A 130,064-nucleotide genomic window follows, 5' to 3' on the forward strand; every position below is an offset into this window, starting at 1 on the left:
GCAAAAGTTACTGACTGTCAGGGTGCAGAGGGCAAGGCCAGGGCAGGGCCTGGGAGCCAAGGCTCCTGAAGTGCTCCCAGGCTACTGGGCACCAAGGGCCTAGGGGACCAGAAGTGTAGGTGTTGCCGGCTAGTGACCCCAACCAACTGGCAGGGGGCAGGGGGCCAGGGCATGGGGGGCAGAGGAAGACAAGAAACCAGAAAACAAAAGGATCATTTTGTTCACACTGATTATTTTAATTTTACTTTTTTAAAAAAGCATCCAAGCAATTGTTATGAGAAAAATAAGTTTGTTGGCCTTCCTTGCAGTTTAGTTTTTAGGTTGGTTTTGTTTTGTTTTGTTTTGTTTTTGTTTTTTGGTGAGACAGAGTTTCACTCTTGTTACCCAGGCTGGAGTGCAACGGTGTGATCTCGGCTCACTGCAACCTCCACCTCCCAGGTTCAAGCAATTCTCCTGCCTCAGCCTCCTTGAGTAGCTGGTATTACAGGCATCTGCCACCACACCTGGCTAATTTTCTGTATCTCTAGTACAGATGGGGTTTTACCATGTTGGCCAGGCTGGTCTCGAACTCCTGACCTCAGGTGATCCACCCGCCTCAGCCTCCCAGGGTGCCGGGATTACAGGCGTGAGCCACCATGCCTGGCCTGCAATTTAGTATTGATCCTCACTGAGGTTGACTCTGGTCGAAGTGAGGAGGGCAGGGGGTGTCAACTTCTCAGGGCTCAGGGCCTCCAAGGGCCTGAGTCAGACTGGCATATGGGCTGAGCAGGGTGGGCACAGGAGGAGCCTAGGGGCTGTTTCCCTCTGGGACCTGGAGTGTCTCCCTCCACTGACAACCTGAGCATAAGGCCTGGAGTCCCCACATGTAGGCCTTGCAGATCTTTCCACCAGAGAAGGCTCTGCTCTCACTGGACAGTCCAGCCATCCTGGCAGGGGAAGGGTTGTCTCCATGAGAGGAAAGCCAGGCCCCAAACTGACCCATGAGGAGCTGGAAGGGGGTCTGTAGGAGGAAGCGTGGAGCCCCGAGCCCAGCCTGGGAGACAAGCTGGGAGGGTTCACTGAGCCTTGGGGACATGATCATGACTTGGGCCAAGGCGATCACTGAAGGCTGTGAGAAGGCCACGTGCTTAGCTGCTGCCGCAAAGGTGTGCCGGAGGAAGGAGGCCCCTGCAGGTCCTTCAGGTGGGGAGACGGGCAGCTGGTGGCCTCTAGGGGTGAAGCCTTGGAACTTGGGGTGGCCCCAGGCTCCTCTACACTTCAAGTCCACTGTCCCCTCTGTAGCCTCACAGCATCCCCTGCAGGCCAGGCAGTGTGAGGCACACCTACCTCTAGCTTTGTAGAGAAAAACTCAAAAATGCACACTAACCTGCCACATGACCCAGAATTCTTCTCCTGTATATTTAGCCAAGATTAATGGTATACTAGAATGTTCATAACAGCCAAAAACTAGAAAGAGCCACATGTTCAAAAGGAGGTAAATGTGCTACATTCAGAAAACGGAATGCGCTACTCAGCAGTAAAAAAAAAAAACAAAAAACTATGAATACAACAACAAGGAAGGATTTCACATAATAGAAACATACCATATGATTCCATTTCTAAGCAGTTCAAGAATAGGCAAAAATACAGTGAAAGAAAACAGTGGTTGCTTGGGGATTGATTATGTAACCCAAAAAGTATCAGACACAGGCCACAATTGATTTAGAAGTTTATTTTGGCCAGGTCCAGTGGCTCATGCCTGTAATCTCAGCACTTTGGGAGGCCAAGGTGGGCAGATCGCTTGGGCCCAGGAGTTTGAGACCAGCCTGTACAACATGGCGAAACCCCGTCTCTACTAAAAATACAAAAATTCACCGGGCATGGTGGCACACACCTGTAGTCCCAGCTACTCTGGGGGCTGAGGCAGAAGAATCACTTGAACCCGGGAGGTGGAGGTTGCAGTGAGCTGAGATTGCGCCACTTGCACTCCAGCCTGGGCGACAGAGCAAGACTCTGTCTCCAAAAAAAAAAAAAAAAAAAAAGTGCCACAGTTAAGGACAATGCCTCAGAAACAGGTCTGTGCCTTTCTCCAAATCATCCAAATGTGATTTTGAGGGCTTCAACATTTAAAGGGGAAAAGTGGGCTGAAAGGGAAAGAGAAAGGGTGTAGTCAAGTTACTGAAACCACAAGTTGCAAGAGAAAAGGAGCAGGTAGGGGAACGGTGAATGATGTCTTCTTCTGGCGCTCAGTAAATTGGCATTTGACATAAGATGAACATAGAGCAGCTACCTGTGGGGATATTTCACTTTTCATCTGTAGCTCTCCGCTTAGGAACAACAAAAGGAAAGGCGGCTTCTTGCATGACTCAGCTCTCAGCTTAATTTTTTTCTTTTGGCACAGTGAATCGGGGTCCTGAGTATTTTATTTTCCTTTCACATTTCCAAAGAGACATAAGGGAGCTTTTGTGGGTACCAGAAATTTCATCTCTTCATTGGAGGAGCTGGTCACACAGGTGTACACATTTGTCAAAACATTCAATAGTATACTTAAGATCTGTGCATTTTGTTGTACGTAAGTTTTACCTAACAAAGGAAGCTAAATATGACTTATGCTCAGAATCCTGTGGAAAAGTGTGAACTTTCCTAAACGAATTTGGTCACTCCTCTCAACTCCCGGGGTAATACTTGTGAGCAGGCAGGGTTTCTGCGAATCCCAGGATATAATGAGCCTGAAGTGGGGGCTGGGCTGGGGCTGAGCGAGACTTCAGGTGTCATGCTAAGAAGAGGACCCCAGGACAGCGACATGGGCTGTAGGAAGATGCCCCTTCAGAACAGAACTACATCAGGTAAGTACTTGTCTGGAGCAGGGAATGGCCTGGGTGTGGGGCATGTCACTTACACATCTGGTCGAACTGCAGATTCAGCAAAAAGCCTAATTAATTAATACACACAGAATAAAAATGGATGCTGTGTCCTTCAAACAAAAGAGACTCAAAAAGGGCAACCAGCAAACAAGAGTTCTTGGGGTAGGAGTGTGGGAAACTACAACAAAGATTTTGAATTTTTGTTGTTGCTGTTGTTGCTGCTGTTGTTGTTGTTGAGACAGAGTCTCATTCTGTCGCCCAGGCTGGAGGGCAGTGGCGTGATCTCGGCTTGCTGCAACCTCCACCTCCCCAGTTCAAGAGACTGTCCTGCCTCAGCCTCCCAAGTACCTGGGATTACAGGTGCCTGCCACCATGCCTGTCTAATTTTTTTTGTATTTTTAGTAGAAACGGGGTTTCACCATGTTGTCCAGGCTGCTTTCGAACTCCTGACCTCAAGCGATCCACTCGCCTCAACCTCCCAGAATGCTGGGATTACAGCGTGAGCCACTGCATCCAGCCAAGATTTTAAAATTTAACAGAGGGGTTGAATAATAGAATAGGCATAATTTAAGATGCCAATTCATGATTTGAAAAATAAAGGAAATCTAGAAAATCAAACAAAAAGGCAGACTTTCTTTTTTGGAAAAAAGACACAGAGGACAAATCTAGGAGGATTTATCCAACAACCATCTCAAAGGAGTCACAGAAGGTGAGAAAATCTTAAACAGAAAAAAATTTTCAGTTAAAACTAAAATCTTATAGAAAGGACCCACCAAGGCCAGGTGTGGTGGCTCACGCCTGTAATCCCAGCACTTTGGGAAGCCGAGGCAGGTGGATCTCTTGAGCTCAGGAGTTAGAGATCAGCCTGGCCAACATGGCAAAACCCTGTCTCTACAAAAAACAAAAAATTAGCCGGGCATACTGGTGTGTGCCTGTAGTCCCAGCTATTCCAGAGGTTGAAGTGGGAAAATCAATCACTTGAGGCTGAGAGGTCGAGGCTGCAGTGAACCAAGATTGCACCACTGCACCCTAGCCTGGGTGACAAAGCAAGACCCTGTTTCAAAAAAAAAAGAAGAAGAAGAAAGGGAGAGAGAGAAAGAAAAAAGAAAGAGAGAGAGAAGGAAGGAAGGAAGGCAGGGGAGGGGAAGGGAAGGGAAGGGAAAGGGAGGGGAGGGGAGGGAGAGGGCCCACCAAGTGTTGAGCAGGTTTACTGGGAAAGCATCCTCACCTGCCTACACATTTCTTGGTGAAGTATCAGAATTCTAAAGATTAAGAGAAAATCCTAAAAGCTGAGAGACACAGAGAGAGAACACAAAGATGACACTGACAAGAGAAAAACCAAACATCAGAGTCCACTCCAGATATTAGAAAACAATGGAGCTGGGCTGGGCACGGTGGCTCACGCCTGTAATCCCAGCACTTTGGGAGGCCAAGGCAGGTGGATCACGAGGTCAGGAGTTCGAGACCAGCCTGGTCAATATGGTAAAACCCTGTCTCTACTACAAAATACAAAAATTAGCCTAGCGTGGTGGCGCGTGTGTATAATCCCAGCTACTCGGGAGGCTGAGGCAGGAGAATTGCTTGAATCTAGGAGGCAGAGGTTGCAGTGAGCCCAAGATCGTGCCACTGCACTCAGGCCTGGGCGACAAGAGTGAAACTCCATCTCAAAAAAAAAAAAAAAATTTAAAGTGAAAATTTAAGTGGTTTTTAGTACATTCACAATGTTGTGCAACCACCACTTCTATCTAGTTCCAAAACATTTCTATAACTTCATTCATTTTTTATGGCTGAATAATATTCCATTTTATGGCTGTATCACTTTTTCTTTTTAAGAGACAGGGTTTCACTTTGTTGCCAGGGGGTTTCCTGACCTCAAATGATCCACCCACCTCAGCCCCCCCAAGTGCTGGGATTACAGGTGTAAGCCACTGTGCCCAGCCCATAATGTTGATATTTGAAAACTTATTGAAATTGTTTTTTGTCCTAATATATGGCCTGTCCTAGAGAATATTCCATGTGCACTTAAGAAGAATGTGTATTCTGTCATCAGGTGGAGTGTTAGGTGGCCTAGTTTCTGTCTTTTAATAGAAAAATTGATTTAGGCCAGGTGTGGTGGCTCACACCTGTAATCCCAGCACTTTGGGAGGCCGAGGCAGGCAGATCACGAGATCAGGAGATCGAGACCATCCTGGCCAACGTGGTGAAACCCCATCTCTACTAAAAACACAAAAATTAGCCAGGCATGGTGGCACGTGCCTGTAATCCCAGCTACTCAGGAGGCTGAGGCAGGAGAATCACTCGAACCCAGGAGGCGGAGGTTGCAGTGAGCTGAGATCGCGCCACTGCACTTCGGCCTGGCAACAGAGCGAGACTCCATCTCAAACAAACAACAACAACAAAAAAGACAGAAACTATCAGATTGTTGAGGTTTTCTAAATCTGACTTCATAATTTGTATAAGAGATACATCTATAACAAAATGACTCAAAAAAGTTATAAATGCAACTATTTTTAAAAGCCAGCTCTGAGGAAGATGGAGGAGGCATATCACATTCTATCTTTCCTGCTGAAAGCAATGAATGCAACAAAAAGCCTTGGACAGAGTGCATGGAGCAGCTCTCTAGTGCTTCTGAAAAGCAAATAGTAGTAAGTAGTTTGGGGGAAGAGACCAGAATATAAAGTACCACTGAACCAGCAGTAAATTTCCTGGGTTTTTTTTCCCCTTTGGTGTCTCCTGCCCCGGACTCACAGGTAATCCAAATCCAAAACTACACATGGGGTATGGACAGAAAGAGTTCCAAGAGAAACCTTCTATTCCTAGTTTTTATGGACTGAATGTGTCCCCCTCCCAAAAAAATCATATGCTGAAGCCCTCATTTTAGTATGGAGATAAGAGTCTCTAAGGAAGTAGTTACGGTTAAGTGAGGGAATAAGGATGGGGCCCTGATCTGATAAAATTAGTGTCCTCATAAGGAAGGACACCAGGGTGTGTTCTCCCCAGCCCTAACATGGCACAGAAGAAAGACCATGTGAAGAGACAGTGGTACAGGCCATCTACAAGCTGAGAAGAGGATCCTCACAGAAACTGAATTTGCTGGCATCTTGATCATGGATATCCAGCCTCCAGAACTGTGAAACAATTACTTTCTATCATTTAAGTGATACAGTTTGTGGTATTTTGATACAGAAGCCTGAGCTAACGAATACACTAGTCCAAGGAGCATGAAACAGAGCCCTTATGGATCAGGGAGTGGGGAGGGGGTGTGGAAATAGTCTGTTTTTATCATTCTCTCCAGCCCCAGCCCCCAGACAATATCACAATATCAATGGCAATGATGGCAGCAGTTTAACAAGCAGGAACTTGGTGGGGCGCGGTGGCTCACACCTGTATCCCAGCACTTTGTGAGGCTGAGGCAGGCAGATTGCCTGAGGTCAGGAGTTCGAGACCAGTCTGGCCAACATGGTGAAACCCCATCTCTACTAAAAATACAAAAAAATTAGCCAGGTGTGATGACATGCACCTGTAGTCCCAGCTACTCGGGAGGCTGAGGAAAGAGAATTGCTTGAAGTAGGGAGGTGGAGATTGCAGTGAGCCGAGATAGCACCACTACACTCCAGCCTGGGCAACAGAGCAAGACTTCGTCTCAAAAAAAAAAAAGTAGGAACTTGAAAGTCCAAGGCAGGGGAAGCTTTCTCTTTGAGCAGAACTGTGATCCCAAGAGTGTGGGGGGAAATCCCCTTGGCGTTTTTCTCTATCCTCTTACTGCTCTCCGCTGAAAACATAAGCAATGTCAGGAAGTGTGAAACAGAGTGGAGAAATTAAAGCCCACGCTTTCTAAACAGGGGACCCCTAGGAACTTGAAAGTGGCGGGGAGGCCATGGACAGCACAGAGCTTAAAGAAGAGATCCTGCCAAGTTGTCCAGGAACCCCGGGATCACCCTCAAACTGTGTATGCACGGATTTGACCCTAGACAGCATAGCAAAGTCCTATAGAACCAAACCACAGGGTATACTAGGACTCACATCCTAGACCGGCCGCTCAGGCACACAGATGACAAATCCAAATAGTACTGCAGAGAAGGGATAGGCTATCTAGCAGAATAAGAATACAGAGAACCTGAACAACACTAGAAGCCATCTACACCCAACAGGTGTGCATTGAATACTCCACCCAACAGCAGAATACACATTCTTCTTTTTTATCTTACTTATTTGTTTGTTTGTTTATTTATTTATGTATTTACTGAGATGGAGTCTTGCTCTGTCACCCAGGCTGGAGTGCAGTGGCATGATCTTGGCTCACTGCAACCTCCGCCTCCCAAGTTCAAGCGATTCTCCTGCCTCAACCTCCCGAATAGCTGGGACTACAGGCATGTGCCACCACGCCCAGCTAATTTTTTGTGTTTTTAGTAGAGACGGGGTTTCACCGTGTTAGCGAGGATGGTCTCGACCTCCTGACCTCGTGATCCACCCACCTCAGCCTCCCAAAGTGCTGGGATTACAGGCATGAGCCACCGCACACAGTCCCAAATTCTTCTTAAGTGCACATGGAACATTCTCTAGGACAGACCATATGTTAGGACACAAAACCAGTTCAATAAGTTTTAAAATATCAACATTATGGGCTAGGCACAATGGCTCACACCTGTAATCCCAGCACTTTGGGAGGCCAAGGCGGGTGGATCACCTGAGGTCAGGAGCTCGAGACCAGCCTGGCCAACATGGCGAAACCCTGTCTCTACTAAAAATACAAAAATTAGCCAGGCATGGTGGCATGCGCCTGTAATCCCAGCTACTCGGGAGGCTGAGGCATGAGAATCTCTTGAACCCAGTAGGCAGAGGTTGCAGTGAGCCAAGATCCTGCCATTGCACTCCAGCCTGGGCGACAAGAGTGAAACTCCATCTCAAAAAAAAAAAAAAAAAAAATCAACATTATACAAAGTATCTTGTCTAGTTACAACAGAATAAAGCTAGACATCAATAATGGAAGGAAAATAGCTGCAAAAATATACAACAGCAACCTATTAGAAATGCAAGGACAGCCTGGGCACAGTGGCTCATCCCATAATCCCAGCACTCTGGGAGGTCGAGGCAGGTGGACTGCTTGAGCCCAGGACTTTGAAGCCAGTCTGGGCAACCTAGTAAGACCCCATTGTTGCAAAAAATACAAAAAATTAGACTGGGCACAGTGGCTCACACCTGTAATCCCAGCACTTTGGGAGGCTGAGGCGGGTGGATCGCCTGAGGTCAGGATTTTGAGACCAGCCTGACCAACATGGTGAAACCCCGTCTCTACTAAAAATACAATTAGCCAGGCACAGTAGTGGGCACCTGTAATCCCAGCTACTCAGGAGGCCGAGGCAGGAGAATTACTTGAACTTAGGCGGCAGAAGTTGCACTGAGCCGAGATCGTGCCACTGCACTCCAGCCTGGGCAACAAAAGTGAAACTCCATCTCAAAAAAAAAAAAAAAAAAAATTAGCTGGACATGGTGGTGAGTGCCTGTGGTCCAGCAACTCTGGCGGCTGAGGTGGGAGGATCACCTGAGCCTGGGAGGTCAAGGCTGCCGTGAACCATGATTGCACCACTGCACTCCAGCTTGGGCAACAGAGTGCAACCCTGTTTCCACCCCCAAAAAAGAAAGAAATGTAAGGACAGAGTGATAAATCTAAAATTTTAGTTAGCAGTTTTAACATACCTGTTTTAATAAGTTAATACATCAAGTAAAAGCAAAAAGTATGCAGAGGGTTTAAATTACACAATTAGCAAAGTATGTCATAGATATACAGATAAACTTTGTACCCACTAAGAGAGAATATTCAGTCTCCTGTTTTTGTTTTTGTTTTTTAGTGAGACAGGGACTCACACTCTCAGCCCAGGCTGGAGTACAGTGGTGCAATCATAGCTCACTGTAGCCTAGAACTCCTGAACTCAAGCAATCCTCCCACTTCAGCCTCTTGAGTAGCTGGGACCACAGGGGTGCACCACCATGCCCAGCTAATTGTCAAAAATGTTTTGTAGAGGCAGGGTCTCCATATGTTGCCCAGGCTGGTCTTGAACTTCCAGGCCCAAGCAATCCTCCTGTCTCAGCATCTCAAAGTGCAGGGATTACAGGCATGAGCCACTGCACCCAGCCTTATGTGTTTTAATGTATCAATTTTTAAAGAACAACAATTCAAAAGAAAAGCCAAAAAGGATGTGAACAGTCACTTCTCAGAAAATGAGATGCAAATGGCTCTTACACATGTGAAAAATGCTTAATCTACTCATAACCAGAGAAATGCAAATTCTCTAATGCAAACTGCCCAGAGAGACCTTGGCTTCTAAATATCATTCTCCAATGAAAAGAACCAGAACTTTTTTGGAGGAATGGGTGATTCTAGAGCTGGGATGCAGAGAATACAAAATGAACCTGAGCATCTTACGGTGTCACAAAATAAGGAAGTGGGGCGGGGCGAGATGGGAGGCATGTTAAGTACACAGGAGCTCACTTACATACTGAATGAAGTCCCTAACGAAGGGGGCCTAGGGGCCAAATTGAAACAACTTAGCTAACAAAATTAAGTATGATGGGTTTGTTTGTTTGTTTGTTTTTGAGACAGAGTCTCGCTCTGTCACCCATGCTGGAGTACAATGGCAGAATCTTGGCTCACTGCAACCTCCGCCTCCCGGGTTCAAGCGATTCTCCTGTCTCAGCCTCCCAAGTAGCTGAGATTATAGGCGCACGCCATCACACCCAGCTAATTTTTTTGTATTTTTTAGTAGAGACAGGGTTTCACCATGTTGGCCAGGCTGGTCTCAAACTCCTGACTTTGTGATCCACCTGCCTCGGCCTCTCAAAATGCTAGGATTACAGGCATGAGCCACTGTGCCCGGCCAGTACGATGGTTTTTAATTATAACAAATGAATTAAATAAATAAATGAGGAAGAAAAAATTCTTCCTTACCGGAGGCATGTAGAGGAAATAGAGCCACCCTGCCTTCATTCCATAGCAGACATTTCCTGATGTCATCCTATGTGACAGGCTCTGGGCTGGGGCTGAGCTGGGCTACGACAGTCCCCCTCAGGAGATCACAGTCTGCTGGCAGGATGGATGGTGACATCATGAGTGTGCAGTTATCTTATATACAGGCACCCACCCACTTCTCTTTCAGCTTCTCTAGTTCAGTGCCATATTTTGCTTTTTCTCGGTACCCTTTTTGCAAATTGAGATATAAATTACATGAAATAAAATGCACCCATTGTAAGTATACAGTTTGATGTGTTTTGACAAATGTAGGTCCCTGTGTAACCACCACCCCAATCAAAATAAAGAACACTTCTTAGCACTCCAGGAAGCTTTCTCCTGCCCCCACCGCAGGCAACCACCGATCTGATTTCTGTTACTGTAGCTTACTTTTGCTTGTTCTAGAATTTCATAAAAATGAAATCATGGAGTATGTACCTTTTGAGTCTGGCTTCCTTCCCTCAACATGCTGTCTGCAGAATGCATCCACATTGCTTTGTTTATCAATGGTTCGTTCCTTTTTCTTGCTGAGTAGTATTCCATTGTATGGATGGAAGTTTCTTTATCCCTTCACCTGTTGATGGCCATTTGGTTTCAAGTTCAGGCTATAAAAATTATGAGGGGGTCAGGCAGGGTGACTCACACCTATAATCCCAGCACTTTGGGAGGCTGAAGGATCCTTTAAACCCAACAGTTCAAGACCAGCCAGGGCAACATATTGAGACCCCAACTCTAAATTAAAAATTAAGAAAAGAAATAAGAGGCTGGACACAGTGGCTCACGTCTATAATCCCAGCACTTTGGGAGGCTAAGGCAGGTAGATCATTTGAGCCCAGGAGTTCAAGACCAGCCTGGGCAACATGACGAAACCCTGCCTCTACTAAAATTACAAAAAAAAAAAAAAAATTTAGCCAGCTCTGGTGATGCACACCTGTAATCTCAACTACTTGGGAGGCTGAGGCATGAGAATCACTTGAACCCAGGAGGCAGAGGTTGCATTGAGCTGAGATCTTGCCACTGCACTCCAGCCTCAGCAACAGAATGAGACTGTCCAAAAAACAAAACAAAACAAAAAACAGAAAGAAAAAATATAAGGGGACCTCCAAAAGTTCATGGAAATTGAATTAAAATATAAAAATTTTTAAAAATGAATTTTGTTTCTCAACGTAAGCTCCACCAAGGTCAAGACACTTTTTCTTTCTTCTTTTTTTTTCATGGAGACATGATCTCATTGTGGTTTTGTTTGTTTGTTGTTTGTTTGTTTGTTTGTTGAGACAAGGTCTCACTCGCTCACTTTATTGCCCAGGCTAGAGTGCAGTGAGGAGATCACAGATCACTGTAACCTGGAACTCTTGGGCTCAAGTGATCCTCCCATTTCTAACTCCCAAAGTGCTGTGCTATTAGGCGTGAACCACCACACGTGGCCCTCAAGATACTTTTTAAAATGATGATACTAGCCATTTAGTTCATCCCTAAAGAAATGAGGGAATTTAACCATGTCTATCAGTGTGGTCTTTTTTCCAGTATTAACTGGAGAAAACTAAGTATCTTTTACAGATTTTTTTAAGATTAGGAAACGAAAAGAAGCCAGAAAGAGCCGAACCAGGACTCCACAGGCACAAGTGCCCCAGCTCCGCACATCCTCACCAGCAGCTGGTAGTGCCCCCTTTTGAAGCCATTTCAGTAGACATGCAGTAGTATCTCATTGTGGTTTTAATTTGCATTCCTAGATGTCTCATGATGTTGAGCATCTTTTTACATGCTTATTGGACGTTCATATATGTCTTTTAGTGAATTGTCTGTTCAAATTTTTGGCCCATTAAAAAAAATTGGGTTGTTTTCTTCTTATGAATGAGTTGCAGTTCAGAGCCATCCTTTGTGTGTGTGTGTGTGTGTCTGTCTGTGTGTGTGTGGTTTTTTTTTTTTTTTTTTTTGAGATGGAGTCTCCCTCTGTCACCCAGGCTGGAGTGCAGTGGCACGATCTCAGCTCACTGCAACCTCAGCCTCCCAGGTTCAGGCAATTCTCCTGCCTTAGCCTCCTGAGTAGCTAGAACTACAGGGGGCGCACCACCACACCCGGCTAATTTTTTGTGTTTTTAGTAGAGACGGGGTTTCACCATGTTGGCCAGGCTGGTCTCCAACTCTTGACCTCAGGTGATTAGCCCACCTCGGCCCCCCAAAATGCTGGGATTACAGGCATGAGCCGCGCCCAGCCCAGGGCCATGTTTTTAATAACACCAATGGGAACCAGATTTCTCTCTGTTAGAATCCTCACCTGGCCTCCTCCTAGGGAATTGTCCGTAAAATCCAAACACCAGGTTCTGGTCCTCCCAGTCTAGCCCTGCCCCTTCTCTGACCAGCTCCCCCCATCTTCCCCCACCCTTCCCCCCAAACACCTTGGCTCAGTCCTTTCTTTGACACTCCCTTCCTGGCTGTCCTCCCAACCAGCCAGACATCTGTTATCTATTACCAGGAACACCTTATTCAGGATTCTCTGGATATGTTTAGTGTTTATTCCACCACCATCACCAGCAGCAGCAGAAAAAGCTGGGGCCTTGCTGTACCCTAGGCACTGCTGTTGGATGAATAAATGAATGTCAAGAAAGGCTTCTCTGAGGAAGCAATACTGCACTATAGTCACTGAAGAATAAGGAGGAGTTAATTAGAGAAGAAGGTGGAGAAGCATTCTGGGTAGAGGGGTCAGCATGGACAATGGCTCTGTGGCAGGAGGGACCATAGTTTGTTCCAGGAACTGTAAGAGGTCCATGGGAGAAGCAGGGGAGGGAAGCACAGCAAGGAGTTATATTTTCCTTCTATACTAAGACCCTGTGCAGGATGGGAAGCTCCCACGGTTTGTGTGTGTGTGTGTGTGTGTGTGTGTGTGTGTGTGTGTGTGTGTGTGTGTCTGTCTGTCTGTGCGTGTGTGTCTGTGTGTGTGTTTATCTTTGTGGGGAGGAGATGGAAGTGTTACAGGATCTTTGGGGTGTTAATTTTCTGGTTGGAAACCTCTGTGGCCAGTGGCACCTTTGCCGGAGTTCTTGTCTTGCATCCAGGAAGAATGAGGTACACAGACAAGTGGAGGGAGAACAAGTCAACAAGGAGGTTTACTGAGTGTTAGAAAGCTCAGAGGAGACTGACAGTGGGTAGCTCTTCTCTGTAGGGAGGTCATCCCGTTGAGTGTTCAGCTCTCAGCAGAGAGGAGGCCCTGGAGAGTGTGGCTCCTCTCTGTAGCTGGTCCTCCCAACCTCTGCTCAGCTCTGGCTGAGACTGGGGCTTTTATGGGCCTCAGAGTGGAGGAAGTGTGAGCCCAGTTGATCTATGGGCAGCCATGGGTGGGTCAGAAAAGGAGGTACAAGTTCCCACTCTGGTCGTTCGGACTGGCAGCCTGGCCCCCAGCCTTCAGGCCCTCCATGGCCCGAAGGTGGGGCCTCAATGGGACTTGCCCCTTTCCACCCAGGAATCTGTCTGCCTCCTGCTGCCATTCATGAAGCCCAGGCTTGCCCCAACTTTGCTCCCAGATCAGAGCAGGTGTCCACGGCAGGAAGAAGCCAGGCAGCAGGAGAAGGCACTTCCGAGCCTGGGAGGGCAGGTGGGGGCCTTCCTGGGCCCCTAAGAGTACAGGGATGCCTGAGCCTGCAGCTGTGGTTTGGGCAGCTGTAGCTGTGGGAAGGCGGGGGGTCCCAGGGCTCCTGTCTGCCCCATGGAGGAGGCCCCATTCTGCAGCTGTAGTTTGGGTAGCTGCAGCTGCACCTGGGAGAGCAGGACTCCTGCCTGCTCCATGGAGTGTGCAGCCCAGGCCATGCCTCCCTGCTGCAGCTGGGTGATGATAGCAGCAGGTTGTCTGGAGCCACGGCTGCCATCAAAAGTGATCAATGACTGGTGATTGTCATGAGTGGTACAAGGTCAAGAGATAACCAGGTCCAGCCAGGTGCGGTGCCTCATGCCTGTAATCCCAAACCTTTGGGAGGCCGAGGCGGGAAGATTGTTGGAGGCCAGGAGTTCAAGACCAGCCTGGCCAACATGGCAAAACCCTGTCTCTACTAAAAATACAAAAATTAGCTGGGTGTGGTGGCACAGGCCTGTAATCCCAGCTACTTGGGAGACTGAGGCATGAGAATCCCTTGAATCTGGGAGGTGGAGGTTGCAGTGAGCCAAGATCATGCCACTGCACTCCAGCCTGGGTGACAGAGCGAGACTCTGTCTCAAGAAAGAAAAAAGAGATAACTAGGTCCACATGTGTTTGTGTCTTTCCACAATGTCAGATTTTTATTCACCCTATTATACCCAAGGGTAAAAAAAAACAAAAGCCACGAGCTATCCCAAGGAGCCAATTTGCTGCTTCTTCTTCTTCTTTTTTCTTTCATACAGAGTCTCACTCTGCTGCCCAGGCTGGAGTGCAGCTGGAGTGCAGTGGTGCGATCTCGGCTCACTGCAACCTCTGCCTTCTGGGTTCAAGCGATTCTCATGCCTCACCCTCCCAAGTAGCTGGGGTTACAGGCCTGTGCCACCACTCCCAGCTAATTTTTGTATTTTTAGTGGAGATGGGTTTTCGCCATGTTGGCCAAGCTGGTCTCGAACTCCTGACCTCAGGTGATCTGCCTGCCTCAGCCTCCCAAAATGCTGGAATTATAGGCATGGGCCACTGCACCCAGACCCAAGGAGCCAACTTTCCTTAGTACTTCCCGTTCACTCAGTAGTGAGCGCATGGGCTCAAGCCACTCCACAAGTCAGCCAATATTGCAAACCATACATAATAGTATACTTAATCCACATGTAAATGTTATAAACATTCCACAACAAACAAAGTAGCATTTAACATCAAGAGAAAAAGAGATAGGAGAAAGGGTTAAGGAACCAGTTCCAGGGTAAGGAAGAAGACAAAAGGAATCCTGGTCTGGGCTTGAGGGTCTTGCAGAGTCTTTGACGGGCAGAGCCTTGGGAGGCAGATGCAGAGTTCTTATGAATGGCAGTGGGATGGTTGTCAGTTAAGGCTGCTGGGCTGCTGTTTTGTAGTCACAGAGTGCTCTGGTGAGAAATGGTAGAGGAACAGTATGCTTCTTTGTGTCCTTATCTGGTTGGATGCAGTCTTTATTTATTTTATTTTTTTATTTTTTGAGACAGAGTCTTGCTCTGTCGCCCAGGCTGGGGTGCAGTGGTGTGATTTTGGCTCACTGCAACCTATGCCTCCCGGGTTCAAGCGATTCTTGTGCCTCAGCCTCCTGAGTAGCTGAGATTACAGGCACGGTGCCACCACGCCCAGCTAATTTTTGTATTTTTAGTAGACACGGGGTTTCACTATATTGGCCAGGCTGGTCTCGAACTCCTGACCTCGTGATCCACCCACCTCAGCCTCCCAACGTGCTGGGATTACAGGCATGAGCCACAGCGCCTGACCTTCTATTTTTTAATTAAACAAAACATCTTGTCCTTGTTGGCAAAGCACCCTATGAAATATAAAATGAAGTCCTTTTCTAAGATGGAGTTAGTTATGTCAGGGGTGCGCAGTACTGTGCCATAAGCTCTCCCCCGGCTGCCCAGAGAGAAAACCTAAGGGCCTCTTAAAGACACCATCACAGCAGTTCAGCGGGGAGCAGGCAGGAATGGTTTCGGATCTAGTGGTGGTGAGAAGTGGACAGAGATCAGAGAAAGTTATAGGAGGTGAAAGTGGGAGGACCTTGGTTACAGACTGCCGGTGAAGAGGGACAAGGACAACTCGCAGGTCTCCGCTAGTCAGGTGGAAGGAAAGGAGGGGGCAGTGCCCTTCGCAGAGGCACAGGAAGCTGGGTCTTGATCACGCTGAACTCCAGACGCTCTCTAGATGTGCACGCATGTGCGTGTGGAGTGTGTGTGTGTGTGTGTGTGTGAGAGAGAGAGAGATGTGTTCGGGTGGGGGGACTGCAGGTCAGGAAGTCCTGCAGATGTGCGTGCCTGTGTGTGTTTGCGCGCGCGCGTGTGTGTGTGTGTCTGTGTGTGTGCCTGGAGCTGCGCTTGCAGGTCTGAGAGTCCTCTGAGAATGGGTTGGGGGAGGCGGGTGCAGGACCGAGGCCTGGAACAGCCAACAAAGAGGCCCTGGAGGAGGGTGGGGCTGGCCGGGGACAGGAGGGGTGGCCAAGAAAGTCGCAAGAAAACTCCGGCCCCCAAGAAAAAGAGAGGGCATGGGTTGCGGAACCGACATCACGGCCGGGGTCTTTGCTGTTTAGACGCCTGGGTTCCCGGATCCCAGACACGCGCACGGGCAGGAAGTTAGACCGGAGACAGCGAGTATAGACAACCCTTCTGGATAGGGGCAGACGGGTGGGAGCTCCGAAGGGGTGCCGGGGCGGTGATCGGGAGGTCTCCAGCGGCCCGAACCAGGGTGAAGAAGAAGGTGGAGTCTGCGGAGGCCCCAGGCCGGGGAGCGGGCGGGTCGGGCCCAGCATCCCCCGCAGCCGGGGTCCTAGGGGGAGGGGCGGGCTGGAGGAGCGGGTGGGGGCGGGGCGGGGCGGGGCGGGGCGGCAGGGGATGCGCCCCTGCGCGAGCCAGTGTCGCCTGCCCTCCTTCCGCACAGCCCGGGTTTCCGCTTCCCTCCGGGCGCGAGAAGAGGGGAGCCAGGCCGAGCCCCGGCCCTACCGCCGCCGCCGCCATGTGGCCCCCAGACCCCGACCCCGACCCGGACCCCGAGCCTGCCGGCGGCTCCCGTCCCGGCCCCGCGGTCCCCGGGCTCCGCGCCCTGCTGCCGGCGCGGGCTTTCCTCTGCTCTCTCAAAGGCCGCCTCCTGCTGGCCGAGTCGGTGAGTGCGGCGGGACCCTCGGCCGCCCTGCTGGGACTGCGCGGCTACTTTCGGAGGAGGACGTCGGGGCGCGGGTGGGGTCCGGGGGCGGCCGCCGTGCTCCGATACCCCCTCTCCGCGCCGCCTCGGCCGACTTTTCTCGGGCGCCTGGCGAAGTTGGGTCGAGGTCCCCAAACTTTGGACGGCGGGACGGGGCCCGAGCCCAGGCCATCCGCGGTGCTGTCCCCGCGAGTCCAGAGCTGGGGGCCGTGGGAAGTGGGTGGGGCCCGGGGATGTGGGTCCTGCTGTGTGAGCCAGGCGCCCCCGCCCTCTCTGGGCCCCGGGGACTCGGGCAACTCGGACCTCCGGGACTCCCGGGCCGCAGCGGGGTCCGCTTTCCTGCGCGCGGGTAGGGCGGGCCGGGGCCTCGACCTGCGGGGCCGAGCGGGCGGGGGGCCGTGCGGAGCGGGAGGGATCCCCCACCCCCGGGACTGGGTGAGGCGGCCCCGCAGTGACTTCATCGCCCTCCTCCCCTCCGCGGCCGGGCTCCTTCCTACTCCGCCCTCGCCCCCACCCGGGCCGGTGGGGCTTCTTTGTCCTCTGGACACCGGAGGCGCCCGCACTGTCCGCTGTGGGGTAGGGGTGGCGCTGGGCCGCCGGGGATGGGGAGGGAGAGGCCCGGCCGGAGACCGGGGGAGGCGGGAGGAGAGAGCGGCGCACGGCGGCGGCCACTTGTTGCTTAGATCCCAGCGACTTGGCGCTTCCTGCCCTTGTCCCCACTTTACAGATGAGAGGGCTCAGGCGCCTGATTTGACAGGTGGCTCAACTGAGGGGCCCAGTGAGAGCGGCCAGGAGGGTGGGGGCAGGAGGAAGGGGGATTCTGCTCCGGGACCTCTCCCTGGTCGCTCAGGGCAGAGGGCAGAAGGTGGTCCTGCAGCCTCTCCCGCGGTCAGCCTAGAGGCCACCTGCCCAACGCCCAAGTGGGACACCAATGCCACACTCCGAGCCCACACTCCCAGCCCCACCCTGGAGACCACTGGGAGCCACTTGAGGGGAGAAGCCTCGAATCCACCGTCCCCAGAGTGGCCTGAACCCCCCCCATCCCCACCCAGGACCACCTCATAACGGGGAGGCATATGTCCAGCAGGAGCATAGAGGCCACCCTGGGCCCAGCAGATGTCAGGAATCCAGGTCAGGGAGGATAAGGAAGGGTCAACGGTCAGCACTCAGGGTTCACAGGAGCCACTGAGGGCACTCCTGCCTCCCTAGTCCTCTCACTCCCACCCCCAGGCCAAGCAAGTGCAGAGGCTGAGATGGACAGAAACAGAGAGAGGAAGTGGCCCCAGAAATCGCGGGACGAAAAAACAGGAATTGAGAGGGGAATCCCCAGAATTAGGCTTTGGGGCGCAAGCATAGGAGACAGGAAGGGGAGGGCCAGGGCTGGGTCAGTCCCATGGAAGGCCTTCCTGGGAGGCCCCAGCAGCCTCCCAGCCCGTCTCTATGCCTTAGTCTATCTTTCTAAAGGGGGCTCAGCTGCACCCAAGGCCATGTGCAGAGCAAATGGGGGTGCTCTGGGGACCCCCTGGGATCCCTGCAGTTCATTTGTCTGAAGCAGCCACAGTGCTTCCTGTGGGGCATCTGGGTGTCCCCATGGGGACTCCTGCACCCACTAGAAGCTACTCAGCCATAGACATGTTCAAACGCAGCCACAGTGACAGAAACCAGGGACAGATGGCCTCCCCAACACCCACAGGGCCAAGTTGCTTAAGAACTCTACCTGGGCCGGGCGTGGTGGCTCATGCCTGTAATCCCAACACTTTTTAGGAGGCTGAGGTGGGTGGATCACCTGAGGTCAGAAATTCGAGACCAGCCTGGCCAGCATGGTGAAACCCTGTCTCTACTAAAAATAAAAAAATTAGCTGGGTTTGGTGGCGGGCGCCTGTAATCCCAGCTACTCGGGAAGGCTGAGGCAGGAGAATCACTTGAACCCGGGAGGTGGAGGTTGCAGTGAACTGAGATCGTGCCACTGCACTCCAGCCTGGGAGACAGAGCAAGACTCCATCTCTGGGGCGGAGGTAAGATAACTCTATCTGGGGGGTCAGCCAGCCCTGGGTTCAAATTCTAGTAGCCTCTGATTAGCCATGTGACAGAGTCTTCTCATCTGTAAAGTGGGGCTGTGCTCATGGGTGGATGTGAGGGTCAGAGGAGATGCCCATGAGCCTCAGGGTACCAGGCACTGTGGAGCCCCAGGCTGGCCAACAGGTCACCTTGGCCTGCTCTGCAGCGCACCTGGGCTGCAGGACTGCCCAGGGCTCGACATCCTCCTGCATCAGCTCTTCCCACCTACAGAGTTGTGGGCAAGACCACAGTGAACATTTTGATTCTTGTAGTTCAAGTACAGCTGGCCCCACTTTTCACAGCTGGCCCTGTATGAATAAGGCAGCAGGGCCTGAGGTGTCAGTGCCAACGCACCCTCTGTTAGATGTTCCTTTCTTATCATTATGAAAATTTGCAAATACATTAAAACGCCGAAAGATTTTTTTGCTTTATCTATCTGTCCATCAAGCCATTTTATCTTTTAACACAAAATAAATTGCAGACATCAGGACATTTCAACTCTGAACACTTCAGGACGCATATCATTAAGGTTCAAGATTTGTTTTTTCTTTTCAAGGTGAAATCTACATTCAGTGACGAGCACACGTCTTTGGTGTTGGGTGTTACTTTTTGGAAACTGGTTCCTGCCTCGCTTTGATTTCCCTCCGCAGGGCACTGAGTGGAGTGCATGTGCTTAGAAGGCTGGGGCTTTCTGACTAGGTCCTGGTAGGGAGCTGGGGTGGGGTAAGGTGAGGACTCAGGGCCATGCCCAGGACTGGGAGGCAGCATAGGTGTGAGCCTGGGCCATGCTGGGGTTTTTTTTTTTTGTAGGGGCGGGTGCGGACAGGGTCTCTCTCTCTCTCTCACCCAGGATGGAGTGCAGTGGCCTGATCACAGCTCACTGCAGCCTCGACCTCCCCGGGCTCAGGTGATCCTCCCACCTCAGCCTCCCAAGTAGCTGGGATTTCAGGCACACAGCACCATGCCCAGCTAATTTTTGTATATTTTGCCGAGATGAGGTTTTGCCATGTTGCCCAAGCTGGGGTCAAATTTCTGGGCTCAAGCAATCCACCTGCCTGGGCCTCTCAAAGTGCTGGGATTACAGGTGTGAGCCACTGTGCTTGGCCTGGGATTCTAATCTGGCTCTGCCACTTCCCAGCTGTGGGACTGTGAGCAGTTGGCTTCCCCTGCTGGAACCTCCTCTATCCTGACCACAGGGCCTGGCTCAGAGGAGCACTGGACAAGGAGCATGAAAAGGCTCTGACTTCACCTCAAACTCCTTCCCCGCAGGGTCTCTCATTCATCACTTTTATCTGCTACGTGGCGTCCTCAGCATCCGCCTTCCTCACAGCGCCTCTGCTGGAGTTCCTGCTGGCCTTGTACTTCCTCTTTGCTGATGCCATGCAGCTGAATGACAAGTGGCAGGGCTTGTGCTGGCCCATGATGGTGAGGACAGGGGCCCCAGGAGGGAGGGGTGCCCTGCACAAAGTGGCCAGATGAGGAGTCCGGAGTCGTGCACTTGGGCCCTTATCTTTTCTCTAGTGTGCTGGAGTTTGCAGTTGGTTAGAACTGGATGGAGAGACCCAGCTTCAGATCATCCCAGCTCCACTACTCAGCAGCCCTGTGACCTCAAGTGGGCTGTGGTGCCTCTAGAGCAGGTCTGTGAGGCAGGGAACCCGGAGAGGGGTCTCTGGCCACCAGGTGGCGCCGGTGCTCCCCACCGGGCCTACAGGAATGAGCTGCCGCCACAGGAATTCAAGCCATTTCCACGTGGGCAGGACAGGTTAACTGAGGACTTGCAGGGCTTACCCAGACTTCAGCTATCGGCAACCCTGACCTCGTTTTATCACCTGTGAGGGCCCAGACCCCAGTGGACCTCGCTGAATGAAATGTGTCCTAGAGAAAGGGCAGCAAAGGCTCAACTTGAACCCTTGTCTCTTGACTTCATATCCAGCATCTGCTGCCTCAGGAGGGCTGCACCCTCTGTGTCCCCATCTTAGGGACAGATAAGCAGAAACTGTGGTCCATAAATGGATCGGCCACAAGAGTGTGACAAAGCCGAGGCCCAAAGCCAGATCTCCCCAATGGAGAGCGGGAAGGGAGCAGGTGGGGGTGTTTCCAACTTCTGCTTCCACCGTGTCGCAGGGCAGGCTGCAGCCTGATCCACACAGTTTTTTGTTCAGAGCTTAGGACAGCAGCCCCGCTGGACCCGGGATAGGGCAGTGTCAGCTGCTGGCAAGGCAGCAGAGGCACCTGGGGGGTGGGACAAGGGCCTAGGCATGTGGGTGGGGCCAGGACAGGGTAGGAGCCCTCAGGTGCTAGGCCTGGGGCTGGGAACACGACCAGGCTGCCAGGCCTCCTCCCCATGCTGTGCTCAGCTCCAGGGGCTCAGGGCAGCATGCCCCTCTCTCCCCAGGACTTCCTGCGCTGTGTCACCGCGGCCCTCATCTACTTTGCTATCTCCATCACGGCCGTCGCCAAGTACTCGGATGGGGCTTCCAAAGCTGCTGGGGTGAGCAGCCGCCCCACCCCTCTGGAAACTGCAGATGCCCCTCTAGCCCCTCTAGCCCCTCATTTAGGGTGGGACCTGGGGCAGAGCCTTTCCCTGCTGGGCCCCCCCTGGGGTCTCACGTGGGTCCCGATGATGATTCCGAAGTCCTCTCATTAGAGATTGACTCCACCCGGAGTTTTGAAAGGCTGTTTGTCAAACCAAGTTCACAGCTCATTTTCCCACTTCCGTTACTCAGAGGGGTCTGTGCCTGTCACTCGGGCTGTTTGTCCAAACAGATCTGAAATGGGCCGCGAGGCTGGGGCAGCAGCCTCCCGGAGCAGGGAGTCAGCCCTGTGATGCGTCCCATCCACCCTGTCCACAGGTGTTTGGCTTCTTTGCTACCATCGTGTTTGCAATTGATTTCTACCTGATCTTTAACGACGTGGCCAAATTCCTCAAACAAGGGGACTCTGCAGATGAGACCACAGCCCACAAGACAGAAGGTAAGCGGCTGCCCTGATCACCCCAGCAGTGCTGCAACAGGGGCCTGTCCTCCCTCGGGGATGGCCAGCTAGTTTGAGGCTGGGGTGGGATCATTTCCTCTCTCCCCATGGCAGGAAGTGTTTTCACAGCCCATTCTCACCTACCCTCATGCAGCACTGATCCAAAGCCAGTCCCATTAGCCTCGTGCACCCTCACCCCAGCCTTTCTAGGAGGGGCAAGCAGTGGGCATGGCTGAGCCTCGGGCCAGGCCGGCAAGTCTCCCTGGACGACCCCCCCCGGGCAGCCAGTCACTCTCGGGCACCTGTCCACCTGGGATCCAGAGTGGCCACCCCCCAAACCCAGCCCCTCTGCTGTCTTACCCATCCAGGCCTGTCCTGGGGAGCTCAGAGCCCAGAAAGGAGTCAGACCCAGAAACCGTGGCAAGGGACAGATGATGTGTCCCGTACCAGGGGAGGGGCCAGATGGGGCAGCAATGACGACAGTAAAACAGGAGCCGATAGAGGGAGGGATACAGTAGCTGAAAGCAGGCCCACGCTGGGTGTCAGCTGGCCCGAGGCTCTGGAGGGGACACTAGAGCTGGGTCCTGACGGATGGCAGTAGAGGAGTGTGCAGGCAGAAGAGACCAGGCCGGTGTAGGGAAGAAGGCTGAGAGCAGAGACAGCAGGCGGTTCTGCCTGGGGAGATGCTTCTCTGGACCAGGCAGATGTGCCCCTGTGCTGGCAGTGCCTGTGGCTGGACAGGTAGACAAGGGCAGCTCTGGAAGGGCCTGCAGGCCCCACCCTGTGGTTGGGATCTTCCCTAGGCAGGACCAGTAGGTTAGGCTTAAGAGCCACCGGTTTCCTAACAGCCAGGTGCTGGGGCCATGGGGATTTGTGAATCCCAGAAACCGTCCTTCTGCTGAAAATGAATGCCACTCATCCCATCCCGTCCCTTGGCAAATATTGGGTTAGAGCTCCCAGGCAGTTTCCTCAGGCTTTGCAACCTGCTCCCAGTTGCCTGCAGCAAGTGATCCCAGACAACCAGCCCAGGGAACAATTAGTAAACGTCAGTGGAAACTTGGGTGTTTTTTTTTGTTTGTTTTTTTGTTTTACTATTTGGAGAGTTTCACATATGTAACAATTATTTTGCTGTAAAATTATTCTTGACTTATATGTTAGAATTGAATATAGCAGCCAGGCACAGTGGCTCACGCCTGTAATCTCAGCACTTTGGGAGGCCGAGACGGGTGGATCACTTGAGGTCAGGAGTTTGAGACCAGCCTGGCCAACACGGTGAAACCCCATCTCTACTAAAAATACAAAAATCAGCCAGGCATGGTGGCGCCTGCCTGTAACCCCAGCTACTTGGGAGGCTGAGGCAGGAGAATCACCTATGGGAGGCGGAGGTTGCAGTGACCTGAGATCAAGACATCACACTCCAGCCTGGGCGACAGAGCGAGACTCCACCTCAGGGGGAAAAAATTGAATACAGCAAAACCCACAAAATCTGACGAGTGCAGCCCAGGAACAGGAGTGAGGGACAGAGCTGGGGTTTAGGGACTAGGCTGCCCACACTCCAGCCCTGAGCCCAGCCATGAGCCAGCAACAGCTCATGGGGACTGACTGGGGTTCTGAGAGACAGAGGCTGGCCAGGGAGGGGATGAGCATCAGGAAGTAGCAACCAGCACTGGGGTGGGGTGGGGGGTTAGCGACTCTGGTGCTTTTCCTTCTGGGGTGGAGGTTCCAGAAGGCTCTAGAGCTCCGAGACAGAACTGGGATTTCAGGAACCCTCGAGGTACACCTCATAGGCAGGCCCTTACCATTATAAAATTGTTTCTGATTACAATATTAAACAAGGATTGGGGGAGGGGGATTGAAGATATAAAATGGCTAAAAAGAGGCTTGCTGATTTTCCAGTATATTTTAGTTTGGGGGACAAGAAAATAGCTGTCCTCACCTTGTCCTGCTGAACCTGGGGGTGGGGGTAGAGCTGGAATGCAGAGGTACAGCCCTGACTCACCCAGCTGAGAAAAGCCCAGGGAGACTCTGGAGGGGCTGGGCCTGAGGAAGGGGCACCTGGGCTTCAGTCTTGGGGTGGAAACACCCCCACCTGCACCCGCACCCACACCCTGGAGGTGCAAGTGGCTTCTGCGGCTGGGCACGGTGGCTCACGCCTGTTACCCCAGCACTTTGGGAGGCTGAGGTGGGTAGATCACCTGAGGTCAGGAGTTCAAGACCAGCCTGGTGAAAGCCCATCTCTACTAAAAGTACAAAAATTAGCCAGGTGTGGTGGCACACGCTTATAATCCCAGCTACTCGGGAGGGAGGAAGTTGCAGTGAGTCGAGATCCCGCCATTGCACTCCAGCCGGGGTGATGAGCAAGACTCTGTCTCAAAAACAAAAAACAACAACAAAAAAAAAAGAGAGAGAGAGAGAGAAAGTGGCTGCTGCCTGTGGAGGGCCTCAGGCCCGCGGCCTGCCCTGATGCCAGCGATCACTGGGAACGGTAGAGTCAGCTGCAGGAGGCCTGCACCCAGGCTCCTGCCAGCAACCCAGCTGTGCTTCCCCAGAGACCGTTCCCAGGCACCGCTGCCCTGAGCCTCCTGCCAAGCATCCTCTCTGCTTTCCTTTCAGAAGAGAATTCCGACTCGGACTCTGACTGAAGGCCTGGCGGGTGCCTTGGCAACCTGAGCCACACAGGCCTCCACCCCTGCGCCTCACAGGGGTCGCTGGCGTTGGAGCGGAGGCCTGGACTTCTGAGTTGCAGAGGGGGCTGCGGACACAGCAGGCCCCCTACAGCCTCAGGTTCTGCCTGAGCCCAGCCTACCAGGCTTGCCCCTCAGCTCAGCACTGTTGACCACGCTGCGTATGAGGGCATCTTGGGTATCCCACTCCTTCTCCCCATTTCTGTCCCACAGGCCTTCAGCCCTTTAACCTCTCTGCCAAAAACCAGCACAAGGAGACAAAGCAGAGCCTTGTCTGTATCTGGGCAGCAGGTGTTCCATGCTGCTAGGTGGCGGGGGTCGGGGGTCTTCTGTTTCACTAACAGGAACAAAGACAGAAACCATGACAGGGCTGCCCCGCCAGGCCCCGGTGGGTTTGTCTGCACTTGGTGCTCCTGCCCACACCAGCCACTTTGGTGACAATGACCCTTCCAAGAATCTTTGGTTCAAGGAGCACCAGTTCCCTCTTCATTCTTGAAGCAGGGAGAAACTGACCTTTGCCTTGTCGCCCAGGAAGTGGGGCTCGGCACCCATAACTGACACCTCCCACCCTTGGAAACCATGTCTTCTGGGGGTGAGATGACCATTCTGGGTCTAAGACTGTTTCAAAGAAGAGCTCATAGACTGACTGGTCCAGATGACAGAGGGTACAACAGAGGCATCACAGTGACAGTGTCATGGGGAGCTGGGCGGGCCCAGCCAAACCCTCCTTCTTCTTAGAGCCCAGCCAGCAGGCAGGAGTTCCTGGACCCTCAGGACAGTGAACTTCCAGACCTCAGGGCAGGTCTATGGGCCACTGCAGGAAATGAGACCAGCCTTCTGTGTTCACCTAACGATTTATACTGTGTATCTGTCTTTGATGGAATTTTGTAACTTTTTATATTTTTTTACGCAAAAGCAGCTTCTTAACAGATGGCATTTTCTGTGACTCTAGGCCTCACAAAAGAGCCAGAGTTCTGGACCCATGTTTGGAGCATTTGTAGCCTTATTCTCTTGCATGTGAATCTCTTACCCTGAAAAAAAGCCATAATGAATTAAGCCAGACTGACCACTTGCTTGGAGTGTGTGTTTGAAAAAACCAGAGCAATACTGTTGGGTATTGTGTCAGGCTTCAGTACAAACTGGTAACGCCAATGTGGATCCTGACAGCTTTCAGTTTTAGCAAAAATACACGTGAAATCTGACTACCATTTAATCCTTTATTTCCCTAACCTTTTTGGCACCAGGGACCAGTTTCGTGGAAGACAGTTTTTCCATGGACTGGGGGTTGGCACGTGGGTTGGGGTGAGGGTGGGAGGGGATGGTTTCAGGATGAGACTGTTCTATCTCAGATCATCAGGCATTAGATTCTCATAAGGAGCACACAACCTAGATCCGTAGCATGCACAGTTTACAATAGGATTCGCGTTCCTATGAGAACCTAATCCCACTGCCAATCTGACAGGAGGCAGAGCTCAGGCGGTAATGCCGTTGCTTGCCACCCACCTCCTGCTGTGCGGCCTGGCTCCTAACAGGTCCCATGGTACCAGTCCACTGCCCAGGGGTTGGGGACCCCTGCTCTAGTTCTCACACTACCCTGTTTTACAAACAAAGAGACAGAGGTCGGGTAACTGGCCCAGGGCCCTCTCACTTACACATCAGGATAGTGTCTCACGGCAGCCTCAGGCAGCCAGAACCCTGGGGCTCTCCTGGTTTGGAAGCTGGTTGCATAACAGCCCAGAGAACTACAGCCCTGGAGGACCCGGGTCCGCATTCTTATCCAGGCTGATGGGAAAAGACAAGACATTCCACCCAAACTGTCACACACCACATGTGCTGAAAATGGGTAAGAAAGCTGGGTGTGCAGGAGTGGAGAGGCCCCTGGTGGAATTTACATTCCACCTTGTAAGCCCTGGCAAAGTGGCAAAGCTGGTGTCACAGAGGCCTTGTTCCACCCTGAGGATCGTGGCTCTGTTCAACCTCCACACAGCAGCCCTATTTCAGGAACTGGATCCGTAACGTTTAAGGGGCAGAGGAGGCCAGTCAGAGTGAGGAGAGACAACGACATCCTTACACGTCCATTTATTAAACAAGAGTTCCTTCATGACAATTTAATACAATAGTTATTAACGATTAGTGTTGAGAAAATTATTTCCCTCTACATACAAAAATACAGATTTGAACACTATGAAAAAGATCAAGACAAGTACCATGAAAAATTGGTCCTTCAAATGAAAGGGGGAAAATTGAGGGCAATGTGAGGCTTTGCCTGCTGTCAGGGACAAATCAATAGCAGCAAAGCTTTGGGGCCCCAACCCACTCCATACATACAGACTTGAACCCGAAAGCCAGGCCAGCCAGGGGACGCCCACCCAGGGCTTCCACGTCAGCTGAAAAACCAAACACATAAACCTAAGTTTGCCCAACGGGCATCGCCTCAGAAAGCCCACAGTTGTGTCTTTAAACTGCTGAAATGAAAGAGACTTGATGAGTAAAATGTGATAGTTGTTAACATTGCCCCCCAAAAGTGCCACCAGGTGAAGTACCACGGAGAAATCATATTGGAAAGTTACTACTTAGCCATCTGACTTGACTTCCTTGGTTATCAAATAATTACATATTCTGACCCTTCAGAAGGACACCAAAAGCTACAATTTTATGTTTCAATCCATCTGTACCTTCATTTGCAATGGCTCAGCTAGTTTACTCAAGGGTTTTGGGACCAGACATAACTCACGTCCTACAGGAAGGAGAAGCAAAAGGAGCCAGTGAAGAGTATGTGTCTGTGTCTTGGTGTCATCTAGCTCCTCACAGCAAACAGCCTGTTTTGTTCAGGCCTGAAGCCTGGAAAAGGCTGCCGAGCCTAGCCAGAGCATCCACAACGAACCAATCTGAGATCCGAGTGGAAGATGAGAGCCCCGGAGCTGGCTGAGGTCCCCCGGGAAGCTTCCCACTCTGCAGCGGCAGGAAGGCCATGCCTCTGCAGGACGCCCGCACTGATTCTGGAAGGGGCCCGGGCCAGAGAATACGCTTGGGCTCAGTTCACCAGCCCAAACCACAAGGGAAGGAGCCGGACACCGGCCTCTCACCATTTTACACCCAAAGACAGGAGGTCAGGGCTCTGATGTTACTCTTCTGTTTGTAAAATATGGAACCACTTTCTTTGTACTGTTTGAGGTGAGCAGTGGCTCCAAACTGAGCAAGTGGTTAAAAAATGCCAAATGCAATTATACTGACTTATAATTATTTCACAGAAATATACTCTTACTCTCAGACTATTTAAATAAGCAGGAACAAGATGCAGGAGAAGCAGCAGCAGAGAGGAAAGAGGAATAGCCAGGGAATTTTTTTTTTTCTTCTTTAAAATACATACGAAGTGTAAAGAGAAAATGGCCAAAACCTCAAAACTACCATTGTTGAAAACAATATTAAAAGGACACAATCTAAAATCATGCTACAAAAATAGTGTTATCTTGTTTAACTAAATGTACATCTTTTTTTCCAATTCCATGATTGACAAGAGTGCTTATGCGACGCATGGAAGGCACCAGAGGTGAAGTGATTATTTGCCTTAAAATATACAAATTGCCTACTTTGAAAAAAAAATAGTCATACTTGTAAATAAATAGTTTAGTGTTTCTGCCATGGGTTCCTGAACCCCTACAAATTTCAACATATACAAATAGTTTCAATTCCTACCATTCTCTTAGAGGGAACCACGTCAAACAAAATCAAGTTAGGAAAAGCACTGATTTTATCCAAGTAGGTCAATTTGAGGCAAGATTCAAAAACTCATTTTAAAATGGCTTACAGAGTGAAAGAGTTGGGAAGAGGCAGCCCCCTTTGGGCCTGGGCCAGCCTACGAGTCCATCCCAGGTGTCCTACCCTCACATCTGCCAGCCCTCAGGCCGGCCAGGTCTCCCTTCAAACCCTGAGTATTTGCCTTCCTCACTTCTGTGAAGAGGGGAACAGAATCTTGAAGCTTGCAAAATCGATTCTGGAAAAAGCAGGCAAGCAAAGCAGGGCCTGTGGGGGGAAGCAGCGTGAGTCAGGCCTCACCCTGGTGCAGGGGCACCAGCAGGTCTCCCTCCTCTCCCCTCGTCTCCTCACCATCCCTACGTGTGACTGACTTTCCTGATAAAAATGGAATACTTCCTACTGGGTGTCAGCACTGTCATCCTAAGGCAACTCAGACGTGATAGTTTTAGACTATGATCAAATCTCACACAAACCGTTATCAGAATCTTGTTTCACACCATCTCTCTTTTCAGGCAGTTATGAAAAGAAACTCTGACCTGGCCCTAAATCCCATCAGCAAAGCTGACTAAGGTGGTCTGAGATATGTTCTTACTCCTAAACTCAAACTTTAAAAGTTCCAATAGCTCCCTGGGGGTCCAAGCCAAAGGCTCCCTGGCCTTTGTGTATTACGCATCCCAAAGAAAACACGCCACCCCAGGTGTCTAGATAGCAAGTCACCTGAATTAAAGCCTCAGCATAAAAAAACAAACATAGACAACAAACTTACCCTATGAAATAGATACACCATTCAAGGACCCATCATCTGAACTTTTCTAGGCAAGTTGCCAGTGATTCAAACTCAGCGGGTTTGTGGGTGATTTTTTCCTTACTGTTACGTTTGTGGAGTAGGAAAAACCAGAAAGGAAAAAAAAATCCCAAAGGTTGAAAAACTGTATCCAAATGGAAAAAGAATATATTCCAGACAAAAGAAGGGAAAATACAATAGGACCCACTCCGCTTCAAGCTAAAGAGTGTACAAAATGCCACTCACTTGCATGAAGAAGAATTAAACAGAACATTCACTTTCGGAAGAAAATTTTTCTAGACCTAACAGATATTGACGGTATTTTCTCTCACAGTTTCTAAATAAAAGAAACATAAAAGGTCAAATATTTTAAATTACTTTCTCAACCAGACAGTTCTTGTGACTTGAATGATATCTGCTGAGAAGAGAAGAAACACAAGATTCTACAAAGCGCCAGGGAAGTTTACAAAGCTAAAAGCTGAGGGTGTCAGGCCTGCGTCCTGTCTGAGATGGCAGCCAAGCCAGCTTCAGAGTCACCTGCTGGACCCACATGTTCCTGAGCCAGATGCCAGGAGCTCACCCACAGCACGGGAAAGACCTGTCCCCAGCATCCCACTCTTGCCCTCAAGCTGACTGTGGAACGCGAGACAGCTTTCAAAGACAAGAGGACAGGAAGGCAGTTAACAAAGTACACGTTTCCAAGACAGCCTGAGCTGTCTAGTGCTGATAGCAGACAGGTGGGGTGTTCCAGGCCACTGCTTCCTCCCTTATCTCCCAGACCTGGCCGTGTGTGGATCTCACCAGCCGAGCAAGCTGTTGGGCCTGGACGTGGGTGCTGATAAAATAAGACAAACCTGGAAAAAACCCTGGATTCTGCAACTTCACTAGGAAATAACAAGGCACCTAGAGACTTCACAAGCTAATGGCAGTCCCTGGAGCAGGAAGCAACTTGTTATTCTGCTCAAGAGAATCCACCAGCAGCTCTTGGCCTAGAAACTTTTTCCCCTTTCTGATACCTGTTTAACGTCATTATTTCTCTGTAAACGAGATCTGGAGAAGACGACAGTCAGGCAGTGGCACAAAGACTTCATGATTGTTTTGTTTTGAACACAGATGAGACAATAGGAACCCTTAAATCATCACTGCCTTGCAGAATCACTAAATTGTTCAGGTGTCTCCATGCTCTATTCGTCTCCTAGGTGCTAAGACCAACCCACAGAAAATCTGGCACAGAAAGGGATTAGACCTCAGTCCACCTCTCAGAGCACATGGATAGGTGACGGGTTTCTCATGTGAATCTACAAGAAAAGGTACGCCTGGGCCACACGCAGGACATGGCACCCACTAGAGTTGTTCAGGTCTCATTCACTGCAAGCAAGAATTCACGTACATGAGTGCACAAAGGTGTTGGAGCTTGGTCTCCTCAGGCTTAACCCAAGGCTGACTCACTAGGACAGCTTCCAAGAACCACAGATGTAACTGCAAACTTGAAGAGAGTCAGAATGTTTTCAACTGAGTCACGAAGCTGTCCCAGAAGCACCCGACATAGGGTGGAGGTCAGACACATTCCCTGGCTGCCCACAGGCATGAGCCTTCCTGCCAGGGGACAGTAACAGGGCCTGAAGGGCTGGGGGTGCTGCCGGCTTCCCAGGGCCAAGCCCTCAGAGCTGGGCCGGCCTTGCCCATGCTGGCTTCAGCTCACATTGCCAAGGAAGATGTGTATTGGGGCTGTGCAGGCTGCCACATTCTTGCTTTTTCTGTAGACAAAAGTCACCTCCCTCGGATGGCTGTTTACTTCAAATCAAACTTCTCTGACGAGATTTTAATCTGTAACTGCGTCTGTTCTTCCCAGCTTTATGTGGGGCCAACAAGTATCTCCAGCCTTTCATGACTGTAATCCCTCTTTAAGGCAGGGAAAACATATTTCCCTCCCATGCCTTCAGCAGTGTGAAAGAAGGATATCAAAGAGAATCAGAGGGAAAAAATACCAAATCCACCCAATCAGTGCCAAAATAAACTTTCTCTGAGGACGTCAGTGTTTGCATATCCATCTAAAACCACCAGAGGTTCCACCAAATGCTTGAGGGTTTCAGCTGTACAGTGTCCAGGAAAAAACCCAAATGCACACAGCAACTGCAGTTTCTTCAAGTTTTGCTTTAAATGTGAAAACCAATATCGTCCCACCAGAACACTGAGAAAAACTAAGGTCGCTCAGCCTTCAAATGCCCCAAACCAAACTGATATTGGTCCCTATTGAAACTATTAAACGCAAAAACGCTTCCTTCAATTTGCCAAGAGGTCATTTTAAGGCCCCCAGATATCGATTGTCTTCTGTTTGCATACAGAGGCAATATAAGAAAAATATAGGCGTCTTCATATTCACCTTGGACAACCCTATTCCCTCCAGAACTTTCGTCACCACGTGGTCTATACATGATGACATGTGCAACCACACATTACATCAACTAGAAAGCGTCCATGGCACCACTTCCGGTTCTAGTGGGAGTTAATTAAATACAAGGAGAACATTTACAAAACCACCGAGGAGCCTCACGGCACAAAGGATATTAAATAGTTACAGGGACATAAATAATTCTGAAGAGTCTATCACGAAGATGCAAATTAACTCCTAAGTCACTCTCTGGCGTGTCATCCTTTTTGGTCATTCATCTGCATTTAGTTTCAGTGACTTCAGAACTATTTCTTGCAGCTGACAACATATCCTCAGGAGGCCAACCACCTGCCCCCCTCTTTCACCAGATGATCAAGTGGTTTTACTGAAGTGACCTGGGAAAACTTGGGCAACAAGCCCACCTGAATGGTGTTCTTGTTTTCAATCTCACTTCAAAGATGGCCTTTTTTGGGGGCCAAGTAACATGATTCCCAGCAGGAGATTTCTGATAAAGCTCAGGATGGTCCTTCCAAGTGGGCCCCATTTAATGCAAGGCTGAGCCTTTGTGGCCCTATTTTAAAAGGAACTCTCAAAGAGAGATAAGCCCAATTTTGACTTTGCAAACACACTCAACAGACCTGCCAGGCAGCACACCCAGCTGTGAGCTGGCCTGGCTGCCCTCTCTGTGGGAGCAGAGGGGAGACGAGTTGTGAACAGGCTAGCAGGGTCAGCCCCTGAGGCAGACATGGTGCTCAGCCACATAGCCTGGGCCACTGCTCCCAACTCAGATCGTACTGAAGGTGTTGGTGCAGGAAGCTAACCCCAACTCCGACCCCCAGCCCAGCAATGTTGCCTGATCAACACTGTGAGCTCAGATGCTGTCCTTTTCTGGGGAATGAGACGCCACATGTGCATAAGGGGACGCTTTCTTGCACAGACCCCCCACCGCCCCCTCGGAGTTATTTATTACACAGTACGCTGCTAAAGCTGTCAACATTTGTCAGCACTTGATCTTGGGGATTTCTCCATGTTACTGCAAAATCTTCCTGCCACAGTAAGTGCTTTTTGGTGAGGGCTAAACACAAAACGTTAGAGCTAAAGTGAGGTTTGTAAACATTAAAAACAGTTCAAAGAGGGAAAACCTGACAAACTAAAACAACTTTTTTCCATAAAAGATATAATTAATCTCTAATTTTTTAAAAAAACTACTGCATCATGGGGACTCACTGAACTCATTCGCCACACACAATAATCTTCACTTTATCAAGAATCAATCAGAAACCTTAAGTAGCTAGGATTTTTCCCCCCAACAACTCCCAAGAATGATGTCTACAGTTATGACACTGAGGCGCCCAAAGCAACAATTAGTGCCTTCTGAAACATGGGTGGAAGGGTGTGTTCTGGTGCAAATTCAAGTATTTTCAAATCCTAGACGAATCTGCTCAGAATCATTTTAGAACTCTTTGCAGGCATTTAGAAAATTAGCATACATCCCTAAAATAGAGGGGTGTGTGTGTGCGTATGTGCGCGCACGCGTGTGCATGCTGTTTTTTAACACAAACACATACCTCCCACCTGCGGTTCATGAAGCCAGCAAATGGGCAAGTGCTTTGGCTGGTGGAGTAGGCTTGTTTCTTTCATGGCTTTTACCTGAGAAGGTAAAATGACTGAAAATCTGCAATTCAGCCTCAAAGTATTTAGGGTAGGCAGGAAACTGGAAAACAAGATAGTCCCCATAACAAGATGGCCCCCATATTCCTGGAGAAGAATCTGGGGTTCAGGAAGGTGATTCATTTGAGGAAGAATCAAGTGATTTCTCAGCAGAGTAGGAAACAAAAGGTCACCCTTCCTTGAGTCAGAGGTCCCTGGGAGCCATCCTAACAGGACATCAGCTTTCCCCAGCCCTGTGGCCTTTGGGCTGGTGCTGGCTGCCTGGGGGCCCTGGCATGGAAGACGAGGAGTGGGCTGGATCCCAGCACGCAGACTCAACACTGACTTGGAGCAGGTGGTGCCTAAGGCTGCCTGAGAACCACTGCCGACTGACCGTTCCAATGCTGTCCCTTCATTCCTTCATATTTCCCCCCTCTTAGCAGCCCCATTTAATCCAAAGTCTTGTTACAAATACACACGACAAGGTGGCTCAGAGTCAAAGGAAGCCTGTGCTTCAGGGCAGGTAAGACCTCAAGTGAACCTGGGCAGTGACGCCGGCTGCTCCACAGCCCCAAACGCTGAGGAACGTGGGCCTCCCAACTCCACCGCGGACCTGCCCACTGGGCCACTCGGGAAACCCTTTCCCAAAATGAACTTTTACCAAAGAGGACAAAATTCAACTGAATCACATGGAAATCTGACAGGACAAGGGAAAGAAAACTTGACTGAGAGACAGGCACGAGGACGGGAGGGAGGAGGATCCAGGCAGGTCCTCACGTGTCCAGGCGCTGGATCTCAGGGCGACTGTCCACATCCCTGGACTCCGTGCGGGCTCGGATGTAGTCATTGGTGCTCTGCTGGCGGACGCTGACTCTCCATTTCTGCACTGCCAGGAATGTGTTCACTGCATATGCCGCAGTCGCCAAGAAGCCAAATATCTAAAAACACACCAGCACAGTTAGTCCTCGGGCACGTGGCCTGGCCCCTCAAGGCTTCCGTGGTGACCCAAGCCACATGCAGCCCCTTCCTGCTCTGCCAACTGATCATTACAACCCTGTGCCTTCATTCCTTGATCTCTTCCCCCTCTCAGCAGCCCCATTTGATCTAAAGTCTTGTTTCAAATACATATGACGGGGTGGCTCAGAGTCAAAGGGAAGCCTGTGCCCAGCCCTGCTGGATGTGTGGCTGTCACACCACAGCTGAGTCTCTAGTCATGTGACACACAGAAAATCTTGCCTGACCTAAAGACAGCCTAAGGTTTCCTTTGAAGTATTTTGGACGTATAAGAAAATAAATCACAAAAGTACCTCTTTTACTGCACCTTCAGGGCCTCTGGTCCCAGATGAGAAAATACAGTGCAGACAAAATGTAACATAGACAGAAAATCAGGGTTTCGCATGTGGGTCCCAAATCAAGCCACAGGGCCAATGTTCCACATCACAGCCCCCATCCCACACCTGCCTCTCATGGGGCAGCTCCAAGTAAGCAGCTCCAGAGTGAGAAGCACAGAGTTTTAATTATTAAGACTTACAAATCGCCTGAGTGGCACCTGGGAGAGCAGTTCGTTTAATCATTTATAAACCTTTTAATCCCCCCATTACAAAAAGGATAACTGTTCCTTATAAACTGAGAACAATACAGAAATGCAGGGCATGGAGAGGGGAAGTCCTACATTATCTGGTCCCCACCTGCCATGGCATTTCCACCTTGAAATGTCATGTGACTGCTAAATGGTGTCATGACTGCATTCAAGAACCCTCCCTTCCCCAGGCAGGTAAGGCTCTTAGACATCAAGGACTGTGTTGGAAACGAACCAAAGCAGGGGTTCTTGAACTTGAGAGCGCATCTGTATCATCCAGAGGGTTACTTCAAATACATTTCTGACTCAGTAGCTCTGGAGCGGAGCCCAAGGATGTCTAACAGATGCCAAGGCTGCTGTTCTGGGGCCCATACTTTGAGAACCACAGCACTGAAGGGACTGGGACCCCCACTGGCCCAGTAACATCATCTTTAGCAAAGGAAAAGCCACAGGAGGGGGAGCAGGACACATGCCAGGGACAGGCGAGCAGGTCACAGGAGGTCCCCAGATCAGCTTGCTTTAACCATTTGAGTTTGCTTACCACGGCAGCAATTTCTGCTCCGGCTCTATGGTTTAAAGCAGCCAGTACGATTGAAGCAATAAAGAAAAGGAAAGCGCTAAGTCCAGTGTTGACCAAATCCTAAAGAGAGAGACAAAATAAACCAAGTGAAAAGAACCATTCCATCTTTGCTCTAAAAGCAACTGAAGAACTTTCAAAATAAGACCCACGATACCCAACCTCCCTGGTGGCTCCATATTTCAGTCTCAATGTCACAGGGTTACTGGTCACACAAAAGAAGGCAAAGTTAACAGTTTATGACACTACTTGATAAATCACCACCACAAAATCTACATTTTCACCAACCCCACTACCCTTTCTGAAGAAATAGTAACCAAAATTGCTAACACTAATTACCATTTAGAGGTCTGGTACCATCTTTTAAAAACCACACTCAAATCATCTTGCTACAGACAAAGCTCCCCAAGGATCCAAATGTACTAAAACTGGTGAAATCCCTCCAGCATTCCCGGCACTCAGGTGTGACATTCAAAACAAACTTTCACACATAGAGAGCACACTTAGCCAGACTTCACGCTCTTTCTCAAGCAGTCTTTCAAGCCTCTATGTCACTAAAGCCTGGAGAATTTTCTCCTAAGCTTCTTGCACAGCACGCATCCACCGTTTCACAGATTTAACTCGTCTTATTTGTAGAAGGGAACATAGCAGGGTAATAAAAGGTCACAGCCTGAGCAGGGTCCAAACCACCCATATGACTTTGGACAAGCTACTTTGTTTCTGTGCTTTACGTGAGAATGTACCCCCTTCCTCCCAGAGTTGTTGAAGGAATTAAATGGAACCATACAGGTGAAGAGCCCAGCATGGTGCCTGGCCCACAGCTACGGTGGCCTACATATTTACTGTCACTTCTGTTATTACTACTTTGGCATGAGGCACCCAGTAGCCCGGGTCATACCAGAGTACCTCTAAAACCTCTATAGGAAAAAAATTCAGGAAAAAGCCCAAACTGCCTGAGTGCCAAGCTGATTACACTATCCACACCTGATGGATCCTCTGGTCTGGCCTGGCTCCAAGGTCGATTTCCTCTTTTTGAAGATGTAAAGATGGCTGGTGCGGTGGCTCATGCCTGTAATCCCAGCACTTTGGGAGGCTGAGGCGGATGGATCACTTGAGGTCAGGTGTTCGAGAACAGCCTGGTCAACATGGTGAAACCCCATCTCTACTAAAAATACAAAAATTAGCTGGGCATGGTGGCGCATGCCTGTAATCCCAGCTACTTGGGCAGCTGAAGTACGAGAATCACTCGAACCCGGGAGGCAGAGGTTGCAGTGAGCTAAGATCGTGCCACTGCACTCTAGCCTGGGTGACAGAGCGAGACTCTTGTCTCAATAAAATAATAAAATAAGATGTAAAGAGACAATGCTGGCATCATAACAGTGCTGAGTCTTGCAGCAGACACCCAACCTGCTCCTGGCTCACGGAAAGCTCTGCTCAGACGCATCTGCCAGCAGGATGGGTTTCAGCTATGACCTGCGTAAGCCAGGGCAAATTTTTCACAAATTCAAACCAGGAAGCGTTTAGTTACACTCAGCTCTGGGTAAGATGCTGTAGGGGTAAAAAGAGAGTATAAAATATACTTCCCAAAGCAAAGACTATTCAGAAACGAGGGGAAAATACAATACACTGTGAGGTCAAACATCAAATAAAACAGTATCAACATTAACAGTGACTACATAAAAATAGAGATGCAGCAAAGGGCTAGAAAACAAACAGGCCGGGCACGGTGGCTCATGCCTGTAATCCCAGCACTTTGGGAGGCCGAGGCGGGCGGATCACCTGAGGTTGGGAGTTCGAGACCAGCCTGACCAACATGGAAAAACCCCGTCTCTACTAAAAATACAAAATTAGCCAGGTGTGGTGGCACATGCCTGTAATCCCAGCTACTCGGGAGGCTGAGGCAGGAGAATCGCTGGAACCCGGGAGGCGGAGGTTGCAGTGAGCCAAGACTGCGCCGTTGCGCTCCAGCCTAGGCAACAAGAGCGAACTCTGTCTCAAAAAAAAAAAAAAAAAAAAAAAAAAGAAAAAAGAAAACAGTCAAAAATTTTAAAGTTGTAGGAGAATCAGTAGTTTTAAATTTGCCTTAGTAATGATCATTAACAATAGTGAGTGGAGAATGAGATGATGAATGGGATCAGCGAATACAGGGAAAAAATATGTCAAAAAGCCTATTTTTAAAAGATAAAAAATAATCTTTCAACATGATCTGAGGCTAAGGAACCAGATTAAACCAGGGGAAAAAAACGCCAGCAACTGCTAATAAGAGCATAACATATCTGCCTCCTCAAATCCCACTGAATCATATTTAAATACTGAAGCACTTGCTTAAAAGATGAATCTAAATATAATTGAGCTTCTAGGACTGTGCTGTCCAATAGGGCAAACACTAGCCATATGTGACTAAAGTTAAACTAATTCATATAAGATAAAAAATTTCACTCTTCAATCACACTAGCCACAATTTGAGTGCTCAGTGGCCACGTGTGACAAGTGGCTGCCTCAAGGGCAGAGCAGATCAGAAAACATTTCAATTGTCAGAGCAGCTGCTATAGCACCACACTGCCCTGAGATCAATGACTACGTCACAGAGAAAATGGGGAAAGAAGAACATATGAAACACTACCATGAGGGTGCATGCAGCCAACTCAACTGCAAGACCCTCTACAGGATAAATGACCCAGTTTTTCTAACAAGTCAACAGAATAAAAAGAAAAAGGGGGGCCAGGCGCAGTGGCTCACGCCTATAATCCCAGCACTTTGGGAGGCCGAGGTGGGCGGATCACCTGAGGTCAGGAGATGGAGACCAGCCTGGCAAATATGGTGAAACCCCGTCTCTACTAAAAATACAAAAATTAGCTGGACCCCGTCTCTACTAAAAATTAGCTGTGGCCAGGCGCGGTGGCTCACATCTGTAATCCCAGCACTTTGGGAGGCCAAGGTGAGTGGACAGCCTGAGCTCAGGAGTTCAAGACCACCCTAGGCAATATGGCGAAACCCCATCTCTACTAAAACACAAAAAATTAGCCAGGCACGGTGGCATGCACCGTGTAGTCCCAGTTACTCAGCAGGCTGAGGCAAGAGAATCGCTAGAGGCCAGGGGGCAGAGGTTGCAATGAGCCAAGATCTCGCCACTGCACTCCAGCCTGGGCGACAGAGTGAGACTCCCTCTCAAAAAAAAACAAAGTTAGCTGGGCATAGTAGCACATGCCTGTAGTCCCAGCTACTCGGGAGGCTGAGGCAGGAGAACTGCGTGAATCCAGGAGGCGGAGGTTGCTGTGAGCCCAGATTGCACCACTGCACTCCAGCCTGAGCAACAGAGGGAGACTCCGTCTCAACAACAACAAAAGCGTGGGGGTAGGGGAATGGAGCTGTTTGCAGGGACCTTGTTTGCATCATGATTTGAACAAAACAAATGTAAAAAGACATTGTGAGACAAAGGGGAAATCTGAATATGAACTGGATATTAAATAAAATTAAATACTGCTAATTCTGTTGGGTATGACAATGGAATAGTGCCATTTAAAACATAATGCTGTATTTTAAAAAGAAAGGTAGTGAGGAAACAAATCAAAGTGTTAAGCAACTATTGAACAGATACTTTTAAAAATGTGTATTCCTACCTAACACCTTAAAGCAAAATAAATCAAAGAGAATAAAAATTACATTAAAAAAATAAAACCACAAAAGTATGTGTGTGTGTTTAAATAACCCTGGTCAAGAAGAACTTTCTAAGCATTATACCAAATGCAGAAACCTTCAAGTACAATCTTGACAAATATTAAACCTTAAATAACCATTTGACAAGATGGTCAATATCGGCCAGGCACAGTGGCTCACGTCTGTAATCCCAGCACTTTGGGTGGCCGAGGCGGGCGGATCACTTGAGGTCAGGAGTTCGAGACCACCCTGGCCAACATGGTGAACCTCCATCTCTACTAAAAAAATACAAAAAATTAGCTGGACGTGGTGGTGGGTGCCTGCAGTCCCAGCTACTCAGGAGGCTGAGTCAGGAGAATTGCTGGATTCTGGGAGGCAGAGGTTGTAGTAAGCCAAGACTGCACCCCTGCACTCCAGCCTAGGTGACAGAGCAAAACTCTGTCTCAAAAAAAAAAAAAAGAAATGGCCGGGCGCAGTGGCTCACGTCTATAATCCTAGCACTTTGGGAGGTTGAGGCAGGCGGATCACCTGAGGTCAGGAGTTCAAGAAGAACTTGGTCAACATGGTGAAATCCCATCTCTACTAAAATACAAAAATTAGCCAGGCGTGATGGCAGGTGCCTGTAATCCCAGCTACTCGAGAGGCTGAGACAGGAGAATTGCCTGAACCCAGGAGATGGTGGTTGCAGTGAGCCAAGATCCCGCCACTGCACTCCAGCCTGGGTGGCTGAGCGACACTCCGTCTCAAAAAGCAAAAAAAACAAAAAACAAAAAAAGCTCAATATCTTTAATTTATAAATAGCTCTTGCATATTAATGAGAAAAAGTAACAAAGTGAGGAAAGGACATAAATAAGCAATTTGAAAAAGAATACTAATGGGTAATAAGCAGGAACAAATATTCAAATTTACTTACAGCCAAAGAAATGAAAATTAAATTGGCAATCATATACTACTATTCACCTGTGGGACTAGCAGACTATATACTTGGGGCAAGTGTGTGTGTTGGAGAGAGTGAGAAGACCAGCAAGAAGGGCTTCAATAACACAACTTCCTGGAAAACCATTGCCAATAGGTATCAAGGGTTTTTTTTTGTTTTTGAGACGGAGTGTTGCTGTCTCCCGGGCTGGAGTGCAGTGGCACGATCTCGGCTCACTGCAGGCTCCGCCCCCCAGGGTTTACGCCATTCTCCTGCCTCAGCCTCCCGCGTAGCTGGGATTACAGGCGCCCGCCACCTCGCCCAGCTAATTTTTTGTATTTTTAGTAGAGACGGGGTTTCACCGTGTTAGCCAGGATGGTCTCGATCTCCTGACCTCGTGATCCGCCCACCTCGGCCTCCCAAAGTGCTGGGATTACAGGCGTGAGCCACTGCGCCCAGCCATATCAAGGGTTTTATAGAGGTTCATGTCATTTTCCTACGAATCCCACACTTGGAAATCCATCTTAAATATCATAGTGGGGGCTGGGAGTGGTGGCTCATGCCTATAATCCCAGCACTTTGGGAGTCCGAGGCAGGCAAATCACCTGAGAGCAGGAGTTGTAGACCAGACTGGCCAACATGGCGAGACCCTGTCTCTACTAAAAAATTTCAAAAATTAGCTGGGCATAGTGGCACATGCCTGTAACGCAGCTACTCGGGAGGCTGAGGCAGAGGAAACACTTGAACCTGGGAAGCAAAGGTCACAGTGAGCTGAGATCGGGCCACTGCACTCCAGCCTGAGAGACAGAATGAGACTCCGTCTCAAAGAAAAAAAAAAAGAAAAAAAAGAAAAAAAAAGAAAATCATATTGGGGGCCAGGCATGGTGGCTCCTGCCTGTAATCCCAACACTTGGGAGGCTGAGGTGGGTGGATTGTTTGAGCTCAGGAGTTCGAGACCAGCCTGGGCAACACAGCAAAACCCTGTCTCTACAAAAAAATTCAAAAAAATTAGCCAGGCATGGTAGTTCGTTCCTGTAGTCCCAGCTACTTGGAAGGCTGAGGTAGGAAGATTGTTTGAGCCCAGGAGGTCGAGGCTGCAGTGAGCGGAGACTGCGCCTCTGCACTGCAGCCTGGGGGACAGAGTGAGACTCTGTCTCAAAAAAATAAATAAATAAATGATCTAAGGCAAAAAGTTCTAAGTATAAGGAAGCAAACAAAGTGCTCAATAGGGGAGTTGTTCAATAAAATGGTATTTCCATAATGGAACACTATGCAGTCATTAAAAATAATCACGCAGTCGTATATTTAACATGTAAGGTACAATAATTTAAATGAAAAAGCATGATTTTAATGGTTCCATTTTTCTGCACTCACATATCACAACACACATGCATACGCAAAAGACTGTCTACAGAGAACAGTTTAGAAGGATTTATACTCAAGTATTTTAAGTGGTTACCCTTCATTGGGTCATATCACGTATTTTTAAACAGCTTTATTGAGATATAATTCACATACCATAACATATACCCAATTAAAGTATATAATTCAATCACAATGTAATTTTAGAACATTTTTAGCACTCCAAAAAAAGCCTCATACGCATTAGCAGTTATTTCTCATTCCTCCCCCAACCCTAAGCAACCACCAATCTGCTTTCTGTCTCTATGGATTTGCCTATTCTGGACATTTTTTTTTTCCTGTGTGTGAAATCTGCCACAAATATTCTGGACATTTCATACAAATAGAACGACATAACATGTGCTTTGTGCCTGGCCTCTTCTGAAGGCGTGGCCTGCCCCTCCACACCTGTGGGATATCTCGTCAGGTGGGACGAGAGACTGAGAAAAGAAGTAAGACACAGAGACAAAGTATAGAGAAACAACAGTGGGCCCAGGAGACCGGCACTCAGCATACCAAGGACCTGCACTGGCACCGGTCTCTGAGTTCTCTCAGTTTTTATTGATTATTATTTTCATTATCTCAGCAAGAGGAATGTGGTAGGAGAGCAGGATGATAATAGGGAGAAGGTCAGCAAAAAAAACATGTGAGCAAAGGAATCTATGTCATAATTAAGTTCAAGGGGAGGTACTATGTCTGGATGTGCACGTAGGCCAGATTTATGTTTCTCTCTGCCCAAACATCTCAGTGGAGTAAAGAATAACAAGGCAACATTGCTGCCAACATGTCTCGCCTCCCGCCATAGGGCGGTTTTTCTCCTATCTCAGAATTGAACAAATGTACAATCGGGTTTTATACCGAGACATTCCGTTCCCAGGGGCAGGCAGGAGACAGTGGCCTTTCTCTATCTCAACTGCAAGAGGCCTTCCTCTTTTACTAATCCTCCTCAGCACAGACCCTTTACGGGTGTCGGGCTGGGGGACGGTCAGGTCTTTTTCATCCCACGAGGCCGTATTTCAGACTCTCACATGGGGAGAAACCTTGGACAATACCCGGCTTTCCAAGGCAGAGGTCCCTGTGGCTTTTCGCAGTGCGTTGTGCCCCTGGTTTATTCAGACTAGAGAATGGCGATGACTTTTACCAAGCATACTGCTTGTAAACATTTTGTTAACAAGGCACGTCCTGCACAGCCCTAGATCCCTTAAACCTTGATTCCATACAACACATGTTTTTGTGAGCTCAAGGTTGGGGCAAAGTGGCTGGGACAAAGTGGCTGGGTCAAAGTTACAAATTAACAGCATCTCAGCAAAGTAATTGTTCAAGGTACAGGTCAAAATGGAATTTCTTATGTCTTCCCTTTCTACATAGACACAGTAACAGTCTGATCTCTCTTTTTTTCCCCTGCATCTTCCACTTAGTATAATGGTTCTAAGGTTTATTCATGTTGTAGCATGTATCAGTACTCATTCCTTTTTATTACTGAATAATATTCCATTGTATAGATACACCACGTTATTTATCCTTCATCAGTTGATGGACATTTATTTCTACTTTTTGGTTATTATAGATAATGTAGCTATGAACCTACAAGCTTTTGTGTGAACAAGTTTTCATTTCTCTTGGGTCATCACACGATTTTTTTTTAATTATATATTATCTTCTAGTTTTTGGGGGTTTTTTGTTGTTTTGTTTTGTTTTGTTTTACAATAAGCACTTATTACTCACACAACTTGAAAGGCTTAATACTGGAATACTGCAAATCTTAAGTCAGCATCAAGCACTTGAGTTCCTGGGCCATGAAACAAATCAAGGCTGAACTGATCACAAATGAAATATTTGTACACAGAATCAGCCGGGGGCTGTCACTGCAATCCTGGTTGGCCCCCAAACCAATGTGCTAGGTGGTTGGCTCTAGCCTCTGTCCTATACATCCAGGAGACAAGAACGTTTGCAAGCACTCGGCCCATCCTTTGCACTCACTTGTGCTTGAATGGCCCCAGGATCAAAGGGACAATTATAATGTTGATGACAGTAGCAGCTACCATCTATGGAGTCACTGTGCCAATCATATCGCCCCAGTGAATTCTAACCTAATTATGATCCAAAATGCCCACAAGACAGGACTTGTTATTTTGCTCTACTTTCATGGATGAGGAAACTGGGTCCCAGAAAGAATGAGTGTGCTATAATGAAAAATATTTAATCAAATCCTTGAATCTCTTGAGTGATATGAGCATCTTTTGTTATTCATAATGAGTCCCTTTCAATCATACCCGAGTTTATGCTAACGAAGTGACTTTTGTGGGAAGAGGGTGGTAGACAGTTTCAGGATAGGGGCAGGTCACCAGAAAAACCAGCCGGGTGATTAGAGAGTTGGAATTTTCAGCCCCATCCCCTGGACCTCCAGGGAAGTTAGAGGAGCTGGACATTGAGTTCAATCACCAAATGGCCAATCAGTCATGCCTACCTAGTGAAATCTCCAGAAAAAATACCTGAACGATGGGGTCTGGGGAGCTTCTGAGTGGCGCTCACTCTGACTCCATAAGGACAGAGGCTCCTGCATCTGAGGCCCTCCAGACGTCACCCTATGCATCTTTCCCATGTGGCTGTTCCTGAGTTGTATCGTTTAAAACATATCAGTAATTGTTTAAGTAATGCCCCTTCCTGAGTCCTGTGAGTCACTGCAGAAAATGACTGAACCTGAGGGGTGGTGGAAACCATCGAATCTGTACTCAGCCAGACAGAAGTGCCTGGGCACCCCTTTTGCAGCTGGTGTCTAAAGTGGGGCCATCTTGTGGGACTGGGCCCTCGTCTGTGGGATCTGTGCTAACTCCGAGAGTTAGTGTCCAAATTGAACGGAATTGTTAAACACCCAGTCAGTGTCAAAGGATTACAGAACAGCTTGGTGTGGAAAATGTATTTGGTGTCAGAAAAAAAAAAACACAAGACGAGTCACACGCCCTAGGGCTCAGGGCTCAGCCAGTGGCCCCTGTGGGTAACTGCCAACTGTTCTCAACCCACCACAGCACCCAGCCTGGGTTCTGAGATAGAGGCCTGAGAGGCCTCCAGGGCCACAGAGCCCACTAAGAAACGGTGACCAAAGTGGAAGAAGAAAAACAGGACAGTGTGGGGGCCCAGGATGCGAGGTGAGAGAGTATGGCAAGAAGGACAGAGTGCCCCATAGCAGACACCACCAGGATGTTGAGTGGGGTGAGAACCCAAGAGCAACCAGAGGATCTAGGAACACGGAGGCCCCGTCCCAGGCTCCTGACCAGGGGACTTTCAATGCTGCCAGACTGGAGTGGGCTGAAGATGAATTGCGGAAGACCACCACATAGTCAGGATGGTGGACTGGGGGAAGGGGCAGGGGGTGTGTTTAGCTGGAAAATACATATGGGAAGCTTTTGGGGTGTTGACAATCTCCTATTTATTGACCCAGGTGGTGGCTGTGTATTAAACTCCATATTTACTTTCATAATTTTTTCAGAATTTGACAATAAGAGATTAGAAAAGTGAGATTAGGAGAGGGGGAAGTAGAGAAGGCAAGTGCAGACCTCCTCTTCTGGGAAGTGGGGCTGAGCTGGCCCTGGGCTCTGGGGCCAGTTGAGTGGGAGCCACTGGCAGGCTTTTGGGATGGGGGAGGATCAGACACGCCTTTTAGATAGCGCCACATCCCAGAAGGGAAGGGGAGGAAAGGAGAAGCCCCGTGGCACTAATCAAAGTAAACAGGGGTGGAACATGTGAGTGTATGAGCTCCTAGGACACAGAGAAAAACAAATATCGCCAGGCGCAGTGGGTCACGCCTGTAATCCCAGCACTTTGGGAGGCTGAGGCGGGCAGGTCACCTGAGGTTGGGAGTCCAAGACCAGTCTGACCAACATGGAGAAACCCCCTCTCTACTAAAAATACAAAAAAATTAGCCGGGTGTGGTGGCACATGCCTGTAATCCCAGCTACTCGGGAGGCTGAGGCAGGAGAATCGTTTGAACCTGGGAGGTGGAGGTTGCGGTGAGCCAAGATTGCGCCACTGCATTCCAGCCTGGGCAACAAGAGCGAAACTCCGTTTAAAAAAAAAAAAATATATATATATATATATATAAATATATATATATAAATATATATCAAAGTCCCACAATCCATCCAAAAATAAACCCAAACCAAAAACTTGACATTAACAGAATCATTCAAATTCCATCAAATTATGCTTGTAGAAAATTATGCATTGTCCTCCTTATTTATCATTTCTCATCCATATTTATGTCAACCTGGGCTCCTGGAATGACCTGTGTTTTTAAATCTATACCAATCACACCCTATTTTAACCATCAGGCTGGCTCTGCTGGAGACAAAAATACTCCCAATACTCCCACCACCTTGTTACAGAAACACAACACAGCCAAGGCCAACCCTTCTGTTGCGAGTTGATGAGCTGAGATCGGCCCTGAGGAGCTCACTTTTTCACCCCTCTCAGAGAACACTGGATATGAGCTGCCTTTAATAAATACCATCTTGGCAGGGTGCAGTGGCTCACGCCTGTAACCTCAGCACTTTGGGAGGCTGAGGTGGGCAGATCACCTAAGGTCAGGAGTTGGAGAACAGTCTGGCCAATGTGACGAAACCTCGTCTCTATTAAAAATACAAAAATTAGCTGGGCACGGTAGCACACGCCTATAATCCCAGCTACTCAGGAGGCCGAGACAGGAAAATCACTTGAACCCGGGAGGCAAAGGTTGCAGTGAGCCGAGATCGCACCACTGCACTCCAGCCTGGGCGACAGAGCAAGACCCCATCTCAAAAAAAAAGGTACCATCTCCTCAAGTTCATGTAAGGTATATGCCCTTTTGTTGGGCAAACACACAGCCTTTATCTGCTCCAAAAGAGTGGAAAGTCTGGAACAGATCCCAAAGAACAGGATCGTGTTCTCAAGTGACCACATCACCAACACCCAACCACAGGCCCAGGCCACCACCACCCAGAGGAAAAGAACGAGTATCAACTTCCCTGGGAAGAGATGCACCTCAACATGACCGGTGACATGGTAGTGTGGTAGTCAACAAGTGGAAAATCTTTCATGATTAAAATAGAAAAAGCAGAATTCCAGAAAGCTCACTAGATAGGTATTTCTGGGCTGGGTGTGGTGGCTCACACCTGTAATCCCAGCACTTTGGGAGGCTGAGGTGGGTGGATCACCTGAGGTCAGGTGTTTGAAACCAGCCTGGCCAACATGGTGAAACCCCATCTCTACTAAAAATACAAAAATTAGCTGGCCATGGTGGTACATGCCCATAATCTCAGCTACTAGGGAGAGTGAGGCAGGAGAATCGCTTGAACCCGGGAGGCGGAGGTTGCTCAGTGAGCCGAGATCACGCCACTGCACTCCAGCCTGGGCAACAGAGCAAGACTCTGTCTCAAAAAAACAAAAAAAAAAAACAAAAACAACAAAAAGTAGGTATAAATTAGTAAGAAATCTGAAGCATGAAGTCTTTTAACAGGTTAATGGCTGTCAGATAAACAGACAAAACAGAATTAAGGGGGTCAAGTCAACCCTGGTGGAAGTAAACAGGAGAACAGTGTGAGTAACATAACAGCAGCGTGCCAGGACACCTCTTACTCAGGTGAGATTAACATTGCTGCACTAGCCACAGCGCCCACTGGTTTGAGGCCTTACCAGATGCCTTTACACCCATTACCTCATTTTATACTTAAAAAAAAACCCTGCAAAAAAAAAAAGTTATTATCTCCACTTTACCAGTGCTGACACTTCACCAATGTAGGGCTCTCAGTGACTAGCCCAGGGTCATGCACAGCCTGTTTCAGCAGGCTGTTTCAGCTGGGTTGGACTTGAACCCAGCTCGGTCTGTCTGACTCAATGCCTATAGTCTTAACCTTTCCAGCAGCTGCTTCTTTGTCAAATAGGTCCTCCCGCAGGGTTTCACAGCCCAGCCCCTTACTCAACAAGTATTTATTGACAGGCCTCAGGAACACAAGGCAAGTAGGATAGCAATGAACAAGATGCTGACCTTGACCTTGACCCTGCATCCATAGTATGAGCATTTTAACTGGGGGAGGTTTGCAAAGTTCTCTTAAACAGTCTACTACATGCTCTGTAAGCATTTTCTTATGGATAACATAAACCTCATTTTAAAAATAGTTGAGACATTACAACCTGTCACAAAAACTCAGACAAAATGCTTCTAGTTATCTTGAGGTTTTAGAGCTTAAATTTAAAATACCACCACATTTTTCTCAGCTTCCAGTGCTAAGACAAAAAACAGCTAAGTTTTCAACTGATATCTACTTTTCTAGATCAGCAACTCTCCTTTTTTCCTCCTTTAGGAGTCTGTGCTGGTTAGGACAACCCAGAGAGCACCTGTAAGGAGGACCTTCCACACCCGGGCACACCAGGAGAGAGCAGCCCTGCCAGGGAGGTGGCAGCTCCAGACTCCTCCTTGGGGCCCACACTTTCTCATGGGCCCAGCAGCAGCCAAACACAGACAGAGCCACGTGTGGCTTCTGTGTGGCTCCCAATCTCAGGCAAGGGTAGCTGGTCTGAGGCGCTCTCCTCCTGCTTCCCCCTCAGCAGCTGAGGTGCCCACGGCGTTCTCATCCCACAGGCACAGCAGTGTGAGGCAGCCGACTGTGCTTACGTGGATCTCCCTGACTGACTCCCTTTGAGCTCTTGCACATGCTAATTTGTAAATAAATATCAAGAAAACCAAATGATATTAAAATCCTCTTCTCATTCAGCACAGTAAGGACACAGTCTAGGAAAGGGGGTCTAGGACTGACCAGCCCTGTGCTTCCCATCTGATTAACAAGGGTGGCCGAACAGAGCTAAGAACCCAAACCATGGGGAGAAGGGGCAGGTTTCCACTCAAGACTTTCTGATCAAACCACCAAACCCCCCCAGGTCCTCCTAGTTGCTTTGAATTTAATAATATTCCTAGGCTCTGTAAGTTACTGGCATTTTCATTCATATTTTCAATTCTTCCAGAATCAATATTTTTATAAATGGCTTTTAGGTCCAGTCTGAAAAGTATGTAAATGTCTACACTGTATTTTATTTCCCATATTCTCCAAATATCAACATGACCAGTCTTCTCAGATGATTGCAAAATTGAAATGACATCTTTAAGGGGGCCAAAATAATTGTTATGATGTTTCTCCCATTAGTTAAGATTCAGTTTATTTTGTAGTTTTACTTAACCCAGTAAAGAAATTTAAAATTTCACAGTTGAATTATAATGGAATATTTAAGGATCAAAATGAACTAGAACCAAACATGACCTGGAGAGATTCCAACTTTTCCTTGGAGCCAACCGGCATGTGATCCTTTCATGGCCAGAGTGGCCACTTGTACTCACTGTCAGATTCCAGTTGATCTGGGGGATCCTCATGTGCAGGTTGAGACTGAACATAATCAGCAAGACGCCAGTCACCACAAATGCACTGCAGCTCACAAACTCAAAAAAGTAGAGGCCTTCACACGGGGAGCACGCCATGATGGTCTCTATGCAGATGAATGCAATCAGGGCCAAGATCTAGGAAGAAAATTGGAAACATATATGTATGTATATATTTAGTATACATCCGCGGACATACGTACCTGCCATGCTTACATAACACTGAACAACAACAACATACTGCCACTGAGTTTTCCTCTGGGACAGCAGTGTAACTGTCGGAAATCAGACCTGCTTCAATTCTTACATAAAGAATAGGTGCAGGGGTCTTAATGGAAGGATCAAATTACTAATGTAAACAGTGAAGGCCCCACCACATACACTGAAATCAATCTGGTGTGATGTGGCCCCCGGGTGTAAACTGCTGGCCCTTGGGAGGAAGCAGAAACATCTCTACAATGTTTCTAGGTCTTCCCCTGCCACCAATAAGTAAGTGGGTGTTGCCTATGTGTGTTTCTAATTCATGGTCTCTACCACAATTATCCCAAACACTGGGAGAGCAGAATTCTGATGGTGTCTGACTTGTGCCATCTGCACTTACCTTGGTGGCTCCTGCTAAAGTCACACAGGTTAACTGGGACTCCTGACGGCTTTAAAACAATGATTGGTATAATCTCCTTTTCTCCCAATTAGGTGGGAACAAGAGGCGCACCTAATTAATTCATATGGTTTTAAAAAATATATTTTTTGAACTTGATCATAACAAGATGGCAGCTTATTAAAAAACATTAAGAAATCTACCAATAATAGAATAAATTTCTAGGCTGGGCACGGGGGCTCATGCCTGTAATCCCAGTACTTTGGGAGGCCAAGGTTGGCAGATCACCTGAGGTCTGGAGTTCAAGACCAGCCTGACCAACATGGAGAAACCCCCTCTCTACTAAAAATACAAAATCAGCCGGGCGTGGTGGCACATGCTTGTAATCCCAGCTACTCAGGAGGCTGAGGCAGGAGAATCGCATGAACCTGGGAGGTAGAGGTTGCAGTAAGCTGAGATCGCGCCATTGCACTCTAGCCTGGGCAACAAGAACGAAATTCCATCTCAAAAAAAAGAATAAATTTTTTTCTGAAGGACCAAAGTACCATTCTGGCAATATGTCCCAAGAGTTCATAGATCATAAAATCAAACAGATATTGATAGAAATTACCAAGTGAACTTTTAAAGGGGGATTTCAGGAGAAGGAGGAGGCCCAAAGGCGGAGTTAATGGCCCTGTGATCAAAGAAAGGTTTCAAGCACCTAAAGCCAGATCAGTCTCAGGCTCCCGCTCCGCCCAGTTCAGTGGCATCTGAAGCCTATGCCGCTGCTTCCAGGCTGGCCTCCACCTCAAAAGTCAAGGAAGCAGGGGCAGGCAGCTCTGTGGTCCTCTAGAGACTTGTCCTTTAGAGCTTGTGGGAAATGCAGAATCTCTGCTTCCTCCCCTTGAACTACAGAATCAGAATCTGCTTTCTGATGAGATCTTCAGATGATTAAAGTGCCAGCAGCATCCAAGGCACGGGCTGTTCTGGGGCCTTTCTCCACCTGCTGAAGTCCTACTCATGCTTTCCAATGCTCCACTTGATGATGCCGCCACCTCCTCCCCATGTCTTCCCTGACTGCTTCTCCCTGCCAGACATCAGCTTATCCCACCCTCTCCCAGGAAAGCTGGTTCATCTGTGATTGCATTCTATCCTTACCATCTTGCAGCCTCTGCCTCCGGAGCTTTTAGGGGGCAGGGTAGTCCATCCCCATCTACCCCCAAGGCACCAAGCACAGTCACTTTCACATAGCTGGCAGATGGGGGCTGAATGAGCCATTAGAAAACCCACATCTACAATTCCTGGTTGCCTGGTCAGTGTCTTCAGGCGAATGGAAGAGTGGTTCTGCCTTTCCCATTGTCAATACTTCTACACAGAACCTCTTTCCTAACAATATGTGGTCTTTTCTAATTCAACACATTAAAGACACGGGTCTTCTTGGTCAAAGGGTACAAAATTTCAGTTAGACAGGAAGAATAAGTTCAAGAGATCTATTGTACAACATGGTGACTTAGTCAACAACAATGTATTGCATTGTATTGTTGAGAGGAGATTTTAGGCCGGGTGTGGTGGCTCATGCCTGTAATCCCAGCACTTTGGGAGGCTGAGGCAGGTGGATCACCTGAGGTCAGGAGTTCGAGACCAGCCTGATTAACATGGTGAAACCCCGTCTCTACTAAAAATACAAAAATTAGATGGACATGGTGGTGGGCGCCTGTAATCCTAGCTACTTGGGAGGCTGAGGCAGGAGAATCACTTGAAACCCAGGAGGCGGAGGTTGCAGTGAGCCGAGATCGTGCCACTGCACTCTAGCCTGGGCAACAGAGTGAGACTCCATCTCAAAAAAAACAAAAACAAAAACAAACAAACAAAAAGAGTAGATTTTAAATGTTCTCACCACAAAAAAAAAACAAAGGTAAGTATGTGAGATAATGCACGTTACCTCGCTGGATTGAGCCATTCCACATTGTGTACACATTTAGAAACATCATGCTGTACACAGTAAATATAGAAATTTTTACTTGTCAATAACACAAAAGATATGGGTCTTTAAATATACACACTGTGCTTCTCCTAATGGCTCTTCTTATAATTCTCTATTGCACCATAGACTTTAATTCTCCATCTGAATTACATGCCTAACTTGCAATCAATTCACAAAAGAAATAGTTCACATAAGGGAAACTCCTAAACTTTCCCCTTTTTTTCACCCGAGTAATCAGATCTAGTAATCTTGGGCAAGAAATAACACACTGTACTGATGAGTTACAAATGTTTCTGGTATGCTAACTTCAACCATATTTGTGTGGGAAGGTAACACCTACATTCTTAAATATTAACATAAAAATGGCTTCACGGATATGCAAATCTAATAGACCATTTGTTGTGGCAGTGAACAAAACAGACAAAAACTCCTGCTCTTAGCTCACAGTCTAATAAAGGAGTTTTTTTTTTTTTTAATTACATTTAAAAACAGAGTGAGTTAGTGATAAGAACGAAGGAGAAAAATGGAAGCAGGGAAGCTGAACAAAGCATAGCTGGGGCAAAGGTGTTCGAAAGTTTAGACCAGAGACCAGGAAGAGTGGCTCACGCCTGTAATCCCTTTGGGAGTACAGCACTTCAGGAGGTTGAGGCGGGTGGATTGCTTGAGGCCAGGAGTTCCATACCAGCCTGGCCAACATGGCGAAATCCTGTCTCTACTAAAAATACAAAAAGTAGCTGGGCATGGTAGCACATGCCTGTAATCCCAGCACATCAAAAGGCTGAGGCGGGTGGATTGCTTGAGGCCAGGAATTCCAGACCAGCATGGCCAACATGACAAAACTTTGTCTCTACTAAAAATACAAAAATTAGCCAGACGTGGTGCTGCACACCTGTAATCCCAGCTACTAGGGAGGCTAATGCATGAGAATCCCTTGAACCTGGGAGGCGGAAGTTGCGGTGAGTGGAGACTGTGCCACTGCACTCCTGCTTGGGTGACAGAGTGAGACTCTGTCTAAAAAAATTTTAACATAAAATAAAGTTTAGGGCAGGCGCAGTGGCTCACAGCTGTAATCCCAGCACTATGGGAGGCCGAGGTAGGTGGACCACATGAGGTCAGGAGTTCGAGATCAGCCTGGCCAACATGGTGAAACCACTAACTGGGCATGGTGGCGCACGCCTGTAATCCCAGCTACTCCGGAGGCTGAAACAAGAGAACTGCTTGAGCCTGGGGGCGGAGGTTGCAGTGAGCTGAGATCGCGCCACTACACTGCACTCCAGCCTGGGTGATAGAGTGAGACTCTGTCTCAAAAAAAATAATAAAAATAAATAAAGTTTAGACAGAGTGTCCCTGGAGGGTGCAATTTGAGACAGAGTTGCCGAACATATAAGGGACAGCTGTCTGGAGAAAGAGCACTGGAGGCAGAGGGGGGAGCAAGGTGAGATCCCTGGGAAGGGGGTCAGGTGGCCCCTAGGGAGAATCACAGGAGGGAGGTCAGACCCAAAGAGCACTTGGGTGCAGTGAGGTATGCGGCTCTCACTCTGAGTGTGATGGAAGCACCAGAGAGTGGCAGGATCTCCTTTGGGTCTTAAAAGGGCCACCAGCTACTTTGTGGAGAACAGACTACAGTGAGGACAAGGGCAGAAGCCAGGAGGAGAGTGAGAAGACCCTTGCAACAATGAATAGGGCTGACCTATTACCTTGCAGAAATGACTTCACAGGTGTGTGACTGCACAGGCTCAGTCAGAAAAGTTAGCATGGTTCCTGCCTTGCTCTCTCTTAGACCACTCATGATGGGGAAAAACCAGCTGCCATGTCTTGAGGGTACTCAAGCAGCCCTATGGAGAGGTATAGGTGCCAAGAACTAAAGCCTCCTGCCAACAGCCATGTTGAACAAGCCATCTTAGACATAGGTCCTCCAGCCCCAGGCAAGCCTTCAGATGACATAGCCCTAGCCAAAAGCTTGACTGCAACCTCCTGAGAGAACCAGAGCAAAGCCACCCCCCAAATTCCTGACACACAGAAATGAAAAGAAAAGAAAAGATCTGATTCTTGTTTGTTTGCTTTTTTAAGACAGGGTCTTCCTCTGTCACCCAGGGGGTGCAGTGATGCAATCATAGCTCACTGCAACCTTGAACTCCTAAACTCAAGTGACCCTCCTACCTCAAACTTTCGAGTAGCTGGAACTACAGGGGCACACCACCATGCCCAGATAATTCTTTATTTTGTAGAGACAGGGTCTCACACAGGCTGGTCTCAAACTCCTGGCCTCAAGAGATCCTTCCGCCTCAGCCTCCCAAAGCACTGGGATTACTGGTCTGAGCCACTGTGGCCTGCCTGAGATGTCTTGTTTTAAGTCACAAAGTTTTAAGGTAATTAGTTATGCAGCAATAAATAATATATCAGGGAGGGAAAACTCTTGTTGTTATAAAACATTAATATTCTACTCATTACTCATTGATTACAGGTACATACAAATCAAACACCTTATAGGCACTTCTCGTTTTTTATCATTTAGTTCCCCAGTACAACCTTATGAGGTAGATATTAGCCCCATTTTACAGATAAGGAAATTAAGGTTCTGTGACATATAGATAGCAAGAAGCGGTGCCAGGATGTAATAGCCAAGATTTGATTCTCAGTCTCTCCAGTTCTTACTGCCCCACTATGTTATTTCCCTATTAGCTTCTCACCCATAAAATTATACCTGCCTCCTTTCCAAATCTCAAATGGTCACTGTGTTCAAAATCCAAACAAAAATATATGTAAAAGGGCTCTACAAATGACAAAATGCTATATACAAAATAAGAAAATAACATGTTATAACCTACACCTATTTAAACCATAAAATACCTATTATACATCTTATTTTCTAGCCCACTTTCTCTGCTAAATAGTGTTTCCACAGGTATGTCCACGTATAGATGTTACTTTTAATAATTACATGTATTCGTATGTAATTACATAGACAGATACATAAATACACACATATACACCACTATACACAACCACAATTTAATTGATCCCCTATTGATAGGCATTTAGATGGTTTCTAATACTCTGCTGTTACAAGCAAAACATTTTTTTGTCTGACATTGGACACAGCAAAATGTCAACATTTTCTCTAGCACAGTGAAATCTAATCACTGCTGAAATAAAAACTACCTATTGACCAAGAAGGGCTCAGATAAAGTGATACTAGAAGCCAACAACTTCAAGGGAACCACAGAGTCAAAAATAGTTCAACTTATAACAACCTTGAAGTGAGCAAATGTCACGTGAACAAATTATACAGAGATGTCCAAAAAGATGTATATAAGAAAAAAATTTTTTGTTTACTAATCATGCGATTATGGATGCCCTTGGAGAGAGTCCTTTCCAGGTGGCAACTACAAACTGACCAGAGTAAATATTTTCATATTTGTTAAGTAAACTGGGCCAGGTACAGTGGCTCACACCTGTAATCCCAGCACTTTGGGAGGCCAAGGCAGTTGGATCACCTGAGGCCAGGAATTCCAGACCAGCCTGACCAACACAGTGAAACCCTGTCTCTACTAAAAATACAAAAAATTAGCTGGGTGTGGTGGCACATGCCTGTAATCCCAGCTAGGCAGGAGGCTGAGGCATGAACATCGCTTGAACCCTGGAGGTAGAGTTTGCAGTGAGCCGAGATCGCGCCACTGCACTCCAGCCTGGGTGACAAAGGGAGACTTCATCACCAACACAAACAAACGAACAAACAAAACCAGAATTGATATTAACAGGTTGTCAGATTTCCACAACTGTGGCAAATTATGATTGGCAGCATCAAAAAGCAGGAAGAGAAGGAAAGAGAGAGGACTGGCTGATGAAGTTACCATAATAGTCATCCTTCCACTCTAACTTTCTGTCACAGCTTCTTGTGCCAGGCAATAATGAAATAGCAATTTTTGGTTTTGTTTCGTTTGTTGCCAGAGTCTCTGTCGCCCAGGCTGGAATGCAGTGGTGAGATCTTGGCAAGTGCAACCTCTGCTTCCCGGGTTCAAGTGATTGTCCTGCTTCAGCCTCCTGAGTAGCTGGGATTACAGGCACCTGCCACCAAGGCCGGCTAATTTTTGTACTTTTAGTAGAGACAGGATTTCGTCATGTTGGTCAGGCTGGTCTCGAACTCCTGACCTCAAGTGATCCACCCACCTCAGCCCTGCAAAGTACTGGGATTACAGGCATGAGCCACTGCACCCAGCCACAGTGGGCATTTTTGGCATTCAGCTAACTGGAAGTTGAGTGAGGGATACATTAAATTTGGGTTTAGCTGCCAGTTCCACGTGTGGTTAAGCTACCGTAGCACTCCCAGTGGAGGAATGGCTTTCACATATGCTCTGACACCACTGCACAGGCTCATCTGACATTATGACAATGGAACAGACCCCAAACTTCATGAGATAAACTGTCCTATGATGACCAACTAGAAATATGTGGGTAGTGGAGGAGAAATAGGGTTTGAAACATACAGAGCCAGAAGCTTGTCTGTGGGAAATTCTTCAGATCATCAAATGCATAAAATTGTAAGTACAGAATTCTATTGTCATCAGTGCCTAAATGAGAGTTGTGTCTTATCAGGAAAATACTCAGTAATGTAGTGTATGCAACTATAAATGCACTAAATGTTTTCTCCCTTTTTTGATGGGAGCCACATGAAATAGAATTTATCAGAATTCCAGGGTGTGTAGGGCACAAATCTGTGGCAGTACTATAAACAGCAAGTACTTCTTATTTTTATTATTATTATTATTTTGAGATGGAGTTTCACTCTTGTAGCCCAGGCTGGAGTGCAATGGCATGATCTCGGCTCACCGCAACCTCTGCCTTCCGGGTCCAAGTGATTCTCCTGTCTCAGCCTCCCAAGTAGCTGGGATTACAGGTGCCCGCCACCACGCCTGGCTAGTTTTTGTATTTTTAGTAGAGACGGGGTTTCATCATGTTGGCCAGGCTGGTCTCGAACTCCTGACCCCAGGTGATCCACCCGCCTCGGCCTCCCAAAGTGCTAGGATTACAGGTGTGAGCCACCGCCCCCAGCCAACAGCCAAGTACTTCTGTGCAGGAGTTTGGAGTTTTATGTATCCCAATGTACCAGATCACATCTTGATACAGCTAACGAATTTTAAATTGACAAAGTCTGACAATCCCAAATAAAATGGCACACAAAATTGCTTCCAACTCACTGAAACAGCATGAAGAAACAAGTGTTCAGTGACAAACTCCTACACATGTTCATCAATAAACCAGTGAATGGGGCCTCAGAACATATTGACCGTATAATGACATGACGTTGCTTGAAACAATGTAGTGGCAACCTAAAATCTGAACTGCACTTGTGTACACCGAAATGTCAGGTAGACTTTGTATACTTTTTCAGAATTACTGATCATACTGAAGTTCAAATCTACGAAGGATCTATTGCAGTGGAGGCCAAAACAAAAACAGAAAGAAAATGCTTTTTAAATTTGTAATTTATTGTTTCCTGTTGGATGTCAAAAGAAGGCCCCCCCATTTGTCATTTAGTGTGTTTCTTATTTTAAAACAATATTCACTATTGTACCTGTCTTGTGTTTTTGTCTTTCTTTTTCCAAAATCATGAGTCTTAAGCTCCTCAAAACCTGTACCTACTGCTAGGTTTGGACAATGAGGTGTGAGTGGGGTAGACCCCTGTGGTGACCCTTGGCAGCAGCCTTTTGGAACTACAGACAGTTCCACCATGCTCCTTCCCTGCCACAGCAGCCTGCAATGTTCCAGACCCAGGGCAGGGGAGGGGAACGACCAATAAACACATCAACAGATGCTCAACTTCACTTCCAACAAGAGAAATGCAAACTGAGGTACCCTTTTCATCTACTCGATTCATAAAAATTATAAAGTGATATCCCATACTGGTGAGAGAATGTCAAATCAGGCCATTTTCCACACTGATGGTGAGGGTACAGACCAGCATGGCATGCAGACAGTGATCTCCCAATCCTTGTCAAAATTGGCCGGGCACGGTGGCTCATGCCTGTAATCCCAGCACTTTGGGAGGCCAAGGTAGGCGAATCACCTTAGGTCAGGAGTTTGAGACCAGCCTGGCCAACATGGTGAAACCCAGTCTCTACTACAAATACAAAAATTATCTGGGCATGGTGGCAGGCGCCTGTAAGCCCAACTACTTGGGAGGCTGAGGCAAGAGAATCACTTGAACCTGGGAGGCGGAGGTTGCAGTGAACTGAGATTGCGTCACTGCACTCCAGCCTGGACAACAAAAGCAAAACTCCATCTCAAAGAAAAAACATGGCCAGGCACAGTGGCTCACGCCTGCAATCCCAGCACTTTGGGAGGCCAAGGCGGGTGGATCATGAGGTCAGGAGTTTAAGACCAGCCTGGTCAAGATGGTGAAACCCTGTCTCTACTAAAAATACAAAAATTAGCCAGGCGTGGTGGCGGGCACCTATAATCCCAGCTACTCGGGAGGCTGAGGCAGAGAACTGCTTGAACCCGGGAGGCAGAGGTTGCAGTGAGCCGAGATTGTGCCACTGCATTCCAGCCTGGGCGACAGAGACTCCATCTCGAAAACAAAAAGCAAAAAACTGTAACTGTGCACACCTTTAGACCCAGAAATTCTAGGACTATGTACCCTATGAATAAATGCACATGTATGATGCTGCACTGCGTGTCATATTAAAAAGCAACCAGGCTGGCCGTGGTGGCTCACGCCTGTAATCCCAGCACTTTGGGAGGCCTAGGTAGCTGGATCACCTGATGTCAGGAGTTCAAGACCAGCCTGACCTATATCGTGAAACCCTGTCTTTACTAAAAATACAAAAATTAGCCGAGTGTGGTGGTGGGCGCCTGTAATCACAGCTACTCGGGAGGCTGAGGCAGGAGAATCACTTGAACCCAGGAAGTGGAGGTCACAGTGAGCTGAGATTGCGCCACTGTACTCCAGCCTGGGCAACAGAGTGAGACTCTGTCTCAAAAACAAACAAACAAACAAACAAAGCGTCCAGCAGGAGAGCCATGGTGAATAAACAACAGCACATCTACATACAGTAAGAAACACAAGGCAGAGAGATGGGGGATACTGTGGACTGGCGGGGAAAGGGTCCAAGGGATACTTAGAGAAAGAACACAGTACAGCACATGAGGCATAAAGTGACCCCATTTTTGGTGAAGAACAAAAAATAAGCATATTTGTGTTTACAAACATATTTATGTGCACTGAAGGATTTAAGCTAAACAGTAAAAACTCAATACCTCTCTATGGATTAGGATTAGGTGGGGAACAGGGGAATCACAGAGATTTTTCCTTTTTTAATTAACACTCCTGTAGTGTTTGAATATGTAAGAAATATGCATATTCATACATATATTTATAATACATGCATATAATATATACACATATATGTACACATTGTATATAACTGCATGTATGTAAATATATCACATGTATATATTATAGATTCAGGAAGAATCTATAGTAAAATATTGATAGTGAACCCATCTATATGGTAGAAATGTGGATAGGTTTATTTTTTTTGAGCCTGCTTTCATGTTCCAAAATTTCTACAAAGAGTATATGTGTTTTTAATTAGAAAAAAAATTAAATGCCCTATGTATGGACACTTTTTTGAAACATCCAGGTTATGAGTTAAATTTTAGTGACCTCTAAGAACCAATCCTTACTTGTTTTGAAACCATTCATGAATTTTTTTTTTTTTTTGGGGACAGAGTCTCGCTGTGTTACCCAGGCTGAAGTGCAATGGTGCGATCTTGGCTCACTGCAACCTCCACCTCCTGGGTTCAAATGATTCCCCTGCCTCAGCCTCCTGAGTAGCTGGGATTATAGGCGTGCACCACCACACCCGGCTAATTTTTGTATTTTTAGTAGAGACAGGGTTTCACCACGTTGGCCAGGATGGTCTCGAACTCCTGACCTCAGGTGATCTACCCACTTCGGCCTCCCAAAGTGCTGGGATTACAGGCGTGACCCACCGCGCCCAGCCCAGTCATGACTTTTTAAAAGCCCTTTTGACCAGGTGCAGTGGCTCACACCTGCAATCCCAACACTTTGGGAGGCCGAGATGGGTGGATCATGAAGTCAGGAGATCAAGACTATCCTGGCTAATATGGTGAAACCCCGCCTCTACTAAAAAAAAAAAATACAAAAAAGTAGTCGGGTGTGGTGGCAGGTGCCTGTAGTCCCAGCTACTCAGGAGGCTGAGGCAGGAGAATCGCTTGAAATGGGGAAGCGGAGGTTACAGTGAGCCGAGATCATGCCACTGCACTCCAGCTTGGGCGATAGTGCGAGACTCTGTCTCAAAAAAAAAAAAAGTCCTTTTAAAAAGTACACAGGCATCACAATTATAGCCTGTTTTCACAAAAGAAAGTTCTCTTTTTCGTCCAGATTTAATCTTGTCAGTCATCTGAGAAGTCAAAAACTTATCCTGTTTTTCCACCTAAAAAAGCAATCTATGACATCACCTAGAAATATGTGAGCATTGCTTCTGATACACCGTTGGGGGTAAGGAAGGTGTGCGCAGGGCCAACTGTGAGGAGACTGGGGAAGAAGTTGGACAAAAGGGCAAATGAGGAATGTGAACATCTATCTCTCTGAGTGCTACTCAGAGAAGTTCAGGATCCAGCCTTAATCACCCACACAAAACAGCAGAGAACCTAACTTCAAACTATTGTTCTTTTTTTTTTTTTTTTTTTTTGAGACGGAGTCTCGCTCTGTCACCCAGCCTGGAGTGCAGTGGCGCGATCTCTGCTCACTGCAAGCTCCGCCTCCCGGGTTCACGCCATTCTCCTGCCTCAGCCTCCCGAGTAGCTGGGACTACAGGCGCCCGCCACCGCGCCCGGCTAATTTTTTTGTATTTTTAGTAGAGACGGGGTTTCACCATGTTAGCCAGGATGGTCTCGATCTCCTGACCTCGTGATCCGCCCGCCTCGGCCTCCCAAAGTGCTGGGATTACAGGCGTGAGCCACCGCGCCCGGCCTGTTCTTTCTTCTTTTTAAAAAAATGAGTCTCACTATGTTGCCCAGGCTGGACTCAAACTCCTGGCTCAAGAGATCCTCCCACCTCAGCCTCCCAAGTAGCTGGGATTACAGGTGCACGCCACCACACCCAGCTTTGCTGTTCTTTGATTACTCATTAGACATCTGTGTGAGAGAAGTTGTGAAATCATTTCATAAAAGTGGTATTTTTATTTACAGTGATGGTGACCCACTGCTTTAAATGCACTTTGTCTGTATTCACTTGAATCCAAAGCAACTCTCATCCTATAAAAGACAGCTGTCATTAGGGTTGTAGGAGTCATTAATGCTGGTTGCCAAATATTTGTGGTTCTCCACCATCCAGCACCTTCCCCGCATCCTTTGAATTTGTGTGGGGCCACAAGACTACTTCTGGCTAATGAGCTGCCAAGTGCATCACTTTCAGGTGGAAGACTTTGTTGCCAGTGTGAGATGTTCCAGAGACCTCCCTTCACCACAGCGCCCAGCAAGCTCTGAAATGTAGCTGCTCTACCAGCAGTGAGGACACATGGGCTAGAAACAGTAAGCAGAAAAATGAACCTTGGTTGTTACTACCTAGTATTCTTGCTTTTCCCAACTGCTATGAGGATGGTGCCTTCATCTGTTTGGGAATGAAAATATTTTTCCTGGATCTGGGTTTTTCCTCATCATTAATATCTTAAGAAATCTCAGCACTTTGGGAGGCCGAGGCTGGTGGATCAACTGAGGTCAGGAGTTCAAGACCAGCCTGACCAACATGGTGAAACCCCATCTCTGCTAAAAATATAAAATTAGCTGGGCCTGGTGGCGCATGCCTATAATCTCAGCTACTCGGGAGGCTGAGACAGAAGAATCGCTTGAACCCGGGAGGCGGAGGCTGCAGTGAGCCGAGATCACGCCATTGCACTCCGTCCTGGGCAACAAGAATGAAACTCCGTCTCAAAAAAAAAAGAAAGAAATCTTAGCCCCCAGGCCGAGCACAGTGGCTCACGCCTGTCATCTCAACACTTTGGGAGGCTGAAGCAGGCTGATCACCTGAGGTCAGGAGTTCAAGACCAGCCTGGCCAACATGGTGAAACCCCATCTCTACTAAAAATACAAAAATTAGCTGGGTGTGGTAGTGCAGGCCTATAATCCCAGCTACTCAGGAAGCTGAGGCAGGAGAATTGCTTGAACCCAAAACGCAGAGGTTACAGTGAGCCAAGATCATTCCACTGCACTCCAGCCTGGCTGACAGAGCGAGACTCTGTCAAAAAAAGAAAAGAAAAGGAAAAGGAAAAGAAAAGGAAAAGAAAAGAAAAGAAAAGAAAAGGAGAAATCTTAGCCCCCAGACACTATGTTCTAAACAGTGACTGAGGTTGCTGGGCACAGTGGTGCACACCTGTAGTCCTAGCTACCCAGGAGGCCTAGGCAGGAGGATCGCCTGTGCCCAGGAGTTTGAGGCTGCCTACTGTGAGCTATGATCATGGCTGTGTAATAGCCACTGCACTACAGTCTCGGCAATAGCGTGAGACCCTGTCTCTTAAAAAAAGAAAAAGTTCCTGAGGTGGGTGTGGACATTTGCCTTTATGTTTTAAAAGTCCATTTTTTTTTTAAAGTAGTATTTAGGCAAGTACCATCCCTTTATTCAGCTAAAATTAACTGAGGATCTACTACATGCCAGGCACAATCCTAACCCTAGGGATGCATTGGTGAACAAGCTCCTTAGGGAGCAAATATGCTCCTTTTTTCTTTTGGTCTTGATTCCTTCTCTCTCTCTCTCTCTCTATCTATCTATCTATCTATTCCTGATTTTTTTTCTTCCTAATATATGCATTATTTCCATGACAAGTCATTTCAAATCTATTGAAGAGTATATCCCAATTTAATCATGACGTATATCACCTGGTGTCCTGCAGACTCCACAGTGGGAGCAGGTATGGTCCATCCTCAGCAGCCTCCCCACTCCCCAAGCCTGGGCTCAACCTCAGCCTTGCACTGGGTTCACACCCTCCTATGAACACGAGTCAGGTCCAGAGCCCGACTCCCTCCTCATGGGGGGCAGGGGCAGGGCTCTCACTGGCACTCGTCTGCTGCCCTCCTCTCCTGAGTATGGCTTCTTTCAGGGCCCCTAATCCCTGTACATGTCAGGATCACAGACATGTATAAGAAAGGCCACGCCCCAGGCAAACAGGGTGAGGCCAGACAACTTCTCCCTCAACCCTGATCGTTTTGTGGCACTTGGAGACTCTCTGTGCTTAAGGTCTCAGTTCCAGTCCAGCCAACACATGCTATTATACACAAAAAGAACTAACCAGGTGCGTGGCTCGGTGCCCAGGGAGGTATCGAGACAAAAAGTGCTGCTGGGATTTGGAAGAGGGAGGGTCAATGAGGGCTTAGGCAGCAGCAGAGGCTTTAGGAGGCTTCCCAGTCAACACCGAACTCAGGTGGTCTTAGAGGAAAAACGGGAGAGAACATTTGTGTGAGACAGTGCCTAACTTTCAAGATGTGTTCCTTGGTTGGCTGGAGGTGGGTGGAAGGTTGGGATACAACCTAGTTCCTCACCAAAGTGCCTCTGTTTTATGTTTATACTCCCATTAGCAGTGGTTCCTAAAGTTTTCTGGCCAAAGAACAGAACACCTGTTAATAGCCTTCTCCTAAACTAACGTTCCAAGAAGACTAGTTTGCAAACCATCGTTCGGGTTTATACACTGGGAAAGTATTTCTGTTGTGCTTTTAAAAATTTCTTTTTAAGGCTGAGACTACAGATGCAGCCTGGCCCTTTCCCTTACAGAGGAGCAGCCCCAAATGGACACAAGTGTGCAGAGTGGTGGGCCCCGCAGACATACAGCTTTGGGTCTTCTCATACTAAGCCCCATGCTGTTCCCACCTTAACTATATCCCTGGTCTTAGGGTATCAGGCACACCAGCATCTTAACAGTCCTGAAAAGCCTCACAGTAAAACCTGTTTACCTTTACTTAATATATGGATGTTACACGAGCACAGATTTCTTCCCCCCGCACACCTCTTAACACTTTGCACAGCCATGTCTGGAGGTAAACTAGTTTGGGAAACACAAAAGGCATGTGCTGGTCAATACTCAGGTTTGTCACGTCATGCACAATTTACAGAGTAAAAACATGGAAGCTCATTTACCCAGCAGGGGAGCAACTATTAAGGACCCTGTAAACCTAGTGAAGACCTACGAAGCTGAGTGGTGACCACACGCGCACACACAGGAGGGTTCAAAGTGTCTTCAGAATCAGACGAAGCTCTAATCAACTCCAGCACATTCGAAATTAAAATGTCTCTATTCCTGCCAATACTGAAAAAATATCTGAAAGACGAGACAGGGCTTGTATTTAGCCACAGACGAAAAAGGCTAGTTGTTAACGGCTGCTGGAAGACCTCAGAATGTGCAGAACAGAGAATCCAGAGGGGGCAGCAGAGAGCAAAGCAGGGACTGTGCTTCCGAAACCAGCTCCTCTCTTAGCAACCAACAGGGGATGTTAAGTTGGGCTCCTGGAGCCGGAACTACAGAAGAGGCACGAGGCCTCTCCCCACCATCTTTCACGGTGTTCAGATCGGGAGTTTTAAGCCACTCTTTATACACACGCTAAACAACAGATCACCTTAAAACATAAGTTCCCAGGCCAGAAGCCATTTATATGGTCTGCAAACGGGGGCAAATAGTTCTGCAATGCCAGGCACCTCGGAATAACAACGGCTTCCACTTAGGGAGCATCAATAAGGTAAGGAAGCTACAGGGCTCTGTACCAGGCACAGTCCAAACATCTCTGATCCTCACACCCCGACTCAGGAAGCAGGCAGCACCTCCATCGTGTGGCCAGGTCCCAAAGCTAGTTCCTCCCCTACCTCATTCTCCTAGATAAGATGCCTAACATGTGACTTATCCAGAGTCTTTCCACCCCTTTCACCATGGGAAAAATCACCATGTATGATTTCTCTTCAAGGAAAGCAATACAAGACCTGGGGTAGCCAGTGCTGAGAATCTGACAAAGCCCACAACATGACTGCTCATTCTCAAAGGGATCTAGCTGTAGTAATATCTTAATTTTTCTAAGAAAAATAATCCATGAGTTTTTTTCCCCTCCCAAGGGAGGCCATCCCATGAGGATGATAAATTTAAAATATCACCCTCCTCTCCCTTGAGACAATCGAGCAATGAGCAAATAATGTTTGGTTCTGAAACAAAGGAGCTAATTGCAGGTGTAAATTATTCAATCTGCAACCAAGGTGTTTGCATGTGATCTTTGGTTTCATTGCTTTTCTCTAGCAGTGCCCAAGCTAGGACCTGAGGGTAGCAAAGAAGTAATAGAAAACTACCTGCTCTGGAAGGGCAGAGATGGCCCTCAGGAGCTAAAGCCACCTGGGCTGGCCAGCAGGACTAATTAGTCAACAGTGATTAGTTGAGCAAAGGAGCCAAGAGGTGGAGGCAAGTAAGTTCCTCATTGTTGACAAGAAAAGGAGAAATGGGGTCAAAGGGAGAGGCGTCCAAGGACTCAGAATGGTGAAAGAAAACAAAGCGCAGGCAAGGCTGGGGTGCAGCAGACGGCAGCAAGGTGTGCACTCCCAAAGAAAGCCCGCCAGCCTCCGAGGCCACACTCCACTCTAAGTGGTGCTTACCGCAGACCCCTGAAGGCACCGTTTTCCACCGAGGACAGAAGCATTGGGTTGTTGATGCCCCAGAAAGCTTGGCTGGGTCTGGGTGTGGCCTGTGTCACTAAGGCCTATTCAATCAGTGTCCCTGACAGATGTTTCAAGCGGGTTCTCTGTGTAAACAATTTTGATATTTTGGAATTCTAAAGCCATAAATAAGAGTTGAACTTTGGACATTGCATTCAATTCCATTTTTTGGCAAGATTCTCACCTTCAACGTAAATTTTCATACTTAGAAGCATGCTCTAACGCATACATTAAATCCACAGGTTACCCATCAACAACGGCTGGATACTGTATCACAGGCTCCAATTAAAATAGGTTTATTTTTTGGTATCTAACTACTTAGAGCACACAAACAGGGTTATCCAATAAAGTGCAAAACATTTTCTTATTTTTAAAAGAAAATCCAGAAATCCTTATTATGTGGTTTGATGATATAACTGCACATGATTTCAGAAAACCACAGGACGGTCAGCATCTTTCTTGCCAAGAGATTGCCCACAGAATCTTATTGCGAATGCTACCCTGCTCAAAAAGTCAAATTTTCAGACCGTTTAAATTAGTAATGGAGCAAAAACAAAGCACATGTAGAGGACAGAGGAAACAAACTGCCCTTAAAGCATAAACATCTGAAGCTGTTTAACTACACTGCTGCCATTAGGATCTTCTTTTCCCCTTTCCTTTCTCATGGTCCTAGCTTCATAGATGAAGCTGAAATCCCAGAAAGCAGTGTCGCATCCCCACAATACAAAAGCAAAACCTCCCCCTTTCCTTCCTCTTCCTACTTTACTTCCTGGGTACTTCCCCAACCTAACAACTCTGGCCAACCACCTTAACTGAGAGTAAGGACACAGCATTTCTCATTGAATGAGAAACGAGCAGGCTGGGAGAAGCTTTTTGCTAAAGATTGATTTCAGCCAAAATAGTGAACTGCATATCATACATAAGAGGCCAGATGGAAGTCCATTGGGAAAACCCAGCTCAGTCATGAGACCCACTACCCTGGCAACCCCCAGGACCTCTGCACCATCCAGAGAGAGAGGTCTTGGAACCAGTCTCTGGGAGAGGCAGATGCAGTGAGCTAAGGGTTAGCAGTACAGGCCCAAACCTATGACCCCCAGGGCCGCCATCCTTACCCCATAGGTCAGGGACTACTGTTCAGCATGGTGGTTATAATGGTGTCCCCAGCTCCAGAGACAGTGAGAACAGTGGAACCTAGAATGTGTGACACTGTGGCCTTCCTTAAAAAGTCTACGTTTGCTGAGCCCTTCTACTATGAGTCAAATACAATGCTGGGCACTTCTATAAGCATTCTAGCCTTTAATTTAAAATTCATTCCATCCTGATAGAAACATGGTTGGTTGGTTTTTGTTTGTTTGTTTTTAAGACAGAATCTTGCTCTGTTGCCCAGGCTGCAGTGTAGTGAGCAATCTCGGCTCACTGCAACCTCTGCCTACCGGGTTCAAGCAATTCTCCCTGCCTCAGCCACCCGAGTAGCTGGGATTACAGGCGTGTGCCATCATGCCTGGCTAATTTTTATGTGTTTTTTTTTAGTAGAGACAGGGTTTTGCTATGTTGGCCAGGCCGGTCTCAAACTCCTGGCCTCAAGTGATCCACCTGCCTCGGCCTCTGAAAGTGCTGGGATTAACGGCGTGAGCCACTGCACCCAGCCAGTTTTTAATTAAGATATAATTCACACACCATAAAATTCACTCTCTAAAATACACAATTCAGTGACTTTTAGTATATTCAAAGTTGTGCAACCATCACTATTACACAATTACAAAACATTTTCATCACCCCAGGAAGAACATGGTTTTTAAACCCCATCTTATTGACAAGCAAAGTGAAGCAAAGTTGTTAAGCAAACCAGCCAAGATAAGTCTTGTTAACAGCAGAGTTGGGGTTCAAATCTGGACCCCAGAACCCTCTACAGCACTAGGCACTAGTGATCACCCTCCACCTGCACTGGACTTCCACTGCTCCCCCTTCCCATCCTGCCTCCTGTCACATGGCAGGTGCTCTCCAGGGCCTCGCCTCTGCTGCCTTCTCATGAAACACATGCTTACCAACAGACTCCCTCCTCCAGACTCACACTCCAAATTCACCCTTCTAGTCTGAATGTCTTTCTAAGCCCCACACCCAGGCCATAACTGTTCCCCCACAAACTGGGCACCTCTACATAATATCACCAGGCACCCACAAATGTGAGTGCAAAAATCCTCTTGCTGTTAGCATAGCCCGTCGCACAGTAGTTAAGGAGTGGGGCTCTGGAGGCTCACGGCCCTGGGCCCTGATCCCAGCTCTGCCACTGTGACCCTGGGCACATTTACTTCTCTTCTCTGAGCCTCTCTTTATAAATTGTAAAATGGGTTTTCTTTTATTTATTCAACTGTAAAATGAATTAAGGGGCAATTCTGATGCTAAAGGATTGCTGTGAGGATTAAATGTAAAATACTTTGCACCATGCCCAAGAGTGAAGTATTCAGCTAAATGGCAGCCATTGTCCTTACTATGTGAAAGGGCCAACAGAGCCCTCAGATATATTTCCTGTCTTCACCAAGCTCCAGTCCAGTAAAGAAATGTGAACATGTAGCACGTATCCGAATTTCCTTTTTGTTTTTTGGGTTTCGGGGGGCTTTTTTGAGACAGAGTCTCACTCTGTCACCCAGGCTAGAGTGTTGTGCTCACTGCAACCTCCGCCACCCAGGCTCAAGCCAACCTCCCACCTCAGCCTCCCAAGCAGCTGGTACCACAGGCACACACCACCACACCCGGCTAATTTTTCTAATTTTTGTAGAGACAGGATTTTGCCATGTTGCCAAGGCTGGGACTCAAGCAATCCACCTGCCTCGGCCTCCCAAAGTGCTGAGATTACAGGTGTGAGGTACTGCGCCCAGCTGAACTTATTTCTTTTTAAAAAATAGCTATTATCGGCCAAAAAGACCTAGAAGTAATAACTCAGTGACAATAAGCACCCCAAGTACCCAGACTGAGGTCTCTAAATAATATTTCCTACTAAAAGTAACAAGGGTTTCTTAGAGAAATGGCTAATTCAGGTCTGGGACAGGACATCCACAGGATAAATATTATTTCCCACTAAAGGAACAGGGATTTCTTGGTAAAATGCCTGAGGTCTAGGACAGAAACGTGTGTGTGTGTGTGTGTGTTTATATATGTGTGTGTGTTTATATATGTGTATATATGTATTACATACATATATACGAGATATAAGATCCAAATCTTAGTTTCTAAATACTACCATTTTTCACTTAAAGGAAGCAGGGCTCCCTGGAAAATCCAGGGCTGGGGTAGGAGAGTCCAAGATGAGTGTGGAACATCTTGTGCTCAGAGAACGAAGGGAACATGTCTAAAGGACACTGGAACCAGTGTAGAGAGGCTCCCATTGGCCAAATCTGAGACAACTTGAGCATCAAAATAAATAATTATAGTTTGGCCGGGTGCAGTGGTTCATGCCTGTAATCTCAGTGCTTTGGGAGGCTAAGGCATGAAGATCCTAGAAATTGGAGACCAGCCTGAGCAACATAGTGAGACAGCATCTCTACAAAAATAAATTAGCCGGGAATGGTGGCCCACGCCTATGATCCCAGCTACTCAGGAGGCTGAGTTGGGAGGATCTCTTGAGCTCGGGAGGATCTCTTGAGCTCAGGACGTCAAGGCTGCAGTGAGCTATGATTGTGCCAATGCATTCTAGCCTGGGCAACAGAGCACGGTTATCTGGGAGACAGAGTATTTGTCTCCAAAAACAAACAAAAATAATAATTAAGTATTAAAATCAATGAAAAAAATCCAAACTCATGAGTTCATACAAATTAAGAAGGGAGAAGGAAAAACTCTTTCCTACAGTTGAAAATCCAACCAACAAATATAGAAGGAATGGTGGATTTAAAAAACTGCCATTTGGCAGCTATCGTAATTCTTGATTCAGGCAAGAGTCATCAATGGACATTAAAACTAATGAATGAAAGGGTTTTTTGTTGTTGTTATTGTTGTTTCTTTTGAGACAGAGTCTCACTCTGTTGTCCAGCCTGGAGTACAGTGGCGTGATCTTGGCTCACTGCAACCTCTGCCTCCCAGTCTCAAAACATCTTCCCACCTCAGCCTCCCGAGTAGCTGGGACCACAGGCATGCCCCACAGAACCCAGCTAATTTTTTAATTTTTTGTAGTTTCACCATGTTGCCCAGGCTGTGAAAGGTTAAGAAGTTATAAGATATTTACATTGTCTGCAAGTATCTTCCCACACACAAAAAAATACTTATTAACTACATAGAAAAAAAAAAAAACAGTAACTCAACAGTGGAGAATCTGGGCAGACATCCCCTTAACCAGGTTAAGATCTCCAGTAATGAGTCAAATCTACTTCATCTGCCTCTGATATGATGCACTGAAAGGACACATCGTCCCTTCTGTGGTGTTCCCGACACTACCACAAAATAACCAGAATCCAAACAGGAGACAGCGTCAGACAAACCCAAATTGAGGGACAATCTACAAAATAACTCGCCTGTATTCTTCAACTGTCAATGACATGAAATGAAGGCTAAAGAACTATCCCAGACTCAAGAAGATTAAAGAGACATGACAACTAAATGACAACATGATCTAGGATTTTCATTTATTAAACAGATTTTTGAGACAAAGAGGGAAACATGAATAAGGTCTACAGATTAGCTAAGAGTACTGAATCAGTGTTAATTTCCTGATTTTTTTTTTTTTTTTTTTTCAGATGGAGTCTCGCTCTGTCACCCAGGCTGGAGTGCAATGGTGTGATCTCGGCTCACTGCAACCTCTGCCTCCCAGGTTCATGCGGTTCTCCTGCCTCAGCCTCCCGAGTATCTTGGGCTATAGGCGCCCGCTACCACGTCCGGCTAATTTTTGTATTTTTAGTAGACCCAGGGTTTCACCATGTTGGCCAGGCTGGTCTCAAACTCCGGACCTCAGGTGATCTGCCTGCCTTGGTCTCCCAAAGTACTGGGATTACAGGCGTGAGCCACCGCAGCCAGCCCTAATTTCCTGATTTTGGTAACTATAGTGTGGTTATGTAAGAAAGTAATCTTGTCTTTAGGACACTGAAGTTTTTAGAGATAAAAGAGACATCAAGTCTGTACTCTCAAAAGACTTAAAATATTCTATAAATATACATATATAGATATATAAACACAGAGAGAGAGAGAGAGACAGTAGAGGAAGGATAAAGCTAATATGGTAAAATTAACATTTGGAGAATCTAGGTCAAAGCATATATTGTTTTATACTACTCTTGCAATCTTTCAGTCTGTAATTATTTCAAAATAAAGGCTTTTTAAATGACATGTATCAAATCTGTAAAAATTCATGAGTTTGGAGAAAAAACTCATTGTTCACCTTTAGAGGTTGCTAAAGCATTAGCTTGTTATTAGGAAAATTAATGAAGGAAAAGAATCAAAAGAATCAGCATTTACCTTGCCTTTCCTGTACAAACTGTATTTCAGGAAAATCAAACAGATGGTGAGGAAAAGATCTTTACAAAATTCAAGTTAATAAATGCAAAAGGAATGATTGAATTAGAAAATCATTGGCCAGGCTCCATAACCATGCCTATAATCCCAGCACTTTGGGAGGCCAAGGTGGAAGGACCACTTGAGGCCTGGAGTTCCAGACCAGCCTAGGCAACATACTAAGACTCCATCTCTACAAAAAATATTTAAAAATTAAAAATTAGCTGGACGTTGTGATGCATGCCTGTAGTCCCAGCTACTCAGAGGGCTGAGGTGGGAGGATCACTTGAGCTCAGGAGGTCTAGGCTGCAGTGAGCTATGATTGAGAGAAAGCAAAGAAAGGGAAAGAAGGGAGGAAGGGAGGGAGGGAAGGAGGGAGGGAGGGAGGGAAGGAGGGAAGGAGGGAGGAAAGGAGAGAACGAGGGAGGCAGGCAGGGAGGGAGGGAGGGGAGGAAACCATTATTTTGAAATGATCTGGACCCGGATTCTCAATCCATCTGAAAACCAGGAGTTAGAGGGCATTAATTGCTGAACTCAACCAAAAAAACATTCTTTTTCTGCCTGTTCATTTATCAAAGTCATGCTCCTAACTCCCATTCGAGTCGCACTTCCTCCACCAAAGCCTTCTGTGGCTCTTTCTTCAGCCCAAACCAGTTTTATCACTCTGTGATTTCCTGTGGCCCTTGATCTATGCCAGTGGCTCATATACTTGGTTCATCCAGGGATCCTTTCAAAATCCTGATACCCACATTGGGCTCTAGGACAAGATTTCTCAAACTCAGCACTATCGGCATCTCAGACCGGATCACTTTTCATTGTGAGGGGCTGTCCTGTGCATTGAGTATGTTTAGCAGCATCCCTGGCCTCCACACCACTAGGTGCCAGTACTCCTCCCACCCCCAAGTGGAGAAAGCCAAAAATGTCTCCAGATACTGTCAAATATCCCTGGGGGGCAAAATCTCCTCCCACAGGGAGGAAGAATGGCTGATATAGCTTGTGAGCATCAGTAGCTATTAAAGCCAACGATGCGGAATTTCAAACAGATGGATCAAGCACCCACCAATCAATCTTGGCTTCACTAAAAGCAAGACAATCAGCTGCTCCACCTGCTAGTGTGGATGCAGTAGGATGAAGCCAGCAGACCTGAGACAGCTTCTTTTCATCCCACCCCCAACCCCATCCCACAGTCAAGCTATATAGAGTAACCAGGTTACAGGAAACAGAGAAGTTGAAGGAGCATGTTAAAATCACACTAGAGGCTGGGCGTGGTGGCTCACACCTGTAATCCCAGCACTTTGGGAGGCTGAGGCAGGCGGATCACTTGAGGTCAGGAGTTTGAGACCAGCCTGGCCAATATTGCGTTGTCACTACTAAAAATACAAAAATTAGCTGGGCATGGTGGTGTGCACCTGTAGTCCCAGCTACTTGGGAGGCTGAGGCACAAGAATCACTTGAACCTCAGAGGCGGAGGTTGCAGTGAGCCGAGATCATGCCACTGCACTCCAGCCTGGGCGACAAAGTGAGACTCTGCCTCAAAAAAAAAAAAAAAAAAAAAAATCACACTAGAGAAAGCCACCAGTCAAGGCCAAAATGGGAAATCTATATAACAAATTACCCCATTTCATCAGCAAACAAATGACATAAAAGGAGATGAGGGCTGTTGTAAGATTAAGAGAGACTTCAGACACAGCAAGCAAATGCAATCATGTATGGATCTTGTTTAGATCCTAATTCAAACAAACCAAAAGGGCATTTTGGAGATCACTGGGGAAAAGTGAACATAGGATAGTCAATGACATTAAGGAATAATTATATGTTATTTTGAAGTAATATTGATATTGTGGATGTGTCATTTAAAATAAAGTTCGTAACTGATAGAGATGCATACTTCATATTTATAGTTGAAATGCTATGATATTGAAGACTTGTTTTAAAATATTACAACAAAAAAGGAGGGGAGCGTTGATTAAACAAAAATGCAAAATGGTGATAACTGTAAAAGCTGGATAAAAAGTATGTGGGCACTTGTACTATTATCTTTACTAGTGTATGTCTGAAAGTTTCCATAATAAAAATTTAAATTTTTTTAAAATGTTGAAGAACTTATATCCAGAACATACAAAAAACTCAAATCTCCACAATAAGAAACAACCCAATTAAAAAGTAGGTAAAAGATATAAGCACATCACAAAAGAAGATATATAGATGGCAAACAAGCACATGAAAAGATCCTTAACATCACTAGCTATTAGGAAAATGCAAATTAAAACTACAAGGCAGAGCACGGTGGCTCATGCCTGTAATCCCAGCACTTTGGGAGGCTAAGGCAGGAGGATCACTTGAGCCCAGGAGTTGGAGACCAGCCCGGGCAATCTAGTGAGACTCCATCTCTACAAAAAAAGAAAAAATTAGGCAGGCATGGTGGCACATGTCTGTGGTCTCAGCTTCTTGGAAGGCAGAGGTAGGAGGATTGCTTGAGCCTGGGAGGTAGAGGCTGCAGTGAGCCCTGACTATGCCACTGCACTCCAGCCTGGACAATAGGGTGAGATCCTGTCTCAAAAAAAAAACCAAAAAAACAAAAAAAAGCTCCACCATAAAAAGTGAAATTTATTGCATGTAAATTAAAAAGAAAAATTTTCAATGTTGTAAAGTCTATTGATAAGGAGAAGCAGCATAGAACAGTCATGTTACAAAGCAATCTGTACTTGTAAATATATGCACACAGACATATGTGAACAAATACGGAGACAGTGTTACACACAATGTGACTAGTGTTCATCTCTGATGAGTAAGATACTAGGACATGTGTTTTTTTCTTTTAACTTAGAGGTATTTTCTAATTTTTCTTAAATTGGTATTACTTGTGTGATTTCTTTAAGAAGTAATTTAAAAACAAGCAAATAAAAAAATAACTGCAAGCTGCTCTGGGAAGCCTTTCCTCATCCCTCCACAATAAACCTCTCCCTCTGCAGGCTTCCTGCTGTCTCCTCAAATCTCCTAACACTTGGCTGCCCTGTCCCCATAGTCAGCTCTTCCCTCTCCTGCTCGCTGTGCTAAGTGAGGAAGTGCAGTTTACCGCACGGTGGGGCCTGTCTCCGGAATCGCGTCTAGCTGGCTCCCTGCTCTATCCCTCCCGAACAGACACTCAGGAAAATAGCTGAGCAATGACTGACCAACAGGGCATGAACAGGCATCTACGAAACAGTCATTAAACCATGTCCACAGGCAACTGGACACTATCCAAAGGTTGATAATTAATGTTCCATGACAGCCTAAAACATGGGCTCAGGTGAAGGGCCACTTAAGTTTCTAGAAATTATTTGGGAGAAAACATACAAAGCTGGTTTATCACTTGCCACATCTGTGAATAAGAGACTTCAGATTGCTAATATGTAAGATAATAAGCTTCAAAATTATCCCAACATCAGCCAGACTGGTGCTGCAGATGGACTGTAACCCGTGTAAATTTCAGGTTCAAAGATTCAGCTACAGGAATATAGAGTACGGAGAACAGACTTGATAAAAGCAGCCAAGTGAAAACAGACCTGGTGATTTTAGCTGACATCAGTCACACTGAGGCTAAACGCTTGTCAGTTAAGGATGAAGTAAAAGACTCATTTTTGGTGGGAAGTAGAGCTAAGCAGTCCCAAATCTTTTCTGTAATGCTCTGTTTTCATATTCACAGGCAGAAAAGTCTGTTCACTAATATGAAAAGATAGTAACATTAAGTCCAAATTTTATTAAAATGGATCCTTTTATATGATTCCTTGCACATGCCAGGAATATCCCAGAGTAATATTTAAAACATTTCCTTACTACAGGCCGGGCGCGGTGGCTCACATCTGTAATCCCAGCACTTTGGGAGGCCAAGGTGGGTGGATCACCTGAGGTCAGAAGTTCAAGACCAGCCTGGCCAACATGGTGAAACCCCCATCTCTACTAAAACAACAAAAAAATTAGCCGGGCATGTTGGTGCATGCCTGTAATTCCAGCTACTCAGGAGGCTGAGGCAGGAGAATTGCGTGAACTCGGGAGGCAGAGACTGCAGTGAGCTGAGATCGCACCACTGCACTCCAGCCTGGGCAACAGAGCAAGACTCTGTCTCAAAAAAATAAAATAAAATAAAAATAAAACATTTCCTTACTACAAAAACAAAACAAACAAAAAACCAAAACACCATGCCACCGTGATTCATCTCTACACAAGCCAGGGCCCCAGCAGCCTGCAAGCCAGGAGCCTATTTGGCTATCAGACAATAAAAACAGACAACAAAAACAAATTAGAAAGCTTCCAAGTATCACAAATTTGGAATTCCAGTTCCAGTTAATGAAGTAGGTACACTCCAGCCTGTCTGTCCCACTGAATGCTGCTATCAAACTGGAAACAATGCACAAAGCAGCTATTTCAGGATGCTGAAAAACAAATCGAAGTAGGCAGATGGGGAAGATGCCCAGAGTTCAAAGCACCACAGAACCAAAGTCAGGTTCCTATTTTTCCTCCAGTGTTCCCCAGCTTAGACTCTAAGGAGCCTCAAACCCAGAAAAACCCAGAAAAGAGAGCCTGGTATAGATAGGGAGTCCAGGACAATCCTCTAGTCCTGGCCAGAAAAGTAGACAGGGGGATTTTCCTAACACTCATAGACATTGAACACAATCCTGGGTTTTATTTTCCTTTTAACTTTTTTTTCCTTCATTCTCACTTAGATTTCAGACCCCAGACAATCCTGAAGTGTCAGAGGCAATGCAGCAGCAGGACGCTACAGATGTCCACAACAGCGGAGTCGACTCAGAGGAACCCGAGTTCTTAGGGCATGAGCGAACCCCCTTGCTTTCCCCTTCCCCTGTCCTCCCACCATGTGGCCTAGGACATGGACACAGCTGTGGAAACTGTTCAACAGAGCAGGGTAACTAAAGAACCAGCTTTTGGGACACAGACCCGAAAGAGGAGTTCTAAGGGCTGGAAAATACCAAGGAACTGGCAGAAAGAGGAAGCAAACCCATAAAGTTCTATAAACTCCTGTTTATAAATCAAAACACCAAGCCCATAAAGCTTATAAACTCCTGAGCTCACCCAAAGTTGTATATATGTGTATCTGACCCTAAACAGCGCAGTAAAGACATTGAGAATGAACTATGGGATAGCTCACCACCTAGGTCCCAGACTGACCACTGGGTGGCATATACCAAGCAAAGATTCAAATAGCATCACAAAGGCTTTGAAACAGAATTGATATTGAACCTTCAACCCACAGAAGACTGACCAGAACTTCTCACTTGAACCCAGCCAGGTTGATTGCTTTCGAAAACAAAACAAAAATCAACATTCTTCATAGGATTTAAACAAGACCAGAGCCCCATAACATAATAAACAAATGTCCACGATATAATTCTAAATTACTTGGCATACAAAGAACCAGGAAAATCTCAATCCATATGGAAAAAGACAATCAACAGATGCCAATGCCAAGATGACACAGTTGTTGGAATTATCAGATTGTAAAGCAGCTATAATAAAATAACCCAAGATTAGCCAGGCATGGTGGTATACCCCTGCAGTCCCAGCTAATCAGGAGGCTGAAGCAGGAGGATTACTGGAGCCCAGGAGTTCAAGGCTACAGTGAGTGATGAGCTACCTTCTGCTATCCAGCCCATCCATTTTTATTTTGGATACTATGTTCTGTGGTTCTAAGATTTTCATTTGCTTTTTTTTCTTTTTTTTTTTGAGACACAGTCTAGCTCTGTCGTCAGGCTGGAGTTCAGTGGTGCGATCTTGGCTCACTGCAACCTCCGCCTCCCGAATTCAAGCGATTCTCCTGCCTCAGCCTCCCAAGTAGCTGGGATTACAGGCAAGCGCCGCCACACCCAGCTAATTTTTGTATTTTTAGTAAAGACAGGGATTCACCGTGTTGACCAGGATGGTCTCAATCTCCTGACCTCAAGATCCACCCACCTCGGCCTCCCAAAGTGCTGGGATCACAGGTGTGAGCCAACGCACCCAGCCCATTTGCTTCTTTATATCTTCTATTTCTTAGCTGAGACTTTCTGTCTTTCTATTTGTTTAAAGAGTATGCATCCCTACTTCTTGGATTATTTTATATAAAGCTTAGAACAGGCCAGGTGCAGTGGCACACGCCTGTAATCCTATTACTTTGGGAGGCTGAGGCAGGCAGATAACCTGAGCTCAGGAGTTTGAGACCAGCCTGGCCAACATGGTGAAACTCTGTCTCTACTAAAAATACAAAAATTAGCTGGGCATGGTAGTGGGCACCTGTAGTCCCAGCTACTCTGGAGGCTGAGGCAGGAGAATTGCTTGAACCCGGGAGGCGGAGGTTGCAGTGAGCCGAGATCGCACCACTGCACTTCCAGCCTGGGTGACAGAGTGAGACTCCGTCTCAAAAAAAAAAAAAAAAAAAAAAAAAAATTTCAGATAAAGGAAAATGAAGAGAACTCATAGCCAACAAATCTGCTCTAAATGAAACGCTTTGAGGTTCTTCATGGAGAATGGACATGATACCAGAGGGAAACTTGGAACATCAGTAGTGAAAGAAAAGCAACAGAAATGGTAAAAACCTCGGTAAACATAATATACAATTCTTCTCGAGTTATTTCAAGTATGCATGATGGTTAAGAGCAAAATCTATAACAATGTTGGGATTTCAATGTATTTGACAACGAAAACAAAGTAGGAGGGTAAAGGGACCTATGTACTTGCAAGGTTTCTGTATTTCATTCTAAGTAATAAAATATTAATTATAAGTAAAGTGTACAATATTAATGTTATAATTATGTGTATGTATAATGTAATTCGTAGACCAAACACTTAAAAAAAAACTATATAAAGAGATACTAGTCAAAACTCAATAAATCAATTATAATGAAATACTAACAAATATTCAAAGACTCCAAAAGAAAAGAGGAAAGGGAAAACAGGAACAAAACAGAGGGAACAAACAGAAAATAAATAACAAAATGGTAGGTTTAAATTTAAGCATACTAATAATTACATTAAATATAGGCAGGACATGGTGGCTCACACCTGTAATCCCAGCACTTTGGGAGGCCAAAGCAGGAGGATTGCCTTGAGGCCAGGAGTTCAAGGCCAGCCTGGGTGACAGAGCAAAACCCTGTTTCTCCGAGAGAGAGTCTCGCTCTGTAGCCCTGGAGTACAGTGGTGCAATCACGGCTCAGTGCAGCCTTGACCTACCGGGCTCAAGTGATCCTTCCACCTCAGCCTCCCTAGCAGCTAGAATTACAGTTACATGCCACCATGCCCAGCTAATTGTTTTGATATTTTTTTGTAGAGACAGGGTTTTGCCACGTTGTCCAGGCTGGTCTCGAACTCCTGACCTCAAGCAATCCATCCACCTCAGCCTCCCAAAGTGCTAGGATTACAGGCATGAGCCACCATGCCTGGCCAAGACCCTGTTTCTTAAAAAAAAAAAAAAAAAAAAATTTAATTAATTCAAAAGGGATCATAGATCTAAATGTAAAATGTTAAACAATAAAATTCAGAAGAACACATAGGAGAAAATCTTTATAAGCTGAGAATAGTTTTTAGACATGACACCAGAAGCATAATCCATAAGAAAAAAAACGGATAAAATTTCTTCAAAATTAGAAACTTGGTCTGGGCACGGTGGCTCACACCTGTAATCCCAACACTTTGGGAGGCCCAGGCAGGCAGATCACCTGAGGTCAGGAGTTCAAGACCAGCCTAGCCAACACAATGAAACCCCATCTCTACTAAAAATACAAAACTAGTTGGGTGTGGTGGTACACGCCTGTAGTCCCAGCTACTCGGGAGGCTGAGACAGGAGAATCACTTGAACCCGGGAGGCTGAGACAGGAGAATCACTTGAACCCAGGAGGCAGAGGCTGCAGTGAGCAGAGATTATGCTACCACGCTCCAGCCTGGGTGAGACACAGCGAGACTCTGTCTCAGAAAAAAAGGCCAGGCATGGTGGCTCATGCCTGTAATCCCAGCACTTTGGAAGGCTGAAGCAGGTGGATCACTTGAGGTTAGGAGTTCGAGACCAGCCTGGCCAACATGGCAAAAACCCGTCTCTACTAAAAACACACAAAAAATTAGCAGGGCATCATGGCACACACCTGTAATCCCAGCTACCTGGGAGGCTTAGGCAGGAGAATGGCTTGAACCCAGGAAACGGAGGTTGCAGTGAGAGGAGATTGCACCACTGCACTCCAGCCTGGGCGACAGAGTGCGACTCTGTCTCAAAAAAAACAGAAAAGAAAGGAAAGCAAAGGAAAAGGAAAAGGAAAAAGGAAAAGGAAAGGGAAAGAAAGAGAAAGAAAGAAAGAAACTTGTTCTGCAAAGGAAATTATTAAGAAAATAAGACAGGCCAGGCGTGGTGGCTCACGCCTGTAATCCCAGCACTTTGGGAGGCCGAGGCAGGCGGATCACGAGGTCAGGAGATCGAGACCATCCTGACTAACACGGTGAAACCCCGTCTCTACTAAAAATACAAAAAAATTAGCCGGGCGTCGTGGCGGGCGCCTGTAGTCCCAGCTACTCAGGAGGCTGAGGCAGGAGAATGGCGTGAACCCAGGAGGCAGAGCTGGCAGTGAGCCGAGATCGCGCCACTGCACTCTAGCCTGGGCGACAGAGCAAGACTCTGTCTCAAAAAAAATAAAATAAAATAAAAAATAAGAAGACAAGCCACAGAGTTAAAATATTTGCAAGTCACGTATCTGACAAAAGTCTTGTATCCAAAGTATAAAAAGAATTCTCAAAATTCAATAGTAAGAAAACAAACTGCCCAATAAAAATTACTTGAACAGGTTCTTCACCTAAGAGATGGCAAATAAGCACAAAATGCTTGATATCATTAGCCATTTTAGGGAAATGCAAAATAAAGCTATTATGAGATGCCACTACACACCTATTAGAATGTTACAATGGCAGTCATAAAAAAGAATGAGATCATGCCCTTTGCAGCAACATGGATGGAGCTGGAGGCCATAATCCTAAGTAAATTAACACAGAAACAGAAAACCAAATACCACATGTTTTCACTTATAAGTGAGACCTAAACATTAAACTCCTGTGGACATAAACACGGAAACAACAGACACCTCTGATTACTTGGAGGGAGGGAGGGAGTGAGGAATGGGTGGAAAAACTACCTATCAGGTACTATGTTCACTACCTGGGTGCAATATACCCACGTAACAAACCTGCACATGTACCTCCTGTATCTAAAATAAAAGTTGGGGCCGGGCACAGTGGCTTACGCCTGTAATCCTAACACTTTGGGAGGCCGAGGCAGGCGGATCACCTGAGGTCGGGAGGTCGAGACCAGCCTGGCCAACATGGCAAAACCCCATTTCTGCTAAAAATACAAAAATTTGCTGGGTGTGGTGACACATGCCTGTAATCCCAGCTACCCGGGAGGCTAAGGAAGGAGAATCGCTGGAACCTGGGAGGCAGAAGCTACAGTGAGCTGAGATGGCACCACAGCACTCCAGCCTGGGCACCAGAGCGAGACTCCCTCTCAAAAAAATAAAATAAAATAAAAAATAAAAAAATAAAAGTTGTAAAATAAAATAACAAACGTGAAGGTTTTATAAAGCAATGAACTAGGGACCTGTTATGTACTACATTTCAGGTTGTGATATTAAATGACTCCATTTTCTTTCTAGAAATGTGTCTTGTCATATGTAATATCACACCTACATACATAAGATGCATTTACACACAGTTCAAAATGCATATCAGCTTCCCTTACATTCCCTTTTGATATTAACATATGAACTTTACAAAGTTTAAAAAAGAAAAAAGGGCCGAGTGCGGTGGCTCATGCCTGTAACCCCAGCACTTTGGGAGGCCGAGGTGGGCAGATCACGAGGTCAGAAGCTCAAGACCAGCCTGGTCAACATGGTGAAACCCCGTCTCTACTAAAGATCCAAAAAATTAGCCAGGTGTTGTGGTGTGTGCCTGTAATCCCAGCTATTTAGGAGGCTGAGGCAGGAGAATTGCTTGAACCAGGAGGCAGAGGTTGCAGTGAGCCGTGATCGCACCACTGCACTCCAACCTGGCTGACAGGGCGAGACTCTGTCTCAAAAAAAAAGTAGTTACCATCTTTGGAAATAATATTTCTTCTGTTTTCTTTGCTTTATATGAACCAAAACTTTTCCCTGTTTTTTTTTTTGTTTTTTGTGGGTTTTTTGTTTGTTTGTTTTGCTTTTGGTTTTTGAGAGACAGGGTCTCACTGTCACCCAGGTTGGAGTACAGTGGCAGAATTATTGCTCACTGAAGCCTCCAACTGCTCAGCTGAAGGGTCCTCCCACCTCAGCCTCCTGAGTAGCTAGGACTATAGGTCACACCACCAACAGAGCTATTTTTTTTTTTTTTAATTTTGTGTAAAGACGGAGTTTCACTATGTTGCCCAGGCTGGTCTCAAATTCCTGGACTCAAGTGATCCTCCCACCTCAGCCCCCCAGAGTGCTAGGATTACAGGCATGAACCACCACGCCCAGCCCCATTTTCTGGTTGGTGTGTATGCTTGATTCTATACAAACTAAGTTCTGCTTATGGCCATTCTGATGCCTTGCTGGTGTTTTGTAGAGTTGCTATGACCACAGAACTTATGGATTGTTTTTGGAAATATCTGTCCATGTTTTTGCTTTTTCTTTACTATTCTTAGAATATACTAAAATTTTTTGTTGATCCTAAAGTAAATATACATAATTTGATTTAACTCCTCATTTTTGGCATTTGGAATGTAATAAACTCTGGATAACTTCAAAGTGTCATAATATTATGAGTAAGATTTGAATTGTTGAACTTGGAAATCTAGAATGTCATATATTTTAGGATCTCTGAGGAAAACAGATGACAACACTTCACTGTCCCTAAATAAGCTTTTGACTATTACCTTAAAATCACCATGAGTTTTGAAGAGTTGAGAAACTTGCTGGTATTTATTTCTTTACATTATTCCTAATAAAATTAATTTCTCATCTGCTTCAACAAAAAGAATATTACAACAGCTTTAAAAAAAAAGGACTATGAAGGGCTAGCCAAGAGGCAGAGCGACTGGAACTCCCATGTACTGCTGGGAAGAATACAAAATGGTATAGCTACGCTGGAAAACTGCTTAGCTGTTTCCTGTACAGTGAAACACTTACTCTATGACCCAGCAATTTCACTCCTGGGTATCAACCCCAGTGAGATAAAAACCTACATTCACAGAAAAAATGGTATGAATATTTACAGTAACTCCATTCATAATCACCAAAAGTTGCAAATAACTCAAATGCCCTTTAACAGGTGAATAAAGAAACTGTGGGACATGCCTACAATGGAAAACTACTCAGCAATAAAAAGGAATGACTATTCATAAAATACAACATGAATGAATATCAAATGCATTACACTGAATGAAAGATGGTCTTAAAAGTACATACTTATGATTCCATTTCTGTGACATTCTGGAAATGACAAAACTATACCGATGAGAAACAGATGAGGTTGCCAAGAATTGGATGTGACTACAAAGAAACGGAGCGAGGAAGTTTTGTGGGTTGATGAAACTGTTGTTCAGTATCCTCATTATGGTAGTGGCTACACGAATATATGTGCATGCTAAAACTCATAGTACTGTACACCAAAAAAAGTCAATTTACTACATGTTAATTAAAAAAAAAAAAAAAGAGCATGTGAAGACCACCAACATCCTTGGCATGTGCCCAAACCGCTACAGCTCAAACATTTGCTGGATTTTTTTTTGAGACAGTCTCACTCTGTCACCCAGGCTGGAGTGCAGTGGAGCAATCTCAGTTCACTGCAAGCTCTGCCTCCCAGGTTCACGCCATTCTCCTGCCTCAGCCTCCCAAGTAGCTGGGCCTACAGACACTCGCCACCATGCCTGGCTAAATTTTTTTTGTATTTTTAGTAGAGATGGGGTTTCACTGTGTTAGTCAGGATGGTCTCGATCTCCTGACCTTGTGATCCACCCACCTCGGCCTCCCAAAGTGCTGGGATTACAGGCGTGAGCCACTGTGCCCAGCCATTTGCTGGATTTTTTAATGTTCTCAGAAAGAAAATGGTGCACACTCCTTTATTAGATTTGTTTAATTCAAACCTATATGACAAATTCTAAATCAGCTTTAACTATTTGTTTTAGATTCAAAGTAGAGAATAAAGCCTTCAATTTTGCCACTTAATCATGAAACAAAAATAATGTAAAGAAGGAAACAAAGCAATTTTCAAAATGGCAGCCAAAACAAAAGCAAGAGAGAGTCTACTACATGGAGCCAACCAGAGAGAGGCTAAAGCATAACGAAGCATCATGTTCAGATCTTAGTTGTGTATTTAAAATTTGTGCACTTCGGCCGGGCGCGATGGCTCACGCCTGTAATCCCAGCACTCTGGGATGCCAAGGCAGGCAGATCACCTGAGGTTAAGAGTTCGGGACCAGCCTGGCCAACATGGTGAAACCCCGTCTCCACCAAAAAAAAAAAAAATACAAAAATTAGCCGGGCTTGGTGGCGTGCACCTGTAATCCCAGCTACCCAGGAGGCTGAGGCAGAAGAATCACTGGAACCTGGGAGGCAGAGGCTGCAGCAAGCCAAGATCCAACCTGGGCGACAGAGCAAGACTCTGTCTCAAAAAAAAAAAAAAAAAAAAATCGTGCACTTCTCTATACGTATATTGCACTTCCATAAAAAGTTCTTAAAAGTAATAATGTAGCCAGCCACGATGGCTCACGCCTGTAATCCCAGCACTTTGGGAGGCCGAGGTAGGCGGATCACGACATCAAGAGACTGAGACCATCCTGGCCAACATGGTGAAACCCCGTCTTTACTAAAAATACAAAAATTAGCTGGGCGTGGTGGCACGAACCTGTAGTCCCAGCTATTCAGGAGGCTGAGGCAGGAAAATCGCCTGAACCCAGGAGGTGGAGGTTGCAGTGAGCCAAGATCGGGCCACTGCACTCCAGTCTGGCAACAGAGCAAGACTCCATATAAAAAAAAAAAAAGTAATAATGTAAATCTGTAATTTCAAAAACCACTCTGCATCATACCCCGAAGCAAACTGTGGTATGTGTAATAACCCATTTTTACAAGTATGCGCATGGGAACAAAGTCCAGAACAATGTAGACCTAACTGTTAATGGGAGTCCTCTCTAGCTGAGGAGAACACCAGTATTTTTACTTTTTTCTCTATTTTTCTACATCAGTATGACTTTTTAAAACAAGGAACACAAATTTTTTTGTAATCAGAAAGTAAGTTTTTGCCATTTTGGAAAATATTCAAGATAAAAAAACTGATATTTATATTACAGACAAATTTATGTATGACTTGACTGTAAGCTCCTTGATGTAAAGCAGCTTTGTAAGCCTCATACAGTACCAGATTCCCAAAAGACACTTCACCAGATGTGCGGCTGGAGAATGAAGAATAGAAACAGGGAAGCCTTCTCAAAGAGAAGGGCTAACTTCAGGAGTCTCCAAATAGAGGGGAAGGAATCAGGCAAGCGGCACGGGTGGCTGGATGGAAGGAGACCTATAAGTGATGGTGAAGAGGCCGAAGGCCTCCTGAGATGGAAACAAAGACAGGGGAGTGGGCCCAGGGGAGACAGAAAATTTGGAAGAGGTGTGAAAGAAAGGGTAGCACTCAGCAAAGACTTGTGATGGAGAGAACAACAATGGTTTCATAGGAAAACATGAGCGGGCTCACTGATCCCTTCTAGAACTAACCATTCCATTCTCATCCCTTATCTTCTCCTCCTCTCCCCTGAACCTCCAAGGAAAGTGACTCCAGACTGTTGCTTACACAGCTTGTCATGCTCAGGATCCTTAGCACACAAGAGGAGTGGGCACCTGACCCAGGGGCACCAACCCACAGGCTGGCCAGGCACCTGTAACTTGGCCTAGCTGGGAAAACTCTACCCAAATAGACCATCAGATGCTCTCTGGCATTCAACTGAAATTATCAACATGATGAGAGGACAGACAGACCAGTAATGAATATTTCAAATATATAATCTCCAGCCTGGGTAACACAGGGAGACCCGGTCTCTACAAAAAAATATTAAAAAAAAAAAATTAGCCAGGAGTGGTGTGGTGGCACACACCTGTGGTCCCAGCTACTCAAGAGACTTACAGAGGATCACCTGGACCCGGCAGGTCAAGGATGTGGTGAGCCATGATCATGACTGCACTCCAGCCTGGGCAACACAGTTAGACCGTGTCTCAAAATACACACACACACACACACACACACACACACACACACACGTATATATAATCTATCAGGATATATTTATAACACATATGTTGGTGCAAAAGTAATTGTAGTTTTTGTCATTAAAAGTAATGACCAGGCCAGCACGGTGCCTCATGCCTGAAATCCCAGCACTTTGGGAGGCCGAGGCAGGTGGATAACTTGAGACCAGCCTGGCCAACATGGTGAAACACTGTCTCTACTAAAAATACAAAAAAAAAAAAAATTAGCTGGGTGTGGCAGTGTGCGCCTGTAATCCCAGCTTCTCAGTAGGCTGAAGCAGGAGAATCACTTGAACCCAGGAGGCGGAGGCTGCAATAAGCCAAGATTGAGCCACTGCACTCCAGCCTGGGAGACAGATGGGAGGAGACACAGCAAGACTACGTCTCAAAAAAAAAAAAAAACCTAATGACCAGAACTGTAATTACTTTTGCAACAACTTATATATATATAATATGTATATATTATTATATATAGGCTGATAATATATTATAACCTATGTAATATATAAGTTAGTAACATATCTCAGAAAATGTAATACCTGCAACTCCACTAAAGAATCTTTTATTATTCCTCTGATTCTTAAGGGTCACTTTTGAGTTACACTTTTGTTTTTTTTGAGATGGAGTCTCTGATTGCAGTGGTGCGATCTCGGCTCACTACAACCTCAGCCTCCCCGGTTCAAGCGATTCTCCTGCCTCAGCCTCCCAAGAAGCTGGGATTACAGGCACGTGCCACCACACCCAGCTAGTTTTTTGTTTTGTTTTTTTTTGTATTTTTAGTAGAGACGGAGTTTCGTATGTCAGCCAGGCTAGTCTTGAACTCCTGACCTCAAGTGATCATCCCACCTCAGCCTCCCAAAGTGCTGGGATCATAGGTGTAAGCCACTGCGCCTGGCTTTTTTTTTTTTTTTTTTTTGAGACGGAGTCTTGCTCCCATCACAGTGGTGCGATCTCGGCTCACCACAACCTCAGCCTCCCAGGTTCAAGTGATTCTCCTGCCCCAGCCTCCCAAGAAGCTGGGATTACAGGCACGCGCCACCATACCAATTTTTTTTTTTTTTTTTTTTTTTTTGTATTTTTCAGTAGGGACGGAGTTTCACATGTTGGCCAGGCTGGTCTAAAGTGATCCTCCCACCTCAGCCTCCCAAAGTGCTGGGATCACAGGTGTGAGCCACCACACCCAGTCTTTTTTTTTTTTTTTTTTTTTTGAGACAGAGTCTCACTCTGTCTCCCAGGCTGTAGTGCAGTGGCACAATCAGAGCTCACTGCAGCCTCAACCTCCTAAGCTCAAGCCATCCTCCCACCTCAGCCTCCCAAGTAGCTGGGACTACAGGCTCACACCACCATGCTCAGCTAATTTTTTTATTTTTTGTAGAGACAGGGTCTCCCTGTGCTGCCCAGGCTGGTCTCGAACTCCTGGACGCAAGGGATCCACCCACCTCAGCCTCCCAAAGTCCTGGAATTAGACATAAGCCACTGCACCCGGCCCACGTTATACTATTATTTACAGAAAATGCCTCAGTGTGCACACTGCAGATTCTCAATGTTGTACTGTACTTTTGTGCAGCTACTTAACAGTGAAATGTGGTTTGTTCCACAGGGCCTCTTAATATGGCATTCCTTAAAGCAAGAGATTGTGTTTCCCACTGCAAACAAGCCAGGCAGCAATGTTTTTTACATACTCCTTGCAGTTTACTTACTTTAAAACACAGTATTTTCCTCAGCCAGTGTTCTCTTCTTGGCAGTAACCAAACAGGGGATTGACATTTTATTGAGAACACCACCTTCCTTTGCATGTTTGCAACTTCCACTCAGGTCCTGAAATAGTCTTGGTCGTGGGATTCTTTGAGGTCAATGGTGGCCAGTCCTTGGTTATCTGAGACAAAGTGCCATGTGCTGTCTTCCACAATGGGACCATGGCCCCTGCATTCCACCAGCCAGTTTTTGCCCCCAAGTTCTCAGAGCAAGGCAGCCAGTGCTCATCAGCCCCTGCCAGACAAGCTTGGTGGACAGATCCCTCTCATGCCCAGTTGGCAGAGGAGGAAGCACTTGGTTGGCCTTAGGCTAGTGAGGCTAGCATGGAGCTAGGCAGAGCCAAGTTCTCTTTCAGATGCAGTTGGGTCACAGTCTGGTCTGCGAACAGAGGACATAGGCCTTTGGGACCCAGGGGCCACAGGCTGCACTTGACCAGATAGATGGAAAAGCTGAGTCCCTTTGGATTAATGAGTCCCCAAGATTCCTGAGGCCCAGCTGCTTGGCCCTTCCAAGGCTCCCTCAAAGGCTTGGCTTACTAGTGAGTCCTGCAGGAAACCCAAAGGAACCCAGGTATCTGCTCCTGGCAACTCAGGCCAACACTGCAGAGACAGGGACGGACATGGCCCAGGAGCAGCCCAGACGGTCACAAAGGCCCCTCGGTGCACACACCCAGACAGGGACAACTACAGTGGAAATTCTAACAGGTTATCTGCATTAGTCTCTACTGCCCATCACACAACATCAACTGCTTGACAGATATCCTGATGGTAACTTAGGTTCTCAGTGGAAACTAATTTCCACTGGGATTAGGTTCAAGTGGAATTTCAACAAATGGATGCTCTCATCGAAACGAGTCAGCAAGCTACCTGTGTATCTGTGTTCATTCAGTCATTTGGTGTTGAATACGTCATCATCTACAGACCTCACAGAGGACCAAGTGCTGAAAGGTGTTACATATTCTTTTTTTCTTTTTTTTTTTGGAGATGGAGTTTTGCTCTTGTTGCCCAGGCTGGAGTGCAGTGGCACAGTCTCAGCTTACTGCAACCTCCACCTCCCGGGTTCAAGCAATTCTCCTGCCTCAGCCTCCTGAGTAGCTGGGATTACAGATGCCTACCACCACACCCAGCTAATTTTTTGTATTTTTAGTAGAGGTGGGGTTTCACCATGTTGGCCCGGCTGGTCTCAAACTCCTGACCTCAGGTGATCCACCTGCCTCGGCCTCCCAAAGTGCTGGGATTACAGGCGTGAGCCACCACACCTGCCTGGTGCTACATATTCTTTTCTCTACTAAAAAAAATTTTTTTTTAATTTTTTTTTTTTTTGAGACAGAGTCTCACTCTGTTGGCCAGGCTGGAGTGCAATGGAGTGATCTCAGCTCACTGCAACCTCTGCCTCCCGGGTTCAAGCGATTCTCCTGCCTCAGCCTCCCAAGTAGCTGGGATTACAGGCATGCGCCAACATGCCCGGCTAATTTTTGTATTTTTAGTAGAAATGAGGTTTCACTATGTTGGCCAGGCTGGTCTCAAACTCCTGACCTCAGGTGATCCATCCTCCTCGGGCCTCCCAAAATGCTGGGATTACAGGTGTGAGCCACGCCCAGCCAACAGCCAGAATTTTAACAAAAATTTTTTCCTTTATATTGATCTGATCTGAGACACAATGGTAGAGTTTATTATTCATTTAAAAAAAAAAAAAAAAACCTGCAGGCCACCTACAGAACTCCATGGAGGCAAAGACACAAAGGAGAAGTTCTGCAGACCCCTGGCCCTGCTGGGCTCCCTGCGATCTAGCAGTTAGTCATTTCTTGTGGGCTTCACTCATTTAACCAGCCTGGCAGTCCCTAGGCCCCCAACCCAAACCAACAGCTGAAGCTTTTCCAAAGCATCTAGTGAAGGTGAGACATGGACATGCATAGTGACTCCTCAGCCATCTTTGAGCAACACACCACCAGCAACCACTCACCACCACCTCCACCAGCACCACACACTGCAGGACCGAACAGCCGTGCAAATTATTTACACACGACAAGTGGGGGCCTGTTTCCCCAGTTCCAGCTCTAAAACCACACTATTTATTTTTTAAATACTTATTTTATTTTTTTAAGATAGGACCTCACTCTGTCACCCAGGCTGGAGTGCAGTGGTGCGATCATAGCTCGTAACCTCGTACTCCCAGTCTCCTCGTACTCTTCCCGCCTCTGCCACCCAAGGAACTGGAACTATAAGCACATGCCACCATGCCCAGCTAAAAAAAAAATAAAAATAAATCATACTCTAATGGGAATGTAGACAAATTTGCTGTCAAATTATCCTGTTCTCACTTTACTATCATAGACAGTAAGGCAAAGTTATATCCAACACCAGGATTTTGTTGCAATACAAACTTTGGGGCTCTCAGTCAATTAATTGCCTGCCCCAGTACATTCACTTGGGCAATTGCCTGAGTTGGTTAAATACTTGCTTTTTACACAGAACAGCACAAAGAGTTGATGTGTCATATACGGTCTTTCCTAAACTACTATTCCAAAAAACGCCTAAGACTCTTCATAATTCTGTCTCTCCCCATAACCATATAACGGACAAGAAAGATGATCACAAATCACAGAACTGTCCCACATCTTGCCTCACAGAAAGGATCAAACCTCCATCCCTATGGCAGCAACAGTAAAGCATGGGGAAAGAACGTGACCCTGAGGCTCAGCTCCCAGGGCCATCAAACAATGGGGTACCTACAGGAAAGTCCCAACTTCTCTAGGGGTCAGATTCCTCACCTGTAAAACAAGGGAGGCGCACAATAGCTTCACGATCCCTTAGAGTCTAAAACTCTTGAGTTTCTGACTGGAGCCACCTTGACCCTTCGTTATTGATTTATATCATGTATTCACCTTCAACATGAATTAGTTGTTTCTTTTCTTCCTTGATTTGGGACTTGTTCCAAACTTCCCAACACCATCAAACTGAACTTGGCTGAGCCGGCAAATGCTTACCAAGTGATCACCACTGTGAGCACTTTATAGAAGAAAACCGGGCCTCTGCCATGCAGATGTTTATAAACTTACTACAGTAGAACATAAGTATTCCTTATTATCCAAATCTGTTCAGAAAGCCAGTGCCCAGAGAGTCAGGGACATATGTAATGTAAGATAGTGCTTCATCGCAGGACACCAGTCAGAGCAGAGAAAAACCAGTGACAGCCAGGCATGGTGGCTCATGCCTGTAATCCCAGTACTTTGGGGGCCAGGGCAGCTTGAGCCCAGGAGTTCAAGAGCAGCTGAGGCAACACGTTAAGACCCCATCTCAGGCTGGGTGCAGTGGTTCACGCTTGTAATCCCAGCTCTTTGGTGACCAGGGCAAGAGGACTGCTTGAGCCCAGGAGTTCAAGAGCAGCTGAGGCAACATGTTAAGACCCTGTCTCTACAAAACACAAAATTAGCCAGGCGTGGTAGCACACCTGTAGTCCCAGCTACTCTAGAGCCTGAGGGTCTAGGACCACTTGGGACCAGGAGGTTGAGGCTGCAGTGAGCCATGATTGTGTCATTATACTCTAGCCTGGGAAACAGAACAAGACCCTGTCTCAAAAAAATATATAAAAAAGAAAAAGAAAAACCAGTGACGCCAGGCATGGCAGGACCAGAGGAAGACAGGTGGGGGCAGGGAAGTAGGGAAGGGGACATGAGGCCCTGCCTCACCCTGGCCCACTGACTTCTGGGGCATCTGTAGGCTGGGCAAAGGGCAGCAGCGGCCTTGCAGCAGCAGCGTGTTATTGTGGGGAACAAGAGCTTCCAGCCAGGCTGAGGCTGGCAGATTTACGTGGAGAGAATCTGAATGGGAAAGTGACTGGACCAGAACCTGGCTAAATTAACTGCCCATGGACATTTTAACAATAACAACACTCATCAAATGTTTCCCACGGCCACCTCATACCAACCCTATGGTGACAGGCAGTCTTATCTGTACTCCTAGTCCTAATCATTCTAGCCTGACACAGGCCCTTAAAGGCCAAGCTGAGGCCTAAAGGGCATGGTCCTAAGTGTAGGTGGTCAAGATTTTTTTTTTTTTTGAGACAGAATCTCACTCTGTTGCCCAGGCTACAGTGCAATGGCATGATCTCAGCTCACTGCAACCTCCACCTACTGGGTTCAAGCGGTTCTCCTGTCCCAGCCTCCTAAGTAGCTGGGATTATAGGCATTATAGGCTGGTCTCAAACTTCTGACCTCAGGTGATTTGCCCGCCTCAGCCTCCCAAAGTGCTGGAAGTACAGGTATGAGCCACCGTGCCCGGCCTCAAGATCTATTTTCGTGAAGAAAAGTGACCAGGGTCAGGTGTGGTGGCACGTGCCTGTAGTCCCAGCTACTCAGCAAACTGAAGCAGGAGATCACTTGAGCCCAGGAATTCAAGGCTGCAGTGAGCCATGATCACACCACTGTACTCTAGCTTGGGCAACACAGTGAGGCCTCATCTCTAAAAACAAAAGAAATGAAAAGCAAAGCCATCAGGGGAAAAAGAGAAAAATGAAAATCCAGAGAGGAGAGCACAAAGCCATAAAGAATGCTCCTCCAGCAACCCGGAGATGCAGGGCTCCCCTCTCAGGCTAGAGGAACGGAGGAAAGGGAGAAAAAGAAACAAATGAAATTGGGAGGTTCCAACATGATGAGCTGGATAAAAATCCAGCCCACCCAGCCCCCTCTCGCCACATAGTCCCCATTTCAACATAAATTGTGAATGCTTTCGAAATGAACCAAAAATACCAAGTATCTTTGATGAAAAACTAGGCCTTGTTAGAACATAACTTTCCAAGTTATCTGATCCTATGGAATTTGCACCTTTCATTGTCCTTGAGCTATTTGTAACTCTGTTAAACTGTACATAACTGACAGCAATGCAAATGATTCTCATCTATAAATAGGCAAATTAATTCTGTCTGGTGGAGAGACAATTGATTCAACTCCAAGCCAGAGTTGCATGTATTTGAAATTGATTTCATGGAACGTGTGTGTGCATGTGTCTGCTCTATGAATTTTCCTTAGGCTGGCTGTAATGTCCTACTGTTTCCCTCATTAATTAATAAAATACTTTACATTTGTATGAGTCATGATTTTATCTTTAAAAAATTATTCTTTGGCCAGGAGCAGTGGCTCACGCCTGTAATCCCAGCACTTTGAGAGGCTGAGGTGGATCACTTGAGTCCAGGAGTTCAAGACCAGCCTGGGCAACATGGCGAAACCCCACCTCTACAAAATGTACAAAAATTAGTCAGGCATGGTGGTGCACGCCTGTGGTCCCAGCTACTTGGGGGGCTGAGGTGGGAGGATCACTTGAGCCCAGGAGACAGAGGTTGCAGTATGCCAAGATCATGCCACTGCGCTCCAGCCTGGGTGACAGAGCAAGACTCCGTCTAAAAAAAAAAAAAAAATTATCCTTTAATATCTACAAACAAGTTAAAGTCCAAAAAAAGTGCCAATACTCTGTATTCGCTGTTCTAAGAAGTAAAGAAAAAGATTCTAGGTCAATAATTCATCCAACCCCAAACACTTTGAAGTCTGCTGGCAAGACGAATGACAATCAAGTCTCAATTTTCATTTCTTTACCCCGCTCCATGGGAAAAGATGGCTTCCAGCTTCCTCATCACTTTTACTGGTTCTGATTTTAGCAATTCTTAAATTTTATCAATAATCCAAGGAGAAAGAAGAACTGAGGGCCCCCCTTCTCCCCTGACTCTGAGAGATGTGACCCCTGAATTATGCAAAAAGGGTTCTCTTGAGTCTGGAGACCCCCCCAGGAGCAGAGCCAGCAGAGGGGAAAACAGAAACGGACCAAGTCAATGTAAGATGGGACTGATGAGGCCGGGCATGGTGGCTCATGCCTGTAATCCCAGCAGTTAGGGAGGCCGAGGTGGGCAGATCACTTGAGGTCAGGAGTTCGAGACCAGCCTGGCCAACATGGTGAAACCCTGTCTCTACTAAAAATATAAAAATCAGCCGGGCGTGGTGCTGGGTGCCTGTAATTCCAGCTACTCGGGAGACTGAGGCAAGAGAAACGCTTGAACCTGGGAGGCGGAAGTTGCAGTGAACTGAGATCACACCACTGCACTCCAGCCTGGGTGACAGTGCGAGACTCTATGTCAAAAAAAAAAAAAAAAGATGAGACCAATGAGTGATGCTGAAGCAATGCTCACAATCCGCCTAATGGTTACAGAAACAAACTCACATGGGGGCTCTGGCCTTGGAAGGTAGACTGCACAGCTCCCCACCAGCTAGCCAGTTACTGACCCCAATCGGCTTCTGTTTCTGCATCTGTAAAATGGCAGCATTAACAGTGTCTGCCTGATAAGCTTGCCATGAACGTTAAATGAGGTAACACAAATAAAACACTTAGCAATCTGGCACATAGCAATGCACACTTCAGTGCGACCTTTAGTATCATTTATTGATTGAGAAATGAATTTAATGTACTGTAAACTAAAAGCAAGAAATATAATAAATCATAACTGCCGGCCAGGCACAGTGGCTCATGCCTATAATCTCAGCACTTTGGGAGGCCAAGGCGTATGGATCACTTGAGGCCAGGAGTTCCAGACCAGCCTCAACAACATGGTAAAACCCTGTCTCTACTAAAAATACAAAAATTGGCCAGGTGTGGTGGTGGTGCCTATAATCCCAGCTACTCGGGAGGCTGAGGCCCAAGAATTGCTTGAACCCAGGAGGCAGAGGCTGCAGTGAGCCGAGATCACACCACTGCACTCCAGCCTGGGTGACAGAGTGAGACTCCATCTCAAAAAAAAAAAAAAGGCCGGGCATGGTGGCTCATGCCTGTAATCCCAGCGCTTCGGGAGGCCAAGGCGGGCAGATCACGAGGTCAGGAGATCGAGACCATCGTGGCTAACGCGGTGAAACCCCGTCTCTACTAAAAATACAAAAAATTAGCCAGGCGTGGTGGCGGGCACCTGTAGTCCCAGCTGCTCGGGAGGCTGAGGCAGGAGAATGGCGTGAACCTGGGAGGCAGAGCTTGCAGTGAGCAGAGATCGTGCCACTGCACTCCAGCCTGGGCAACAGAGCAAGACTCCGTCTCAAAAAAAAAAACAAAAACAAAAACAAAAACAAAAACCATAATGGCCACCTCCACCTCTTAACTCTCTCTCATTTAGTTATGTCCTTTCCATCTCCACTGCCAAAACACCAGTTAGTTAAGCTTTCTTTTCTCACTGGATCTACTCAAAGTCTCTGACCAGGTTCTGCTGCAATAATCTCACCCTTCTCAAAGCCACTGCACACACCTTCTAACCTAGAAATATCCAACAGAAATACGTAAGCCACACATGCAACTGAAAATTTTCTAATAGCCATATTTTAAAAAGTAAAAAAGTAGAATTTGGATAGTATATTTTATGCAATCCAATATATCCAAAATATTGACCAGACACAGAGGCTCACAGCTGCAATCCTAGTACTTTGGGAGGCTGAGGCAGAAGGATCACTTGAGGCCAGGAGTTCCAGGCCAGCCTGGGCAACACAGTGAGACCCTGTCTCTATAAAGGAAAAACAAATGAAAAATATTACTTCAATGTATAATCAGTATAAAATTATTAATGATAGTTGACATGCTTTTTTCCCTATTAAATCTTTTTTTTTTTCTTTTTTGAGACAGAGTCTTGCTCTGTTGCCCAGGCTGAAGTGCAGTGTCCTGATCTTGGCTCACTGCAAGCTCCACCTCCCGGGTGCATGCCATTCTCCTGCCTTAGCTTCCCAAGTAGCTGGGACTACAGGCGCCCGCCACCACGCCCAGCTAATTTTTTTGTATTTTTAGTAGAGATGGGGTTTCATCATGTTAGCCAGGATGGTATCGATCTCCTGACCTTGGGATCCACCCGTCTTAGCCTCCCAAAGTGCTGGGATTACAGACGTGAGCCACCGCGCCCAGCCTTCCCTATTAAATCTTTAAAATCCAGGGTGTATTTTGTATTTATGCATATCTCAATTCGTACCAGCCACATTTCAAGCACTCAATAGCCACAGTTATAACTGTTCCCCATCTCTTTTAGAAAAATCCAATTTCATCAGGCTAACAAATCAGCCCCTCACCAGCCTGGGTCCCCCTCATCTTGCCCCATTTGTCGAATCACTTGCCCTTCCCTTCCATACCTTTGCCTGGTGAACCACACTTGACTCACCTCTTACCACGCCTTTCTGGGCTGGACCCTAGCACCTGGGATATTCCTTTGCCACAGGCACACCCTCCTTATTCCAGGCATTGGCCATTCAGCATCTTACAGCAATGTGCCCCTTTCCCAAATGGCCACAAGTGCTTCCTGCCAAGCCCACTATCGCCAGGCCTCTATCACAGCCCCTGGCTCAGGTGGTCCAATGGTTTGTGTACTTTTGTCTGCCCCACTCCAAACCCTTACTCCCAAGAGCTCTGGCAGCTCTTTGGAGGCAGAGATTTTTGTCTTATTTCTAATAGTACCTGGCCCACCCTAGGCACTCAAATGTATATAAAGTATGGATTTTTTAAAAAGGGGTGAATGATAGCATTTTTACTGACAATCTAGTTACTGATCTTGATTTAACTTCCAAGTTATTTAGCCAACACTTAATCTCAAGTTATACACATTTCTAGGGCTTGGCCTGAAAATGGGTGAAAGAAAGTAGACAAGCTGAGGAAGCAACTACCCCTGGAAGAGCCATTGTTTCTGGGTTGTTTTTCTTTTTTTTTTTTTTCCACTGGCACAAAAATCTTTTAGCCTTAAACTGTTTTTCACAGTGGTGCTGGAATAAACGGGAAACCACAAAAATGAAGGCTTCCACTGCACCAGTCATCAAATCGCAGTGGCAGTAAAGAAAACATCCAGAACTATCCACACTTGATTAAACTCTGAACATTTTAAGTGTTTATTAACTCATTTAATTCTCAAACTTAACCATTCATTTGAAATTGTCAACAACAAAATGCTGGCTTAACAGTATTTCCCATAGCCTTCTCTAGCCTTCACTGAAAATCGCCAGCCTCCCTTTGCAGGCCTCATGGAACGGTTGTTCTCTTATTTTAATCAGAAAGCTTTTAAAAAAAAAAATCACTATGACCCTCAGCTTCAATGCCAGTTGTGACTTTTTCTTTGCCTGAAAAGTGTCTCTTGAAAGATACTTGCTTGACAGATACAAGCCTCTCTCTTTCTGAATGTGTTAATCAGAAAGCAGACAACTTCAATAATAATTACAGAATCCTGGTTTTCATTTTACACTTTTCTAGGCAAAAAGATTGGCAAAGCCTCTTATGGTTTCCCCAACTTTTACAAAAATCTGTCTCCTAAGCAAAATCTTCTGTTTCCTAGCAGCAGTAGATAGTCTACTTAAAGTTAAAAAAAGAAAAAGTAATTACGATGGCATTTTATTTCCATAGTTTCTCTCCAATATTTTCCACCTCAAATAGAGTCTAGTTGTGTGTGTGTGTGTGTGTGTGTGTGTGTGTGTGTGTATATAAATTTTCCCCATGGATTCCATGTTTTCAAAAACCTGACCTTACAAACTACATTAATAACCCATTTTTTTCTTTTCTTTTTTTTTTTTTTTTTTTGAGACGGAGTCTCGCTCTGTCACCCAGGCTGGAGTGCAGTGGCGTGATCTCGGCTCACTGCAAGCTCCGCCTCCCGGGTTCACATCATTCTCCTGCCTCAGCCTCCCGAGCAGCTGGGACTACAGGCGCCCACCACCACGGCCAGCTAATTTTTTGTATTTGCAGTAGAGACAGGGTTTCACCATGTTAGCCAGGATGGTCTCGATCTCCTGACCTCGTGATCCGCCTGCCTCGGTCTCCCAAAGTGCTGGGAGCTACCACGCCCGGCCCATTTTTTTTCTTTTATTAAACAAACACATACATTCAACTGTCTATTCAACACCTATGTGCCAGACCCTGGTTTAGACACGGGATACGGCAGGGAACTTGAAAGCCAAGTCTTTGCTCTCATGGAGCTGACCTTCCAGCTGGATGGTCAATGCTCTGGAGGAGAATCAAGCAGGGTGAGGGGGTCAATAGTAAGGCAGAGTGGGGTGGGGGAGTGTTCTATTCCAGATGTGGGGGGATAGGGAAGGTCTCTTTTGAGCGGGAACCAGAAGAACAGAGCCAAGTGGGAATCTCTCTGAGCCTATTCCAGTGCAGGAGGCTGCCTAATTTAAAAAATAAAAATAGCTAAGTGGGCATTTTCAGGAAGAGGGTGAGGGATGAGAGAATAAACCCTGAGTGCAAAGATGAAGGCAGGTGCATATTAATCAAAAGCTTACTGAAAGCTCCTGATCAACCTGAAGTAATCGGTATAAAATTCCAGCCAGAAGTAAGAAATTTTACCTCATTCTGCTTAATGTAAGCAGAAATCTGCCTTATTCTGCTTACTGTGGTTTAGAGTATAGACTGTTTGAAATATAATTAGTACCCAGGCCCTCTTTTTTTCGTTTTTGAGACAGAGTCTCCCTCTGTCGCCCAGGCTGGAGAGCAGTGGCATGATCTCGGCTTACTGAAACCTCCACCTCCCGGGGTTCAAGCAATTCTCTGGCCTCATCCTCCCGAGTAGCTGGGATTACAAGTACCCACCACCAAGCCCAGCTAATTGTTTTTGCATTTTTAGTAGAGACTGGGTTTTACTATGTTGGCCAGGCTGGTCTCAAACTCCTGACCTCAAGTGATCTGCCTGCCTCGGCCTCCCAAAGTGCTGGGATTACAGGCATGAGCCACTGCACCCCTCAGCCCTCTTTCTCTCAATCCCCCGTTACTACCTTAATAAACTCTAGTGATCCCAGGACCCCACTCTGAAAACCAGTGATAGCCCCCATCTCGAGAAAAGGCCACACACGAGAGGCACTGCAGTGAAGCCTGAACACCCCCCAACCCACTGCTTTAAGTTGAGAATTTTTCACAAAAATCCTCCCCCATCAAGAAGTTAAACTGTTTAAAAATAGGATAGTTTCCAAATACTTAAACAAGCAATATCTTCTCCCCCAGGAGGTGTCACTTTCTGAGCTTGAGCCCTTCTACTTACTGGCCTCTTCTCCAGCATGCTGCAGCCCTGCTCTAGAGCCCTGGACCACTTCAAACTGAGGTCAAAGTTTAAGTCAGCTGACAGGCCGAAGCCATCCCCCTGAGCAGGGGTTCCCTGCTCTCTTCCTCTCCACCTCTCCCAGTCTATATCCTTCCTCCTTCCTGGAGCCCTGAGGCTAATGAACCCAAATCCCACCTCATCTCACCCTGCATGTTACTTCTCTTGTACACACAGCCTGTTCCCCAGGAATCACCTTATTTTCCAAATAAAAATATCAGGGTATATTGTGAGCACAAGGGTACTGTCACATGAATTGCTGTAATTTCAATGCTTAGAATACTTCACAATTTATAGTAAAATAATTATTTAAAATTTAGGATTATACTTATATATGGTCTGATAAGGCAGCACAGGAAATTGAGACTGTCCGGGAAAATTTATTATCTGTGATCCCTTCTGCTCTATTCTCTAATAAGTAACTTTATTTTCCAAAGGAATCCCATGTCATCCTGCAAAAGCATTTGGGGTTACTTCCAGAAACAAGGATGCGAGAGTCAGTGATAACAGCTATAGGCTGAAAACCCCATGCTGGTATTTCCAGGCTATTTCAATGGCTCAGGGAAGACTGCTGTGGGGGAAGAAAAAAAAAATCAACCCCAGCTTCCAGACATACCTCAGTCCTTAATGGGGTAGGCCACACGTGTGGTGCAGCTCAAGTCTGTACAGCACGACTTTAGGCTGGAAAGAGCTCTCTCCCAGGCACCCAGGTATGCATTCATTCTACCGAGAGAGAAGCATCCTGACACACAGCCCTGTCCTTACCTCTAAGCATCCTTTGGACTGCCATAACCTGGGAAAGATTCTTACTGATTTCTTTTTTGTTTGTTTTTTGAGGTAGGGTCTCACTCTATTGCCCAGGCTGGAGTGCAGTGGTGCAATTTTGGCTCACTGCAACCTCCGCCTCCCAGGTTTAAGCGATTCTCGTGCCTCAGCCTCCTGAGTTGCTGGGACTACAGGCATAGGCCACCACAACCGGATAATTTTTTGTATTTTTAGTAGAGATCTTGTTTCACCACGTTACCCAGGCTGGTCTCGAACTCCTGAGCTCAGGCAATCTGTCCACCTCGGCCTCTCAAAGTGCTAGGATTACAGGCATGAGCCACCGCACCTGGCCTGATTTCTAATTAAGAACAAAGTTCTGGAGCCGGGCATGGTGGCTCATGCCTGTAATCCCAGCAGTTTGGGAGGCCGAGGCGGGTGGATCACGAGGTCAAGAGATCAAGACCATCCCGGCCAACATGGTGAAACCCCGTCTCTACTAAAAATACGAAAGTTAGCTGGGCGTGGTGGCACGCGCCTGTAGTCCCAGCTACTCGGGGAGTCTGAGGCAGGAGAATCCCTTGAATCCAGGAGGCGGAGGTTGCAGTGAGCCGAGATCGCACCACTGCACTCCAGCCTGGTGACAGAGCAAGATTCCATCTCCAAAAAAAAAAAAAAGAACAAAGTTCCAGCCAGGCACAGTGGCTCACACCTGTAATCCCAGCACTTTGGGAGGCCAAGATGAGCACATGACTTGAGCTCAGGAGTTCGAGACCAGCCTGGCCAACATGGCAAACCCTATCTCTACAAAAAATACAAAAATTAGCCGGGCGCCTGTAATCCCAGCTACTCAGGAGGCGGAGGCAGGAGAATTGCTTGAACCCGGGAGGTGGAGGTTGCAGTGAGCCAAGATTGCGCCACTGCACTCCAGCCTGGGTGACAGAGTGAGACTCTGTCTCAAAAAAAAAAAAAAAAAGTTCCTCCAAAGTTGTGGAGAAAGAATTAATTTAGCCCTGTGGTCCAGGAGGAGCCATTAGGACTTACAGAGGTCACCATTTCCCAGTTGTCTGTACTTGTGGGTAAGCACACTAGAAACCTGGAATAAACTGAGACCTTCAGATATGTTTTGAGAGGAAATGTCAACCAAGTCTGTATTTTTTTTTTAAATGTTCAGAAATGTGGTGGTCTTGTCCTTTGATGTAGTAAAAGCACTCCTTGAAATTTAACCAAAAATAATAATTCAAAAGAAGAATCCAGGCTACACTCATGAGGACATTTATTGACGCATCTTCCTAATAGCAAAAAAACTAGAAAACATAATCACCAGACTTTGCTACAGGGGATCATATGTAGCCTTTGGAAAGGAAAAAATTCCCAAGTCCTTTTCATTTGAGTCTGTCATAATACGATGATTATTTTTCTAATTTCTAATTTTCTTTAATGTTACAACATTTTCACTAACAAATGAGGGTAAATTCCTTTCAAATGGAAGAAGTTTTCCATTAGCATCAACAAATTTATTAAGCACCCACTATTGTGCAGAATGCTTTTTTTTTTTAACAGAAAAGTGCATTTTAAAACAATTTAAGCTTCAAGTTTGTCCAAGTGGTCTGTATTATCTAAATAATTCTTCCCAAGGGCCTCCAAATTACAAAGCAAGGAAAGTCATGAAAAGTTAAAGATTACAGTCAGTATATGAGCTTTAAGGCTATACTAAGGTAAAGCTAGTAACATCTACTATTTTAGTAATTTTTGAATAGAAGGTACTTGCATGTGGTACAAAATTCAAGGGCTGGGAGCAGTGGCTCACGCCTGTAAACCTAGGACTTTGGGAGCTGAAGGCAAGAGGATCGCTTGAGCCCAGGAGTTTGTGACCAGCCTAGGCAACATAGCGAGACCCTGTCTCAAAAATAAAATAAAATAAAATAAAATACAAAAGGTACAAACAGTTATACAGCAGAAAGTGTCTCCCTGACACCCTGGCCCTCGGCCACCCAGCTCCCCAACTTGTATCATTCCAGAGATATTCTGTATCACTATCAGTCTGTTGTCTGTTCTGGTTGCTATAACCAAATACCATAAAAAGGGTAATTTTTTTTTTTTTTTTTTTTTTTTGAGACGGAGTCTTGCTCTGTCGCCCAGGCTGGAGTGCAGTGGCACAATCTTGGCTCACTGCAAGCTCCGCCTCCCGGGTTCACGCTATTCTCCTGCCTCAGCCTCCTGAGTAGCTGGGACTACAGGCGCCTGCCACCACGCCCGGCTAATTTTTTATATTTTTCATAGAGACCGGGTTTCACCGTGTTAGCCAGGATGGTCTTGATCTCCTGACCTTGTGATCTGCCCGCCTCGGCCTCCCAGAGTGCTGGGATTACAGGTGTAAGCCACCGCGCCTGGCCAAAATGGGTAATTCATAAATAGAAATTTATTGCTCATAGTTCTGGAGGCTGGAAACTCCAAAATCCAGGTGCCAGCAGATTCAGTATCTGAGTGAGGGCCCATTCTTCACAGACGGCACTTTCTATGTGTCCTCAAATGGCAGAATGAGCAAGGACACTCCCTTCAAACTCTTTTAAAAGGGCACTAATCCCATTCATGAGGGCTGAGCCCTCATGACTTAATTACTTCCCAAAAGGCTCCACCTCTTAATACTATCACACTGGGTGTTAGGGTCCAACATCTGAATTTTGGGGGAACACCAACATTCAGACCATAGCAACCTCCAACAGGCTTTGATGACGTGGTGTCTTGAGACACTGAGCTAGGGAGCATGGTGGGCTCACCAGCACCGTAATACTACCATTATCCCCAACTTACAATCCCCAAGTGAGAGACCTGCAGGAGATCTGCTTGTGGCCTGAGTGAACAAGTAGCTTGCCAAAAGTCTCATGGCCGATAAGAGATACGAAGTTCATCATACTTTCAGAAACACTCCCCTCAACACACACACACACATTCTACCCTAAACAAGGGTGACTTCATGTCATTGTTCTCTCTCCCTGGAACATACCTCCATAAACCATCACTAGCCCTTTGCCTGGCTAATATAAAGTTTAGAATCAGCATTCTTCTATCTACAAAAAAACCTTGCTAGGATTTTGGGATCGTATTAAACCTATAGATCATTTGTGGAGAACTAATATTTTAACTATATTGAGTTTTCCAATCCTAATGAACACAGAATGCCTGTCTACTTATTTTGGTCATCTTTGATTTCTTACTTCAGTGTTTTGTAGTTTTCAGTGAGCAGATTCTATACATGTTTTGTGAGATTTATATCTAAGAATTTCATTCTTTTCAGTGCTGTTATAACTGATATTGGTTTTTTTGTTTTAATTTCCAATGATTTATTGCTAGGATATAAAAATACTATTGGTTATTGTGTGTTGACCTTATATCCTGTAACCTTGCTAACTCACTTATTAGTTCTAGGAGGTTTTTTATAGATTCCCATGTGATTATCTACCTAGATAATCATGCCATATGCAAATAGGGACAGTTTTATTTATTTCTGATCTGTACGCCTCCTATTAATTTTTTTGCAATGGCTAGGACTTCCAGTATGATCTTGAATACGAGCGGTAACAGTAGACATCATTGCCTGTTTCCCATCATGGGGGAAAGCATTCATTCTTTCCCCACTGTAACATTATATATTACACTATAATGTTAGCTGTAGATTTTTTGTAGATGCCCTTTTTCAGGTTGAAGGAGTTCTTTTCTCTTCCAAGTTTGCTGACAGCATTTATTATGGAAAAGTACTGAATTTTGTCAAAAGTTTTTTTTTCTGCATCAAATGATAGAATCATGTGGCTTTGGGTTTTGTTTTTGAGAAACGGTCTCACTCTGTTGCCCAGGCTGGAGTGTAGTGGCACGATCGTGGCTCACCGCAGCCTTGACCTCCTAGGCTCAAGCAATTCTCCCACCTTAGCCTACAGCTGGGACTACAGGCATGCACAACCATGTCATGCTAATTTTTGTATTTTTTGTAGAGAAGGGGTTTCACCATGTTGCTCAGGCTGGTCTTGAACTCCTGGGCTCAAGCAATCCACCTGCCTCGGCCTCCCAAAGTGCTGGGACTACAGACATAAGCCACTGTGCCTGGCCTGTTATTTTAAGTTGTTAATATGTTGTACACCTATAACATTTACTTTCAAAAACTGCACCAACCTTTTTATACCTGGGATAAATCACAATTGGTTTGGTGTATTATTCTTTCTCCATTATGCTGGGTTTTATTTTCTATATGGTATTTTGTTGAGGATTTCTGTGTCTGTGTTCATATAAGGAATATTGGTCTGTAGTATCATTTTCTTGAACTGTCTTTGTGTGGTTTTGTAAAACACATGTATACTCTACATTTAACAACTTCTTTTGAGATCGTGGATTATAATTTCACTATTTTTAATCATCAAAAAAACTTAAGAGTAATTATAACTTTGCTTTTCTGCCAGAATTTATTTGACTCCAAGTCCTTGATCAGGAAGACAACTCCTAAAGATAACAATCTTCCTAAACGAAAATGGGACTGTTTTACAAGGAGCCACAGAATGGTGGATCTGAGAATCCAACATAGAGAAACCCACTGCTTCATCTACCATTATGCGCTTGTATATGCATGACTTCAGGGATAAATGGGAGCCAGAAGTACAAAGGAATCTTCAGTAGTAAACAAAACGCAGAACCCTTCACGGTTTGACCAGGGTCATTGTGTGTCTGCCTGGTCATTTGACCAGCTCTTACGAATCAGGAACCCAGCTGAACCTCAGTTGAACCAGCCCCTCCAACAGAACTGAGGGGATTTGGGGCTGATAAGCTCAGGGCTATGTCTACAGCCAGTCATTTCTCAAAGTTGCAGCTTTGTAAATGTAGCTATATTTGTGTTGCATATGATTTCTATAATGTATTACTGCCCCACCCCTGCACATCCTCCAGAGAACAGTAACCAGCCAGGGATTGTGCTGACTGGCTTGAGATTTAAAAAACTAACAAGGTTTCCACCAAATAAAAGATATGCCATTACCCACCCCTGAAGTGCAAATACTCACATTTGTTTTTGAGTTACGTAAGAAAGCAATTATCAAACATTAACCTCTTAATTCTTACAATTCCTAAAATGGTCAATTAGTCATTACTACCCATACTGTACAACTGAGGAACCCAGATTCGATGAGATTAAGAGACATCAAAATCAGCAGAGCTAAAATTTGCATTTAAACATTTCCAGGCCAGGCGCAGTGACTCACACCTGTAATCCCAGCACTTTGGGAGACCAAAACAGCAGGATTGCTTGAGCTCAGGAGTTCAAGATTAGCCTCTAGTTTGAGGCAACATAGCAAGACCTCGTCTCTACAAAAATAAAAAAAAAATAGCAGGGCATAGTGGCACATGCCTGGAGTCCTGGCTATTCAGGAGGCTGAGGCAGGAGGCTCCCTTGAGCCCAGAAGTTCGAGGTTACAGTGAGCTATGATCATGCCACTGCATTCCAGCCTGGGTGACAGGGCAAAAATCTGTCTTAAAAAAAAAATTCCTATTACCCATCTTTTGTTATTAAAAAGTCCTATACAAATACATTGTCAGAAAGTCATCTAGGCATGGGAAGGGCTCAAGAAAGGGATGTGGATCAGGTGCGGTGGCTCACGCCTGTAATCCCAGTTTGCGACCAACCTGGGCAACACAGTCTCATTAGACTCTGTCTTTACTCATTTAAAAAAAAAAATTCACACAAGGAGGAAGAAGATAATTTAAATCAGTTGTTTAACCACACTAGACATTCTCCCCAACTAAGAGATACGTACAGGTTTCATTTTGAAAAGATATAGGTGGAGGTAAGTGACTCATGCCTGTAATCTCAGCACTTTGGGAAGCCGAAGAGGAAGGGTTGCTTGAGCTCACGAGTTTGAAACCAACCTGGGCAACACAGGGAGACCCTATCTCTACAAAAAATTTAAAAATTAGCTAGGCATAGTGGCACACACCTGTAGTCCCAGCTAGTTGGAGGGCTGAGGTGGAAGGATTACTTGAGCTCAGGAGGTCGAGGCTGCAGTAACCTATGATTGTACCACTGCACTCCAGCCTGGGCACAGAGCAGGACCTTGTCTCAAAAAGAAAAAGAAAAGATAAAATCTATGCAACTGCACCGTTTAATTTTTTCATAATGTTTCAGATTAGCTTTAGTATCCAATCACATTCCATTAAAAATACCAATTTAACTTAAATCATAAGGAATTAAACTATCTTTAATTCAAACACATAATTATGTTTTTGGTGATATTTTCACACAGTTTCTTTAGAGACAGGCATTGTTAGCACTATGACAGCTAACATTTATTGCACATCAGTTAGATACCTAATACGGTAGGTACTAACTTACACATATTATTTCATTTTCTTAATCCTTTGAGGGAGGTATTGGCAGTCTCATTTTACAGAAAAATCTCAGCTTTAAGGTTGACTATTTATCGAAAGCTGGTTGCTAGCACCTGTGTGAGGTTTTATTTTTTTTTTTTTTTGAGATGGAGTCTTGCTCTGTCACTCAGGCTGGAATGCAATGGCACAATCTCAGCTCACTGCAACCTCTGCCTCCCAGGTTCAAGCGCTTCTCCTGCCTCAGCCTCTGGAGTATCTGGGATTACAGGCACTCGCTATTACGCCTGGCTAATTTTTTGTATTTTTGTAGAGATGTGGTTTCACCATGGTGGCCAGGCTAGTCTTGAACTCCTGACCTCAAGTGATCCAGCCACCTCGGACTCCCAAAGTGCTGGCATTACAGGCGTCAGCCCGGCCTGTTGCAAGGTTAACACTGAAAGGATATAGAAAGGTAAGTCTCAAACTTTAACGTACACGTGGATCACCTGGGGAATCTTGTTTAAATGCAGATGACTCAGAAGTTCTGGGGTAAGGCCACTGATACTGCATTTCTAACAAGCCCTTAGGTGATGGCAATGCTGCTGGCCTAAGGCCAAACTTGGAATAGCAAGGATCTACAGGTTGCAATAGGCCACAAAAAACACCACAAAAAAGTCTACAGCCCAACGCAGGGGCTCACGCCTGTAACCCCAACACTTTGGGAGACCAAGATGGGCAGATCACTTGAGGTCAGGAGTTCAAGACCAGCCTGGCCAACATGGGGAAACCCCATCTCTACTAAAAAATACAAAACTTAGCCAGGCGTGCTAGTGGGCGCCTGTAATCCCAGCTACCTGGGAGGCTGAGGCAGGAGAATCGCTTGAACCTGGGAGGTGGAGGCTGCAGTGAGCCAAGATCGTGCCACTGCACTGCAGCCTAGGTGACAGAGCAAGACTCCATCTCAAAAAAAAAAAAATCTAAAAAAACTAAATTTATGGCCAGTCACGGTAGCTCACGCCTATAATCCCAGCACTTTGGGAGACTGAGGGGGGTGGATCACCTAACGTCAGAAGTTTGAGACCAGCCTAGCCAACATGGCGAAACCCCGTCTCCACTAAAAATACTAAAATTAGCCAGGCATGGTGGCAGGCACCAGTAATCCCAGCTACTCGGGAGGCTGAGGCTGGAGAATTGCTTGAACCCAGGAGGCGGAGAGTGCAGTTAGCTGAGACGGTGCCATTGCACTCCATCCTGGGCATCAAGAACAAAAGTCTGCCTCAAAGAAAAAAAAAACACACACACAACTAAATTTATTTTTAGACATGGGATCTTGCTATATTGCCCAAGCTGGAGCACAGTGGATACTCCGAGGCACCATAATAGCTCCCTGTGACCTTGAACTCCTAGGCTCAAGCAGTGCCCCCACCTCAGCTTCCTGATTTTTAAAAGTCAAATTTTTCTCCAAACCACAGAGTTAGAACTTACTCATATTTCTTGATGGATTCTGAGTTTTGTAACATCTCAGAAGTATCTTCATAATGACTTCTTATTTTCTTTTCCAGTTTAAATTTAGAGTCCAATTTCTTGGAGTTTTGTGGGATTTTCATCAAGGCTGGGAAGCCAACTACACCAAAACCATTTCAAGTTGCCATACCCTTCAAGCAGGTGCCTTTCCTTTACTCACCCACATATAACCTCTCAGAGTTTAAGTTCTAGAGATTAACAAACAACAGAGTTAGGCGAGATTCTGGGGACTAGGCCCAAAAGTTCTTCCGGATGAAAAGTACAAATCTAGGCTGGGCGTGGTGGCTCACGTTTGTAATCCAGGCACATTGGGAGGCCGAGGCGGGCATATGACCTGAGCTCAGGAGTTCGAGACCAGCCTGGGCAACATAGTGAAACCCCGTCTCTACCAAAAATACAAAAAATTAGCTGGGCATGGTGGTGTGCGTCTGTGGTCCCAGCTACTTGGGAGGCTGAGGTGGGTGGGTCTCTTGAGCCCAGGTGGCGGAGGTTGCAGTGAGCCAAGATTGTGCCACTGCACTCCAGCCCGGGTAACAGAGTTAGACCCAGTGTTTAAAAAAGAAAGAGTGAGAAGAAAGAGAGAGGGAGAGAGAGCGAGGGAGAGAAAGAGAAAAGAAAAGAAAAAAAGAAAAGAACAACACTACAACAAAACAGTACCTTACCAAAAGGTAATGATAAATGCCACCGGCTTCCATCCCTGGACTTAGGTGATAAACTCCTAGCAATGCAGTAATAACTAACAGTCTACTAACTGGATTTCAATTCTTTTACTAGATCCTTTTAGGGACAAGTTCTATTTACTTTCAAAATCCCACAGTGCAAACAAAGCAAGGTATTTGACCAAGCCCTGCTCTTTTCTTATTCATTTCTAATTATCTGTACGGGCTGCTGGCACCCCATACTCAAACATTGGCTAGCTGCCTCTTTTAAAAGGCAATTGCAGGCAGGGTGTGGTGGCTCACGCTTGTAATCCCAGCACTTTGGGAGGCCGAGGTGGGAGGATCATAAGGTAAGGAGTTCGAGACCAGCCTGGCCAGGCCAACACAGCGAAACCCCGTCTCTACTAAAATTACAAAAATTAGCTGGGCGTGGTGGTGGGCGCCTGTAATCCCAGCTACTCGGGAGGCTGAGGCAGGAGAATCGCTTGAACCCGGGAGGCAGAGGTGGCAGTGAGCCAAGATTGTGCCACTGCACTCCAGCCTGGGCAACAGAGCTAGACTCCATCTCAAAAAAAAAAAAAAAAAAAAGGCAATTGCACACCTCCCTTCACCTCCTACATTCTCTTTGCTAACAGCAACGCCAAACTACGAAACCAATACATCTTTGAAAACATTCCAGTTTACCAGATAAGGTAAATTTAAAATTCTGAAGACAGATTATCTGATCCATTGTTCTTTCCATAAAGCCCTTCAAAAATACCCTCTGGCAGTCAGCAGAACAAGCCTTTCACCCAAGAGAGACATAAAATAGCCTATGATTCTGTCATTTACAAACACCAGGACATTTATTTAAAGGGTATCCACACATTATATTATTCCCAAGGAATGCTTATGCACTCAAGTAGGAAAAGAGGACCAGGCCTGGCACGGTGGCTCATGCCTGTAATTCCAGCACTTTGGGAAACCAAGGAGGGGTGATCGCTTGAGCCCAGTAGTTGGAGACCAGTCTGGGCAACATGGTGAAACCCCAGCTCTACTAAAAATACAAAAATTAACCCGGCATGGTAGAACGTGCTTGTAGTCCCAGCTACTCGGGAAGCTGAGGTGAGAAGATCGCTTGAGCCTGGGAGGTCGAACCTGCAGTGAGCCACAATCACACCAGTGCACTCCACCCTGGGCGACAGAGACCCGGTCTCAAAAAAGAGAGAGAGAGAGAACAAGAACAAGTGGCTTCTCTGGCTATGAGAAGTCTATAAAGTTTTCAGGCCGGTGGCCTCAGAAGGCCTACCTGTGACAGAGAATGTTGGGGGGACACACGGGTTTTTCTGAATTAGAGCATGCCCACAACAGAGCTAAGCAATTGCCCGCAGAGGCATGTTACAAAACCACAAAGCAGGAACAGAGCTGAGAGGCCCCTGCCCAGAACACCCTGGAAGCTCAAACACAGGACCCTGAGAAATGAGCTCTACTACAGACAAGTCCAACAGAAAGTTCTCTGTTTCTGCTACCTCCAAAACTGGCTGCCCTCCCAGATTTAACTCTGGGTACCAATTGGGCAGTGCCAGCCACCGTGCTGGGCGGTGGATTCCGGGATGCCAAGTCTGTCTTCTTGGTTAGAAGGACACAAACCTCTGCAGTGTAGAGAATTGTGGGCAAATCTGGGCTCCCCCACTGCATCAGGGCTACCTGCCTCCATCCAGCAAATACTTACTAAGCGCCTACCATATACGCCTGGCACCCAGCTAGACATCAAGTGGGAACCAAGCCACAGTCCCTCGTCTCCGCAGGCAGAAACAGACGAGCACCGTCTGGAGGTTGCGCGGGCCGGGAAAACCTGCCACAGGTTGCTAAGACCAGCTGTACCCAGGAGACAGCAGGATTCCCAGCAGCACCCAGCCCAGTAACGCCACAGACTCCCGGGAGCGAGGGCGGAGCGGACAGGTAGGCCCGAAGGCAGGTGCTCAGGTAGGAGGCGCACACCTGAGGCTGCCGGCCTGGGAAGGGCAGGCTCTGGCCGAGGGCGGGGTCCCCAGAGGAGGCTGCAGAGTGGCCCCGGGACCCCACGAGGGAGAGGGAGCGCGAGGAGCGGGCTCCGGCCTGGGCAAGCGGGTACGCGGCGGAGGCCCCGCAGCGGGGCGGGGAGGGAGGCGTGCGGCTAGGCCGCCCTCGGGCACCTGGGGCCCCGCCCGGCACCTACCACTTGGGCGACCTTGAGGCGGCCGAGCGCGCCGCGCAGGTAGTCGGGGTCGCAGCGCAGGCCGGCCAGCCCGCGGCGCTGGCTCACCGGCTCGGTGGTGGGCTGGTACGGGCTGCTGGCGCCCGAGATCATGGAGGTGCTCGAGGCCTCGCCCTCGAAGCCGTCCAGCTCCTCGCCGCTCCGCATGCTGCCGCCCGGCCCGGGCCGCCTCGCGCGGCTGGCTCCCGGCGCCAGGAGCGGGCGGACTCAGCGGGGCCGCCGCATCGCCGCCGCCGCCGCCGCTGCCGCCCGACTGACCGCCCGTGGCCCGCCCGCCGCCGTCGCCTCTCGCCCGCCGCCCGGCTGCGGCTGCGGCTCGGTCCGCTCGGGCTCGGCTCCCGCCGCCTCGGCAGCGGAAAGGGAGGGAGGTGGGAGCCAGGAGAGGGAAGGAGGCGGGAGCGGGCGCGCCGGGCCGGGAGAGGCGGAGCCAGGCCGCAGCCGGCCGCTCGGAGGCGCTCCGCGGCTCGGGCGAGGTGGAGGCGGCGGCGCCGCGGGCCTCGGGGAGGGGCAGGGCGGGGCGCTGGCTCCTCAGGCCCCGCCCTGGCCCCGCCCCCACCTGCGCCTAGAGCCGGGGCGGGAGCCGCTGGTGGGCGCTGGCGATCCCGGCACGCGGGGCGATGGGGTTCAGGCAGCGGGGTCTTGGGGCTGAGGAAAGGGTCGAGGTGGACCTGGAGGCCATGGAGTTGCTTTCCCAGACGCTGCCTCAGGTTCTCCTTTGAAGAAAGTGGGGTCCTCGACGCATAGGGTGGGGAGCTTCTCGGTAAAGACAGAGACGGGCTGCGCCACCCGGGTGCCGGGAACGGTGCGTGGCCAGGGTGGGCTTGACTCAGACTATTGGGCCGACGAGAGGTGGGTAAGTGCCTGTGTTCGCACGCTGGGCGCCTGGAACAAACCGGTTCCGAGGCCAGGGGCGGAGCGGGGCAGGGTGAGGAGCCGCCCCACTGCAGGTTGTCCCCGCCGGCCTGACCCAGGCGACCGACACGTTCCTCTCCTCTCAGCTGAAAAGCTTTGCTAGCTCTGTCTACGCATAAAGTAAGGTTAAACACAGATTTTGCCCCGAAGGGCATTAATTAGGGACCAATTTACAATTCAAGTGTGAAGGCTAATTTTAAGCTAAGTAAAACACTGACTTTCTAAGAAGTGTCGCTTTGATATTGAACCCTTCCACAACCACAAATACCGAGAGCTTGCCATGTTCTAGGCACTGAGCAAGGCGCTTGAAGAACGTATCGTTGTTATTTCTATTTTACAGAAGAAGAGACTAAGGCTGCAGACTGGAAGTAGCTTGTCCAAGGTCACACAGTTCATTGGTGGGCAGAGCCCAGGTTCCTACTTTTTCTTTTTTTAAAAAAAATTATTTATTATTTTCATCATCATTATTTTTGTAGAGATAGGGCCTCACTGTGTTGCCCAGGCTGATCTCGAACTCCCGGGCTCAAGGGATCCTCCTGCCTCAGCCTCCCAAATTGCTGGGATTACAGGTGTGACTGACCATGCCCAGCCGTCAACTTTTTCAAAGATAGGAAGGACAGTGACTCTAATACTGTTGTCCTTCTGTATGGGGGCAAGAGAGGGAGGTTGTTTTCAGGACCCCCTCAAATACCAAAATCTGAAGATGCTCTCAAATCCTTTATATAAAATGGTGTAGTATTTACATATAACCTACACACATCCCCTCGTATACTTTAAATAATTGTTCTACTGTATTACTTTTTATCTATATTTGTGTGTGTGCGTGTGTGTGTTGTTTGGGGGTTTTTTGTGTGTGTGTTTCCTGAGACAGAGTCTTGCTCGTCACCCAGGCTGGAGCGCTGTGGTGAGATCTCTGCTTACAGCAACCTCCGCCTCCTGGGGTCAAGCGATTCTCCCACCTCAGCCTCCCGAGCAGCTGGGACCACCACGCCCAGCTAATTTTGGTATTTTTAGTAGAGACAGGGTTTCACCATGTTGGCCAGGCAGGTCTCAAACTACTGGCCTCAAGTGATCTACCCACCTCAGCCTCCCAAAGGGCTGGGATTACAGATGTGAGCCACCGTGCCCCACCTGTTTTTCTGTTTTGTTTTGTTTTGTTTGTTTTTTGTTTAAATAGACTTTTCACTCTGTCATCCAGGCTGGAGTACAGTGGTACAATCATAGCTCACTGTAACCTCGACCCCCTAGACTTAAGCAATCCTCCTGTCTCAGCCTTCTAAGTAACTGGGACTACAGGCATGCCACCACCATGCCTGGCTAAATTGTTTTTTCTTTCTTTTTTTTGGAGATGGGGTCTCATTATGTTGCCCAGGCTGGTCTCAAACTTCTGGTCTCAGCAGTCCTCCCACTTCAGCCTCCCAAAGTGCTGGGATTACAGGCATGAGCCAGCACATCCAGCTTATTTTTTATTGTTTTTTCCAAATAATTTTTTTTTTGAGACGGAGTCTCATTCTGTCACCCAGTGGCATGATTGCTGCGCACTACAACCTCCACCTCCCAGGTTCAAGCAATTATTCATGCTTCAGCCTCCTGTGTAGCTGGGATTACAGGTACCGACTAACACGCCTGGCTAATTTTTGTGATTTTAGTAGAGACGGGGTTTTGCCATGTTGGCCAGGCTGGTCTTGAACTCCTGACCTCGAGTGATCTGCCCACCTTGGCCTCCCAAAGTGCTGTGATTACAGGCATAAGCCACTGTGCCCAGCCTATTTTATTCCAAAATTTTTTTTATCAGCAGTTGGTTGAATCCATAGCTGCAGAAACCACAGATACAGAGGACTGACCCTAAATCAACAAATATTTATTGGGCACTTACTATGGATTAAGCAATATACTAAGAACTTGGGATAGACAATGGTGCTAGCCGATGGTGACATTGAGTGGTTGGATGTAGACTCTTGCCTCTGCTTTCTCCCAAAATCCCAGTGAAATGACAGTTACAGGGATTTTTTTGAGGGGGTGGGGTTGGGCATTAAACTGTTGGGATAAAGAATGGGAAAGGAGGCAGGGCACCATGGCGCATGCCTGTAATCCTAGCACTTTGGGAGGCTGAGGTGGGAGTTCACTTGAGGTCAAGAGTTCAAAACCAGCCTGGCCAACATGTTGAAACCTTGTCTGTACTAAAAATACAAAAAAAAAAAAAAAAAAAAAAAATTAGCCATACATGGTGGCGAGCGCCTGTAATCCCAGCTACTCGGGAGGCTGAGGCAGGAGAATCACTTGAACCCGGGAGGTGGAGGTTGCAGTGAGCTGAGATCACCCCACTGTACTCCAGCCTGGGCTACCAAAAAAAAAAAAAAAATGGAATGGGAAAGGAGACAATGGCAACAAAATGTTGGAAGCTGGGAAGCAAATGGGCAACTGTAACTTAGCAGATCCAAGAAAGCCAAACCCTAAACTGGTAGGGGAAAGGCTGAAATATTATGCAGCACAGGTTATATCACAGAACAAAAGGCTCAGGAATGGGCAGCACCAAGTAAGTGTAGAGTTAGGGGGTGAAGGCAGGAGTAATAAACAAGAAGATCAAGTGAAAGTCTTTTAAAGAAGCAAGTGGATCCCTAGATCCCTTTTCACACCCATCCCCCAAGACTGGAGCTTTGTTCTCTGGAGAGGGTGAAACAGAAGGCCTCTTAGTTAGAGATCACTAGGCACAGTTCAGGGAAGGAATACTGTACTAAAAACAGGTGGAGTAAGTGAAAGTTTGCTTAATGAATGAGACCCCCAGACATCCTTCCCTAGATCATGGTAGCCAAGACCTCACATTCTCTCTGGAAAACATGATTAGCACAAGAAGAAAGACCCAAAGATCCTGACAATGGAAGTACCCCAAAGTGGAGCCCAGCCAGATCACCCAACACAGAATCCCACAGTTGAGACTTCTCACCTACAGGCACAGAGCTTCCAATGAGCTTTTGAGGACTCTACTTTGAAATATAAATGACAACTAAGAGTCACCAAACATTTGAGGAAAGCCTATAACATAACAGAGGTCAAAACGAAGAAAAAGATATGTCATTAAATGTTTACAATGGTATATATATGTGTGTGTATATATATACCATTTTATACACATGTATATATCAGTATTCTCAGGTAAACTGAGAAGATACTGTAACCATAAAAAGTTTAGAATAAGGCTGGGCGTGGTGGCACATGCCTGTAATCCCAGCACTTTGGGAAGCCAAGGTGGGTGGATCATTTACAGTCAGGAGTTCGAGACCAGCCTGGCCAACATGGTGAAACTCCATCTGTACTAAAAAAAACAAAAATTAGCCCAGAGTGGTGGTGCATGTCTGTAGTCCCAGCTACTCAGGAGGCTGAGGCAGGAGAATCGCTTAAGCCCGGGAGGCAGAGGTGGCAGTGAGCCAAGATTGTGCCACTGCACTCCAGCCTGAGTGACGGAGCAAGACTCTGTCTCAAAAAAAAAAAAAAAAAAAAGTTTAGAATAAGGCTGAGTGAGGTGGCTCATGCCTGTAATCCCAGCGTTTTGGGAGGCTGAGGTGGGCAGATGGCTTGAGCCCAGGAGTTCGAGACCAGCCTGAGCAACATAGCAAGACCCCATCTCTATTAAAAAAAAAAAAAAAAAAAGTTTAGAATAAGATGTTACCAAAAAGGAATATTCAGAGAAAAAAAAAACCTCTTAGACAAGCACATGAAAATATGCTCAATGTTATTAGTTGAAGGAAATTAGGGAAATGCAAATCAAAACCACTTCATAACTGCCAGGATAGCTATAATAAGAACAACAGGAAATTACAAGTGTTGGTGAGGATGTGGAGAAACTGGAACCCTCATACATTGATGGTAAGAATGTAAATGGTGTAACTGCTGGGTTGAAAGTTTGGCAGTTCTTCAAACAGTTACATAGAATTACTATATGACCCAGTAATTCCACTCCTGCGTATATACCCAAAAGAACTGATAATGGGTGGCCAGGCACAGTGGCTCATGCCTGTTATCCCAGCACTTTGGGCAGCCAAGGCAGGTAGATTGCTTAAGTCCAGGAATTCAAGACCAGCCTGGGCAATATGGCAAGACCCCATCTCTACAAAAAATACAAAAAACTAGCTGGGTGTGGTGACACATGCCTGTAGTTCCAGCTGCTTGGGAGGCTCAGGTGGGAGGATTGCTTGAACCTGGGAGAGGAAGGTTGCAGTGAGCTGAGATTGTACCACCGCACTCCAATCTGGGCGACAGAGTGATACCCTTTCTCAAAAAAAAAAAAAAAAAAGAAAAAAAAAAGAAAAGAAAGAAAAAAATTGATAATAGGTGCTGAAACAAAAACTTGTATGAGACGTGCCAGGCTCCATGATGCAGGCCTGTAGTCCTAGCTACTCAGAAGCCTGAGGCAGGAAGAACACTTGAGCCCAGGAATTCAAGGCTGTAGTTTGCTATGATTTCACCTATGAGTAACTACAAACTCCAGCCTGGTAACACAGCAAGACACCATCTAAACAAACAAACAAACAAAACCTTATTTTTATGCCCTTATATAAAAAGAAACACAAAAAAACCTTCTTCATGAATGTTTGTAGCAGTACTGTCCACAGTAGCCGAAAAGTAAGCACAAGCCAAGTGTCCTCCATTACCCCATGAAACAGGAGTTCGAGACCAGCCTGGCTAACATGGTGAAAACCCATCTCTACTAAAAATACAAAAATGAGCTGGGCATGGTGGCATGTGCCTGTAATCCCAGCTACTCGGGAGGCTGAGGCAGAAGAATCGCTTGAACCCGGGAGGCGGAGGTTGCAGTGAGCCGAGATCATGCCACGGCACTCCAGCCTGGGCAACAGAGTGAGACTCTGTCTCCAAAAAAAAGAAAAAAAGAACGCGTTTGAGGGCCAGGCACGTTGCTCATGCCTGTAATCTTAGCACTTTAGGAGGCCAAGGCGGGTGGATCACCTGAGGTCAGGAGTTTGAGACCAGCCTGGCCAACGTGGCCAAACTCCATCTCTACTAAAAATACAAAAATTAGCTGGGTGTGGTGGTGTGCCCCTGTAATCCCAGCTAGTCAGGAGGCTGAGACAGGAGAATTGCTTGAACCTGGGAGGTGGAGGTTGCAGTGAGCTGAGATCGTGCTACCCTGGGTGACAGAGCGAGACTCCATCTCAAAAAAAAAAAAAAAAAAAAAAAAAAAATGTGTTTGAGGCCCAGTATGGTGCCTCACGCTTATAATCCCAACATTTTGGGAGAAGCCGAGGAGATGATCGAATCACTTGAACTCAGGGTTTCAAGAACAGCCTGGGCAACATGGTGAGACCCTGTCTCTACAAAAAAATGAGCCGTGTGTAGTGGCGCACCTCTGTAGTCCCAGCTACTTGGGAGGCTGAGGTGGGAGAATCACCTGACCTCCAGAAGTCAAGACTGCAGTGAGCCATGATCATACCACTGCACTTCAACCTGGCCAACAGAGTGAGACCCTGTCTCAAAAAAAAGAAAGATTTTTTAAAAAACAAACTTGGCGGCTGGGCCCAGTGGCTCACGCCTGTAATCCCAGCACTTTGGGAGGCCGAGGTGGGTGGATCATGAGGTCAGGAAATCAAGACCATCCTGGCTAGCACAGTGAAACCCCGTCTCTACTAAAAATACAAAAATTAGCGGGGCGTGGTGGTGGGCACCTGTAGTCCCAGCTACTTGGGAAGCTGAGGCAGGAGAATGGCGGGTGAACCCAGGAGGAGGAGCTTGCAGTAAGCCAAGGTTGCGCCACTGCACTCCAGCCTGGGCGACAGAGCGAGACTCCATCTGAAAAAAAACAAAAACAAACAAACAAAAAAACTTGGCATTTGGTGGGACGGATAGTCCCTGCCAGCGGGGACATGGAGAGCCAGTATTGAAACCAGTAAGTGCAATGGAATATGCGCTGAGTGTTGTTGGGGGAAGGAGGGTGTTCGTGACAGTAGGGACATTTCCAGCAAAAAGATTTAATTGAGTCTGTGGGTCAGAATTTCAGCTGAGATCTGAAATACAAACACCAGTTATCTAAGCAAAAGGGTTGGGGGAAAATACTGCGGGCAGAGGGAACAACACGTGCCAAGGCCCAGAGACAAGCACCAGCAAGGCGCACTGAAGAGAAAGGAGTGCAGAATTCAAGTGTGGGAAACTGGCAGAGGAGACCTGAAGCTGAAAGGCAGCTGCAGACCAGTCCCCTGTGAGACCTCATGGTCCACAGAAGAGGGTAGGTTCCAAACAGGAGAGGGCTAAGCCTGAGAGTGGCCCAACAAGGCCTGCCTTGAAGGGCGCTCTCTCTGGCTTCAGTGCAGCGATGGATTGAGCAGAGGCAACAGTGGAGGCTGTCCTCCAGTACTTATTAAACTGTTCCCCGTTCCTGGACACTAGCCTAAGTTTATTTTTAGTTCTAGGGACAGACTCAAAATTTTCACTTCTGGTTTTTAAAAGAAGTTTGCAGACTTCCAAAGGGTGTTGTTGGGAATCCCACACGGATCCTTAAATAGTAGACAAAACCTGGTATCGTGGTGCCTTCCTTGCCGTTGGATTGTAATACATCATGAGTCCCTGGGTGTAGCTGTGCCTCCGGGTGTCTACGGGTGCTGAAGACAAAATGAAGACGACACAGAAGCAGACAGCCCTTGGCCAGGTCCCTGGGTTCCAGGGTCTAGTCCCCATAACCAAGCTGACTCAGGACAACCACTCAGAAGAGACTGATGAATAAGCCAGATGCTACTTTGTTAATTACTGCCGGAGGACAGACTCTGCCAGAATGCTGATTCTTATCTCAGACCCTATGCTGGAAGAGCTTCTCAGGGCAGCCAGCTGATGTGGAAGGACATGCCTGGGCCTCAGGAGGCTTAGGCTGCTGCCCAGGGTCTTTTACAACAGCGTCTTTCTCACCCCAGGCAGTGCTTAGGCACTAGCAAGTTCCTTATCATTGACCCTTTTCTCTACACAGTCAGCACCTGTGTTCAGAACATGCTCATGTTTAGCATCTTTAGGTAGGGGCTAGTCCCCGGGATACCTTGGTTCACCTGGATCAGGTTTGTCCCTCAGTGTCTCATTTAGTTCTGGGCTTGAGGGCAACTACCTCCAAGTCTGGAGACCACTAACTGTACCCTCCTACACACACACACACACACACACACACACACACACACACACACACACACACACTCTCACACTCTGACTTCCCTGAGCATCAGGACTCATGGGGAGTCCTAACCTCAAAAGCATTGGTCTAGACTGGGTGCAGTGGCTCATGCCTATAATCCCAATTCTTTGCAGGGCTGAGATGGGAGGATCACTTGAGGCCAGGAGTTCAAGACCAGCCTGGGCAACATAGCAAGACCCTATTTTTAGGAAAAGTAAGAAAAGGAGAAAAAAAAAAAAAGCATTGGTCCTACAAAGACCTTAGATTCTAAATTTCACGAAGGGCTAGGAGCAAAACACCTTCCCAAACTGTGGTCTCTGCGTGTTCTGTGTCTGGAGCCAGTGCCTAATCATGGGGAGGAGAGACGGGTTTGTACTTCATTTCGTCTCTCACTGAGGCCCCTCCTCAGTGCATCCTTACAAATGTGGGGGAATGGGGATAGCTTGTCCTGTAACTTCTGTTAAGCAATAGATTTGATCTACTACATTTCATATACTCAGTAATTAGCAGAAGCCCAGCCGGGCACGGTGGCTCACGCCTGTAATCCCAGCACTTTGGGAGGCCAAGGCGGGCAGAGCATGAGGTCAGGAGTTCGAGACCAGCCTGGCCAACATGGTGAAACCCCATCTCTACTAAAAATACAAAAATTAGCCGGGCACGGTGGCATGCGCCTATAGTCCCGACTACTCGGGAGGCTGAGGCAGGAGAATTGCTTGAACCCAGGAGATGGAGGTTGCAGCGAGCCGAGAATGGACCACTGCACTCCAGCCTGGGTGACAGAGCAAAACTCTGTCTCAAAAAAAAAAAAAAAAAAACTAGCAGGAGCCCTTAAAGACTTCTACCTCAAACAGAAAATTATATAGACAGGGACGGTAAGCAGAAGATTTCAAGCATAAGGTATATAGTAGGAAGACTGATTAAGTTTATCATTAACAATTATCAATGTTAAAAGCATGAACCAAAAACACAAGAACATTTTTAATTTAGTGCTTCAAGACTAACAACTTGGTATGAAATGATTCTATTTCTTTTTTTTTTTTTTTTTTTTTTTGAGACAGAGTTTCACTCTTGTTGCCCAGGCTGGAGTGCAATGGCGCGATCTCAGCTCACCACAACCTCCGCCTCCCGGGTTCAAGCAATTCTCCTGACTCAGCCTCTCGAGTAGCTGGGATTACAGGCATGTGCCACCACGCCCAGCTAAGTTTGTATTTTTAGAAGAGACGTGGTTTCTCCATGTTGGTCAGGCTGGTATCGAACTCCCAACCTCAGGTGATCTGCCTGCCTCAGCCTCCCAAAGTGCTGGGATTACAGGCATGAGCCACTGCGCCCGGCAAATGATTCTATTTCTAAAAGGCCTTTTAAAGAAAGGTACCAGGTTGGGCGCAGTGCTTTATGCCTGTAAATCCCAGCACTTTGGGAGGGTGAGACAGGCAGATCACTTGAATTCAGGAGCTCGAGACCACCCTGGGCAACATGGTGAAACCCCATCTTTACAAAAAATACAAAAATTAGCCACTCCTGTTAAGTGTGCACCTGTAATCCCAGCTCCTCGGGGGACTGAGTGGGGAGGATCGGATCCGTTGAGTATACAAGGTAAGGCTGCAGTGAGCCATGATCCACCCACTGTACTCCAGCCTGGGCAACAGAGCAAGATCCTGTCTCAAAAAATAAATTAAAAAATTTAAAAATAAAGGTGCCAGTATGTCTTGATGTCTGAAGGATTAGACTCAAAGATGTAAAAATCAAAACCCACTGTTTTGTGTTTGAAAGGAGCCGATGTCCCTGTCCCTCTCCTTGGTGGCAGGGCCCTGACCAGACTCCTCCAGCAATGTTCCCACATGCCTGGAGGGAGGGACCAGAGCCTGGGCCAGTTCCAGGGAGGAGTGGTTCAGGGGTGAGAGTTAACTGCTGCTTCTGAAGGAACTTGTCCCTTCAGCCGGAAAAATGCTCTCCGAGTCTCTAAAAATAGTGCTCGCTGGGATTTTCCAGTTTGACATTCCTTTGATTACAATGACCAAAGACAATCCAAGCCAGTCCACCCTGGGCCCCTAACCAGAGCCTCCAGGGAATCCCAGCTTCTGCGGGACCCCAGTTTGTGGTTCCTGCTGCTTCCAAAACATAATGATTTGGGGAGAATTCACCTGCTCAGCAGCCACCTTGCTTCTCCCTGGCTGCCCTCCACCTTCTCTCTCCATGGCAGAGGAAGTGGCATGGGTTTCTGGGGAAGAAGGCCGAGAGTGTGGCCATAAGGAAATGGGGACCTGCCTTCACCCTCCAGGACTGGTGTCCATGCTGGGCCTGGCTAAACTAGCCATGTGAACCCTAGGGAGCTGCTGAGGTAACCAGGAGGCAGCAGACACCTCGCCAGGCATTTGCGGCTGCCCCACCCCCCGGGGCCAGGCACTGGGCCATATCCTGGGGCTTCACGGCTCTCACAGAAGAACTGCGGTGGGAGGGAGTTATAAACCAAAAGTATCTGAGACAACTCTCAATCAATTCAGAAGTTTATTTTGTCAAGGTTGAGGATCTGCCCAGGAGACCATAAAGTCCGTGCCTTTTTCTGAAGATGATTTTGAGGACTTCATTATTTAATAATTTTTTGAGATGGACTCTCACTGTCGCCGAGGCTGGAGGGCAATGGCACGACCTCGGCTCACCGTAACCTCCGCCTCCTGGGTTCAAGTGATTCTCCTGCCTCAGCGTCTCCAGTAGCTGGGATTACAGGCGCCTGCCACTGGCCAAAATGGCGAAACCGTCTCTACTAAAAATACAAAAATTAGCCAGCTGTGGTGGCATGCACCTTTCTTTAATCTCAGCCACTCAGGAGGCCAAGGCAGGAGAATCGCTTGAACCTGGGAGGAGGAGATTGCAGTGAGCCGAGATCCAGTTCGTGCCACTGCACTCCAGCCTGGGCGACAGAGTGAGACTGTCTCAAAAAAAAAAAAAAAAAAAAAAAGGCCCCAGGACTTCAGAAAGAGGTGAGTGGTCTGGCTTCTTTCGCAGATATGGGCAGGGTCAAGAAGGTATGTGAAGGGCAGGGGCAGGGACAGAGGGACAGGAAGGTTGGGAACTGATTCTGAAGACGCCTGCAGTCTGGGGAGCCATGAGAGCTGCATTTTGCTCCTTAAGCAGGGGACTGACGTGATCAGATTTGGACAAAAACAAAAAGTACTAATGAATAATTCAAAGTCTTATCTCCCGGTGTCAAACGGGCAGTAGAAACACTGTTGCCGTGAATAATGTATAGAGCCCTTTTAAAGGGAAAAAGGTCTAAGGGACCCCAAGAGAACATCTGCAGACATCCAGGGCTCCCCAGACCCATTTGGGCAAACCCTGGAGCAGCCAGAATTGCCCCAAGAGTTCAAGCAGCCAGATTCATGAGCCCTTGAGCAAAGCCTCGAAGGTCAGACTGGCCTCAGGTGAGCTATCAGAGTGGGCAGGAAAGCATAATGGGAGGACACAGCAAGGGCAGAGGTCAGGAGGCTGGGAGGCTGGGAGGCTGGGGGAGGAGGAGTGAAAGGGTGGCTGGAAAAACACTCTGATTTTATTTTTATTTTTTAATTTTTGAGATGGAGTCTCACTCTGTTGCCCAGGCTGGAGTGCAGTGGCATGATCTTGGCTCACTGCAACCTCAGCCTCCCTGGTTCAAGCTTTTCTCCTGCCCAGCCTCCCGAGTAGCTGGGATTACAGGCGCCCATCACCATGCTTGGCTAATTTTTGTATTTTTAGTAGAGATGGGGTTTCGCCATGTTGGCCAGGCTGGTCTTGAACTCCTGACCTCAACTGATCCGTCTGCCTCGGCCTCCCAAAGTGCTGGGATTACAGGCGTGAGCCACTGCACTCAGCCAGGAACACACTTAGTAAAGTAGTGAGGTTGGAGAGGTGTTAGGGGCCACTGTGAAAGGCCTGAATATCATACCACTTTGGCTGTTAGTATGCACACATGGGAAGACATGAAGGTTAATTAACTAATGTATTTATTTGAAAACAATCTCAAAATTACAAAAAAAAAGGGTAAGTATAGTATAATGTTTTTCCCTGAATCATTTGAGAGTACGTTACCAACCTAACAGCCCATCATCCTCAAATACTTTAGTATTTTCTACAAAGAAGGACATTCTCTGCTTTTACCAGAATGTGCATCAAAATCAGGAAATTTTTTTTTTTATTTTATTCATTTTATTATTTTTTGAGACCGAGTCTTGCTCTGTCATCCAGGCTGGAGTGCAGTGGCGTGATCTTGGCTCACTGCAATCTCTGCCTCCTGAATTCAAGCAATTCTCATGCCTCAGCCTCCTGGGTAGCTGGGACTACAGGTGCACACCACCACACCCAACCAATTTTTGTATTTTTAGTAGACATAAGGTTTCACCATGTTGGCGAGGCTCATCTCAAACTCCTGATCTCAACTGATCTGCCTGTCTTGGCCTCCCAAAGTGGGATTACAGGCATGAGCCACCACACCTGGCCAGGAAATTATTCTTGATACCTTATTACCATCTAACCCTCACATTCCAATCAAGTTCTGCCAAATGTCCCTATAATGTCTCTGTAGCAAAACGAAGCCATTAAGGATCATATGTTGCTCTTCTTGTCATGTCACCAGTTTCCTTCAGACTGGAACAGTTCCTCAGACCCTCCTTGTCTTTTATGACCTTAACACCTTCAAAGATGTAATGCAGCCAAGTTATTTTGTACCATGTCCCTCAGTCTGGGTTTCTCTGATGTTTCTTTGTGATTATACATTTTTGGCAGAAATCCCCCAGCAGCAACACTGTGTTCTCTGTTCAGCCTATCAGAAGGCACACAACTGCTATGTGTCCCATTATTAATGATGTTCACTTCCATCAGGTGATTGAGCTTCTGGCCGCCAGGCTTCTCCACTGTAATACGCTTTTTCCCCCTTGTAATGAATAAATCTGACACTTTGTGCATCAAAATAAATACTGATAGTAATGGATTATAACCCATTGAATAAATCATGTAAATTTGAAGTTTTGATGAGGAATGGAATGCTGTTTCACACTGAACTTTCAATTTACTAATTTATTTATATAGCTTCATGACTTCCTATTTTATTCAATGGGTTATAATCCATTATGATCTTTTTTTTCTTTTTTTTTGATGTTCAAATTGTCCCTGGCCAGTGGGCTTCTCTCAGTCTCTCTCGAAGAGAGAGGGTCTTGGCTGGGCACAGTGGCTCACGTCTGTAATGCTAACAGTTTGGGAGGCTGAGGTGGGCGAATCACTTGAGGTCAGGAGTTCAAAACCAGCCTAGCCAACATGGTGAAACCCCATCTCTACTAAAAATAAATTAAAAAAAAAATTAGCCAGACATGGTGCTGGACACCTGTAATCCCAGCTACTTGGGAGGCTGAGGCAGGAGAATCACTTGAACCTGGGAGGTGGAGGTTGCAGTGAGCTGAGATTGCACCACTGCACTCCAGCCTGGGCGACAGAGTGAGACTCCATCTCAAAAATAAATAAATAATAAAAATTGGCCAGGCACAGTGGCTCATGCCTGTAACCCCACCCAGCACTTTGGGAGGCCAAGGTGGGCAGATCACCTGAGGTCAGGAGTTTGAGACCAGCCTGGCCAACATGGTGAAACTCCAACTACTAAAAATACAAAAATACAAAGATTAGTTGGGTGTGGTGGCAGGCATCTGTAATCCCAGCTACTCAGGAAGCTGAGGCAGGAAAATCACTTGAACCCGGGAGGCAGAAGTTGCAGTGAGCCAAGATCATGTCATTGCACTCCAGCCTGGATGACAAGAGCAAAACTCCATCTCAAAAATAAAATAAATAAGATCTACATAGTGAAACCCTGTCTCTACTAAAAATACAAAAAATTAGCCAGGTGTGGTGGCGGGCACCTGTAATCCTAGCTACTTGGGAGGGTGAGGCAAGAGAATCGCTTGAACCTGGGAGGCGGAGGTTGTAGCGAGCCAAGATCGTGACATTGCACACCAGCCAGGGTGACAGTGGGAGACTCCGTCTCAAAAAAATAAATTAAATTAAATTAAAATTGAAAAAACAGACAGGTCTTGCTGTTGCCCGGGTTGGAGTGCAGTGGCTACTCACAGGTGCCATCACAGCTCACTGCAGCCTCAAACTCCTGGTCTCAAGAAATCCCCCCACGTCAGCCTCCTGAGTAGCAGAGACTACAGGCATGCACTACCATGCCTGGCTCCCTTTAAGAAATTTTTTTCATGCCTTTATGCATACAGCTCCTGTCTTTCAACACGTGTCTATGGTTCTTTAAGCCCTTTCTTACTTTCTGGCACGGATGTTCCAGGCTCATCTTACACTTTCCCTGTCTCAGCCCCGGAATCTGCCATTTCCCCAAGAAACCCCAGGTTTTTTATTATCTTTTTTTTTCCTTGCTTCCTCATCCTCTGCCTCTCAGCCCCTTTTCTTTCTTTCTTTCTCTCTCTCTTTCTTTCTTTAGAGATGGAGTCTTGCTCTGTCACCCAGGCTGGAGTGCAGTGGCGTGATCTTGGTTTACAACCTCTGCCTCCCGGGTTCAAGCAATTCTCCTGCCTCAGCCTCCCAAGTAGCTGGGACTACAGGCACACGCCACTATGCCTGGCTAATTTTTGTATTTTTATTAGAGACGGGGTTTCACCATGCTGGCCAGGCTGGTTTCGAACTCCTGACCTTGTGATCTGCCCGCCTCGGCCTCCCAAAATGCTGGGATTACAGGCATGAGCCACCAAACCTGGCCCTATTTATTTTTGAGATGGAGTCTTGCTTTGTGGCCCAGGCTGGAGTGCAGCGGCGCAATCTCAGCTCACTGCAACCTCCACCTCCCAGGTTTGAGTGATTCTCCTGCCTCAATTTCCTGAGTAGCTGGGATTACAGGTGCACACCACCATGCCCAGCTAATCTTTGTATTTTTGGTAGAGACGGGGTTTCACATGTTGGCCAGGCTGGTCTCGAACTCCCGACCTCAGGTGATCGACCCGCCTCAGCCTCCCAAAGTGTTGGGATTACAGGCGTGAGCCACCGTGCCTGGCCTATTTATTTATTTACTTACTTATTGAGATGGAGTCTCGCTCTGTTGCCCAGGCTCGAGTGCAGTGGCACAATCTCAGCTCACTGCAACCTCTGCCTTCTGGGGTTTAAGCAATTCTCCTGCCTCAGCCTCCCAAGAAGCTGAGACTACAAGTGTGTGCCATCCTGCTGGCCAATTTTTGTTATTTTTTGTAGAGACAGGGTTTCTCCATGTTGGCCAGGCTGGTCTCAAACTCCTGGCCTCAAGCAATCTGCCCACCTCAGCCTCCCAAAGTGCTTGGATCACAGGCATGAGCCACCACACCCAGCCCCCAATTTATTTTATGAGAGAATGGTATTTAGAAACCAAGATCATGGCATAAGGTGTGCTCATTGCTATTGGGCTGTTGCTGCTTCCAGGCCCTCTCAGGGCAAAAAGCTAAGGGATATATGTGTGCAAACACATATACATATGGCACACCTCTACATCTACAGGGTCTTACTCTGTCGCCCAGGCTGGAGTGCAGTGGCCCAGTCATGACTCACCACAGCCTTGGCTTCCCAGGCTCCAGCAATACCCCAGCCTCAGCCTCAAGACCAGCTGGGATTACAGGTGCATGCCACCATGCCTGGCTTATTTTTATATTTTTTTGTAGGGATGGGGTTTCACCATGTTGTCCAGGCTGGTCTTGAACTCCCAGGCTCAAGCAATGCACCCACCTGGGCCTCCCAAAATGCCGGGCTTTACAGGTGTGAGCCTCTGTGCCTGGCCTTTTGAAAATTTGTATGCATGAGTGTATTGAAGACCATGGGCTAGGAATGGTGGCTCACGCCTGTAATCCTAACACTTTGGGAGGCGAAGGAGGCAGGATTGCTTGAGCCTGGGAGTTCAAGACCAGTCTGAACCACAGGGCGAAACCCCATCTCTACAAAAAAATACAAAAATTAGCTGGGTGTGGTGGTGTACACCTGTAGTCCCGGCTACTCAGGAGGCTGAGGCAGAAGGACTGCTTGAGCCTGGGAGGCAGAGGTTGTGGTGAGCTGTGATCGTGCCACTGCACTCCAGCCTGGGCAACAGAGTGACACCCTGCCTCAAAAAACAAAAACAAACAAAAACAAAACAAAAAAGGCAAAAAACAAAAAACCCAAAACCATGAGTTCACACTGATACCTCCAATTCCAATCCAATGCCATATACATTTAACTTATTTGACCAATGCCTGTATGCAGCCCCTCTTCCATCACCTCCATCCCTGCACAGATGCCCTCCTTACCACATGACCCTGCCCTGGGCCACCCCACTCAGACACCCCATGCCCGCTCTACTCCTTGTAGATGCCCTTCTCACCTACCCTAGCTGATACCCTCTCCTCTCCACTGGGGCAGTCTACTCATGGGTTTGCTCTCACTCACTCTCTGACACTCTGCACTCCTGCCCCATCCCCAAATAAGTATACCCTCTCCACCCTGCTTGGGCTAATACTGTATGCCAGGCCATTCATCCATTCCTACTCATGGGGACACTCTCCACCCTGCTCAGGTTCCAAACCCTCCTTTGGGTCTCCACAATTCCCCACTCCCCCCCCAGGCAGATACCTGCCATGCTCTGCCCACCTAAAGGCTTCGGGGCTTAATTGTTGGGGGAGAAGAGCTTGACAAAGATTTTGGTTTTTATTTTGAGCAGAGAGAAGCTGACTGTGGCATTAAAGACATCAGTTAGCTTGTCTGTTGTTCCCAGAATACCAGCCCGGTAGGGGGAGGGCCTACCTTGTTCACCTCCTTGTCACTCACATTTTGAGTGTCACCAACCCATGCCCACAGTTCCCTGGAAGATGGCTATGGTTATTGAGCAGAGGCAGGGAGAAGGCCCCAAGAGGCCACATACCTCAAACACGTGTTTGGATGCCCACACATGCAGATGGCAGAAAAGCTGCCTTGCCCAAGAAATCAGGCAGTTGCCAGGTGATGGAATTTATGGTGTGCTGAAAGCTTGTCTGCCCTAAAATAGCTCTCTTGCTCAGTCTCAACTAGCAATTTATTTCTTCAGATTTAAGACCTGGTGTTTAGCACTGCCTGGGCTACCAGCTAACTAGCTAGGGAAAGGTATGCAGATTGGGTAGAGGAAGGCTGCAAGACAGCAGCAATACTTTGTTTCTTATTCCCAACTCTGTTCCTGACTTTGTGTAACCTTGGCAAATAATTTCTAAGGCCTTTTCCTTTTTTCCTTTTTTTTTTTTTTTTGAAATGTAGTTTCGCTCTTGTTGCCCAGGCTGGAGTGCAATGGTGCGATCTCGGCTCACTGCAACCTCCGTCTCCTGGGTTCAAATGACTCTCCTGCCTCAGCCTCCCAAGTAGCTGGAATTGTAGGCAGGCACCACCATGCACAGCTAATTTTTTTATTTTTTTTTTTAGTAGAGACAGGGTTTCACTATGTTGGTCAGGCTGGTCTCGAACTCCTGACCTCAGGTGATGCACCCACCTCGGCCTCCCACAGTGCTGGGATTACAGGCGTGAGCCACTATGCCCGGCTTTTTTTTTTTTTTTTTTTTTTTTTTTGAGATGGAGTTTTTGCTCGTATCGCCCAGGCTGGAGTGCAATGGTGCAATCTCGGCTCACTGCAACCTCTGCTTCCCGGGTTCAAGTGATTCTCCTGCCTCGGCCTCCCGAGAAGCTGGGATTATAGGCGTGTGCCACCACGCCCAGCTAATTTTTGTATTTTTAGTAGACACAGAATTTCACCACATTGGCCAGGCTAGTCTTGAATTCCTGACCTCAGGTGATCCACCTGCATTGGCCTCCCAAAGTGCTGGGAATACAGGCATGAGCCACTGCGCCCAGGCTCGTTTTTTTTTTGTTTTTTTTTTTGAGTCAAGATCTCACTGTGTCACCCAGGCTGGAATTCTCAGCACCTCAGCGTCCAGGGTAGCTGGGACCACAGGCATGTGCCACCATGCCTGGCTAATTTTTTTGATTTTTTTTTTAGAGACAAAGTCTCAATGTGCTGCCCAGGCTGGTCTCAAACTCCTGAGCTCAAGTGATTCTCCAGCCTCAGCCTCTCAAAGTGCTGGGATTATAGGCATAAGCCACATGCCTGGTCTCTAAAGCCTTTTCAAGAACTGAGGCCTGTGTGTCACATAATTTATTCAGGGCTGGTTCTGTTTGGGGACACTGTCTGCAAGCCAGGCACTGTGCTAGGCACACATCCAGCATCCCTATGAAGGAGATGAGGATTTCCTCACTGGATGCTGAGATTCACAGAGGTTAACTGACTTCTCCATGATTACACAACTGTGAAGTTCTGGGGCCACGACTCAAACCCAAGTCGACCTGAAACAAGTTCCCAGCTGAGACAGCCCAGGTGTTGGGCCTGGGGCTATGGATTACAGTTTTTCTTTTATGTCAGAGCAGTTCTGATTCGGCTCAATGCCAGAAATTATTTACGGTTCCAAGTGTGGGGAGAGCCATCTGGTACAGTGGCTGGTTTGAGGCTGTTCTTGATGATGATTCCTATGAGGACTCAGCACCTGCAGCAGGCGATGTTTGCTGAACTCCCCTTTGTGGCTAGGACTGTACTATCCATGGGCATCAGGGAGAAACCTGCTCCTAGGGGGAAAAACTCCCAGCATTGTCCTAGTTATGAGAAATTCACCAATTCACAGTGCTTATTTCTTCTGGGGCAGGGATTGTGAGGGGGAAGAGAAGGTGGGGCAGGAGAGATAAAACAGAGGCTGAAAGGTACTATCACCGGAGTCCAAATTCCAAGGCTCATAAAAACATGGACCTTTATCAAGCCTCAGAAACCCGGCATGTGAATGTTCTCAAAGGGTGTTCTGTGGGACCTGGAAGATGCCCACAGTCAAAGACGTGTCAGACCTACCAGTCACCCATAGAACAAATCAAACCCAAAATCTGTCTAATGCAGTGGTTACCAGACTGGGAAAGGGATGGGGGAAGAAAGGATGAGGAAGGCTGGTTGATGGGTATAAAGTGACAATTAGATAGGAGGAGTAAGTTCTGGTATTCTATCACATAGTAGGATGACTATGGTTAACAGTAAGGTATTGGGCTGGGCGCAGTGGCTCACGCCTGTAATCCCAACACTTTGGGAGGCCCAGACAGGTGGATCACTTGAGTTCAGGAATTTGGGACCACCCTGGACAACATAGTGAACCTCATCTCTACAAAAAATACAAAAATTAGCCAGGCATGGTGACATGCACCTGTAGTCCCAGTTACTTGGGAGGTAAGGTGGAAGGATCACTTGAGCCCAGGTTAAGGCTGCAGTGAGCCATGACTGCACCACTGCACTCCAGCTTGGGTGGCAGAGCGAGACAGTCTCAACATAAATAAATAAAATATACCTTCTCGACACCCACATATTTTCTATATACAAAGCTTAAACAGTGACAGTGTTGTTTCCTATATACTCCAAAGTTTAATTCCAGGCTAGCATTTGTTAGATGATTTTGAATAGGTAAAAAACAGATTCACAAACTGTGCCAAATATTTTAAATATCAAGGGCAGATGTTAACAGGCCACAAGCTGCACTCCCACTCTTTAAAATAAATTATTGCCTTAAAAAGGCACATAAATTGTTGAACTCTTCCCAGAACAAAAACTTACATGCTTCACATTGGGTTTGCCTTTTCTAGCAGAACTTTAAATAGTTCTTTAAAGATCCTGCTTGGGTGAGATTTGTGGGGAGGCAGGGCAGGGAGGATAGAGCTTGATGATCACTTAGGAATGTCAGTTAATTCAGTTCTACACAAGAAATAAGTTTGTTACAGAACATTACCCATGAAAATGTCTTGTCATTAAACGAATTTTTACATAGGAATTTCTTTTTTCTGTTTTTTTTTGAGATGAAGTTCACTCTTGTTGCCCAGACTGGAGTGCAGTGGCTCAATCTCGGCTCACTGCAACCTCCGCCTCCTGAGTTCAAGCGATTATCCTGCCTCAGCCTCCTGAGTAGCTGGGATTACAGGCGCACGTCACCATGACCGGCTAATTTTTGTATTTTTAGTAGAGACGGAGTTTCACCATGTTGGTCAGGCTGGTCTTGAACTCCTGACAACTTTGTGATCCACCCACCTTGGCCTCCCAAAGTGCTGGGATTACAGGCATGAGCCACCACGCCTGGCCAATTTTTTGTATTTTTAGTAGAGATGGGGTTTCATCATGTTGGCCAGGCTGCTGTCAAACTCTTGACCTCAGGTGATCCACCCCCCATTGGCCTCCCAAAGTGCTGGGATTACAGGCATGAGCCACTGTGCCTGGCCAGGAATTTTTTTTTTTTTTTTTTTTTTTGAGACAGTGAGTCCCACTCCGTAACCCAGGCTGGAGTGCAGTGGCATGACCTCAGCTCACTACAACCTCCACCTCCTGGGTTCAAGTGATTCTCCTACCTCAGCCTCCCCAGTAGCTGGGATTACAGGCACCTACCACCATGCCCAGGTAATTTTTGTACTTTTAGTAGAGACACGGTTTCACCACGTTGGCCAAGCTGGACCTGAACTCCTGATCTCAGGTGATCCACCCACCTCGGCCTCCCAAAGTGCTGGGATTACAGGTGTGAGCCACCACACCAGCCAAATTTTCATAGTAATTTCATAACAAGGTTAGAAACATTTGAAAGGTTAGGCTTGTCCCATCTGAAATACTGCCCAAGGTTGGGGAAAGGAGTTCTTGACCCACACAGAATCCAACCCCAATTCCTGGCCTCAAACCCCTGCTTTCTCCTCTCCTTTCAGGCTGTTGAGAGTCCCTCAGCGTCAAGCCCAGGGAGACACTTTTGGCCGTCTCACTGTGAGCCAGCAGGGTGTGCTGTTCATCTCCAGTGAGAGTTTCAGCCGCTTCCTTCCTCCGGCTCTCACCACCACTGCTACTGGCCTGTCATCTTGTCTCCTGGTCAGAACACACCATCTCTGCCTTGTCAATACAGACGGCATCAAGACAGCACTTGGCATCCTTTCGGCTTTCTGCAAGCCTTGCAGGGTAAGGAATACAATACTAAATACCTCAGAACTCGGTTGTGGCATCCTGTAGAGCAGCACCAGGCATCATCACAGTGAACGGTCACAGGATATCCGTCTACGCTCTGTTCTCTTTAGAGATGGTATTTACACTACGAACTGAAATGCCACAACCAAAAAGGGTA

The 130,064-nt window shown here is 46.9% G+C and overlaps 2 protein-coding genes across 6 annotated transcripts; one reads left to right on the forward strand and one right to left on the reverse strand.

The window, feature by feature from the left end:
- Window positions 1-15,806: 15,806 nt before the first annotated feature.
- CMTM3 (CKLF like MARVEL transmembrane domain containing 3) lies at window positions 15,807-25,439 on the forward strand. 4 transcript variants are annotated; one of them, XM_063700269.1, is made up of 6 exons: window positions 15,807-15,843; window positions 16,397-16,618; window positions 19,985-20,140; window positions 21,111-21,206; window positions 21,568-21,688; window positions 24,302-25,439. In XM_063700269.1, the coding sequence occupies exons 2-6, from the start codon at window positions 16,472-16,474 to the stop codon at window positions 24,328-24,330; spliced, it is 549 nt and encodes a 182-aa protein (XP_063556339.1). In that variant the 5' UTR covers window positions 15,807-15,843; window positions 16,397-16,471; the 3' UTR covers window positions 24,331-25,439. The 4 variants fall into 4 exon arrangements, with proteins under 4 accessions (XP_063556339.1, XP_055222087.1, XP_030858790.1 ...); XM_055366112.2 differs by lacking the exon at window positions 15,807-15,843 and adding an exon at window positions 15,941-16,143; XM_031002930.3 differs by lacking the exon at window positions 15,807-15,843 and adding an exon at window positions 15,994-16,110.
- Window positions 25,440-26,436: 997 nt separating this feature from the next.
- On the reverse strand, window positions 26,437-109,324 carry CMTM4 (CKLF like MARVEL transmembrane domain containing 4). 2 transcript variants are annotated; one of them, XM_055366109.2, is made up of 5 exons: window positions 108,798-109,324; window positions 48,448-48,624; window positions 35,075-35,173; window positions 33,732-33,892; window positions 28,801-29,022 (listed from the first exon to the last, which is right to left on the reverse strand). In XM_055366109.2, the coding sequence occupies exons 1-5, from the start codon at window positions 108,981-108,983 to the stop codon at window positions 28,941-28,943; spliced, it is 705 nt and encodes a 234-aa protein (XP_055222084.1). In that variant the 5' UTR covers window positions 108,984-109,324; the 3' UTR covers window positions 28,801-28,940. The 2 variants fall into 2 exon arrangements, with proteins under 2 accessions (XP_030858792.1, XP_055222084.1); XM_031002932.3 differs by having other exon boundaries at window positions 26,437-33,892; window positions 108,798-109,321.
- Between the last annotated feature and the right edge of the window lie 20,740 nt (window positions 109,325-130,064).

Source organism: Gorilla gorilla, chromosome 18 (assembly GCF_029281585.2).
Source record: "Gorilla gorilla gorilla isolate KB3781 chromosome 18, NHGRI_mGorGor1-v2.1_pri, whole genome shotgun sequence".
NCBI classification, from domain to species: domain Eukaryota; kingdom Metazoa; phylum Chordata; class Mammalia; order Primates; family Hominidae; genus Gorilla; species Gorilla gorilla.

Bases quoted from the DNA above. Each gene is read 5' to 3' on its own strand.
- CMTM3 (XM_063700269.1), top strand. From the start codon at position 16,472: ATGTGGCCCCCAGACCCCGACCCCGACCCGGACCCCGAGCCTGCCGGC. The intron at 20,141-21,110 runs GTGAGGACAGGG...CTCTCTCCCCAG, and splicing joins GCTTGTGCTGGCCCATGATG to GACTTCCTGCGCTGTGTCAC. The intron at 21,207-21,567 runs GTGAGCAGCCGC...CCCTGTCCACAG, and splicing joins GGGCTTCCAAAGCTGCTGGG to GTGTTTGGCTTCTTTGCTAC.
- CMTM4 (XM_055366109.2), bottom strand. From the start codon at position 108,983: ATGCGGAGCGGCGAGGAGCTGGACGGCTTCGAGGGCGAGGCCTCGAGC. The intron at 35,174-48,447 runs GTGAGTACAAGT...CTCTCTCTTTAG, and splicing joins AGATCAACTGGAATCTGACA to GATTTGGTCAACACTGGACT. The intron at 33,893-35,074 runs GTAAGCAAACTC...GTGTGTTTTTAG, and splicing joins GAGCAGAAATTGCTGCCGTG to ATATTTGGCTTCTTGGCGAC.